The 144,179-nt window shown below is 38.5% G+C and overlaps 2 protein-coding genes, 1 long non-coding RNA gene and 1 pseudogene across 7 annotated transcripts in view; 1 reads left to right on the top strand and 3 right to left on the bottom strand.

Moving 5' to 3' along the window:
* Positions 1-8,185, bottom strand: part of LOC100052125 (MHC class II DQ-alpha chain) — an 8,272-nt gene extending 87 nt beyond the window's left edge. Inside the window, exons 1-5 of the mRNA XM_070245400.1 lie at positions 8,006-8,185; positions 4,305-4,553; positions 3,569-3,850; positions 3,145-3,319; positions 1-2,971 (exon numbers count right to left, since the gene is read on the bottom strand). The exon at positions 1-2,971 is cut by the window's left edge and continues 87 nt beyond it. Coding sequence (XP_070101501.1) covers positions 3,165-3,319; positions 3,569-3,850; positions 4,305-4,553; positions 8,006-8,087 — 768 coding nt within the window. The 5' untranslated portion in view covers positions 8,088-8,185 and the 3' untranslated portion in view covers positions 1-2,971; positions 3,145-3,164. The remainder of the gene's footprint in view (positions 2,972-3,144; positions 3,320-3,568; positions 3,851-4,304; positions 4,554-8,005) is intronic.
* Positions 8,186-67,709: 59,524 nt separating this feature from the next.
* On the bottom strand, positions 67,710-68,989 carry LOC138919699 (spindle and kinetochore-associated protein 3 pseudogene; annotated as a pseudogene).
* Positions 68,990-74,454: 5,465 nt separating this feature from the next.
* LOC138919637 (uncharacterized) lies at positions 74,455-111,005 on the bottom strand. Of its 3 annotated transcripts, none has more exons than XR_011430005.1 (3): positions 110,427-110,984; positions 91,658-91,729; positions 74,455-76,370 (listed from the first exon to the last, which is right to left on the bottom strand). It is a non-coding gene; the product is annotated as an uncharacterized lncRNA (long non-coding RNA). The 3 variants fall into 3 exon arrangements; XR_011430007.1 differs by lacking the exon at positions 74,455-76,370 and adding an exon at positions 82,047-83,467 and having other exon boundaries at positions 110,427-111,005; XR_011430006.1 differs by lacking the exon at positions 74,455-76,370 and adding an exon at positions 86,358-87,435 and having other exon boundaries at positions 110,427-110,980.
* Positions 109,445-118,987, top strand: LOC100060320 (MHC class II DQ-beta chain). Of its 3 annotated transcripts, none has more exons than XM_070245395.1 (8): positions 109,445-109,597; positions 109,858-109,932; positions 110,923-111,328; positions 112,821-113,090; positions 116,621-116,902; positions 117,380-117,490; positions 117,982-118,005; positions 118,615-118,987. In XM_070245395.1, exons 3-8 carry the CDS (start codon positions 111,220-111,222, stop codon positions 118,626-118,628), a joined length of 810 nt encoding a protein of 269 aa, XP_070101496.1. In that variant the 5' UTR covers positions 109,445-109,597; positions 109,858-109,932; positions 110,923-111,219; the 3' UTR covers positions 118,629-118,987. The 3 variants fall into 3 exon arrangements, with proteins under 3 accessions (XP_070101496.1, XP_070101497.1, XP_070101498.1); XM_070245397.1 differs by having other exon boundaries at positions 109,469-109,722; XM_070245396.1 differs by lacking the exon at positions 109,858-109,932 and having other exon boundaries at positions 109,462-109,597.
* The last annotated feature ends 25,192 nt before the right edge of the window (positions 118,988-144,179 follow it).

Genomic DNA, 144,179 nt, shown 5'->3' with positions numbered 1-144,179 from the left:
ATTTTCTTTCCTTAGTGCTTCATGGGGAAGGAGTCTGAGTAGGGCAGCACTTGTATACTTCTTCATCACTGGTCATAATGCCATTCAATATAATTCTCATAGTACAATAACGTACATGCATATACAAACACACACACATGTACAGATACACCACCTCCAAAATGCTAGGTTCTTACCCCATTAATCATTGAAATGTACATAAAACTTATTTGAAATACTATTGTTGAAAACTTTTCTCAGCACATTTGTGCATTTTCAGATGACCTACATTTTTTTTTCATAAATTTTTACTTTATACATTTGGGATCACAATAGCTGTTTTTTCGCTTTCTTTTTTTAATGCACTTTATTTAAGAACAGTTTTAGGTTCACAGCAAAATTGAGCAGAAGGTAAAAAGATTTTCCATATCCCCCTGCCCTCAGCATGCATAGCCTCCCCCGTTATCAACATTCTCCACCAGAGTGGTACATTTGTTACAATCAATGAACCTACATTGACACATCATTATCACCTAAAGCCCATAGTTAACATTAGGGTTCACTCTTGGTGCTGTGCATTCTATGGATTTGGACACACGTATAATGACATGTATCTACCATTACAGAGTTATATCATACAGAGTAGATTCACTGCCCTAAAAATCCTCTGTGTTCTGTTACCTAGATTTTAGTGGTCATCTCTGGGTCAGATTGCCTGCATTTAGTAGTTCATAATCTGCATTTTTAATTATTCTTTTACTTTTACATCATAAGTAGCTTTTTCTCCTTGAATTTTCCATACCTCCTCCCCAGAGCAGATATGCAAAAAGATCTGTTGCATATGACATAACTTGGCTGAAAATTTATGGGCCATATTGAGGGGACATATATTTTATTAGAAAATAAAAACCAAAATCATATATTACCCAACTTCTTACCCTAAGAATTCTCTTAGCAACCCCTTCATGAATGATATATCGCTGACCATTATATCTGTTTTCTCAGTTTAGCTCAATCTCTGCCTTACTCATTCTAGAGAGGAAAAAAATTCTGCAATTAACATATGAAAAGAAATTCATCCATAGCTCCTTGTTTGAATCTCCTAGATCATTAAAGGGCTCAGAAAAATAAAAGCGATTTTTTAAAATATGATTCATTCTTTTAAATAAATTAATTATGGATTTAATTAGCAATGTTTTCTTATGTATTTGTATACTATCTATAAGGCACTGCTTATATATTGAGATTATTCAGATTCTCTCAGTAAATCATTAAAGAAAGTATTATGACTCCTGTATTATGGAAGAGAAAAATATGGTTCCGAAATGTTAGATACTTTACCCAGTGTTATAAAGTTTAAAATACTAGCTATAAACTGCTGAGTCCTGGATTAGGATATAGAGCTCTTTGCATCAAATTCTCTGTAGCAATTATTCTGTTAATATTTTGTCTTTTTTCTCAATTACCTTTTAAGCTCACTGATGCAGATGGCATAGACAGGGACAGCCTTGTGCATTCCATAATGACATCCTAGATGCAATGTATAGACACAGTACTTGCAGAATGGAAAGACTGAGGCAACGTGCTTAAAACAATTTCAAAGGGCAAAATGAGTCCTACTCAAGTCACATATACTCTCAAGAGTATGTCTTGGACACAGTCAGGAGAACCAGAGAATCCCATCTGTTAATCCATTTCCTCTGCAAGAGTTTCTACTAGGAGAGAGTGAATCTAGAGGAGGATGCAGCAGCCATAGCTGCTGCTACATTATCTCAACAATGTCCCTCCTGGGATTTCTCTCTCAGAGGCTTCGGCTTTTCTTAACCAGGAGGGGTGGGGGGCAGGGGATATGGGGCATTTTTCTGTTTCCCAGTGCATACAATGCACAGGGATTCAGTGAGCCTGACTTAGGTTTATCTGCCTAGAAGCACCCTACAGCAATATTCATTCTACTGTCCTCGACATGCCATGACATGGTGGCGTAGGAAAATCTATGTGTGATTACCTAGCAGGGCTCCACCTAGGGGGTGAGGTAAACCTTTGTTCCCGGGACCCTAAATATATTCGTGGTTTTTTACCCCCATCCCTTTTCCCATTGTTACTACTAATGCTAAGTAAGGACAAAGTATTGGTCCTTCTCAGAAACCTGAATTATTTTCTTAGTCTCATGCTCTCCTAACTGACTTTCATTTCTGTTCCTGCATAGAGAATTCTTATCTCAACAGTGAGTAGAAGAGGAGAAAGCTTCTGTTATCATCATTTGTTCTTCACAAAGTTAATGTTTTGGAAACAAATTTTGACCAAAATTTTTACTTTTGGTACTTTTAAGTTTCAAAATTCCTTTCCCCTAACTTATTTCTCTGTCATAACTTTTAAAGGTTATATTAAAATGAATACAGACATTTTCTGGTTTTTGTATTTCTGTTATAACAAATATACACCAAGGGTTTAGGGTTTGATTCCGGGGTGGGGGGTGGCCATGGCCAAGGGTGGGAACACAAGGAAGAGAGAAAAATTAACCTCAGCTAAGATACCTAAATATTATCAGTTTATACTTGGTTGCTACTTTGTAACTGGTCCTGAAACATGATCTGGAAAGTAAGATTAAATGGGCCTGAAGCATAAGGGGCTATGGTTCTAGTTGACCCTGAGATGAAGGACAGGAAAGATTTTAATAAAAAATCTCATAAAGGAGAATTTATTTCTTCCATGGAGACGTTGGATCAGGGTAAGTAGGGATTAGGTAACTGGATGGCATATCCCAGGGATCTCATAGTAGATAACAATTGAGAAGGGAAAAAAAAAATCAGGCAGTCAGGGGGAGAATTCCGAAGGGTATGTGTGCTCTCAGGGGATACAGCACCTTAAGTCCCAAGGAAGAGGTGAAAGGAGGAATGTTGAAGAAAGGAAAGAATATGATGAACTGGACCAGAAAATAGTGCTAAGTCATCTAGCACATCCACTCTTCTGCTCTTGTAGATGGGCAATGTGCCTGCAATAGGACAGACATGAGGTTGATGGATCCTATAGTGCTCCTGTGCCATCATCAAGCCCTTTCCCAATTCTCCTACTTTTCAACCACATTTGTGTTCATAATCTCCTCCCACTTTCCTTCCTCCTGTATTGTGTCTCCAGCTCCCAGTTCTGACAAATATGAATCCTTACCTTCCCTTCTATGATGCAACTCACAAGCATCCTTGGCGTCTTAAGGCACCACCTGAGCGTAGGGCTCGGATGATGAGGAAGGTGCCGACCGCGATGCCCACAAGGCCTACGGCCAACCCCAGGGCACAGACCACAGTCTCTGTCAGCTCTGACATAGGAGTTGGAATTTCAGGTTCTGTGAAAGTGAAGTTATGGAAGTGAGAATACAGAGCGTTCCTGTGCGTGTACATGGGATGGAGTGGTCTGAGGTTTGGTTCTGCAAAGACTTGGAGCAATGAGTTTTGGCAGAAAAGTGAAGCCTGTAATTAGGAACCCTTGAAGTGTGGAAAACAAGCTTTAGGCATGAGACTTAGGAGCTAAAAGACAGGATGTTGTGGACTTGACAGAGAAAAGATGGTATCAAAGGAGTGGAACTCATACATACCCCAGTGTTTCAGAAGTGGCTCATCCAGGCCCCAGTGCTCCACCTTGCAGTCATAAATATCATCAGCAGAAGGGAGGAAGGTGAGGTAACTGATCTTGAAGAAGGAATAATCATTCTTGATGAGGAAACTGGTCTCATAAATACCTTCTGTGACTGAGTGCCCATTCTTCAACCATGTGACATTGATCACAGGAGGAAAGATGTTGTCCGCAAGACAGATGAGGGTGTTGGGCTGACCCAGCATCACGGGAGACTTGGAAAACACAGTGACCTCAGGAACCTCTAAGATGTGGAAATAGTGCTGGTATGAATTGAGAATAGCTTTGCCCTGAGATTCCACACTGCATCCTGGAGGAGCCCTCCCGCCAACATTTCCCCGTCTGTTAGTGGAAGAGTTCTTGTTTCCCTTCTTCTTGGAAAACAATATACACTGCCTGCGCTTTGTTCCTGTGCCCTTCTCTCTGTGGGCGTGCTTGTTAAGGTCTATGGGACCCTCTATGAAGGATTCAAGGATTGTGTTATGGGAGTAAGGATCCTTGTATTACGTGGAAATATGTGATTTTTGAGATAGGAGAGGATGAGGGTTCAGTAATTACTATAAGAAGATCTGGTGACTCCTTGGAAAGGAGAGAATTTTATAGAATGGTGCAGGGTGTCTATCCCCAGGGAAGGAGGAAGTGAAGCCTGGTATGAAGAGATAGATTCACTAAAGAGAGGCAGAATGATGGACACATACCATTGGTAGCAGGAGTAGAATTGGTGCATTTAATCATGATATCCAAGTTGTGTTTTATGGTAGCAATGCTTTCCAGTGCACCCTGTGGGTCAAAACGTGCAAACTTGCTAAACTCAGGCAGCCTCCAGATGGTCTCCTTCTTCTCCAAGTCCACGTAGAACGTCTCATCTCCATCAAATTCAAAATTGTACTGGCCAGAGGGACCAGACAACTCATAGATGGTTATGCCATAGGAGCCAATGTGGTCAGCTGATGAGTGAGGGTGAGGAGCAGGAAGGTGGAAAACAGAGGAAGAGAAAAGAACCTTATTAAGCAAAGTGACAGAAGAAACAACTTTCAAATATTGTGGGCTTTATCTTTGACTGGTCTCTAGGAAAAATTCCCAGCCCCTGCTTCCTTCCCCCTCAGTACTGGTAGTTGTTCAGTTAGAATCCAGTCTGTTTTTCCACTATAATGTATGCTTCATGAGGGCAGAATTTCACAGGCCATGTTTACTGCTACTCCCTGAATGCCTAGCTCAGTGCCTGGCACATCCTAGGTTTATGATAAAGATTGTAACAGAAAGAAAGAAGAAATGAATTTATTATTGTGCTATTGGCTTTCTGCCCCAGAGATTCAGTTTACTTCCCTCTGCTTCATAAGTTTTACTTCTCACTTAATTCTTTCATCAGTTAATAACATTCATTCTGATTCCTCTTCCCTCAGGACTGGCTCAGAGCAGAACATTTTCTACACAGAGATTACTTCCTCTTTTTCTCTTACTAAGGAAAAGCATATAGGATCTTATTATTTTAAAAGCATTTCCTCTAACTATCATAGGGTATAAGAAAGATTTTGACAATGACAGCAACAATATTACAAAATATATAAAAAATAAACTGTGCTTCTCAGTTCTCTGTTTTGTTAACAGTGGTGATCCTTAAAGGAGAGAAACTGATTCCTTCTGAAATAAAAAATGGAAGCTTTATTAGATTTTGGATTTCTGTTATTCCTCACCCTTCTTTTTCTGTTGTTGTTGAAGGAGGTTACTAAATCTCTCCTTTTTTTGACTCAACGCTTATATTCCTTAAGGACTCAAGGTAAACTATGGCCCTTTCCCTCAAATGGACAATGTGCTTCTCTGAGGGTGCCAAAGCAGAATGGCAGCTAGTACAGTATAATTTGAACCCAAATGATCCTAACTGGATAATGTTGTGAAGATATACATGAGATTTTTTATCATTTCTTGTTTCTTTCCTTCTTCATTTACTGAGCATCAATGAGTATTCAGACATTGCGAGGAGCAGGGAGTAAAACACCAACCAGGCATAGTCTCTGCCCTCGAGATGCTTATTGAATAGTGGGAGATTCAGGTGGGTAAAGGAGCCAATAGAGTATACTTTGGTGAGTCCTGTGATAGAAAAATCAACAGCCTTATATTCCAGCATCCTCTGCAACTACCACATCTGCCAATCAAACCAAATTATATATCCTTTCATGTTCCTTGGTCTTTGCAAGGGTCTCATTTCCCCCTGAAATGAAATTATCTGTTAGGATTTCCCAGACAAATCCAGTTCATTCTTGAAGTTTCTATTTAGTTACCAACTTTTTAGCTAAGTTCTCTTATTAAACATGTTTTTGATCACATTATGACTTCCAAACCTTCCATCCCAATGTCCTGCTCTCCAAGTTTGTCTATTCCTCACCCAGCTCACTCTCTTCCCTACACAGCATGACTCCCTCAGTTGATCACTTAAAAGGCCCCCCAACAAAGCCTCCTTATCCTTGCAATGAATTTTCTTGACTCCTTTTTCAAACATGAATATATGCGATCATTCTTTGTATCTTGCACTTGTCCTGGGCTGCCAACTGTTGATGAGCATCACACTGCTGGGCCAAGTGGAACCAATTCACTTTTATAGTTTTAGCTTCACTTGGGCCCACTGTCCTGCTCAGCAATGACCCTTCTGCTTTCCTGCACCATATTCTTTCCCTCACTAATCTGTGCACCCTCTAGGAGGCAGACAACATGTCTTTTCATTTTTGAATCCCCAAAACTTAGCTCACTGTGTACTCAAAAATGGGTATTGAATGTCAATTGCTATTCTTGAGGATCACAGAGATTTTGGGGAAGACTGACAGACACATGAAAGTCAGAATCAGCGGTGACCAGAGCTGCATGATGACTTGTAAGCCCTAAGTACTCTTGCTTTTGTGGGCCCCTTCTTCCATAAAAATATTAACAATCGTATTTTACGATTGTGTTGGTATAAAGACGAATATAATTCAGGCTGGATTAAAAATTAAAATATTTTCTTCTACTCTAAAAGTTTCTTTTTTCGTTTAATTTTAAAAGAAATTAAAACATGTTCATGGAGCCCTACAAGCATCACAGGCCTGTGGCATTGTGCCCCTGTTCCTAATGGATAAGTCAAGCCTGAGCAGGGCACTATGGTCTGACATTGAAGAAAGGAAATTTGGAAGTGCTCTGGAGAAACAGGTGAAACTTCCACTACCAAATAAAAGGAGAATTGGAGCAGCCATGGTTAATAAAGTTGCTGAAAATTTAAGTAACTTCCATTTCACTTCTCCTTTTAACTATTTGGCTTTTCTGCTTTGGTTTTTATAAACCCACTCTTCATGTTTATAAAACAACAGGGAAAAGAGCCAGGAATGGATCCTGAAAGGAAAAATGGATAATAGAATGTATGAAGAGAGGGTGGAAAAAGGTGGACACCAAAGGTAGAGGGGCTTAAGGGACCAAGTAATTACCCTGTGCTTGACCAGTTTTCCGCTTATAGGTCTTCATTATATGAAGTGGAAGATGGGTAATTTGAGCTGATGATTTGAGAATAATTTAATTCACCAAGTTTTCATCATAAAGTTCTCAATTTTAAAATAAAAATAAACATATTTCTTGCTGTGATAAAGAAAAAGATGAAGCTACACTTATAATAGTAATAATAAAAAATAAGAATAACCATTGACATTTATATGTCTTCATTATTTAGAAAGCACATCTACATACTTATTGTATTTGATTATGTGTGAGGTGCCACATATGAGGTAACTGAGACTAAGTGAGGACCATGTGGTAAAACAATTTGTGTAAAGGCCTTCAGCTGGTCTCTCTTACCCGCTCCCCACCTGTGCCAGTTCCCAGCATAGAAATGTATGTAAATCTGAGACAAAGAAAAGTCACCCTTCCTTATATCTATATAGAATATGTAATTCATAGAACTATTTACTCCACCATAAACTATAGGAGAATCTATAAACTATATATAAACTATAACTATATATAAACTACAACTATATATAAACTATATATAGGAGAAATATATAACAAGCTTCAAAAGCTGTTCAGAGAAATTTGGGAGCAATAGTTGAAGAAATTTTAGTAAGAAAACATACACCTGTCAAAACATCCCTAATCTTTGAGCCAGTCGTGAATGAATGCCATAGAGCCCTCCAGGCTATATTCACTGGCTCCAACAACAAGAACAGAATAATGCCTTGGTGAACTCTGCAACAGCACAGGTAGCTAGGAGAGTGGGCTGGGACTCTAGTTTCCTGAAGGAAGAACAACCGTAAGTTTTAGATCTGCTTAATGTTGAGAACGCCTTTAAAGAGTCTCTACTATTTCTGTGCCAAGCTTTTGTCTCTCTCCCAATTCCCTGTTTCCCAGATCTAGTCTCCAAATCCCTCAACTGAACACTCACCCACAATGTCTTCACCTCCACAGGCACTCATCATGGTGGTCAGGGTGAGGGCCCCCAGAATCAGAGCTCTGTTTAGGATCATCCTCTTCTCAGGGTGGTCTCAGCAGTTGCTGTTCTGAGTTGTAGAGCAATGGAGAGGACCGAGCTGAGAAGGAACTCTGAAGACACCCAAACCAAACTCTGATAGATCAGGTTCTGGCCAATCAGAAAAATCCCCTATGATGATACCTCAGTTGCTAGTTGAAGACTTTGTACTAAGAGGCCTGGAAGGGATTGGGAAATCCCCTGGTTCTGATGTAGCCTGCACTCAGAGAGGACCCGAGGGACTTTCTATGAAAGGAGAGAGAGTATTAAATCAGAATCTTCTCACATGTGTATATGTTTGCTGGCGGCAAGAGAGGTGGAAATTTCTGAGCAGTCTCATGGATAGATGAGGTCACCACAAAAATGGTGTCCTTCAGGATTTTCTGGGTCATAATCTCCAAGAATTCTCCCCTGAGATGATTCCCCTCCCGAGCCCTTCCTATACCCTCTCCTTCCCTGGCCTCCATATGTGGGTTAGCTGTCTTTTTTTTGCTTCCATAGTGCATAGGGAATTCTCTAAATTTGAGTTGACCCACTCACCAAAGAGACCTCTGCTGGCGGTAGCCAAGGAATACCTTTGCCTTTTCTATTCAGATAAATCCAGTTGAGTAAGTTCTTCTCATGTTCTCAAAAGCTCCAATATTTGCACCTGGGGCAATGAAAGGACTTATAATATCATGTAGTGTTGCCTATGGTAACTACATGATCTTTCATCTGAATTTTTTCCCTGCCTTGAGTATTCTTTATTCTCTGTGTTTTGGTGCTGCCTTGCTACATTGAAAGGAAATTAGGAGACATTAATTACATTAAAGAAAGCTCTGGCTGACTCATTCTATGATTTTGGTGTTTATTTTTTTTTGATTTAAGAATGTCAAGTCAAATGTTGAGGATGGAATCAGGGAAATTGCCGTGACTCAGAAAATTGGTTTCTTCCTTTAACCTACTGGATCTTTTATGCTCTTTCTCCTGTCACATTAAAATTCCAGATATTTTTGAAGGACTAGGGATTGACCTGAAGTTGAAGGCAGTCATTGCAGAGCGACATTATTTTCAGAAGAATACGTTTTCTGTATGTTATAGCAGCCACAAATTAATAGGGATTCCATTTAGAATCAATTACCCTGTCCCTGTTAGATGGTCCTCAGTTTCTCAGCACTCTGTCTTACCTCATGATGACAGAGACTGTAAAGGATGAGACAGAAAAAGCCCTGGCATCCAAGAGCTTGCTGCTACTATTAACTAGGCATTGGTGATGCCAGGAGCTGGCCTGGTACTCACAGCTAAGTTTTGGTGTTTTCCTGGTGGACATAAACAATTTCATAGAACAGCAGTATCAGACAGCCACATTGTGACCACAATGGATCAAGACAGAAAACAAGGCCACTCAGTAATCACGTCTGAACACAGACAAAAGTGAACATTGTCCAAACCACAAAAATGGCTGAGCACACCTCTCTCCTAGATAATATGAATGACTGCTGCTTCTTTACCATCCAAAGCTTTAGTCTCAGTATAGTCTTCCTTCCTTCTAGGTAGGCTTTACTAAGATGTTCAATTATAGAATTATCCCACGCCACCACCCAATCTCTGACAGAATCCAATTAAGGGCAAAGTGCCTCTATCTTAAATCATCCTCAAAATCACCTAACACAAGCACAAACCCTAAAATATTTAATGGTCAATTTTATGTGTTGGCTAGGCCTCAGTTATTCAATCAAACATTAATCTAGATGTAGCTCTGCAGATATTTTATAGATGTGATTCAAGTCCATAATCAGTTGACTTTAAGTGGGAGAGGTTATCCTAGATAATCTGGGTGAGCCAGATCCAATTAGCTGAAAGTTTTAAGAGCAGAGCTGAGGCTTCCTTGAGGGAGAGAAGATTTCACAGGGGCTGCAGCTTCAGCCCCTGCTGAGAGTTCCAGCCTGCCTTTCCTGACAATGGCCTGCCCTATGGATCTTGGACTTACTGAGTCCACCCTGACTATTGTGTAAACTAATTTTGCAATAATTCTCTTAATAGACATTTCCTACTGGTTTTGATTATTTGGTTCCTACCCCCTCTTCCTGAGGTGCCCCATGATTCCCCATGGTGAGTTTTCTTTCTCACTGCAATGAACAATAAAACCAACATGCGCATTAATGAGTGTGCTCCTGATGGTCTTTGGCTAGAGGCATTGCAACAACAAGTTAGGTGTTGGTGAGGAATAATGATAAACTGCAATTGGAATGAAAAATTCCTAGGTCTATTATCCAACTTTCTCCCTGTGGCAGTGCAGGCATGTAGGAGCTGGTGAGCTACAGAAGCACTCAGAAATCACTGGGAAAAAGAATTTCTTTGCAGAGTGTTGCATCAGTCCGATTTTTCTATGTAACAATCTACTCCAAAACTTAATGACTCAAACAATGATTCATTGTTTTCTGATGATTCTTTGAGACATCAAATTGTTCGAGGCCCAGTTGGTCAGTCTTTATATTCTACTCTGGGTTCAGATGTTCTCAAGTGGGCTCCCTCACATGTCTGTGGCCTCAATTGGTTCAGCTGGGACTGCTGGGCCTCTCTCTATGTGGGTTCATCATCCAGCAGGCTGACTGAAGCTTATTCACAGGTGCTGGAAGGCTCCCTAGGGCAAGAGAGAAAATGCAGGGCCTCTTGAATCTAAACATAGAACTCACAACATCACTTCCATGACATTCTATTAGTCAAAATAAGTTACAGTACCAGCTCAAATCCAGAGGTGGGTTAACAGATTATTTTTCTTGATAGGATGAATTGCGAAGAACTTGTGAGTATTTTTGCAATTTGCCACAAATATCCTCTGGCTTTTGAGGGTATGTAAATAAGTTGGGTGTGTGAGAGTTGCAGTGCCTCCATATTTAAAATGACTTCCACTCACTCACCTTCCTGTCACCATTTACTTTAACCCCATTGAAAGCACAGCACAGCTTTCTCAAGGGAGATTTGAACTGAGGTCTGTTGACTTACCATATGTACAAGGTGCTGTGATTTGTTCTCACAAAAGATCTTTCAGAGTTTTACAGATGAAAACACAGAAACTTGGAGAATTGTAAGTAACCTTCTTGTTGTCCCCAAGCACATTATTCTGATGCAAAGGCCTAGAACTGATATCCAGTCACATGTCCTCTCACAATGATAAAGCTAATGAAGCAGATGAACCTTGCAAAGACAATGATTCTGTTTTTCATTTAATATCATTGCTACTGATTCTTTGCCACCACCAACTCCTACGTTATGAACTAGTTGCTTTTAATGACTCTCTTATGTAAACATTCTCTGATAATTTTCCGCTGAAAAATAAGCAAAGTTACCTCTATGTTCAGATCTGCTTTCACCATAGCTCAAGGAAACTTTTCTGCTAAACTGAACAGGTTCTTGATGAAGACTATGTGCCGAGGTTATAATATATAATAAATACTTGTTGCGTTAAGTGAAGCTCTTAATTTATCTGAATCAGGTTACAGCCTGACTGCCTGGAGACAGATGATGTTCAGCTGCAGTGGTGATTGGTTCTCTTACCAGGAATCCTCCAGTCTTAAAGTACTTATCACAAACGTTCGTTGTACAGAAATCTTAACTTAGCGTTAGTCAGGAAAACAGATGTAAAAGAATCTTAAATAAAAAGCTTAAAAGCAATTGATTATTTTAAATTAAATATTTTTAACCAAATGTCAATGTATATATTTAAAGCATTTTACTGGGAAAATGTTAAACTGTGATTTAACCAGAACTTTGAAAATACAAATGGTAACAAACATAGAATTCTAATCTTTCAATAACTGGAATACTAGAGCAAAGCAATCCACATATATGTGAAGTTGGGAAATTTTGAAAAATACTTCAAACAAAAGAAATATCATAAAATTGTGTATAAAATAATAGAAGTTTATTATAAATCATGCTTGCTGGAGAATTTCTCCAAAACTATCCCATTACAAAAAATATTTATATATATATAACATTTTCTTTATCTATTCATCCATGGATGGACATATAGGGTGCTTCCATGTCTTGGCTATTTTAAATAATGCTGCAATGAACATGGAAGTGCATAAATCTTTTCACATTAGTGTTTGTTTTCTTTGAATAAATACTCAGGAGAGGAATTGCTGGATCCTATGGTAGTTTTATTTTTAATTTTTTGGGAAAATCTATACTATTTTCCATAGTGGCTGTACAAATTTCCATTCCCTCCAACAGTGCACTAGAGTTCCCTTTTCTCTGCATCTTTGCCAACACTTGTTATTTCTTGTCTTTTTGATGATAGCCATTCTAACAAGTGTGAGGTGATATCTCTTTGTGGTTTTGGTTTGCATTTCCTTGATGATTAGTGATGTTGAGCACCTTTTCATGTACCTATTGGCCATCTCTATGTCTTCTTTGGAAAAATGTCTATTTAGATCCTCTGCCCATTTTTTAATTGGATTGTTTGTTTTTTCACTATTGAGTTGTATAAGTTCTTTATATATTTTAGACAATAATCCCTTATCAGATATGTGATTTGAAAATATTTTTTCCCATTTATTAGGTTGCCTTTTCTTTTTGTTTATGGTTTCCTTTGTTGTACAGAAGGTTTATAGTAAGATGTAGTCCCACTTGTTTATTTTTGGTTTTGGTGTCAAATCCAAAAAATCATTACTATATTTTCTTCTAGGAGTTTTATGTTATCAGGTCTCATGTTCAAGTCTTTAATCTATTTTGAGTTAATTTTTGTGTGTAGTGTAAAATAGTGGTTCAGTTTCAGCTTTTTGCATGTGGCTGCCCAGTGTTCCCAACAACATTTATTGAAGAGACAGTCCTTTCCACATTGTATATTCTTGGATCCTTTGTCATAACTTAATTGACCATATATGCATGTGTTTATTTCTAGGCTCTCAATCCTTTCTGTTGATCAATGTGTCTGTTTTTATGCCAATACCATACTTTTTTGATTACTATAGCTTTGGAATGTATATTGAAATCAGGAAGCATGATGCCTCCAGCTTCGTTCTTATTTCACAGGATGGCTTTAGCTATTAGGGGTCTTATGTGGTTCCATACGAATTTTAGGATTGTTTGTTTCATTTCTGCAAAAAAATGCCATTGGAATTTTGATAGGGATTGCACTGAATCTGCAGATTGTTTTGGGTAGTATGGACATTTTAGCAATATTAATTCTTCCAATCCATTAACATGGAATATCTTTCCATTTATTTGTGTCTTCAGTTTCTTTCACCAGTGTCTTCTAGCTTTCATTGTACAGGTCTTTTACCTTCTTCATGAAGTGATATTCCTAGGTTTTTTATTCTTTTTGATGCAATTGAAAATGAGATTCTTTTCCTAATTTTTTTCTGATGGGTTATTATTAGTGTATAAAAACACAACAGATTTCTGTACATTGACTTTGTATCCTGCAACTTTACTGAATTCACTTATCAGTTTTAACAGCTTTCTGGTGGCATCTTTAGGGCTTTCTGCATATAATATTATGTTATCTGCAAATAGTGACAGTTTTACCTCTTCCTTTCCAGTTTGAATGCCTTTTATTTCTTTTTCTTGCCTAATTGATGTGGCTAAGACATCCAATAATATGTTGAATAAAGTGATGAGAGGGCATCCTTGTCTGGTTCCTACTCTTAGAAGAAAAGCTTTCACCTTTTCACTATTGAGTATGATGTTAGCTGTGGGATTCTCATAAATGATCTTTATTATTTTGAGGTGTGTTCCCTGTATACTCATTTTATTAAGAGTTTTTATCATAAATGGATGTTGAATTTGTCAAATGGTTTTTCTGCATCTATTGAGTTGTTTCATATGAGTTTTATCCTTCTTTTTGTTAATGTAGTCTAGCATATTATTTACTGATGTTAAATCATCCTTGCATCCCTAAAATAAATCCCAGTTGATCAAGTGTATGATCCTTCTAATGTATTGTTGAATTTGATGTGCCAGTATTTTGTTGAGGATTTTTGCATCTGTGCTTATGAGGGATATTGGCACATAATTTACTTTTCTTGAGGCATCCTTGTCTGGATTTGGTATGAGGCTAATGCGGGCTGCATCAAATGGGTTTGAAACTGTTCCTTCCTCTTCTACTTTTTGAAAGAGTTTGAGAAGGATTGGTATTACTTCTTTAAATGTTTGGTAGAATTCACTAGTGAAGCCATCTGGTCCTGGACTTTTGTTTGTTGGGAGGTTTTTTGATTCAATGTCTTTACTAGTAATCAGTCTGTTCAGATTTTCCATTTCTTTATTTTTATTTTCTATTTCTTCAGTTTTGATAAACTTTATGTTTGTAGAAATTTATCCATTTCTGCCAGGTTGTCCAATATGTTGGTGCATTATTGTTTATAGTAGTCTCTTATAACCTTCATTATTTCTGTGATGTCAGTGTAATATTTCCTCTTTCGTTTCTGATTTTATTTGAGTCCTCTCTCCTTTTTTCTTGGTGAGTCTAACTAAAGTTTGTCAATTTTGTTTATCTTTTCAAAAATCAGCTGTTAGTTTCATTGATCTTTTCTATTATCTTCTAATCTCTATTTCATTGATTTCTGCTCTGATCGTTTTTCATTTTCTACCTTCCACTAACTTTGACCTTTCTTTGTTTTACTTTTTCTAGTTCTTTGAGGCCTAATATTAGATTGTTTATACGAAACTTTTCTTGCTTCTTGAGGTAGGCATTGAGGTAGGCTAGGAACTTCCCTCTTAAACTGTTTTGGCTGCATCTCATAAATTTTGGTATGTTATATACCCATTTTAATTTTTCTCAAGATATTTTTTAAATTTCTCTTTTGATTTCTTCTTTGACCCATTGGTTGTTCAGTAGCATGTTGTTTAATCTCCACATATTTCTAGATTTTCTAGTTTTCCTTTTGGAATTGATTTCTAGTTTCATATAGTTGTGGTCAGAAAAGATGCTTTATATGATTTCAATCTTCTTAAATTTATTAAGACTTGTTTTGTGACCTAAGATATGTTCTACCCTGGAAAATCTTCCATGTCTGCATGAGAATATGTGTATTCTGTTCCTTTTTTGATGGAATGGTTGGTATATGTCTGTTAAGTCTATCTGATCTAACATGTCCTATAAGGCCTATATTTCCATATTGATTTTCTGTCTGGAAGCTCTATCTATTGATGAAAGAGGGGTATTAAATTCCCCTACTATTATGGTATTGGTCTCTATTTCTTCCTTTAAGTGTATTAATATTTGCTTTGTATATTTAGATATTCCTATTTCAGTTAAACAAATATTTACAAATGTTATATCTTCTTACTGTATTGTACTTTTTATCTTTACACAGTCATGCATGGCATAACAATGGGGATACATTCTGAGAAGTGCTCTGTTAGGTGATTTTGTCATTGTGCAAATGTCATAGAGTGCACTTACACAAACCTAGATGATATAGCCTACTACACAACTAGATTATATGGTGTAGCCTATTGCTCTTAGGCTACAAACCTATACAGCATGTAACTGTACTGAATACTGCAGGCAATTGTAACACAATGGTAAATATTTGTGTATCTAAACATAGAAAAAGTACAGTAAAAAAGATAAAAAATGTTACATCTGAATAGGGCACTTGCCATGATTGGAGCTTGTAGGACTGGAAGTTGCTCTAGATGAATCAGTGAATGAGTGTGGAGTGAATGTGAAGGCCTAGGACATTACTGTACCCTACTGTAGATTTTATAAACACTGTACACTTAGGCTACATTAAATTTATAAAAATATTTTTTCTTCTTTCTGTAATAAATTAACCTTAGCTTACTATAATTTTTATTTTATAAGCTTTTTAATTTTTGAATCTTTTGCAATAATATGTAGCTTAAAACACAAACACATTGTACAGCTATACAAAAACATTTTCTTTCTTTATATTCTGATTCCATAGCTTTTCTATATTTTTAAAATTTTTCTATTTTTCTTTTTACTCTTTAAATTTTTTGTTGAAAATTGAGACACAAATACAAACTGTAGCCTAGGCCTACACAATGTCAGGATCATCCGTATCACTGTCTTCCACCTCCACATCTTGTCCCACTGAAAGGTCTTCATGCATGGAGCTGTCATCTGCTATGATAACAATGCCTTCTTCTAGAATACTTCCTGAAGGACTTGCCTGAGGCTCTTTTTGAGGAGGTGTCACTCTTTTCAGAAATATATCCATGGTGATTTGCTTAGTTTGTTTCTTTTTATTATCATAGATTTGCTTGTAAGCAGGTAATACACTGTCAACATTCCTCTCAATTAAGAAAAACATGTATTGCAACAGCTATGATGTCACTAGACAATAGGAATTTTTTAGCTGTACTGTAATCATATGGGGCCACCATTGTATATGCAGTCCATTGTTGACCAAAACATCATTATATGGCACATGACTCTATAATGACCTTCTTTGTCTCTCATTACAGTCTTTATCTTAAAGTCTATTTTGGTTAAGTATAGCTAACCCAGCTTTCTTTTGGTTTCCATTTGCCTGGAATATATTATTCCATCTTTTCACTTAGAATGTGCGTTCTTACTTATGAAGTGAGTCTCTTGTAGGGAGCGTCTTGTTATTTTGTCCATTCAGCCACTCTGTCTTTTGATTGGAGAATTTATTCCATTTACATTTAAAGTAATTATTGATAGGCATATACTTATTGCCATTTTGTTAAATTATTTTCTGGCTATTTTGTAGTTCTTCTGTTCATTTCTTCTTCTCTTGCTCTATTCCTTTGTGAGTTCGTGATTTTCTGTAGTGGTGTGCTTAAATTCCTTTCTCTTTATCTTTTGTGTAGCTACTGTAGGTTTTTGCTTGTTGCCATGAGGCTTACTAAAACAAGTTATAATTATAATATTCTCTTTTAAGTTGATAAGTTGAGTTTTAATGCATTCTGAAGCTCTACATTTTTGCCCCCTCTGTGTTTTATGTTTTTGACGTCACAATTTACATCTTTCTATCTTATGTATCCATTAAGAAATTATTGTAGTTGTAGTTATTTTTACTACATTTTCTTTTAATGTTCATTCTAGCTTTATAAGTGGTTAACCCACTACATTTACAATTACAGTATTTGGAATTTTGCTGTATATTACCTTTACCAGTGAGATTTATACTTTCATAAAGCCCAGAGGAGCACTCTCTGGGCTTCCTGAATCTGGATATCTGTTTCCTTCCCCATGTTAGGGAAATTTTCTGCCTTTATTTCTTCAAATAATTTTTCTGCCTCTTTCTCTCTCTTTTCTCCTTCTGAGACTCCTATAATACAAATGTTGGTCTACTTGATGTTGTCCCATAATTCATTTAAACTATCTTTATTTTTTTCATTCTTTTTTCTTTTTGCTACTCCAATAGGATGAGTTCCATTGCCCTGTCTTTGAAAGTACTGATCCTTTCTTCTGCTTTGTCTACTCTGATGGCGAATTCCTCTATTGTATTTTTTAGTTCACTTATTGTATTAGCCAGTTCTGTGACTTCTATTTGGTACTTTCTTATATTTTCTGTCTTTTGGTTAAAATTCTCACTTTGCTCATCCATCCTTTTCCCAAGCTCTGTGAACATCTTTATGACCATTATTTTGAACTCCTTATCAGATAAACCACTTAACCCTATTTCATTAAGGTCTTTTACTGAAGTTTTATCTTATTCCATTGTTTGGAATATATTCCTATTTCTCTTCATTTCCCTTGACTCTCTATGTTGAATTCTTGATAAAATAGCCATCTCTCCCCATCTTGAAGGAGTGGCCTTTTGTAGGAGATGAACCTTATTGTTCAAGCCTCCCCTAGCTCTTAGTTGTTCCTCAAACTTTTGTGAATTTCCAAGTAGACCATTTTATTTTTAGTGGCTCTCAGCAGTTGAAGGTGTGCCAAGACCTGTCAGTGTCCCAAAGGGGAAGATCTCAGCAGCACCTAGATTCGGGCTGATTGGAAGACAGATCCTCAAGGAGCAGCTTTTAATGTATGCAAATATACCTCAGTGGGGGATGGGAATTGGCCACTCCAAGATATGTCTCTTTCTCATGAGGATTATTTGAAGCTGGTTACTTTTAATAAACTGCAGACAGGAAACAAACTCTGAAAAGTAGAATTTACTTACCCTTTGTTAAGAGATATTTACATCATAAAGGAAATCTCCATCTGCAAAGGTGTCTCCCTCTCTGTACAGGAAGTAGGGGGGACGACCTTATCTCTAGAAACTCTTATCAATGCAGAAGGCAAGGACTTAAATCTGCATAATAATCTTATTCCTGTTTACGGTGCTTGTCTGGTAACTTCCTGTAACTGACTCCCCCCCCACCCCCAACATCCTCCTTTGTCTTTAGCTGAAGATGATATTAAGGTGGGGGCTTCAGCCATTTTGGTGAGTTGCTCAGGTTGCCTGAGCCTCTCTCATGTATACACGTTATAAAGCTTTGTTTAATTTTCTCCTGTTATTCTGTCTCATGTGAATTTAATTCATTCTCTGGCCAGAAGAACCCACAGAGGGTAGAGGAAATGTCTTCCTCCCCTACACCTCTTTCAGGGGAAGACTGGGAAATGGGCATTTTTGTCTGTTCCCTCTGTCTTGAGCCTTGGGTAATAGCCAGTAAAGAACTGTTTTTTGTGTGCTACTGTGCAAATGCAAATGAAGCCATTTTGTGTGCTACTGTATTGAAACTGTGAATGGAAGCCCTGTTAGCCACCAGAGACAGGCTATCAAGTGATATGTCCTTTGGAAAGTAGCAAATAAAGCCGAGGTGCTGGACATGTGCACAATCTCCTTTCTCAGAGACACCAACAACCTGAGGCAGGGCAGAGGGTGAGCATGAAGGTGGCGATCACCAGCCTCCCTGGTCTCTGGAGAGGATTTTAGTCAATCCCAAATTATGTGATTAATTTGAAGTCTGCTCCTCAGGCCAAAACTATGAAGATAAGCTAATAGACCTCTTTCACATAAAGACTGGCTTGCATTTCAGTCTGCTATCTTTATTGTCTGAGGGGCTATCCAGTTAAGAGGTGTTTCTCTATTTGTTACAGTCCTATGGAATCCATGATAGTAAACTCTGCTGGCCACTAGAGCCAGGTGATCAAAGAGTGTCCCCTGGATGGTAGCCTCAAAAACTGGGCACCAGACATGTGTACAAGCTCTATTTTGGGAGATACTGGAGACTTAGAGCAAGGCAGAGGGAGAGTTAGAAGATAGCGCCTCCCCACTGAGGTCTCTGGAGAGAATTACAGTGGGCCCTTATATGTTTGTTTAATTAGAAGCCTTCCTTTCAGGCTGAAGCTATGAAGATAAGCTAATAGTCCTCTTTCACACAAATATTTGGTGCCTGAGTCTGTTGCCTCTCTGCTATCCTCTGGGAGTGGTAGCCAGTTAAGAATTCTTTATTTGTTTGTTACAATTCTGTGGGTCCTGCAAGCATGAGTCCACTAGCCACCAGAGCCAGGTGATCAACAGGTGTTCCCTGGCCAGCCAAAATTGGGGTGCCATATGAGTTCACAAAATCTTTTCTAGGAGATATCAGCAACCTGGAGTGAGGCAGAGGGAGGGCACAAAGATGCCTCCATTTTTGGAGAGTATTTTAGTAGGCTCCTAGATGTTTGTTAAATTAGATGCCTGCCCTCCCTCTGAGCTTTAAGATAAGCAAATAAGTCTCTTTCCTAGAAAGACTGGGTGCTTTTCAGTGGGCCACCTCCCTGCTGGGCCCTTGGTGGGCGAGTCCCCATGAGCTCTTTATGAACTCTTTCTCAGTTCACCATAGCATTGTGGGTCTCATGGATGCAAACCCCGTTAGCTTTCAAGGTGAGCTGTTTTGAGGGCTCACTTTTCAGGTGCAGGTCTTCTTGGGATGCCAGATGTGAGGTTCAGACTCTTCACTCCTCAGGGAGAAGCTCAGAATTGTGAGGTCTCTCCCAACCACAGGTCACCACAGCAGGGGCAAAGTTTATGGTGAGATTGTAGCTCAGCCTATCCTACTCACTTTGATGTGTTTTTTTTTCTCTTTCACTCAATGCGTAGGAGTCATTCAGCTATTTCTTGGGTTTCTTTCAGAAGAAATTGTTCCATATACAGCTGTAGATTTGGTGTGTCTGTGGCAGGAGGTCAGTTCAGTATCCTCCTATAGCATCATGTTTTACTGGGACCTGAAACTATTCTATATCATGATGTGGTAGTGGTTATATGATTGCATATGTTTGTTAAAACTCACAGAATTGTAAACTAAAAGGGTGAATTTTACTATATGTATATTATCCTTTAATTTTAACAATGGAAAAATATCAGTAATGAAGCCGTCAAAAACCATAGTATATTTTTAAATAATTGTAATGAAAAATATTGGAGATCTCTAAATCAAAATCCACAAAACACAGCTGAGAGAAATTAAATAAGATCTAAATACATTGAGATATATATCATGAAACTGAAGGCTCAATATTGTTACAATGTAAATTCTCTCAAATTGATTTGTAGATTCAATATAGTCCTAACCAATTTCCCAGCAGGGTTTTCCCTTCCCATCTTCCTCCTCCTTACCTTTGTCTTCTTCATCTTCATTTTATCATCTTCTTCTGCAGTTTCTTCCATGGAAATCTCTGAGCTATTTCTAAAATTTATATAGATCTGGACCTAGAATAGGCAAAACACTTTTCAAAAAAAGAAGAAAAAATTTGAAGGACTTGAACTATCTGACTTCAAGACTTACTATAATAGTATGGTAATCAAGAGAGTTTGGTACTGTCATCAGGATATGTTACCAAACCAAAGTGGGTTCACTTCTTGGTGAGTTGAAATTAAAGCCTTCACCTGAAGTAGCTGTGACACAAAGTAAGATTTATTTTACCAAATAATTAGACCACAGGGAATCATTTCCAAAGCTGTGGCCCCCAAGTAAGGGAAAACATTTACCTTTTATTTCAAATGGTAAATGGATATTAAAAAGGGAGATTTCATCATCACATGCAGAGGTGGGTTTTCATTCGTGCAGGTGCAGTTTGAAAACATGCTTCCACATAAAATCACATGTTATTGTAATAAGGCCTAAGCTCCTCCTGGTGTGGAACTCTTAACATTAAAATGAAGCAAAGGTTCTTTTTCCTCAGGATTGCTTTGGCTATTCAGAATCTTTTGTTGTTCTATATGAATTTTAGGATTCTTTGTTCTATTTCTGTGAAGAATGTCATTGGGAATCTGATTGGGATTGCAAAGAATGAAGCTAGAAGCATCACAGTCCCTGACTTCAAAATATACTACAAAGCTATAGTAATCAAAACAGCATGGTACTTGCCACTAAAACAGATGCACAGATCAATGGAACAGAACTGAGAGCACAGAAATAAACCCACACATACATGGAAAGCTAATCTTTGACAAAAGATCTAAGAACATACAATGGAGAAAGGAAAGTCTCTTCAATAAATGGTGTTGGAAAAACCGGACAGTCGCATGCAAAAGAATGAAAGTAGACCATTATCTTACACCGTAGACAAAAATTAACTCAGAATGGACTACAGACTTGAATGTAAGACCTGAAACCACAACTCCTAGAAGAAAATATAGGCAGTACACTCTTTGACATCAGTCTTAGGAGCACCTTTTCAAATACCATGTCTACTCAGGCAAGGGAAACAAAAGAAAAAGTTAACAGATGGGACTATACCAAACTCAAAAGCTTCTGCAAAGCAAAAGATACCATGAACAAAATGAAAAGGCGACCCACCAACTGGGAGAAAATATTTGTAAATCATTTATCCAACAAGGGGTTTATCTCTAAAATATATAAAGAACTCATACAACTCAGCAACAACAAAAAACCAAATGCCTGATCACAAAATGGGCAGAGGATATGAACAGACATTTTTCCAAAGAAGATATGCAGATGGCCAACAGACACATGAAATGATGTTCAACATCACTAATTATTAGACAAGTGAAAATCAAAGCTACAATGAGATATCACCTTAAACCAGTCAGAATGGGTATAATTCCCAAGACAAAAAAATAGCAAATGTTGGAGATGATGTGGAGAAAAGGGAACCCTCATGCACCGCTGGTGGGAATGCAAACTGGTGCAGCCATAATGGAAAACAGTATGGATATTTCTCAAAAAGTTTAAAATAGAAATACCATATGATCCAGCCATCCTACTACTGGGTATTTATCCAAAAAACTTGAAATCAATGATCCAAAGAGATTTATGCACCCCTATGTTCATTGAATCATTATTCACAATAGCCAATATGTGGAAGCAACCTAAGTGCTCTTCTACGGATGAATGGATAAAGAAGACGTGGTGTATATAAACAGTGGAATGCTACTCAGCCATAAAAAGGACAAAAATTGTCCCATTTGCAATGACATGGGTGGACCCTGAGAGTATGATGTTAAGTGAAATAAATCATATAGGGAAAGACACTGCATGATTTCACTCATATGTGGAAGATAACAAATACATGGATAAAGAGAACAGATTAGTGATTACCAGAGGGGAAGGGGGCTGGGAGTGGGCAAAAGGGGTAAAGGGGCACAGATGTATAATGACATACAAAAATTAGACTACTGTTGGTGAGAATAATGTCTGTTCAGAAATTGATAAATAATAATATACACCTGAAATTACACAATGTTAAATACTATTATGATCTCAATAAAATTACTCGGAAAAAAGTCAATAAATCAATAAAAAGAAGGAAAAAAATTTAAACACTGGGAAAAATAAATTAAGCAAAGGTGACTCCTGGGTGCTTCTAGGCCTGTCTGCACAGATGTAGCTCTTGAAGTGGGGTTTGCACCAGGTCAGGGCGGTTAGTAATTGCATCTCTTATCATAACTAAAGGAGAAACAGTTAAGTGCTTTAGAAGCCTCCTTTCAGTACTCAGGTGAGTTAGTCAGTGACAGATAGACAATTCAATTAATGAAACAAAGTAGAGATTGTAGAAATAAACTTGAAATATATTTTCACTTATGTTTCTCATCAATTTTTTAGAGTAGAATTTTGAGAAAGTTACCTTTCCCCAAGGCTCAGAAATTAGATGACTTGTTTAGTAGGTTATCGAGATGAGACTTACACCCCAACATAATAATAAATCTAGAATCTCTTTTGTTCTTTTTTTTCAGTAACATTGCATTATACATATAACTTTCAGGTGTATGTCATAATATATTTCAAATTCAGTGTAGATTACGTCATGCTCACCACCCAAAGACTGATTACAATCCATCACCATTTTATAGGTGGGACGCCTGCCACAGCATGACTTGCCAAGCGGTGTGTAGGTCTGCACCAGGGATCAGAACTGGTGAACCCTGGGCCACTGAAGCAGAATGTCCAAACTTAACCACTGTGCCACTGGGCAAGCCCCATTCAGGATCTCTTTTGAATGCTAGAACTCTATTGAACACACTGCCTTTCACAGGTAGGACTCATTCCCCATGGAGAGACTGGCCAACTTGCCTTGCATTTCTCACGCATTTTTGTCTCCGACTGCTCTTCCTTGCATTGCTGTTGGCATCAGCCATTACCCCTGCTAACAGAGTCCACGAAGCACCACAGCCTGCTAGTCTGCTCCTAGTGAGAGGTTTCTATACTGGCTGGTCTAAAGACAGACTGTGCGGGAATGAAAAGAAGCCAAGAGCAATGTGGAGCACAGCCCTGACTAAGATGGTTATTGGATCCAGCTGATGCAAAGAGCGAACAACCCACTCTGTAGATAAGTATCTCTGTCCCTAGGTCATGGAGTGACAGGCAGTTTCTTTACAAACGGATTAGGTACAAGAAGATGAAGAACAACTCCAGCATCATTTATTAGGTATTCTATGAACGCTTTTTTTTTTGCACATCCCTTGCTTCCTATATGGTTCCTTGATGGCATACTGAGTTGAGATTTATTCAAGTGTGGAGCTTCCCTTGTCCCAGGGCAGGAATATTTTGGAATTCTGACTGCATTCCCTTTAAGACATGGGAATCACTTCATCTACAATTAAAATGCACCATTCCATTGATCTGTGTGCCTGTTTTTGTACCCGCACCATGCTGTTTTGATTACTTACACCATATCCATTTTTATGGCTTAAGAGCAGTGGTTCTCAGCCCTGCCTGGGCATAAGGGTCACATGGGCAGATCTGAAATATGCTTGAGCTCTACTTGCATATATTCTCATTTAATTGGCTATGAAGAAGGGCTTGGGATCAGGTGATTTTTACAGGCGGCTCTGTTTGAGACCTCAGCCCTGGATCAGGGTTTCTAGAACTTTATTGCACATCCAAATCATCTGGGGATATTGTTAAAATGCAGATTATGATTCAGCAGATCTGGGGTGGGTCCTGAGATTTGGCATTTCTAACAAACTCCCAAAGTCTGCAGATTGCACTTGGAGTGGCAAGGCTCTAGAGCAGGGTTTCTCAACCTTGGCACTACTAACACATGGGGCAGGATAATTCTTCATTGATGGGGGGCTATCCCGTGCATTGTAGGATGTTTAGCAGCATCCCTGGCCTCTACCCACCAGGTTCCAGTGAAAACCAGAAATGCTCCAGGCATTGCCAAATGTCCTCTTGGTGGGGGCTGGAGTGAGGATTGCCCCTGATTTAGAACCACTGATCTATAACACTAGTCCCCCAAGTTAGCTACATCCTGGCATCACCTGAAGCTTTAAAGATATTGATGTTTGATTTTCTCTCCCATGGATCCTGAATTAAGGGATCTAGGGTGTATCTGGGCATCACATACTGAATCTCCTTTAGGTACTGGGAACTCCAGGGTGCTCTTATATTTCAATTTCCTTAAGAGGAGATTCATGGAGGGATATATTGGTGGCGGCTTGCAGGAGATGATAGTTCTAATTTTCATAGTGGTACTTGATATTTAAGGCACACTAGGCTTCATTTATCTAATGCTTCACTGCCTGAAATCTATGCTTTACTACTTCAAGCTCTGCCTCGTAATGAGTAATTGTAGATTCTCTAGTGTCGTTTAATGGAGGAAATAAGTATAAGATACAGTCTCTGGTCGATAATGTACACAGGTTGGGATTGCCCTAATTCGAAGCATCTGTCTCCAGTATCTAGGGGTGTGTCAGGTTGTGCTGGATTAAGATGCCTGCAATTTCCTAACACCTAGATCATGCCCAGAGTTCAGAGTTCAGATGAATTCTGTCCCTTTATCAGGAGAATGATGGTGGTGGGGTGTGAGTGAGGATGTTAGTCAAGGTAATGAAGTTCAAATTAAAATATTAGTAGCTCATGAAATTAATGTCTCTGATATTTTTGAGACATTCTCTATGAACTACAAGCACTTGCAGTATCATCCGGATACCTTAAACACAGAAGCTGTGCTTCAGGACCTGTAGATCTTATTTTTGCTAAGTGGGAAAAGTCTGGACAAGAGACATATGCAAGTCTAGAACCCACACTCAGCTAACCATATGGATCAAGTACACAGCATTCCATCCCCTACTTCTGCCCAACTTGGCCTTCTCCTTTCTGAATCTAGGAGATCATGTGATCCGCAAGTCATGAGCTTTTCGGACATGGTGGGATAGTGAACAGCCCAATTAGCAATGATCCAGTGTCCTTACTGCCTAAATCACGTTACAAAGATGAAGTTGTGACTACTAGTTCTATAATATGTAAATTTGTTTTCTCACTCTCCATCCTGTGGATTAATATAATGAATATAGTGAGCATTTGTTTTCCTTAGAGTCATCCAGAACTTTGGGGCTGAAGAGGACTCTTGGTCCTTCAAATAAGAGAATAAAAGCTGTCATAAAGCTGAAAGAGCTTAGTTCCTTAAAAAACTGGTGGTGGAGTTTGACAGACTGATGAGACAAGATTTTATAGGTGACAGCCTGAGCCTCTGATATGGAGAGAGCAGGTACATTTGTCAGGATCCCACATCCAGGATACAAATGTGCTGAGGCAATCATAGACTTTTCAAAAGGCTTTTATCCAGCCTTGTATCTCTCAAATACCTTGACATATACTATCGACATTACTGGTTGGCTGTGAGGTGTCAAGGAATTGTAAGTTTACAATCAAAACTAAGGCGAAATTCACTATTCAATTGTCCAGATCACTTCCATGATAAATGCAGACACCACGAAAGCTCCTCTGTTTTTATTGGTGGGGTGTGTAGGGCCAGAGGATTAATCTGTGCTTGCGTGCCCCTTCCAACTACTGACTTTAGGAAATGTCCCATCCCCATGAACTACAGAAATATTTGAGAAATTATTGTCTCCATAAGGAAAGGAAATGAATACTTAAAAAAGAAAACACTTCTGAAAATTAAACAGCGTGGTTGAGAAGAGTGTATTACAAACCAGGCAGTAAGTTCAGTAAAAGAGAAAAGTGTTCTTCATTAGTCTGGCAAATTCATCAATCTTACTGACTTTTAGAATCACATTGTTAATTTTAGAATTTCATGTGGCATTTGATTTTTCTCTCTTCAGTTTTTATGTTATGTTAAATTCATTAGTAAAGTTCTGTTATAGTCTTTGTTTCTTATATGTAATACTTTGTTGGTGTTGTGAAGAGAGACACTTTTTCTATACACAGTAGCTCTATTCCTGTGAGTTTTCTTGATAGGTTAGTTTTCTAGAGACAAGTGATGCTGCCCTACATCTGATCCTCATTGGCTAGAGAGAACATGTTTAATACCAAACTGCTGTTCCACTTAAATTGGAAGGCAAATGCTCTTTGCCAGTAATTCTCATTTTGCTTATTCTCTCTGTGTGGGTATGAGGTATGGGAGTTGAGCAAAGCAAGGCAGGGCTGTAAAGCCACTCTGGATATGTTTCCCCCCTCTCCTTCCCACCTCTATGTCCCAAACTTGTCTCTACGATTTAGCTCTTTACACCAAAACTATAATTATTAATGTTGTCATCAAAGATAATGGAATAAATCATCTCCATGGAAGAAGAATAAAATCATAGAAGAAAGAAACAGAACGCTTTTGAAAATCAAGCAATATAATGGAGAAGATAGCTAATTATTTAAAAATATTGCTTGATACAGTGGCAGTCTTGTATATAAGGACGCTTTGCATATTGACTTTTGGAGACACAATATCAATACTTAAAATTCCATGTAGATTTTGATTGAAGCTGCATTAAATAAATATATATTATATTCCTCTCTGGAAACATTGTATTGTGCTCTACTTTTTCGTCTTCTTTTGTGGTCTCTGAAAAGTTTTGTAATATTTTCTCTGAAGATTCTTTATATTCTTCGTTAAATGTATAACTTAGTACTTTATATTTTTTTGCTCTTGTTAATGGATACTTTTTTCTTTTCCTATAACTAAATATTTTTTCTTACAGTCTCTGATGGCTTAGTCTGCCAGAGACAAATGATGCTGCCTTCCAGATGGCTTTAATTTGCCTAAAGGGAAGAAATCCAATGTCTTATTTTGGTTTCACTTAAATCCAGCTTCCTCAAGGTTGTTTGTAACCAAAACCTGGCTAGAAAGGACTGGAGTTTCGAAGGTTGGAGTCTAGGGTGAAGAAATGGAGATAGCACTTGGTACATGAGTGTGCCTTCCAGGGTGCTCTGCTTCTCTGTCTAGAAAAATGTTCCATATGCAAAGAGAAGTGAAGGGCTCAGCAGTCAGAATAGGAACAGTTATGATCTAGGTCACAATCAATTATTACTATTATGATCTAGTTCACAATCAAGTGTTGGCTCTTGAGCCAAGGGCAGGCTCACACCTACAGGTCTGCAGGGAAGTGACTACTATAAATATCAACATCTTAAAGGGTTTCCACCTCTGGAAATTCAGAGGATACTTCATTTCTTTACGTCCACTCAGTCCCAAGTGAGTTTCAGGATGTGCCAGATTGGTCTCCTGGTTCAGGCTTTCTTTATTAAACTGCCAATAAGCCCCAAATCATCTATGAGTTTGACCTACTGGTGTGACCTGATTCTTGCAATTTCAGAGTCAATCAACAAATTCTGGGATACGTAAGTGGTAGAGAGGAAATCAGGATGGGGTGAGGGGATGGATGCAGCTGTTTCCCCAGATGTCTGTGAGCTGGTTAGTTTCCTGAAGGTAGGTAGAACAATGGCAGAACCTAAAGCACGAAATGGCTGTTCCTTTCATGTTCCTCCCCTCCTCCCCTTTCCACCGGATATAAAGAAAGCCAGGCTTCTTTTGGCTTTTGGCCTGAGACTTTCTCCCTAGATGTATTGGATCCTTATCAGCCAAGGTGGTGAGAAAATGAGGACAGATAGCCAGGTTACCCTCCATCCATCATGATAAAGATAATTAATAATAGTGATAATAATGCCTAATACTTAGTGAGTGCTTACTGTATGCCCTACACTATTCTAAGCGCTTTTGCCATGTTAACTGACGTAGTCTTTATGATACTATGAGGCAGGTCTATTACCTGTTAGGAAATTGTAGCATGGAGGAGTTGTATCCTTTTCTAAGATAATACTGTTAATAAAAGGTGGAGCCAGAATTCAAGCCCAGGCAGTTTAACCTCAGAAAGATGTGCCTGCGGGGCGACTGTGCTACACTGTGGCACAGAAGGCCATCTATGCCACACTTCCCCTTACAGACACTGGACCACTTGTTAAACCACCCACTCAATTCTTCTAAAGAAGTGAAAAGTTTTGTTTTTGCAGCTGACTAAGCTCTTCTCTGTGACTCCTTATGGGTAGAAAAGGGGCTTCCTCATCTCTTTGTTTCTCATATCTGACATAGTATTTGACTCATTCATGCAATCACAAATGAACACTCCTGGTCAGATGCAGTGTAAGTTATCTGCAGCTTATTTAAAGAGACGATACACTTTGGAGTCTTCATGATCAGCTGAAGAATCTGAAATTTTATTCAGACAGACTTACTTAGAAATCTTATAGGTTCAAACACTTTGTGGCTAAGAAAACTTCCCAGCTTTATCAAAAAACAAAAAAATGTTCTTGAGCTGAGACCATTGAAGATGGGGATGAAGAGTCAGGGTTTGCACTCAGTCCTAGAACTTCCAACACAAAGTTACTGTGCCTTAACTGCAGCCTGGACATTTCTTCTGAAAGTTTCCTTTGCAGAGAAAAGAGTGTGAACCTCAGTAGTGCTCTTCTATCCCTGGTGACTTGAGAACCACAGCGTTCATGGGTGCAGAATTTAAGCCTCATCAGATTTGGGGCATGTTCATGTCTTTTCTCTTCTCTTTAATTGTGAGGTGAAATTAGGTCATTATTTCAGTTCCAAGAGGTGAGTGTTTATAAAAGGACACTTTGGAGGGAAATAAAAAGTAGAAATGACTAAAGATATATAAAAGGATTGAAAATTGGGCTTGAGAGTTCAGCTAAGATTGGAAACTTTTTTTGTGGCCATGATCCCAAGGGGACCATGAAGGCCTGTGGGACAAGAAGAAAGGCAGAGAATAGACACAGTTGGGATGGCATGGACAGATGATTTCAGAAATTCTACACAATGCTCTATTTACAAATATTTCACATACAAATTTCATTGAACTAAGATGTTAATACAATTTCCCTCTCCCAACCTTTGCCTGCCACCACAACTTTGGGTAAGCCTTCTTGATGGTTTCATTTGCCAGAGACAAATGATGCTGCTTTCTCTCCTTTGCCTCATTAGCTGGAAAGAAAACAATTTACTGATTTATCATGGTTTCATGTACATGCCGTTTTGCAAAGATTTATGTCATTGTCCTTCCTCTTCAAACACAACCCTAGTCTAATAACCACTTCCTACGCCCAGGCAGATCCTCCCTTCCTACACTCATGGAACGTATTAGTAGTTTCTCTGAGGTTTTCAATGTAAATTTTAGATAGCAATATAGCCTTTGGTCAATCCTCCAACAATCATCACACAAGATGTGAAGAACATAAGACCAAACTATTTAGAAAGATATCACAGGAGTGTAGGTTAACACTCCCAATTGTGAAGGAAATTTTCAATAGCAGTTATATTTTACAGAACACTTTCTGGCCATATGAATACAACACATTAGTAACTACATTGTAGAAGTTTCCCAAAAAGAAAAAAGGCATTTTGGAAACCCATGGCAGTAAGAAGGATCTGAAATTGTTTGGTATGATAGTGAGGGTTGTGTCCAGCTCTGGGACAGTCAGACAGCGTTAGGCCACTGTCTGCATATCTTAATGAGACCAGTCTTGAACTGTGAGGACTGCATTAATCAGGGCATTGGGTCTGTAGAGCTCACACTTGAACAAAGAGTGGAACCGTGCTGACCACCAGCTCAGTGTCCAGGTAACAAAAGTGCCCCTACTGGAGTCCAGTCCTAGGGTCCCATGCATATGCTGGGTCATCAGTAAGGGCACAAGTATGTTTTCTGGAGCAGTGAACCTTTCAGGGCCTGGGGTAAATTAGCCAGAACCCTCCTCTCCCTTCACCCACCCAATGGCAAATCTGATAAATCAGCCCGAATTTCCTTTGTATTATAGAATTTCCTAAATGAGATGGCTGATAATTTGAGTGAAGTTGATTTATACTGCTACCAACTCAAGAGCAATGTGTAGTGGATAAGAATAGGATTTGCATTGCTATGCAAATTTACCACTGACAGATAATGTGTTTCACTACCCATGCACATACTTGTTCTTCTCTACTGCTGAATGAGGATACACACAATATTGAGGAGTTTATAAGAAGACTGGTACCATGAAATGCTCATTTTTAGTTCTCTCAGATTCTCTCTCTTATTCTTTGTTGTATTTTTCTCACTCTTGATAAGACATCATCAAGTAAGCTTATAAATTCTGTAATCTCTTTCTTCCAGTAGATTTCCTATATCTAAATATTAATTTAAGATTAGGAATCCTTTCGGACACGAACACTGAAAGGAAGCGTCTGTCTATTTTCTTCTTTCTCGCTGAACTTTCTATCAACTGGAAAGTCTACAGGTCAAAAGACCACCTGGCAATGATAAAGTTCTATGCTAGTTATCTCAGTTATTGAAAGCTCCTTAATATACAAGTCCTCACTATGTCATTTGGAGAAATGAAGGACATGACTGGCTTTGGGGGTTGATCTTGGGGAGATCAGCTGCACTGTGTCAAGGAATTCAGTGAAAGGTACTGATATCTTTCTCTACTACAACCGTTTTTATCTGAATGTCTCTTTCACATCAAGGGTCTGTGTATCCCTAGGGAACAGTGAAGAGATTCTGAGGATGCTTCTGGAAACCTTTTCCATGAGAGCATTCTGGTTACTTTATATTGCTATTTCTTCTCGATTCAGTTTTGGCTGTTTGTGTCTTTCTGGGAATTTGTCCATTTGATCTAAGGTATCTAATTTATTTGTGTACAATTGTTGATGGTATGTCTTTATAATCCTTTTTATTTCTGTGAGATTGGTATTAATTTCCCATCTTTCACTTCTGATTTTAGTCACTTTAGTTTTCTCTCTTTTTTTCTTGGTGAAACTTTTTAAAGTTGTGCCAATTTTATTGGGTTTTTGAAAGAACCAGTTTTGGTTTTATTTGTTTTCTCTAGTATTTTTCTCTTTTCTATTTCATTAATGTCCACTCTAATCTTTATTATTTCCTAGCTTCTGTATTCTTTAGATTTAGTTTGCTCTTCTTTTTCAGGATTTCTTTTAACTTTATTAAGAAAGAATTGACAAATATAATTGTATATATTTAAAATATAGATGATGATTCAATATACATATACATTATAGAATGGTTACCAAGATCAAGATAATTAACACAGCCATCACCTCATGTAGTTAACATAGTTAACTCTGTGTATGTGTATAGTAAGAATGTTTAAGATCTACTTTCAGCAACTTTCAAGTATATAATATGTTATTAACTATAGTCAACGTACTGTATATTAGTTCTTCAGAACTCACTCTTCTTACAACTGAAAATTTGTACACTTTGACTGACATCCATCTCATTTTTCCCTCTCCCCAGCCCCTGGCAACCATCATTCTCTTCTGTTTCTACGAAATCAGCTTTTTAATTTTTTTTAAGTTATCTCATATAAGTGATGCCATATAGTATTTTTCTTTCTCTCTCTAGCTTATTTCACTTAGCATTATGCCCTCTGATTCCATCCATGTTGTCACAAATGGTAGACTTTCCTTCTTTTTTATGGTTGCATAATATCTCATTGTATACATACACATGCCACATTTTCTTTATCCATTCGTCTGTTGAAGGACGGTTAGATTGCTTCCATATCTTGGCTATTGTGAATAGTGCTGCAATGAACATGAGTGCACAGATATCTCTTCGAGATATTGATTTCAATTACTTCAGTTCTATGCCCCGGCATGGGATTGCTGTATCATATGGTAGTTCAATTTTTAATTTTTTGATGAACCACCACACTGTTTTCCACAATGGCAGTATCATTTTTCATTCCCACAAACAGTATATAAGGGTTCCCTATTCTTCACATTTTCACCAACATTTCTCTCTTGTCTTTTTGATAATAGCCATCCTAATAGGTATGAAATGACATCGTGTTGTTTTGATTTGCATTTCTCAGATGATTAGTGATATTACACACCTTTTCATATACCTATTTGCCATTCATATGTCTTCTTTGGAAAAATGTCTATTCAGGTCCTTTGCCAATTTTTTTTTTTTTTTTTTTTTTTTTTTTTTTAAGATTTTATTTTTTCCTTTTCCTCCCCAACGCCCCCCGGTACATAGTTGTGTATTCTTCGTTGTGGGTCCTTCTAGTTGTGGCATGTGGGACGCTGCCTCAGCGTGGTCTGATGAGCAGTGCTGTGTCCGCGCCCAGGATTCGAACTAACGAAACACTGGGCCGCCTGCAGCGGAGCGCGCGAACTTAACCACTCGGCCACGGGGCCAGCCCCCGGTCCTTTGCCAATTTTAAAATTAGATTGTTTGCTTTTTGCTATTGAGTTGTATAAGTTCTTTATATGTTTTAGATATTAACCCCTTATCAGATATATTGTTTGTGAATATTTTCTCCCATTCTGGAGGTTGAACTTTCAATTTACTGATCGTTTCCTTTGCTGGGCACAAGCTCTTTAGCTTAATGTAGTCGCATATTCTTATTTCAGTTCTTGTTGCCAGTGCGTTTGATGTTTTCTTCAAGAAATCATTGCCAAGACCAATGTCAAGATCTTTTTCCCTAAGTTTTCTTCTAGGCAGTCTATGGTTTCAGGTCTTACATTTAAGTCTTTGCTCCATTTCAAGTTAAGTTTTGTGAGTTTTGTAAGATAGGGGACCAATTTTATTCTTTTACATGAGGTATCTAGTTTTCCCAACACCAGTTATTGAGGAGACTGTCCTTTCCCCATTGTGTGTTCTTGGAACTCTTGTCGAAAGTTAGTTGACCATATATGCGTGGGTTTATGTCTGGGTTCTCTATTCTGTTCCACTGCTGTATGTGCCTGATTTTATGCCAGTACCAAATTGTTTTCATTATGATGGCTTGGTAATATAGCTTGAGATTGGGAAATGTGATGCCTTCAGCTTTGTTTTTTCACAGCATTGCTTTAGCTTTTTAGGATCTTTTGTTGTTCCATGCAAACTTTAGGATTGCTTGTTCTATTTCTGTGGAAAATGCCATTGGAATTTTGTTTGGGATTGTACTGAATCTGTAGATTGCTTTGAGTAGTAGGGATATTTCCACAATATTAATTCTTCCAGTCCAAGAAAATGGGCTATCTTTCCATTTATTTGTGCCTTTTTAAATCTCTTTCATGAACATCTTACATTTTCTAGTGTACAGGTCTTTCAACTTCTTGGTTAGATTTATTCCTAAGTATTTTATTTTATTTTTTGATGCTGTTGTAAATAACATTGTTTTCATAATTTCTCTTTAGATGGTTCCTTGTTAGTGTATAGAAATTCAGCTGATTACTGTATGTTGATTTTGTGTTCTGCAACTTTGCTGAATTCTTTTATTAAGTCTAAGTTTTTCTGGTGGAATCTTTAGAATTTTCTATATGTAAGATCATATCGTCTGCAAATAATGACAATTTTACTTCTTTCTTTCTGTTTTGGATACATTTTATTGCTTTTTCTTGCATAATTGCTGTCACTAGGACTTTCAATACTATGTTGAATAGAAAGACTAAGAGTGGGCATTCTTCTCATGTTCCTGATCTTAGAGGAAAGGCTTTTAACTTTTCAACATTAAATGTGAAGTTAGCTGTAGACTTGTCAAATATAGCCCTTATTATGCTGAGGAACATTCCTTCTATACTCAATTTGTTGAAGGTTATTAGCATGAAAGGATGTTGAATTTTTTCAAGTGCATTTTTTTGCATTTATTGAGATGATCACATGATTTTTATCCTTCATTTTGTTAGTGTAGTGTACCACACTTATTGATTTACATATATTGAACCATCCTTGCATCCCAGGGATGAATCCCACTTGATCACGGTGTGTGATTCTTTTAATGTGTTCTTGAATTTGACTTGCTAGTATTTGTTAAGGATTTTTGCATCTCTGTTCATCAGGGATATTGGCCTGTAATCCTCTTTTCTTTTAGTGTATTTGACTGGCTTTGGTATAAGGGTTTGTAAAATGAGTTTAGAAGTGTTCCTTCCTCTTCAATTTTTTGGAAGATTTTGAGTAGGATTCATATTAATTCTTCTTTAAATGTTTGGTGGAATTCACCTGGGAAATCATCTGGCCCTGGGCTTTTCTTTGTTTGAAAATTTTTGATTACTGATTCAATCTCCCTGCTTCCTATTGGTCTGTTCAGATTTTGTATGACTTCTTGATTCAGTCTTGGTGAGTTATGTGTTTCTAGGAATTTATCCATTTATTCTAAATTATCTAATTTGTTGGCATATAATTGCTCATTGGAGTCTTATATGATCCTTTATATATCAGTTGTAATGTCTCCTCTTTCATTTGTAATTTTTTTAGAGTGATCTTTTTTCTTAGTCTAGCCAAATTCGTCAATTTTGTCTATCTTTTCGTAAAATCAACTCTTAGTTTTGTTGATCTTTTCTAGTTTCTAATTTATTTCTGCTCTAATGTTTATTACTTCATTCATTCTGCTAACTTTGGGCTTAGTTTGTTCTTCCTTTTCTAGTTCCTTGGGGTGTAAGATTGGGTTGTTTATTTGAGATCTTTATTTTTTTTAATGTAGTCATTTATTGCTATAAACTTCCATCTTAGAACTGCTTTTGCTGCATCCCATAAATTGTTATATATTGTATTTCCATTTTTGTTTGTTTCAAGGTATATTCTGACTTTGCTTTTGATTTCTTCTTTGACCCATTGTTTGTTCAGAATGTAATTTCCAAATATTTGTGGATTTTCCAGCTTTCCTCCTATTACTGATTTCTAGTTTCATACCGTTGTGTTCAGAAAAGATACTAGATACGATTTCAGTCTTCTTAAATGTATAAAGTTTTCTTTTGTGACCTAATATGATCTATCCTGGAGAATGATCCATGTGTACTTGAAAAGAATGAGTATTCTGCTGCTGTTGGATGGAATGTTCGGTATATGTCTGTTAGGTCCATTCTGTCTAAAGTGTCATTCAAGTCTATTATTTCCCATTATTTTCTGTCTGCATGATTACCTATTGTTTAAATTGGGATATCAAAGTCCCTTTCTATTATTATATTGCTGTCTATTTCTCTCTTCAGATCTGTTAATAATTGTTTAATGTATGTAGGTGCTCTAATAGTGGGTCCATATATATTTAAAATTGTTACATCCTCCTGATGAATTGATCCTTTTATCATTTTGTAATGACCTTCTTTATCTCTTGTTGTTGTTTTTGACTTAGAGTCTATTTTGTCTGATGTTGTGATAGTCATGTGTTGCTTAATGATGGGGATGTATTCTGAGAAATTTGTCATTAGGGGATTTCATCATTAAGCAAACATCATAGAATATACTTGCACAAACCTAGATGGTATTACCTACTACATACCTGGGCTATATGGTATAGCCTATTGCTCCTAGGCTACAAACATGTAAAGCATGTTACTGTACTGAATACTGTAAGCAGTTGTAACACAATGATAAATATTTGTATATCTAAACATAGATAGGTACAATAAAAATATGGTATAAAATATGAAAAATAATACACCCATATAGGGCACATACCTTGCATGGAGCTTACAGAACTGAAGTTGCTCTAGGTGAGTCAGTGAATGAGTCATGAGTGAATGTGAAGGCCTATGACATTACTGCACACTATTGTAAACTTCATAAACACTGTACATTTAGGCTACACTAAATTTATTAAAAGAAATATTTTTCTTTCTTCAATAATAAATTAACCTTAGCTTACTGTAACTTTTTTACTTTGTAAGTTTAGTTTTTAAACCTTTTGATGCTTTTATAATAACACTTGACTTAAAACAGACATATGTACATATGAGATATGTACAGCTGTACAAAAATATTTTCTTTCTTTATATCCTTATTCTATAAAATTTTTTCTATTTTTAAAATTTTTTATTTTTATTTACTTTTTAAACTTTTTTGTTAAAAACTAAGACATAAATCCACACGTTAGCCTAGGCCCACAGAGTGTCACAATCATTGATATCACTGTCTTCCACCTCCACATCTCGTAGCACTGGAAGGCCTTCAGGGGTAATGACATGCATGGAGCTGTCACCTCCTATGATAACAATATCCTCTTCTGGAATACCTCCTGAAGGACCTACCTGCGGCTTTTCTTGAGTAAGTATCACTCTTTTCAGAAATATATTCATTGTGTTTTGCTTGGTTTGTTTCCTTTTTTCATCATAGATTTGCTTGTAAGCAGAATATGCATCATGAACATCACTCTCTATTAATGAAAACCTTTTGGTGTTGGGGTCCGTGTTTTCAAAGTTTTTAAGGAGTTTGTTGAGATCTGAAAAAGTTTCTGCTAAGCCCTTTATTGTGAATTTCCTTGAGAGTTCTTCCTCTTTTTCTTCCCTTGCAGTTTCCTTTCCTCTTGCCTCTTCTCCAGCTATGCATTCCTATTCCAGGTCCAGCTCCACATCAGTCAATTCCTTACGAACTACCTCTAGCTGCTCCTCAATGTCATTCTCTTCCACACACCAGGCTGTTTGCTGTCTAAACCCACAGCATTGTCAGTGTTTGCAACCTCCTCATCCTCAGCAAGTCGTTTGAAGTCATGGACAAACCTCTTAAGTGTCTTCTTCCTGATGCCATTCATACACTCTTTAGTGACATCACTCCAAGCCAAAGAAAGGTTCTGAGTTTGGGGGGTTTTTTTTTTGTTTGTCTTTTTGCTGAGGAAGATCTGCCCTGAGCTAAAATCTGTTGCCAATCTTCCTCTACTTTGTATATGGGTCACTGCCACAGCATGGCTGATGAGTGGTGCATGTCCTTTCCCGGGATCTGAACCCACAAACCCAGGCTGCCAAAGCGGAGCATACTGAACTTTAACCACTATGCCATGGGGCTGGCCCTCCGAGAAAGGTTCTTGATGCAGTAATAAATGTTGTAATCCTTCTGGAATTGCATTTCTGTTTTCTCAGTTGTAGCAAAAGCCTGGACAAAGGTCTTCCTCAGGCAGTAGGCCTTAAAAGCTGCTATGACCCCTTGATCCATTGGTTGGATTGAAGAGCCGGTGTTTGGAGGGAGATATACTGCTTTGATATTGGGATGAAGATCACCAATAAGAGGAGCATGTCTTGGAACATTATCAACAATAAGCAAAGTCTTGAAAGGTATGTTATTCTCCAAAGAGTACTTTTCCATTTGGCTGGCATAGCAATTCAGAAGGGCATCTTTGAGGAGGAACTGGGGCATCCATGAGTTCTTATTGCTCCTGTAGGACACTGGCAGTGTGTGCTTCTTGATATGCTTGAGCACCCTGGCATTCTCACTGTGCCGGATCATAGAAGGTTTCAATCTGTAGCCTGCAATATTGCCCCAAAAAGGAGACTATTATCCTATCTTTAAAAGCCTTGAAGCCTGGCATTGAGTAGGTTTCTGGAATAGGGAGATCTTAACCATATTGAATATTTGCCCTGGCAAATAATTTTTATTTGCAGTCAGCTTGTCTAGAGTTTCAAAAACTTCTTCAGCTGCCTTCACATCAGCCCTCTCAGACTCACCACTCACTTTCACATTATGTAATGAATAACTAATCTGGTTTTTTTTGGTGAGGAAAAGCAGCCCTGAGCTAACATCCATTGCCAAATTCCTCATTTTGCTGGGGAAGATTAACCCTGAGTTAACATCTGTGACCACCTTCCTCTATTTCGCATAAAGAGTGCCACCACAGCATGGCTTGATGAGTGGTACGTAGGCCTGTGCCCAGGATCTGAACCTGCAAACCCTTGGCTGCAAAAGCAGAGCATGTGATCTTAATCCCAGCACCACGGGGCCAGCCCCAGTAATGAATTTTGAATCATTTAAACCACTCAGAGCTAGCAGTAAATTCAACATTGTGGCTGGGCCCAGCCTTTTCTTTCAACATTGCAAATTAACTTTTTGCTTTGGCCATGATTCTCATGGTGCTGAGAGGGATAAACTTCTGTGTCTGGTCTTCAATCCAGGTCATTAGAAGTTTCTCCATGTCTGATATAGGCCCTTATTAAATTTTTATTAATCTCATTTCCTTCAATGAAGCAGATCCTTCAATAGCTTCCATCATTTTTCTTGTTCTTCAAGATCATAGCTATGGTGGAATGGGACATGCCTGACTGGCAAGAAATAACCATCACTAATTTTCCACTTTTGTAGTCCTTAATCACTTTTAATTTTCTTTCCTGGTCACTCAATGTGGCCTCTTACTGGCATAATTAACAGTGGAATTTGTATGCTTGGGGGCCATGATGAAGAAATAACATGAGATTAAATCAAGAAGATGAAATGATGCAATCAAGAGATGTGTTAACATGAAATGTATTAGGCTGCTGCTGGCATAACTCGGCATACTGTTTTCCACTAAACTATAGTTTTAATAAGTAGAAAGAGTATACTCCAAAATAACAATAAAAAGTGTAGTACAGTAAATACACAAACTAGTAACATAGTTGTTTATTATCATTATCAAGTATTACATAATGTACAAAATTGTATGTGCTATACTTTTGTATGATTAGCAGTACAGTGGATTTGTTTACACCAGCATCACCACAAACGCATGAGTAATGCTTTGCTCTACAATATTATGATGACTACAACATCACTAGGCAATAGAAATTTTTCAGCTCCATGATAAACTCATGTGACGACCATCATATATATGGTTCTTTTTGACCTAAGCGTTAGGCAGCACACGACTGTATGTGCCTTCTCTCTTTTGGGTTCCATTTGCATGGAATATTTTTTCCATTCATTCTCTTTCAGCTTATGAGTGTCCTTCAAGCTTAAGTGAGTCTCTGGTAGACAGCATACAGTTTTTTTTTTTTATCCATTTAGCCATTCTGTATTTTCTAACTGGAGAATTTCAACCATTTACTGTTAGAGTAATTAGTGATAGGTAAAAATTTACTATCACCATTTTCTTAATTTCTTTTTGATTCTTTTGTAGTAACTTTGTTCTTTTCTTCCTCTCTTGCTATATTTCTTTGTGAATTCCTGATTTTTTGTAGTGATATGCTTTGATGTTTTTCTCTTAACATTTGTATGTCTATGATAGGATTTTGCTCTGTGGTTACCATGAGACTTTCATAATACATCTTATAGTTCTAACCATCTATTTTAAACTGATAACAACTTAACATCAATTGCATAACAAACTTCTACCCATTTATTTGCCCCCCATTTGCATTGCGATGCTCAGTTGACATCTGTTTATATTGTGTATCCATTAAAACATATTGTAGATACACATATTTTAACACTTTTGTCTCTTTCTTTTAAAGATTTCATTTTTTTCCTTTTTGTCCCCAAAGCCCCCAGGTACATAGTTGTATATTCTTAGTTGTGGGTCCTTCCAGTTGTGGCATGTGGGATGCTGCCTCAGCATGGCTTGATGAGCAGTGCCATGTCCATGCCCAGGATTCGAATCGATGAAACACTGGGCCGCTGCAGTGGAGTGCATGAACCCAACCACACGGCCACGGGGCCAGCCCCTTGTCTCTCAACCTATATACTAGAGTTTAAAGAGAGTTACATACTACCATTGGAGTATTAAAATATTTTGAATTTGATTATATATTTTCCTTTATCAGTGAATTTTATACTTTCATATGTTTTCATGTTACTAATTGGCATCCTTTTACTTTACCTTGAGGAATTCCCTTTAAAGTTTCTTGTAGGGTAAGTCTAGTGGTAGTAAATTCTCTCAGTTTTTATTTGTCTGGGAAAGTATCTCTCTTTGATTTCTGAAGTAAAACTGTGCTGAGTGAAGTATTCTTGGTTGACATACTTTTCTCTGAATGTTTTAAATATAGCAACCCATTCTTCCTGCCCTGCAATGTTTCTGCTGAGAATCTTTTCATAGCCTTATCGTGATTCCCTTGTGTGCGATGAGTCTTTTGTTTCTTGCTGCTTTCAAAGATTTATTTGTCTTTGATTTTTGAGAGCTTGATTATAAAGTGTCTCAGGGAAGATTTATTTGGGTTGAATCTGGGGATGTTTGAGCTTCATTTACCTCGATGGTTATATCTCTCTAGATTAGGAAAGTTTTCAGCCATTATTTTTTTAAATAGGTTTTCTCTTCCTTTGTCTCTCTCTTCTCCTTCTGGGACTCCCACAATGCAGATATTGTTTCTTTTGATGGTATCCCATAATTCATGTAAGCTTTTTTTAAAACTCTTTTTCATTACAGTTTCTTTATTCTTCTCTGACTGGACAATACCAAGAGATTTGTCTTCATGTTCACAAATGCTTTTCTCTGCCTGATTGAGCCTGAAGTTGAAGCTCTTTATCGAGCTTTTCACTTCATTCATTGTATTCTTCAGCTCTGGCATTTGTTTGATTCTTTTTTATGTTTTCTATCTCTTTGTTGAACTTTTTATTCTTTTATGTATTGTTTACCTGAGTTCATGGAATTGTCTACCTGTGTTCTCTTGAATCTCACTAAGCTTCCTTAAAATAATTATCTTGAAATCTTTTTCACTTAAAGATCTCCGTTTTGGGGGTGAAAAATACTGCAAAATTATTTTCAATTATTGGAAAATTGTGTTCCTTTGGTGGTGTGGTCTCATGTTTCCTTGTATTTTTTTTCATATTTATGACAGTTTTGCATTGATGCCTGCATATTTGAGGGCACAGTCACCTCTTCCAGAATTTTTTAACTGGCTTCAGCGGAGAAAGTCTTTCACTTGAAAGTGACTGTGATGGTGCTGGCTGAGTGGGATGTAGCATCTTGGTTCCTTGGAAAGCACAGTCACACAGTCTCTGTCCAGCTCCATCAACTGAGTTTGATGTCAGGCAAACTGTGGTGATCTTCTATGGCCATGAATACAGTGACTCTGTGGGTGCCACTGGTGGGTAGGACTAGAGAGATCCTTGGGGGTGAAGGCTACTGGAATCTTCCTGAGATTTTTTTTCCCCAAGGGTGGAAGTTCTAGCCTAGGGGATCTCTCTTGGTGCTTGCTCTGGAATGCTGCCACTCAGAGCAGTAGCTGAGCCAGAGTCCTGGGATCAGGTGCACAAATACTGCATCAGCTGGGTCCTGGTGCACAGGTGTGATTTTGAGGCAGTGGCACTGGTGTCTAAGGTGTAGGTGTGTGCAGATCTTCCATGAAACTGGGATGTGGGTCTCAGGGGCTCCCTGCAGTGACTCTGGTGGGGTTGGGAAAGTAACAGCAGCACATATCCTAGGATGATAAAGTGCAGCAGTGGCTTGGTTCCAGGGTAGCAGGGTGAAATAACAGCACAGCCTTGGGATGATGGCTCATAGTCCCAACTCAGACCCCGAGAAGGAATCACAGGACAGAAGAAGTATGTCCTTAGTGGTGCGCCATTGAATTCATGTTTTGGGACCCAGGAGTACCTGGGGCTTAGGGCAGAAGTAACGCTGCTGACAATGATGGTTCAGAGCTGTGACCTGGGATCCAGGGAATGGGGTTTAGGGCAGCTGGCAGCACTGCTGGTAATAATGGTTCAGAGTGGTGACCGAGGACAGGGAGCAGTGCTCATGGCAGTGAAGGCTGCCAAGATGATGTGATAAAGCTACAACCTGGGCCCTGGGGTGGGGTGCAGATTATGGCAACTCTGGTCCTGTATATGGTGAAATGCTGTGGCATCCCAATCACGGAGACTGGATCACAGCATCAACTGGTGCCCCTGAAGGAAGGTCTCACAGCATTGACAGCTCTAGCTGGGGGGAGTAGATGCAGGGTAGTAGGAGGAGACCTCCAGTTAGCTCCATCAGCTTGGATTAGCATTGATGAAGACTATGGGAGACTTCTACAGCAAAGGGTGCAAATGCCCCAGTGATGAGACTTGCTAGAGTTCTCCTGCTCTCCTTTCCCTGTGGAGTATAATTCCTCTGCGAGGATCCCCCTTTGGTGCCAAGCCACTCTGGCCTGGCAGATGGGGTGAAGTGGGTAAAATGCTTCCTATATTTTTCTGTGTGGTCCTTCTCAGTTTTTGAGCTTCACAGGGTTTTTGCTGCTTCTTACTTGTAGTCCAGAGCATTCGCTGAGCTATTTTGGTTGGTCTGTAGTTGTTTATTAATTGTTTTTCGGAGGCGGACAAGCATTGCAGCCTCCTAGCCCTTCATCTTGCTGATGTCACCCCTCTCTTTTTCAGGGTCTTAAGGTGCAAGTTTGAATTATTGCTTTTAAAAATCTTACTTCTTTTGTAATATAGGTAATTTAGAGCTATAAATTTCCCTCTAAGCATTGTTTTACCGGCATTTCATAAGTTTGGGTATATTGTGTCTTCATTTTCATTCATCTCAAAATGTCTTCTGATTTCCCTTTTGATTTCTTCTTTCACTCATTGGTTATTTAGGAATGTGTTTAATTTCTACATATTTGTTTCCTAAGTTTTCCTGTTTGATTTCTAATTTCATTCCATTGAAGTAAAGAACATATTTTGTAATATTTGTATCCTTTTAAATGTATTGAAGTTTGTCTTATAGTCTACCATATGGTCTATCCTGGAGAATGTTTTATGTGCACTTGAGAAGAATGTATATTTTGTTGTGGGTGGAGTGTTCTACAGATGTTGGTTAGCTCTGGTTGGCTTACAGTGTTAGCCAAGTCTTCTATTCTTTGTTGATCTTTTGTCTTGTTCCATCCATTATTAAAAGTGGGATATTGAAATTTCCAACCATTATTTTTGAATTGTCTATTTCTCCTTTCATTTCTATCAATTTTTACTTCACATATATTGGTGTTCTGTTATTAGGTGTATATATGTTTATAATTGTTATATCTTTCGGATAGAGTGATGTTTCTATCATTACAAAATGTTTCTCTTTGTCTCTAGTAAGATTTTTTTGTTGTAAAATCAATTTTGTCTATTAGTATAGCCATTCCAGCTTTTTATGGTTGCTGCTTGTGTGATATATCTTTTTTCCATCCTTTAACTTTCAATCTTTTTGTGTCTTTGGATATACAGTATGTCTCCTATAGACAACATACTCTTGGATCTTTTTTTGGTCCACCCTGATAAGGTCTGCCTTTTGATTCATTGTTTAATCTGTTCACATTTAATGTTATTTTTTATATAGTTAGAGTTACATTGGCCATTTTACTTTTTGTTTTCCAAGTCCTATATCATTTTGCTTATCTATTGCACCTTTACTACATATTTTCTAATGTAGCATTTTAATTTCATTAATTGCATATAGAATTATTTACAATTAAAATATAAAAATAATATATTATGTATATATATTAGTTGTTGATCTGAGGTTTATCGTAGTTTCAGTATTATACTAACTTAGTTTTAGTAATATGTAGAAATCTTCTTCCTATAAATCTCTCTTCCCTTTTCTTTCCCTTTGTGGTATTATCATTATAAGTATTGCATCTATTAATGTTGCAAACCCAATAAGATATTGTTATAATTACTACTTTATCATCTGTCATTTCTTTAGTCTGTTGCAGTTTTGCTCCCACCCATCTCCTTTATGCTGTTATTGGCAAATACATTACACATGCATTCCCATTCCATTATTTTATACAATTTAAAAAAATTTAACCCCGCCTATGGTTTAATCTATTTGGCTTGCCTCTGTTGCCGCAAAAAAAAAAAAAGATTAAGAGGCTGGCCCAGTGGCATAGTAGTTATGTTCACGTGCCCTGCTTTGGTGACCCAAGGTTCACAGGTTTGGATTGCAGGTGCAGCACTGCTTGTCAAGCCACATTGTGGAGGCATCCCACATAAAATAGAGGAAGATTGATAAAGATGTTAGCTCAGGGCCAATCTTCCTCACAAAAATAATACAAAAATAAAGATAAATAAAAAAGGATTAAGTCATGCCATGAAAAGAAAGAAGTTGGAAAAGACCCATTCAATTTAATCCAACAAACATTTGTTGAGTGCTTAAGTGCATGACACTCTCCCTGGGAATTCTATCCAACATTCTGGAAATGGGTAGAGTTGGACCAGAAGGCACCCTTGATATTAGGGATGGTGTTGAACTGTAGGCATTTTTTTCTTTTCTCAATGTTCTGTGGAATTTCTAAAGGAGCTCTTTACTGATAGAAGGTTTAAGAAGACCGAGCATGGAATGAGATTTATCCTTCCACTTGCAGATTTGGCTGAAATCATCAATGTCAGGACATCTTTAGGAGGCTGGGACTGGATGCCTCTAAGAAGCCTTTTCAGCAGGATTTTGATCTAGTTATTGAAGAGGTTGATTATGTTTTTGTGGTTGGTTTTACATTAAAAAAAAGTTTGAGGGAGTGAATAAATAGGATAATATCTGATGTTGAAGGTAAGGATTTTAAGATCAAATTAACCGGAAGAATTACTTAGTCAATAGTTTTTAGCTACACAAAATTTGTAGAATTAAGGTGACAGCAATTAAGTTGTGCCTTAGCCTCAATTTATTCTTGTCTTCATAAAGAATTATCTGTTTGCAGCAGGTACCTTCTCAATTATGGTTTGCTTAGCTTATTATTAAAATTAAATCTGTGTTTCTTGAACATACTAAGTTGGGAGATGTGACCCCAAAGCATGGTGAATGGATGGGCCAAGGTGTCTTGGGTGTGAAAAATGCCGCAGTTGGTGAGTGTTGACTTTCTGCGATAAGAAATGGTGCATCTTTTAATTCTTCCATGCTAATCAGTTTAATAGAGAAACCAAGATTTAGTTACACGTAGAGTTTACTATGTACAGTGGTTAAGGACAAGAGTAAACATGTTTTTGAATACTAATGTTCTGTTTCTCTGTTACCAGGGTAAGTCTTCCAGGTACCTCATGGAGGTAAAAGAGATGGAGGTGCCATGTCACAATGATGAAGTGAGAGAAATAACTGGCCTAGTGTATAAGGAGAGTTCTTTGAGAGGCCAGCACTGAACTATCTAGTAGAGTAGCCACTAACCATAGGTGGCTATGGAAACCTTGAAACACATGGCTAGTGCGACTGCACAATTGAGTTTTAAATTTGATTTGATTTTAGTTAATTTAAATTTAAAACTTGATATTCACTTCAGTTATTGGAAAATTTCGAAGTATGTTTTGAACAACTTGCAAACATGAATCTACGTTTTAACTATAAATTTTATGAAATCTGAATACATATTTCCTCTGAAAATTCAGTATCCAAATTGAGTTGAGCAGAAAGTGTAAAATACATGTCAGATTTCAAAGACGTGACATGTAAAATTGAATATAAATATTTTGTTATTAATTCTGTAATTTCATGTTAAAATGACAATATTTTCGACATACTGGGTGAAATGATATATGTTATTGTAATTAACAGACTTGTTTTCTTTTTGCTTTTTAAATGTGACTACTGAAAAATTGAAATTGCATACGTCACTTGCATTATATTTCCACTAGACAGTGCTGGTCTAGAAAAGGATTAGCCATTTTGTCCCTGTAGCACATTATTTCTGAATAGTTATTAAAATTGCCTTCTACATATATGCATACCTAGTGTAATAGCTGAAAGTGAATAATATTGGGCATGCATAGTAAATAACCCAGGTTTTTAAAACAATTGTTTTTTAAATCAGTTAAGGAAAGAACAGATTAAAAATATGCTTCTACAGTGTCATTTGCAATTGCTTAATTACCTTTAGTAGTCCTCTTTGTTTGTGTGGATTAAAATTACTGTCTCTAGTCCTTGCTTTCACCTGAGGGAATTCCTGTAGTATTTTTTGCAAAGCAGGTCTTTTAGCAACAACTTATCTCGGTTCCTGATTATCTGGGAAAGTCTTTATTTTTCCTTTATTTTTGAATGATAATTTTGCTGGATAGAGAATTCTTTGTTGACAGGATTTATTTTCTTTGAGCACTTTGAATATGTTATCTCTCTGCCTTATAGTCTTCATTGCTTCTGCTGAGAAATCAGCTGTTAATCTTGGGGCTCTCTTGTGAGCAATGAGTCATGTTTTTCTCAGTGATTTCAAGATTTTCTCCTTGTCACTGACTTTCAGCCTTTTAACTATGGTGTGTCTGTGGATTGCTTTACATTTCTTCTACTGGGAGTTTGTCAACCTTCTTGCATGTGTAGCATATTCTTTTTCAATAAATTTGGGAAGTTAAAAATTTCTCTTCTCTCTCTCTCTCTTCTCCTTCAGGTATTCCCATTACACATATGTTGGTGCATTTACTGGTGTCCCACATTTCTCTGAGGCTCTGCTCATTTTTCTGCATTCTTTTTTTCCCTCTCTTTTTGAGCTTGCATCATCTCTTGATGTCTCCTCAAGTTTTATTATTCTTTTTTTTTGGCAGTTCAAATCTACTGCTGATCTCCTCTAATGAATTTTTTTATTTCGGTTATTGTACTTTTCAACTGCAGAATTCCCATTTGGTTCTTCTTTATAATTTTAATCTCTTTATTGATATTCTCTCTTTGATGCTGCATTGTCATCACAACTTCCTTTACTTCTTTAGTCATGCCTTCCTTTAGGTCTGCAAAAGTTTTAATAATGGTTACTTTGAAATCTTTTTTCTATTAAATCCAACATCTGGTTATCTTCACAGACAGTTTTTGCTACCCTCTTGTTTTCTGGTATATTGGTCATACGTTCCTATTTCTTTGCATGTGTCAGGATTATTCCTGGAACTTGGGACATAGTAGGAAATATATTGTAACATCTCTGGGTACTACTTCCACCCTCTGGGGATTATTATTGCTTTAGTTTGTATAATGATAGGCTGGGTTGTTTCGGTGAAGTCTATTTTCCTCCCCTCATCCCACAGTATGAAACTGCTGATGTTTTTCCTCAGGAACATCCAGCTTTGGGTATACCCACAGTACCCTGGAATGACAGTGGTACTGGTAGGACTCTCTTCCACTCTTTCCTTCACCACACCCAGTTGTTCAACTCCAATAATTGCCATTGCTTTCAACGGTGCTGTGGGGCATACACTTCTTTATAATGAATCAAATACAGTTGTGACTCCTCTGTGGCATAGTTTCTGAAGTTAATGTTTGATATTTGTTCAGACCCCAGGAGGGTTTCTCTCAGCTGCCTTATTCCCTGGTTCTTACCTGAAAATTATCCAACCTACAATCTGAGCTGTATCATCATTAGATCCATGAATTCCCTCCCAACTCCTTTTCACCACAACCTCTACTATTCTTGGGAGTACCTTTAGATTTAAACTTTTCCATGTTCTGTTGCAAATGAAGTCATTTTTTTGGGTATATATTAGGAGATATCTGCTTTGTGGCTTGTTTCTCCCCACAAGCAAAATATCTGAGCAAGAGCTCTGAAGTTGGGTGTGGGGACAATGGCAAGCTTTTCTGTGAGTGACATCCTCACTCAAAGGAGGGGCTGAGTGCTTGGTGGAGGGAGTGGTCAACAGCTTGAAGTTCTCTCAGCTTGCCTCTCCTGGCATTAACCGCGGAAAGGGCTACTGGGGTTCAGTATTCTAAGCATGCCACACTCAAGGTGGATTCTTCACTCCACGAGTTGGGGTTGGGCAGAAGATGGGACCTCCACCTCTAGAGTGTACTCATTGGGAACTTAGCCTCAGCAACAGATAGCTGGAGATAGGGAGAGTAATGCTGAAGTCCTCCTTCTCCTGGGGAGAAAAAAACCCTCTGGCTTGAATCTGAGGAAGAGACAGCCCTGTGTTTTTGGCTGCTGCAGTCTGGAGTGGAGAATCTCTGCCGTGCTGAACGGGAAGTGGGGAGGGATAGAATCTTTCTCAAATACCACAGATTCTCACCTTTCTTATTAAATTTTTATAGATTTCCTTGAATAGATGTTTCATCATTTGCTGTTTGCTTGTAATCTCTGAGCCAGAGGCTTTAAGTGGTTTTCTTTATATATATATAGTTTTCGTGAGTTTCTCTGGAGGGTAGGTCAGCCGAGCTCCTCACACTGTCATGCTAGAAGTCAATGTCCTTATATAACATATTTGATATGAAAAAATCATAGAAATGAAGAACAGGTTAGTGGTTTCCAGGGGTAAAGGTAAGGTTGGGGGTGGGTGTGGGAGGTGGGAGGGAAGTAGATGTGGCTAAAACAGGGCAATATGAGGGATCTTTGTGATTATGAAAAAGTTCTTTATCTTGACTGTATCAATGTTATTATCCTAGTTGTGATATTATACTACAATTTCTTAAGTCATTACCCTCTGGGCTACCTGTGTAAAGGATACGTGGAATCTCCCTGAATTGTTTGTCACAACTTCATGTGGATCTACAATTATTCAAAATAACAAGCTTAATTAATAGAACATACTCGACACTATAGCAATAATAACGTCAGACAAAATCATGGAGTATGTTTTCATGAATAATTATTTAAACCTTAAAGTGAATATTTATAGCAGTATAATAAAGACTTAGGAAATTATTTAAAAAACAGTGTTAGCCGAACATGCAAGATAAAAAATTCTATATCATAAACTCACTTTTATAAAAATTAGAGATGTATGTTTTGTAAAAAAGACTGAAATATACATTAAAATGATTATAGTATTTATGATAGAACAGAAACAGATTAATTTGTCTCTATTAATTATATAGACTTCCAATCTCATTCATTGAACAAGTGTTATATAATAATAACATATATATAATTATATAATAAGAAAGATAGTATGTTGATTTTTAAAACAAATAAAATCCAACATACTGTACTTTTTATGGACTTGTATTTTGGAAGTCCTGAAACTCTTCTAGCATCCAGTAACCTCACTGAGAGGTGGCTAAGAATCAGCAACAGTGAGTCAGTGTTGCAGTCAAAATACTCTGTTGTACATGGTAGATCATTAACGAATGCATTGACCAGTTCCCTACGTCCTTTGCAATTATATAGAAGTTTCCTTCTGGCCAATTTTTAAGCCATAAAGTAGAACTCGATTATGACTGTTGATGTTTTCTTTCCAATGCTGAAGATGGCAGATCACTTAGTCATTTCTCTTCTTCCTTGGCAGGTATTTCTTTATTCTAGGGCTATCTACAGGAAACTTCGGTAAGTCCCACTTAAGGAGATTCCTCTCTGCATGAGGTACAATCTCCTGGTTCATATATAAAAAAGGATTTCCACTTTTTCACTTTTTCCTAGGAACTGGCAAGCCCACAATATTATTAAGTTGTCCATTTACCTTAGAAACACAAGCACCCATGCCCAGCTTTCAGAGAAGTATTTACACTGTGTCACCAAGGGGGTAAGTAATAATTCTACCTACATGGTCAGTTAATCATGGAGTGGATTGGAAAGTTCATGAATACATAATGATGAAAATTAAGCTAAAAAAATTTTTGTTTAATTCGGGAGACGTATTTTTCACCCAAAGAGTGAAGATCCCATTCCTAATTCTACATTAGGTGGCAAGGAGCACAGCAGTGTTCTGGCTAACCCCCGAATTACAATGAGCACAGTTCTCTTAAGAGCAGTTTCAATAAATAGTGTGCTTCTCTTACCTCTAAGGAAGGCTTGAAAAAGAACCCAAAAAGGGCCAATATTTTTATTAGTTAATATTGTTTGGCCATATTGAGGAATTATTTTCCTCTGGGATAATTAAAAATTTTATCCTTATTTTTTGTGGAAGTCAGGTTTCAGGCCATTCCCTTCCCCTTTCTGTAATACTTTCAGATACTGAAATGATCAATGACAGTGGGGAAAAAATTAAATATTGTTAATATTTATCATATTCCAGGAATCAGTTAGACATTCACATGGGAAATCATGTAATTCAATTCTTAACTTTAGTGATGAAGAAATAGAAACTCAAAAGAGTAAATCATTGGACCAACACACAGATTGGGTGCCAGAATTCTGATCACATGAAAATGAATACAATGCTTTTTTCCACCTACGATGTATATTAACTAACTGAGCTCCAGAGCAACTCAGATTCAGTGAGATATTGCTTTGTATTGGAGGGATATTGGAAAAGGAAATATTAAGTTGAGGTGTGAGAAATTCATGTCTATGAATTGTCTATGAGTGAAGGTTCACTCAACTTTTATCTTAGCTATTGTGATTAATTATGCAATAAACATAGGAGTGCAGATACCTCTTTGAGATACTGTTTTCATTTCTTTTGGATAAATACCCAGAAGTGGAATTACTGGATCTTGTGGTATTTCTATTTTTAATCTTTTGAGAAGCCTCCATACTGATTTCTATAGTGGCTGCACAAATTTACATTCCCACAAATGGTGCACAAGTGTTCTGTTTTCTCTATGTCCTCGCCAACATTTATCTTGCATGGTTGAAGACAGCTTTTCTAACAGGTGTGATCTGTTATCTCATTGTGGTTTTGATTCGTATTTCTCTCATTATGAGTGATGTTGAGTGAGCACTTTTCATGTACCTGCAGACCATTTGTTAATCTTTGCAAAACTCTCTAGTCAGTTCTTCAGCCTAGTTTTTAACCGGGTTGTTTGTTTTTGGCTATTGAGCTGTATAAGTTCTTCACATATATTCTTTTAAAATCAGATAGTTTGTGTTTTTGCTATTGAGGTGCATGAGTTCTTTACATATTTTGGATATTAACCCCTTATTAGATATATGATTTGCAAATCTTTTCTCCTATTTGGAGGTTGCCTTTCCATTTTTTTGATGTTTTCCTTTGCTGTGCAGAAGCTTTACAGTTTGATGTAGTTCCATTTGTTTATTTTTGCTTTCGTTGCCTTTGCTTTTATTGTCAAATCCAAAAAATCATTGCTAAGACCAATGTCAAGCTGCTTACTGCCTTTGTTTTCTTCTAGGAGTTTTCTGGTTTGAGGCCTTATGTTCAAGTGTTTAATTCATTCTGAGTTAATCTTTGTGTATGGTGTAAGATAATGGTCTACTTTCACTCTTTTGCATGTGGCTGGCTGTTTTCCCCACTATTTATTGAAGAGACTTTCCTTTTTCTATTGTATGTTCTTAGCTGCTTGGTTGAAAATTAGCTGTCCATATTTGTGTGAGCTTTTTTCTGGGTTCTCAATTTTGTTCCATTGACCTATGTGTCTGTTTTTGCACCATACAATGCTGTTTTGATTACTGTAGCTTTGTATTATACTTTGAAATCAGGGAAAATAATACATACAACCCCTGCATTCGCTTTTCAGGATCTTTGTTATTCCATGTAAATTTTAGGATTCTTTGTTCTATTTCCATGGAAAATTTCATTGGGATTTCCATAGGGATTGCAGTGAATCTGTATATTGCTTTAGGTAATACGGATATTTTAATTATGTTAATTCATCCCATCTATGAGCACAGAATATCTTTCCATTTCTTTGTGTCTTTTTCGATTTCTTTTAACTATGTTGTATAAGTTGCAGTTGTACAAGTCTTTCACCTCCTTGGTTAATTTCACTCCTAGATATTTTATTCTTTTTGTTGCAATTGTAAATGAATTGTTTTCTTGATTTTTCCTTCTGCTAGTTCACTATTAGTGTATAGAAACACAACTAATTTTTGTATCTTAATTTTGTATGTAGATTTTCTACTCTGCAACTTTGCTGTATTTTTCTATTAGTTTCAACAGTTTCTTTGGCAGAGTCTTCAGAGTTTTCCATGTATAAGTCCATGTATAAGATCATGTCATGTGCAAATAGAGACAATTTTACATCTTCCTTTCCTATTTGAGTGATTTTTATTTCTTTTTCTTGCCTAATCGCTCTAAGAATTGCAGTACAATGTTCAATAAAGTGGCAAAGGTGGGCATCATTTTCTTCTTCTTGATCTTAGAGGAAAAGCTTTCAGCTTTTTACCATTGAGTACCTTGTTAGCTGTGGGCTTGTCATACATAGCCTTTATTATCTTGAGGTATGTTCCCTCTATACTCAGTTTGATGAGAATTTTTATCATGAACAGATGTTGAATTTTGTCAGATGCTTTTTCTAAATCTATTGAGATGATTATATGAATTTTATCTTTCATTTTGTTAATGTGGTTTATCACATTGATTTGTGATGTTAAACCATCCTTGCATCCCTGGAATAAATCCCACTTGATCGTGATGTATGATCCTTTTAATGTACTGTTCAATTAGGATTGCTAATATTTTGTTATGAATATTGTATCAATGCTCATCAAGAATATGGGGCTGCAATTTTCTTTTCTTGTAATGTCCTTGTCTCTTTTTTGGTATCAAGGTAATGTTGGCTTTATAAAATGAGTTTGGAAGTCTTCCCTCCTCTTTATTTTTGGAAGAATTTAAGGATTGGTATTCATTTTTCTTTAGATGTTTTGTAGAATTTACCAGTGAAGCCATCTGGTCCTGGACTTATTGTTGTTGGGTATTTTGATTACTGATTCAATCTCTTTACTAGTAATTGGTCTGTTCATATTTTCTGTTTCTTCATGATTCAGTCTTAGTAGGTTCTTTGCTTCTGGGAATTTATCCATTTCTTCTAGGTTGTCCAATTTATTGACATATAATTGTTCCTAGTATTCTCTTATGATCCTTTGTATTTCTGTGGTATTAGTTATATGTCTCCTCTTTCATTTCCGATTTTATGTGAGCCCTCTCTCTTTTTTTCTAGGGGAGTCTACCTAAATGTTTGTCTATTTTGTTTATATTTTTCAAAACATCAGTTCTTAGTTTCATTGATCTTTTCTATTGTCGTTTTAGTCTCTCTCTGTTTCATTTATTTCTGCTCTGATTTTTGTTATTTCCTTCCTTCTACTACCTTTGAGTTTTTTTTTTCTAGTTCCTTGAGATGCAGAGGTAGGCTGTTTATTTGAGATCTTTCTTTTTTTCTTAATATAGGTGTTTATCACCAGGAACTTCCCTATTAGAACTGCTTTTGCTGCATCCCATAAGTTTTAATATGTGGTGTTTCCATTTTCCTTTATCTCAAGATGTTATTTTATTTCTCTCTTCATTTCTTCTTTGACCCATTGGTCATGGTCAAAGCACATTGTTTAAGCTTCACATATTTGTAAATTTTCCAGTTTTCTTCTGGCAACTGATTTCTACTTTCATACCCTTGTGGTTGGATAAGATACTTGATATGATTTCAATCTCCTTAAATCTATTACGATTTGTTTTGTGGCCTAACGTGTTCTATTTTGGAAAATGTTTCATGTGTACTGGAGGATAATCTGTATCCTGCTGCTGAGGGTTGAATGTTCTGTAAATGTTAAGTCCATCTAGTCTAGCATATAGTTTAAGGCCAATGTTTCTGTCTGTCTGGATGTTCTATCTATTGTTGAAAACAGGGTAATGAAGTCCCCTACTATTATTGTATTGCTGTCTATTTTTCCCTTACGGTTTGTTAATATTTGCTTTATATATTTAGGTGCTCCTTTATTGGGTGCATAAATATTTACAAACGTTATATTCTGTTGATGGATTTCCCCTTTATTATTATATAATGACCTTCTTTATCTCTTATTACAGTCTTTGCCTTAAAGTTTATTTTGTCTGATATCAGCATAGCTACCTCAGATTTCTTTTGGTTTCCATTTGCATGGAATATCTTTTTCCATCCCTTCACTTTTAGTCTGTGTGTGTCTTTACTTCTGAAGTGAGTCTCTTGCAGGCAGCATATATATGAGTCTTGTTGTTTTTTTATCCATTCAGCCACTTTATGTATTTCAACTTGAGAATTTAGACCATTTACATGTAAAGTGATTATTGACAGGTATGTAATTACTTTTATTAATTATTTTCTGGCTATTTTGTAATTTCTTTGTTACTTTCTTCTCCTCTTCTCTTTGTGATTTGATGACTTTCTCTAGTGATATGCTGAGATTTTTTCTCTTTATCTTTTGAATATCTACTATAGGTTTTTCTTTGTGGATATGATGAGGCTTACATAAAACAGCTTACATTTATAACAGTCTATTTTAAGTTGATAACAACTTAAGGTTGAATGCATTCTAAAGCTCTATATTTTATTCCCCACCCACCTTTTATGTTTTTGATGTCACAGTTTACACCTTTTTTTTATCTTCTGTATCCCATAACAAATTATTGTAGTTATAGTTCTTTTTTACTTTCATCTTTAACTTTCATTCTAGCTTTATAAGTGATTATTCCACTGTCTTTACTACATATTTACTTTTACCAGTGAGATTTATACTTTCATATGTTTTCCTGTTCCTAATTACTGCCCTTTGTTTCAGTCTAAAGATTCCCTTTAAATTTCTTACAAGGCCAGTCTAGTAGTGATGAACTCCATAAGCTTTTGCTTGCCTGGAAAACTTTCTCTCTCCATCAATTTTGAATGAAAACTTTTCTATTCAGAATATTCTTGGTTGGCAGCCAATATTTAAAACCTTTTTATTCTGAAATAATTATACATTCACAGATCTTTGCAAAGACAGTACCGAGAGAAGATGTACTCCTTCAACTGGTTTACTCAAATGTTTATATGTCAAACTATAGTACAATATCAAAACAGGAAACAGATATACATATATGCTGATACACACAGTACAATATCAAATTTTGTACATAGTACATTAGTACATAGTACATTGTACATAGTACAATATCAAAAATATATATATAGTACAATATCAAAACCAGGAGACTGATACACATATATATGTATACTGAGCACAACATGTGTGTATAGTTTTATGCCTGTTATATCACATTTGTAGATTTGTGTAAGTACCACCACAATCAAGCACAGAATCATTCCATTACTACAGAGATCTCCCTCACACTACCCTTTATATTCACAACTAGTTTCCTTCAGACACCAGCAACCTCACATCTGACAACCACTAACCTGTTCTACATATCTGTAATTTTGTCATTTCAAGAATGTTAGATAAATGGACACATACATTAAATGACTTCTTGAAGTTGGCATTTTCCACTCTGCATAACGTCCTTGAGATCCATCTGAGTTGTTGGGGTATCAGCAGTTAGTTCTTTTTCTTTATTGCTGAGTAGTATTCCATGGTATGGATGTACTACATGATGCAGGGTCGGTGAGCCGAGGAGTCAAAAGAAAGATTTCTTAGACTCTCAAGATCTGGCAGTAGTGCTCTTTTATTTAGAGAATAGTATAGAATAGCATGGGGACAGGACCCATGGGCAGTCAGAGCTTCTGTTACCGCCGCTTCTGCTGCCCCCGCTGGCATGGGGACAGAGCCCATGGGCAGGCAGAGCTGGTGTGTGGGGACAGGACCCACGGGCAGTCAGAGCTCCTGCTGCTGCCCCGAGTTGAGGGTTAGGGCTAAATTTAAGGCATGGGAATGTGAGTCATCTCTTTACAAGACAAAGGAAAAAAAGTTAAAATGGTACCAGTGCCGGTAGGGTCCGGCCATTGGGCGGTCCCCCAACTTTTAGATAAGAATCAAACCGGATTGAGTAAATGGCAGAAGTCACCGCTCAAATATTATCTTCAACTAAAGACAAAGGAGGATTTTGGGGTGGGGGGTCAGTTACATGAGGTTGCCAGACAGTAAACGACTTAAGTTCTTGCCTTCCCCACTAAGAGTTTCCAGAGATAAGGCCATCCCCCCTTCCTCCTGGCGCAGAGAGGGAGGCATGGAGATTTCCTTCACAAATGCAACTGTCTCTGATCAAAGGGCAAGCAAATTCCACTCCTCAGAGCCTGATTCTCATCTGCAGTTTTAAAATTAACCAGCCTAAAAATCCTCATCATAAACTGTTTTAAAATTAAGCAGCCTAAAAATCCTCATCATAAACTGTTTTAAAATTAAGCAGCCTAAAAATCCTCATCACTACAGTTTGTTCAACTATTCACCTCTTGAAGGGTATTTTGGTTGTTTCTAGTTTTGGACTATTACCAATAAAGATGCCATGGACATTTGTGTAAGGTTACTGTGTGAACATGAGTTTCATTTCTCTGGTAATAATGCCCAGAATTGTTATTACTGAGTCATGAGGTAAGTGTATGTTTATGTTTATACAAAACTGCCAGTTTTCCAGAGGGGCTGTACCACATCACAGTGTATGTATCCAGTTTCTCTGCATTCTCACCAGCATTTTGCAGTGTCAGTATTTGATATTTTAGCTATTTTAATAAGTATGTAGTGATATGTCATCATGTTCTCAATTAGCATTTCCTTAATGGGTAGTGTTATTGCACACCATTCAGTGTGCTTATTTGCCATCTGCATATCCTCTTTGATAAAATTCCCCTCCACATCTTCGATCATTTTGTAATTAATTTTTTTCCCTTTTTTTGGTGTGGAGTTTTAAGAATCATTTATATATTTTAGATACATGCCCTTTGTGATATTTGAGGTGTGCAAATATTTTCTCTCTGTCTGTAGCTTATCTTTTCAATTTTTTAACAGGATATTTTGCAGAAAAAAGTTTTTACTTTTGATAAAGTCCAATTTACTGATGTTTTTCTTTTATGGATTATGCTTTTGGTGTCGTGTGTAAGAACTCTTCACCAGGCCCTAGGTTTCAAAGATTTTTCACCTACATTTTCTTCTAAAAGTTTTATATTTTACCTTGAAATTTATGATCTACTTTGAGTGAATCCTTGTACAAAATATGATAATTAGTCCAGTTTCCTGTTTCTATTTTTCCTTTTCTTTATTACTTTTTCCTTTTTTGCCTATGGATATCCACTTGCTCCAGCACCATTGTTTGAAAAAAACTACCCATACTGCATTGAATTTCTTTGCACCTTTGTTAAAAGTGACTTGATGTGGATCTATTTCTAGATTGTCTATACTGTCTCATTAATCCGGGAGTCCACCCCTCCACAATACTCATCATTTTTAATTACTGTACCTATATAAAAGTCTTAAATTTGGTTACAGTAATCTCTGAATTTTATTTTTCTTTATCAAATTTGTTTTATCTATTCTAAATCTTTTGCTTGTCCACATAAATTTTAGAAAAACTTCATCCACAACTATTAAAAATTTTGCTGGAATTTGGATTGAAATTGCATTAAACCAGGAGATCAATTTAGAGGACAATTGAGATTTTTACTATCTTCAGTTTATTGGCTGATGAGTATGGTAAGTCTCTCCATTTATTTAGATCTTTGATTTCTTTCATCAGCATGTCAGGATACAAATTTCATACATGTTCTCTTAGATTTTACTTAAGTGTTTCTTTTTTTTGTGAGGAACTGTAAATGGTATTGCATTTTTAATTTTTGTTTTGTGTCTCCATTGCCGTATATAGGAATGTAAATTGATTCTTTTGGTTGATCTTGAATTCTGCAATCTTGATGAACTCCCTTATTAGTTGTAGGAGTCTTTTTCTGGGGGTGGGCATTGCTTGGGATTTTTTATGTAGACCATCATATCAACTGAGGATAGGAATAGTTTTATTTATTCCTTTCTGATCTGCAAGTGTTCTACCCACTTCCTCCACACACTGCTAATGAAAGAGGAGTCTCTTATCCTAAATAGTGTGAGATGGCTGAACACACAATACCCAAAATGGACAGATGAGAGTGACAGCAGTTTATCACATATACTCACAGTCTGAAGGAGGAGGACACTGCATTCCACGCAGGACCACGGAGGTTGCACTCAGGAAGACAGTGAACAAGCAGGGGCTGTGAGAGGCAGGTTTTGTAGTAATAAGAGTATGGGGTCCTTCTGGTTCCCAGGGGAGGATGTTATTAGTTTGTCTGAGTAGTTCCATGGGCTGGCAGGAACTGAAGCTCTTAGGTTGAGGATCAGGTGGAATGCAGCTGTTCAGGCTGATAGGAGATGTAGCCAGGTGGGCAGTCTTTCCTGATGGGTTTGGGAAACATATTTGTGAAAGCAGGAGAACCCACCATTAGGCCTTTGGGACCTTTTGAGGCTTGGAGATGTCATGGCAGCACTTGAAACTTCAGATCTCACAATATAGAATGGCATTTATTTCTTTTTCTTGTTTTACTGTGCTGGCTAGGACTTCTGTTACTAAGTTAAGTGAAAGAAGGAGAAAAGCCATATCACCAACTAGATAGAATTATGAAATATTGTTTGACAGAATTCAACACCTGTTCTTAATTGTTAAAAAAATATAATATTAAAAAAACTAACATTAAAAAGGAATTTTCTCAATCTAAGAAAGGATTGCTACTCTACTGCACACATCAGACTCAATGGTGAAATATTTAAAGTTGTCCCCCTGATTTCTGAAGTACTGGAGGTGTCAGACAATGAAAAGTGGCAAAAAAGTAAATAATAGGTACAAAGGTGGCAAAGGAGGTAAAATTGTCATTATTTGTTTTGGACATGATCATGTATATTTTATTACATGAAATATTTGAATGTTCCCCAAGTTAAAACTATTAAATAAGATATATTCAGAAACGCGCAGTTTTCAACTCTCTGTTCCCTAGTACTCATTCCCTCTCTTGCCCTAGAGGTAACTATTTTTTTAAATCCTCCCATTGTTTCTATTTACAAATGTAAGTAGAATGGCATAGAAAAGATATAGCTATATATTCCTAACTTTCTCCTCTACTTTATTAAACAAAATGTTGCATATTACACGTACTGTCCTGTACCTTGTTCCAAATATATTTTAGAAATTATTCCATTACAGGGTACAGAGAGCTTCTCATTTTTTCTTCAAGCTGCAGAGTATTTCCTTGTTTGGATGCACATCAGTGTATTTATATATTCCCCCTTTTCTCCCAGCATTATCTCTGATTTCTGCCACAGTAAGATCCATGCAGGATTCCTCTGTGACAGTTTGTCATACAATCTGAGTCTTAGAAATGCATATTTTCTACTAGAGTTGTAACTTTGTCCTGATGGCCTTCTGTGGCCACTTATGGGGAAGAGTACACCCCAAGCCAAAGAGTTAGCATGTTACAGGCTCTTAACATCAGCCCTGATATCAGTTCCCCCACATTGAACCCAGCGTATATGGGGTTAAAACTAAAACCCACCACCCTCTTTCCTGCTTCTCTAGCTCCACTCATATGTAAATACCTGTTTCTTTAAACTTTGACTCCTTGAGCTTTACAACTAAATGGGAGTTACAAATTGTTAAAAGCCCAGGAGGCCTGGAGTTGGAGGCACACTAAAGTTTAGCTAATCATGTGTCCTTGAGTTTGCCAGGAAAGCTGCTGTCTCAAGAATATCAAGGAGCGGAGGCTTCCCAGACCTCAACTCCTTGAACCCCCTTCAAACAGGAAGGCGAAGGACGCACACCTGTCATCCTCCTATCTCACCATACCCACCGCCTCGCTGCAAGCAGCCTCTCAAGGCCAAACACAGGCTGGTGGAAAAGAGCTGACCTGCACAAGCTACATGTTTCCCCTCCCCTACCCAAAACCCCAAATAAAAACCCCTACCCATTCCTCATCGGGGAGCTAGCAATTTTTGAGGCATGAGCCTTGCTTTGCTCCCTGTGCCTGGCATAGTAAAAACCTTTCCTCTTCTACTCAAGACTCTGTTCTCGTTATTTGGATTGGCATTGGGTTCAGAGACCAAAATTTTGGTTACAAGCATGCCACTGATTTTTATTCAAGACATAACCAGGGTTAGATATTTTCCTAAAAAGAACAGGGAAAAAGAGACCACAGAACATGATTATAAAAATCTTGAATGCACTGCATCCTTACAAATTACGTGCATTTCTTACACTTGTTGTCCCCTCTCTGTGTCCAATGGTGTGAAGGACCTTCTCTGTTTGTCTTTGAGAATGAAAAGATGTAGAAGACAACCATGATATGGAGTCATTAATGGCTTTGTCCTAGCTCAGGTAAATATGCCTAATTACAGAAAGCGGGAAAAGCAAGAAAAACTGGGGAAGGAAGCAAGGAAATCTTCCTGATCCACATGTGACCCAAATTCAGGAATATAAATGAAAACTATTGTTGCATTATGATGGAATCCTCCTGTTCTCTTTTTTTTCCTACCTATTCTCCTTGAAGCTGTATGAAGCAGATGATTTTTACTCCATATTTATTTGATAAAAACTTTTTATAAAACTGCAGGCAGAAGATTAGTTCAGTTGCATGAATACAAAGAGGACTGGGAAAGAATGAAGATAAGGTATCACAGCCAATGTTGGGAACTTCCAGGCCTAACTGAGGGTTTGCGGAAGCCATTGGGGGAGGGCATTTTCTGCAGGGTCACTGAACCAGGAGCAAACCAGATCCTGAGAAAGCACTCTCTTGGTGGAATAAGAGTCAAGTAGGAAACCTTCTCATGCTGTGAAGAAGCTGGGACAGAAAGTTCTCCCTTGGGAGTCACTATCTTCACTTTAGCTCAGGAGCCCTCCTGGAGACAGAGGAGAATGTTGTTTCCAGACCTAACTCTACAAGCAGCTTCTTTCCCCCTCTCTCAGGGCCTCATGATAAAGCTCTGCAGTAAGAAGGAGAAAACATTAAGTTACCCTGAGCCAATGTTACTTTAGAGAGAGGCCATTTTATTAAGTGGAGAGAAGAGGTTTTACTGCAAATTGCCTGATTGGAATTCAAAGTCTTTCCCATTATTTCTTCTCCTGCGTTGTCGTCTCTACTATCTGTTCTAGGAGAACCAAGCCTATCTCTAAAATATTGTTAAAGAGCATTACCTATTGGCTGAAGTCCAGCATGTCCTAGGAAAGAGAAGGGAAGATATATACTTAAAAGATATGTAGGCAAGTCTGTCCCCAGCCCCTGACCGCCTACCTGAGACTTCTCTAACACCATGACCCATGTCACATGACTCCAGGGCAGAGAGTAGAGCAGAAAATGAGTGCGTGTGACCCTTGAAGTTTCTGTCATGAAAATCTAGTGTAATTTCATCAGGTTTAGTGGCTCTTCTCCAATTTGCTCCAGGATCTCGACCCAAGATTTCCATGCATGTTGACCCTCTCCTACTGCTATGGGCCATAACCATTCATGTTTTAACATAGTAACCAACGGATGGTTGATTTCTGGATCTCCAGGAAATTTGAAGTTGAGTAGGTGAAGAAAGGCTTTATACAGGGCCAGTGGTATACAGAGAACTAACTTGACCAAAGACTCGTTTCTTCCTACAAAGCTCTGTAAAGAGTCTCCGCCGGGAGCTCCACCCCGCGGCTGTGAAGCGCACGTTCCCCTCCCCATCATGGAAACATCTGTCCAGGAGCCGCACCGGCTCTGTCCCATTGGAGGAATGACGCTCGAACTCAGCCTGCAGCATGAAATGTGCTGTGGGGCAGGAGCGAGCCGGTCACTGGGGAGGGCTTCTAAGACTGACGGCGATATCCACCAATACTGGTCGCCCAGGCGCAGATAGGGGCAGTAGGACACCCCTGACTGGCTCCACCTGCATCCCTGGCTACCAGCACCTCACGGGTTCAACTTCCATCCGCAGGCTGCATCGGGAGGCCTGGCCTGGCAGAGGAGAGCCCTCTGGTCCGGAGACATTCGGAGATCCCTGGGCTTCCGTGCTTGGCTAGCGACCTCCAAGCAGGAGCTGGAAACTGGAGGAGGATTTGTCCCCATCACCACCCGAAGGACACTCACCGCTCCTTCCTCTCATCCCACAGCTTTTTAACCAGTCCTCAAACACGTCCCGCTTCCTTGTTCATTCTGTAATCACTTGATTAGTAATAACCTTGTTCTCCAAGCCTGTGTTTTCTCCTGGGAATGCCAAGAAGGGAAAAACAGACATCTCCCCTCCACTCCTGGAGCTTAAATTTTAGTGAAAGCAATGGACAAAAAAAACACACAGTAATTTTTTGAGGAGTGAGAAATGTGAGAAGAAAAGTGTGGCGTTCTAGAACAGAGAATAACAGGATGATCTCGGCTTCCTCAGAGTGCCAGAGAAGTGGTCTCTGAGCGTGACATTTAAGATGTGGCATGAAAGCTTGAGTTGATGAGGAATAGAGAAGAGTGAGTGTGTGTGTATGTTTGGGGAAAAAGGGAGGCATAATTCAGGTAAAGGTAACACCATGTGGAGAAGCTTGAAAGAATTGATGAATTTCCTCAAGAAACCAGAAGAAACCAGTTAACTGAAGCACAGAAAGTGAGAGGAAGGAGGTAAAAGATTAGACTGGAGAAATCAAGTAGAGCCGGTGACTTAAAAGTTGTAGGTGACAGGATTTTGAATTTATATTAAATGTAGTGGGAAACTACTGAAGAGCTTTAAGGAGATTAAAACCATAATCCCAGTACAGGTCCAGGATCCCTTTTCTGCTTTTCTAAATCTAGATAGCTCACAAAACCAGATTTTATTTTTTAATTTGGTGTCAAAATTCATTTGGTGTGTCTGACCTGATGAGATGTGGGGTCAAATGTGTCTCTCAGCTCTTACTGGTTACATGTGCTTCTGTAGTTGTAATATGTGCAGACATGCATATATATATATATATAAATATACACATATGTATCACATAATTGTATAGATTTTTGGTGTTTTTGTCTTTACATTTAATTGAACTGTGTAATGTCAAAAAGAGTTAAAGAATAACTTTTTGGCTAAAAGCGAGATGAATAAATGGAAGCTTCTGATATCACCAATAGTATGGAATGTAGAATTACTGCAGAAATTTGAGGCACTTTACTGAAAAATATTTGTGGCAGTCAGCACTATTTATGACTTAAAAAGGCAAATTGTCAAAAGTAAATAGAAATGTAAAGGCCAAGAAATTTCAAAATTTTTAATGAAATTTTTAAAAATGTTGCACAAGGCAAAAAATAAATATGAAGATCTCAAACTTGCTTTGATTGAATGGATTCAATCAGAAAGTGGTGAATCTGTGCAACTGCATAGTTTGGTAATGAAATAATCAAAAATAAACCATAAAGAACAAAATTGGAAGGTGACTGTGTGTATAAAGTGTGAGTCTAGAAGTTTTAGAACAGGGTAAAGCAGAGTTTCCAACCTCAGTCTATAGATATTTTGGACCAGATACGTCTTTGTGCTTGGGCTATTCTGTACACTGTAAGCTGTCTACCAGCATCCTTGTCTTCTACCCACTAATTATCAGAAGAAACTCCCAGTGTGACGACCAAAAATGGCTCCAGATATGGCCAAATGTCCTGGAGGGAGAAGGAGCAGGGAGGAGGGTGGTGAGCTGTCCCTGGCTGAGAACCACTGGTGTAAACCACCTGAAAAAACTGTGATGAAGAAGCCACTGTTAATTATGGAGCAGCTGAGAATTACATTGACAAATTTACCAATATTATATGTGTTGAAAATCTTGAAATTCTCTACATGAAAGTTATGCTTTTTAGGAATCTGGTACCAATGCAGAGCTATTTTTCCAACAAAATAAATTTTTTCAGGACCAAAGTTTGCTGATTTCTTTGCTTTGTCAATCAGTCACTGTGATATTGTGATTTGTAATAGGAAATATATTTTGGGTTTCACTCCCTTTTGCGGCTCAGAGCTCCTAAATTCTGTGAATTTATAAGCGATAAAGGTGTCTTTTGTTATGTTAATGAGGAAAATTTTGGATCCCAACTTGGTATGGGGGCTGGTTTCCTGGAGAATCAGCCATGTGACTAGGGGGTTGGAACTTTCAGTCTTACCTCCTGACCTCCGGGGAGGGAAGAGGAGCTGGAGATTGAGTTCAATCAACAATGGCCACTGATTTAATCAATCATGCCTATGTAATTCAATCTCCCTAAAACTTCAAAAAGATGGAGTTCAGAGAACTTATAGGTTCATGAACATGTGCATATTTAGGGGAGAATGGTGCACTCAGAGAGGATGGAAGCTAGGCATCTTTTCCCCATACCTTGCTCTCTGTATCTCCTCCATCTGGCTGTTCTTGGGTTACATTCTTTTATAATAAACCAGTAATCTAGTAAGTAACATATTTCTCTGAGGTTTGTGAGCCACTCTATCAAATTAATCAAATCCAAAGAGGGGATTGTGGGAAGCTGCAATCTATAGCCCATTAGTCAGAAGCACTGGTGACAACCTGAACTTGCGATTGGCTTCTGAAGTGGGAGGGGGCTGTCCTGTAGGATCGAGTCCTTAACCTGAGGCATCTGATGCTATCTCCATGTAGACAGTGTCAGAATTGAGTTGAACTGTAGGACACCCAGCTGGTGTGGAGAACTGCTTGGTGGTGTGGAGAAAACTCCTACACACTGGCATTGGCACCAAAACACTTTAGTCATCAAGTCTTAATTTCTTTGCAACTGGTCCACTACTTATCTGTGGTACTAAACTACAGCCACAGCCATTTTATTCCTATTCAATGTCTCAACTAATTCATTTTCTAACTTTTGGTCTTCTACTCCCAATAATACCAGTAAACATCAAATTAGCTTTGGCCAGATGTAGAGCTCTCATTTCTGTAGTCAAAACCCTTCAGACAGGGATAAACTAAGAAAGAGCTGACACTCATATAGACAGTTTGCAAAAAATGAGTAGGTCCCTAGACTTCGAGACCTTCAAAAGCTCCTCTTGCCCCAAGAAATGATGGAAGAGAGGAGTGCACTCTGGACCAGACCAGGTCTGTCTCACTATTCAGAAATTCTCTAAGTATCTTCTTGACACATGAGAAAGTTGAAGAATAAAAATATGTGAAGTTTCTGCTCACTGTAGCTTGCATGGTTAGCATTGTTGGTTCATGTTCGTGTGCCCACCTTAAGGCTACCAGATTTAGCACAGAAAAATACAGGATTCTCAGTAAAATTGGATTATTGTTGTTTATCTGAAATTCAGATTTAACTGGGCATCCTGAATTTTATTTGGCAACCCTAGCCCAACATACTAACAAAATCTCAGAGGAAGGAGTATATTTAATATTTCTTTTGTAGTCTTCAACACATACCCATGATAGCCTGCACATGGTGTGAACCCATGTGACTTTTTTTTTTTTAAGATTTTATTTTTTTCCTTTTTCTCCCCAAAGCCCCCCGTACATAGCTGTATATTCTTCGTTGTGGGTCCTTCTAGTTGTGGCATGTGGGACGCTGCCTCAGCGTGGTCTGATGAACAGTGCCATGTCCCCGCCCAGGATTCGAACCAACGAAACACTGGGCCGCCTGCAGCGGAGCGTGCGAACCCAACCACTCGGCCACGGGGCCAGCCCCCATGTGACTTTTCAAATAATAAAGTGAAAATGAATGTAAATTTCTCCAACATATTAGAACTAGCAGGCCTTGCATCTCTCTCCTACCCTAAGACAGACACTGGTATGTATGTACATCAGAAATTTTACCAACTTTACCCAACTGAGCCACTATTCACTAATGGTGGTTAGAAGCCCAAACTCTAGAATCAGAAAGTCTGAATGTGAACGTGAACTCTTCCATTGGGTCAGTTTATAACATCCATGAGCTTTTATCTTTATCTCTAAAATGGCTTGAATAATAACATATTTCTCGCAGGATTATTATTAATTGTGAAATTAAATAGTGACTCTTTCTAACGAAGATCACATAATAAGTATTCAATAAATATATTACCATTTTAATTTTTATAGCTCCTATGAATGCAGGCTCACAAGATCTTTCTCTTCTTTAACTTACTAAGGCAAATAATATCTTCATCATGATTTGGCAATTGTCTTCTATTAACGTTATCACTAATTACCATTTTGAACACTTGAAGGGCAAAATCATTGGTTTATGTATAATAACAGAGCATACATGAATCTAGTACACGTGGAGATGCTGACATGGAAGAGAAGGACTTTGTACATACTCAGATTTAGACTATATAATCTGTGTTCTAGCACTAACTATGTGACACTGTGTTACTTAAATTCTTCGAATTTTAGATTCTATAGATTTAATGTTTTTACTTGTTACAGGTATGATAAGATAGTTATGGGAATTACATACAGAATTCCATATGCCTGGTACATAGTAACTGCAAAATGTTATGATGCTCCATGCTGATAGAGACCAGATTCGTTTTGTTCATCACTCAATCCTCATCACCTACGTTAATAATTGGTGTATTCCAAGTTAAGAATAAATTTGGATATATGAATTGATGACTTTTTGCATAACCAGTCACCTCTGCATACAAGGGCACTTAAGTTCTTCCTTGTTGATGACTGAACATCTCTGGTCTCAAGTTCTCCAAGCTTCTCTTCAGGACCTTTTATTCTTATACTTTAGGTCCAGCTGACTCCCTGATCCCAGAGCACTGTCTTTCCTTGAGGTCAGCTTCTCAGAAGAGTATCTGTAATCCATCCTTCACTTCTTCAGCTCCCATTCTTTCTTCTAATGATCCAATCCAGTGTCTATCTTGTATACTCCACTGACTGCAAATGACAAGTCCACCAGACCCAGTGCTCACTTCTCTTTCATGTTCTCACTTCACTCACCTCTTAGTGGTACTCACTGCAACTGGCCAGTCTCTCCTTCTTAAAAAGAATCTACTTCCCTTCACTTCCATGCATCACATTCTCTTGGTTTTCCTCAATATCGCTGGTACCCCCATCTCAGTCCTCTTTGCCGATTCATTGACTCGTGGCTTTCTAGGAGTGGCTATTGCCCTCTTTTCTCCTCTACACACACTCTCTCTCCCTCTGTAACCGCTTCACTTTCCTGGAATTTAACACAGGGGACATGTGTTGGTGACACTATCAGCTCTGGCTTCACCTTGAACTCCAGTCTCATATATTCAACTGACCTCTTGAGAGCTCCACATAAAAGTCAAAAATTACTTCAAACTTAACTTAATCAAAGCCTTTATTCTTAAGCACCCACTTGAAATTATTTCCTCCCACATCTTTGCTCTCTCAATAAACAGCACACCATCCACCTAGTTATTATGAAAGGCAAAATCCTTAGGGATAAGGTTGATTTTCTATCCCCCCACTCTTGCCTTTAATTCATTAACAAGTCATACAAAAATCTATTCCAAATTTATTCACTTTATCTTGACCACTGTCTGTGTCACTACCACACTAAAGGAAGCCACAAGCATGTCCTCCCTTGAGATGTCTACCCTGCTCCTAAACGGTCCTCCTGAATCTACTTGTGAATCTCTACGAGCCAATCTCCACATGGTAGTTAGAACTATGTTTTAAAAAATTAATATAGGGTGCCGGCCCTGTGGTGCAGTGGTTAAGTTTGCACGTTCTGCTTCTCGGCGGCCCAGGGTTTGCCAGTTCGGATCCCTGAAGCAGACATGGCACCGCTTGGCAAAAGCCATGCTGTGGTAGGCGTCCCACGTATAAAGTAGAGGAAGATGGCCATGGATGTTAGCTCAGGGCCAGTCTTCCTCAGCAAAAGAGGAGGATTGGCAATAGTTAGCTCAGGGCTAATCTTCCTCAAAAAACAAAAACAAAAGCAAAACAAAACAAAATTAATATAAATTGAATCTCTTTGTAACCCTTCAGTAACTTCACATGTTGTATATATATTTTTTGACATCAGTGTCCATGTTCATCTTTAATATGGGTTGGTTTTTAAAAAAGGGAGAAAGATGTAGGAATGTGAATTACAAAATAAGTCCAGCTTTGCTTTCATCTCATTCTGTTCCATTTCTATAATGGATGGATGGATCCACTAGAATTTTTTCCCCAGTTTTCTTTGTTGCCAACATCTTGGATGTTCTGTCCTTCATATTTAGTAAGAAATACTCTGCTGGGTGGCACAGCTTTAACTGCTACTGGAGTAGCTAGGTTTGAGTTGTATTTCAATAAAATCTGGAGAATATCTTCTGGAATTGTAGTTACTTCTGGAGGCGTAGGTGTTCTGAGCAGATTCTCATATGAAGAAATCGTAGGAGAAGAGGGATTTGCAAAATTCTCAAAGCACTCATCTGAATTTAAAACTAATGATGCACAGTCTTTCATTTCCAGATCATCTGTTAAACTATTTGTTTTTGATAATGGATAATCTGTGGACACCAAAGCTGTACTGTTCCCTGTAGAAGGAATTTTCAAACCAGGAGTGTAGAATGTGGGTGCCAAAGGAGAATCTGTATACTCAGCATCATTTTTTTCTACCTGCTTGATTACGAGGCCAGGAGTGGCAAAGAAATTATCATTGGTCATTGGTTCTGTTTCTATGGCCTCCTCATTGGCATGACTTTTATTCTTCTTCACATTTTTAAGTCCCATTGTGTAGTCTTCATTTAAACACATAGTATATTCAGAGATACCGAAGTGTTCTAATTTAGGAGTCACACACTCAAAATCATCCATCTTGAGTGCGCATTTTGGAGTCTTTATTACCTTAACTGGTGATTGTTTGGAAGATGGAGTTATGATCTTTGGCTCTTCCTGATGGCTGTTTACTGCCTGTGGAGGGTTTGGTAGAACTTGGGATATCATGTATCGCTCAAGTCCAAAATCTGAAAGTTGTGGACTACGTGGAGACTTCTCAGAAACAGAACCTCTTGGAACAGCAGGGTCAGACAAATCATCCTTCACATCAGGCTTTTGAAGATTTTCATGCTTAGCAGACTCTGGTTTAGACTCAATGACTTCCTGCTCATCCGCTTTAGAGTCCGGACTTCTGAATGAAGGTCATGTAAAATTCTCAGTGGATAATCTTCAAAGTCGCTTTCCTCTCCGTGCAGTGCTCGCTGCAGCCGGGCCGTCTCGCGGTCTAGGGTGATGGCCAGAGACTGCAGCTTCCCATGGAAGCTTCGGATCAGATCCATGGATGAGGACTGTTCAGCAGGACCCCGGGCGCGAGGAAACGCCGCCACTCGGATTCAGGGCCCGCCAGTCGTTTGAACTCTCGGCGCCGGAAGCCCACATGTCGTATATTTTAAAATAAAATTCAAATTCTTACACTGGCCATCAGGGCCTAATGTGATTTGGCTCCTGAATTCTTCTTCAACGTCATCTTCTACCACTTCCAAACTTGCTCGCTATGCTTCAGCCATTCTTGCCTTCTTTCTGCTCCTTAAAGACAGCAAACATCTTCCAACACTGCAGCCTTTCCCCTGTTTGTTCTCTGTGAAAATCTTGTCCCTTAGACCCTTCAGAGAGTAGCTTCTTTTCACCATTCATGTCTCAACTAAATGTCACTTTCTCAGGGAGAGCTCCCTAGACACTTGAACTGAAGTCAGGTAAATCCATTCTCTCTGTTCCATAACTCTGATGTATTTTTTTCAGAGGACTTATTGCTCTCTGAAATTTTTTCTTTGTTGAATGTTTATGGGGATATTGTCTTTCTCCCCTGTCATTAGGTAAGTTCCATAGTAGTAGGGGACTTCTCCATCTGATTCAAATAGAATTCTCTAAGCCTAGAATAGAGCCTAATACATAATAGTTGCTTGGAAAAATGTATGTGTCTAAATGAATAAACTCAGGGTTCTGGGAATTGATCATTGTGGGGATCCTGGAAATCAAGAGGGAGCTCAAGCTCCAACACTCTTTTATTCTGATGACACCTTATTTCCCTTCTGTTTTCTGTGATAAATTCAGACAAACCTCCTCTTTTTCCTCCTACTAGTTGGAAGAAACATTCACAAGTAAGCAAAAAGCAATTTTGAAAAAGAGTTGATTTTTCATTAGGTTTCAGTTCATCAGATGGGTCTGTTATAGTGCTGAGGTTCTGTGCAAGCTTTGGGGATTTTCAGTGATGGTGATGACATAGCTGGGGAAAGAATGAGGAAGAACTGGAAGCAGAGGTAACCAGACATGCCTAATTAAGAAAGACAGAGGGCATGATGAATGAACCTATAACATTTGGGGCTAAGACTCCAGGAGATCAATGAGTTCCCTCGACTTGCCTATTGACTTTCAACCCAATGGGTTGTAAACAACTTTCACACTCTCTCTGTTACCCTGTTCAGGGTGTATGCTTTCAACCATATAAAACTGCTAATATTTGACTATTTTTGGCTTATGAAAAATACAATTTCACATAATTTATTCTATACTTATTGAATCCCTTCTTTGAGCCCAGGTTGGAGAAAGGAGAGATATAGGAGAAACTGATAATGTAGAAAGGTTCAAAATAGATTCATAATGAGCACTAACCTGTGCCAAGTTTTCAGAAGATGCCTTAAGTTCTTTATGGCATTAAAGAACATCCTATAGATGCTCTAATTATAGAGTCATTCCAAGATCTAAGGATTCCTGCTTCAGCTCCAGGGTGCTTTCCATGGGAGAAATAGAGAGCACTAATCTCAACTTCTGTCAGAGACCTTCCAGAACGGGGATACAAGCCCTATAAACATTGGAGTTCAGGAAGAAAGGAAAGTAGATAATGGGGGAGGCCTCTTGATACATCCTCACACATTAGGGAGAGGCACCAACATCACAGATCCTGCTGAGGACATAACACAGGGTCTTCTAGGAGATATCTTTCTAATTCCTTTTAACTCCTTATAAAATTTTGAGGGAAACCTTCCCTTTATCTGCCATAACTCAACATAATAAAGGGAAACCTTGGATGGGAATTATTTTGAAATCGTTATTTCTAAATCTTCTCAAGATCCTGTAGGAATGGAGCACAAGGCTGGAGAGGTTTTATTGGAGGAGAGATGAGAGGAGATGGCCCTTATATTTAGAGGCTCCTTATGAGGCTCTCATAGAGAGAACAAGCAGCCAGGCTCTTTTTCTTGTGGAAAGAATTGGGGATCCATATGATAAAGATAGGTGGTAATTGAAGAAAATGTCAATTTTTTAAGGGTCACACTCTGGACACAGAGACAGAGCTACCTCCCTCTCTCCCCCCACCGCACAATAGCTCAGCACCCAAAGTGTGCACTTATGTCTGGTGTCCCTGGTCCAAGTGAGAGGAGGGCCCAGTACCATAAGTATTAGTGCCCAGGAGCCTCAAAGGACCAACAGGCATGCCCTGCTGGAGAACTGGAGATGACAGAATGAAGGAGAGTGAACAAGTCTCAGTGAGGAGCAGGACCCTTTTCCACTCACATCTCAAACACCAAATAGGGAACTCATTTCTTTGTTCCTGGAATGAGTAATCTCAGTGTTGAGAACCAATCAGCATTAGAGATGAATAACATCATCAGTTGCTGGTCAGAGATTCAGTTTGAGGGTCATTTTCTAAAACTTAGATTTCCTTCATTAGAAAGATTATTTTAATTTGGTACTTAAATGGTTTGTCCAGGTGTATCTGAAAGATTTTAATTGGGCCCCTATTGCTAACCAACTCTGAGATAGTCAGTGATGTGTACATAAGTTTGAGCCTTTTAGGAGCATTCATGTCGCTCACTTGAAGACAGAGCTGTTTTGACAAATGTATGTTTGCATGTCTTGGAGCTGAGGGGGTGATTGGAAGATGACTGCCAGACAGGAGACCTTTAATCTGCTCCTTATTGCACTATAACTTAGTCTTGTAGTTTTGGGAAAATTACTTAACCTCTCACAGTTGAAATGAAGGCACTGCAATCTTTTGGGTGTTTAAATATTGAAAAATGCTGTGGTTCTGTGGACAGCTCAGGAAGCAGCATCACCTGGTAACTGGGGTTGACTGGGATATGACAGAATTACAGCTGTTAATGGAGAGTATAATCTGTACTTCCTTACAGAGATGGATGTCTCCGATAAACTAAAGACAATTGAAAGTTAGTCAATAATTTAACCTGAGTGAAAAGATTTTTCAGGTTTGTCTCCTGATGCTGTCACTGAGTTTAGTGTCACCTCCAGAATACGCATAGAGAGATTTTTAGTTTGATGTAGTACCACTTGTTTATTTTTTCTTGTTTCCTTTGCTTTTGGTGTCTAATTCAAAAATTCATGGCAATCACTGATGTCAAGAAGCTTACACCCTGTGTTTTTGTGTGGGAATTTTATGGTTTCAGGTCTCATATTAAAGTCTTTAATCCATTTTGAGTTGATTTTTATGTATGGTATAAGATAGTGTTCCAGTTTTACTCTTTTGCCTGTGTCTGTCCAGTTTCCCCATCACCATTTTTGAAGAGACTGTCATTTCCCTATTGTCTATTCTTGGCTTCTTTGTTGTAAATTAATTGACCACATATGCTTGGATTTATTTCTGAGCTCTCTATTCTGTTCCATTGATCTAGATGTCTGTTTTTATGCCAATACTTTTGTCTCTCCATATTTGTCGATTCTGCTTCTGTGGATTTAACCATCCACATATCAAAAGTTCTACAGTGGTTGCCTCTGTACTGAATGTGTACAGTCTTTTTTTCTTGTCATTATTCCCTAAACAATACAGTATAACAACCATTCACACAGGATTTATGTTGTATTAGGTATTATAAGCAATCTAGAGAGGATTTAAAGCATACAGGAGGATGTGCATAGGTTATATGCAAACACTACACCATTTTACATAAGGGACTTGTGTATCCATGGATTTTGGGATCAGTGGGAGGGTCCTGGAACCAGTCCTCTATGGATACTGAAGGCCAGCTATACTATTTTGTAATTTTAATATTGCTTAGTTATGTGGTTTGAAATCAGAGAATGTAATGCCTCCAGCTTTGTTCTTCTTTCTCAAGATTGCTTTGGCTATTTGGGGTCTTTTGTTGTTCCATACAAGCTTTAGGATTGTTCATTCTATTTCTGCTAAAAATGTCATTGAAATTTTTATGGGAATTGCATTGAATCTGTAGATTACTTTGGATAGTATGGACATTTTGACAATATTAGTTCTTTCAATCCATGAACAGGATATATTTTTCCATTTACTTGTCTTCTTCAATTTCTTTCACTAATGTTGTATAGTTTTCCAGGTACAGGCCTTCCACTTTCTTGATTAAATTTATTCCTAAATGTTTTAACCTTTTTGATGCAGTTGTAAATGGAATTGTGTTCTTAATTTCACTTTCTTTTATTGTCTCCTTTATCATTGAAATTTCCTTTGTTCTTTCTGGCAAAACTTCTTTTCACGAAAACTATTTTGTTTGATATAAATATGACCATAATATCTTTATTGTGATTTGAGTTTTCATGTTATGCATTCTTTCTTTCAGTTATTTTTCATCCTTACTTTCTGACATCTGACATGTATCCACCATTTTGGATATATTTCTAGTTTCTATGATCATCTTACATTTTTGCTTACTCAGCTCTAGAATTAGTTGTATCTCCAGGGAGCTCTGGTTCCTTTCAGAAAGAATGGTATTTAGAGAGCAAGATCTGTGTGCTAGGTGTACTCATTGGTATTGGGATATCAAAAATCTTAGGTCCTATTTGTGGACATGCATGTAAACATAGCTACATTTACATCTACTTATATCAAAACCATGTATCTACATGTAGCCCTCCTACTTATAAAAATTATGAAGACTAACTAAACAAATGATTGAAAAACTATTTGAGAGCATTGGAGATCATTCAAAGCAGACAGAAGGAATGGGGAGACAATTACTGGGAAAAGAGACATAAATTAGGTGAGCTCAACATTTACCCAGATCTTCCCCTGAGGTTTTTCTTGGTTTGAAGTTGTAGATGGAAGAATAGAACTTAAGCAAAAATATGCAATCTAATCAGGATGAGAATACAGAGGTCAGAGTTTAGTGCTGAAAGATTTGGTTGAAAATGAGGAGAAAATCACAAAAGGAATGAAGGCTCAAAGAGGGAGCTGTAGCCTATGTTCCTTTTAAATGCAGAATTTTGGGCTTTAATTTTTGGTATTCCTCAATTCTGAGATTTTCCACTCAAGTTCCACAAACCTTAAAGGCCCGAGTTCTGACATCTCTATACTCAACTGCCATTAGAAGAGATAAAATGAATATATCAACAAAAGCAGGTAAAGATAATAAAAGAAAAAGAGTAAATGAGGCAAAAAATAAACATGCAGCTAGGTGGTAGACTTAAATCAAACCATGTCAATAATTACATTAAATTCATATCATCAAACACTCCATTTAAAAGGCATAAATTGCTAGCATGGATTAAAAAGCAAGACTTACCACAAGAAAAGCATTTTAAACATATGCTGCCCACAAGAAAAGCATTTTAGGTGTACAGCATAGGTTGAAAGTAAAAGGATAGAAAATGATACACTGTGCAACTACTAATAAGAAAGATGGAGTGACTACATTAACATCAGACAAAGTAAACATTACAAGTAAAGAATATTATGAGATATAATGGGTGACACTTCATAAAAAAAGGAGTCAATACATCAAAATGACATATAATCCTAAGCGTGTGTGTGTCAATAATTGCCATATATACTTTGCTTTCAAATTCACAAGGAAAATACACCAAAAAATGCCACCTATGTTGATAGTGAAAACATTTTAATAAATTCAGAAAGCAATGATAAAACTGAACAACATTATTAAAAACAACCATCTAAAGACTCTGGAAATTGACCAAAGGACATAAAAATTGAGAAACATTCAATTAAGGAATTCTAAACTGAATCCTAATAATACATCAGAAGTCTGTAGTATTTTAGCCCAAGGCTGGTTCTAACTGCACCGTTTCAACTCCAATTCAGGTGCAGAATTTCTACTTGGGTGGGCAATCGGGTCATGGTATACGACAGCTCCTCTGTTCTGACAGAAACGAGCATTAAAAAAAATCAATATCCTGGGGTGTTATAGAAAAAGCAGAGATCTTTGGGGGAAATAATCAGGGAAATCTAACATCTCAAGTTGCTAGAGGTCACAATACTTGTTGAGGCAAGCGACAAAATGGCAGACCAATCAGAAATTTAACAAGGGGACCCAGGGAATGAGAGGTCCAAAGAGAATCTTGCTAAAATCCCATTTATCCCTGTTTGTCTGGAAGGCTATGTGCATGAGCTGGCTACTCCTGCAAAGGAGGGATCAGGGAGGGTCTTAGGAAGTTAGTCATCCTTGGCTGAATGTGGGGCTTTGTGAAGGCAGAAAGTGAAAAACTAGGACATGTCTGTAAACTCCATGAAATTTGAAAACATTCCCCAAGTCACAGTGAGATCCAATGACAAAGCATAGAAGCCTTACTGTCTCAAGGTGTTTATGTACAACCTCTGATGATTCACTGGTGCTATTAAGTTATGGTGACCCATGGGTGACCCTAGGAAGGCAGTGTTAGCAATAAAAACAAGAGGGGCCAGCCCTGTGGTGTGGTGACTGACTTTGGCTTGCTCCATTTCAGCGACTCAGGTTCACGAGTTCAGGTCCTGGGTGTGGACCTACACCACTAATCAGCCATGCTGTGGTGGTGACCCACATGCAAAATAGAGGAAGACTGGCACAGATGTTGGCTCAGGGCGAACCTTTCTTGGGTCAAGGGAAGAAAATTGGCAACAGATGTTAGCTCAGAGTAAATCTTCCTCAACAACAACAATAAATTTAACAAAATAAAATTAAATGAAAAAAATAAATAGAAGCAAGAATTATGAAAGAAACTGAGCAGAGACCCACAGTCTATATACCATGGGGAAATAGACTCCACAAGATTAGCCCACGTAAATCACTAAAACAAGCAACAAACAAAGAGCAAGAACATTCACTCCTGGAGGGTGTGGGATCAGAATGCAGAGTTAATAGTGTACTACCTAGAATGTCAATTTTCAACAAAAAATATTTCAAGCTATAAAGAAACAGGAAAGTGTTACCCATACACAAGAAAAAAGTCAATAGAAGTTATCTTTGAGAGGGCCCAGACGTTTGCCCAGAAAAGCCTTCACAAAAGCTATTATAAAGGAATTCTTATATACTACTGGTGGAAGTGTAAATTGGTACAAACATTTTTTTAAAAATTCTCTTTGGCAGAATCTAGTAAAACTGAAGAACTAAGATCCTAAGACCTAGTGATTTCACTAGTATCCTAGTGAATCCACACAACCAAAAGAATTATGTTTACGTGCTCACCAAAAAGCATATAAAAGAATTGTTACTGAGTAATGGGCGTGCACTGCTCACTGTGATCTGAGCCAATTAACCACAGTGAGTTAGGGATCAAGAAAGGAAGCTTTAATTCTATTAGCTGGCATAATCGGAAGACAGGTGACTAATGTGTCAAAAAAGACATCTTCAAGGTGTACAGAATCTTGACGTAGTTATACAGGGAAAATGGGCAGTAAGGAGGGGGTTTACAAATGTCAGCCTTCAGGCATGATGGACTCCAGAGTCTTTCATTGTTCTTTTCTTCTGTCAGTGATGATGAATGTCTCATAGGTATGTTTCCCACCTGTGGTCAGCCTGTTCCTGAAGAGAAATTCGTAGAACAAAGTTTTAATTTATCAAGCTATAGGGGAGTGCACACATCTGAGGAGGCCATAAATCAGGAGAGCATGTGAATTATTTTAGAGTACATGCAGAGCAGCGAGTAGTCACGCAGAGGAAGGACTGGGGTCATTTAGTATAACAAGGCGGCCTCACTTATGTTCACTCACAGAATGGAACTAGTCATGGTAAATACAAACTGCAGAGTACAAAATATACATCAAGAGTAAAATATATCAATAAGTTTAGGAATATATACACAACAAGTATTAATTACAAGAATAAATGTTATGAAAATGAATGAACTATTCTTACAGCAACAACATGGATGAATCTCACAAACGTTTCTTTTTTATTTTTCTGCTGTGGAAGGTTAGCACTGAGCTAACATCTGTGCCACTCTTCCTCCTCTTTATATGTGGGTTGCCCCCACAGCATGGCTGACTAGTAGTATAGGTCCACACCCGGGATCTTAACCCATGAACCCTGGCTACTGAAGCAGAGAGTGCCAAAATTTATACCACAGGGCCAGCCCCTCACCAACATATTTCTGAGTGAAAGAAGCCAGATACAAACGACTACGTAGTGTATGACTTCATTCATATAAAGTTCAAAATAGGCAAAATTAATCCATACTGCTACAAGTCAGGATAGTGCCACCTTTGAGGAGGAAGTCACTGGAAGGCAGCATGAGGGGACCTCTGAATCTGAGGTAAATATTCCATTTCTTGGTGTGAATCTTTGTCCAATTAATGTGTTCACTTTGTTAGCAATCATCTAACTGTACTCTTATGATTTATGCTCTAAGGCAGACAAGAAAATCATGTGTAAACTCTAATTACAGTGTAACTAGAAGACAGAAAATGCTATGAACTTTGAATTAACATATAAGCAGAGAAATAAATATTCAAGTCTAGCAAAGCCAAATTTGGAGACCATGTCAGAATGACCAGAAGGACTGAAAAGAGAAAGAGTGGAGTGGGGACTAGCAGAAATGGGTGGAGAGAAAATCATTCTGTAATAACAGCATTTTGTTCTGAGTGGAGAAATTAGGGAAGTAAGTCTGGGACATAGTATACAAGTGCACTGGTTGCTGTGGAATCTGAAAAAAGGAACTTGAATGTACAGAGAATCAGAGGGATAGTCTTTGGAAGGTGTTATAGGAAGTGAGGTGGTGACTTAAATGTTGGAGGCTCCCTAAGAAGCATGGCAGCAAAGGGAAAAAGGAGGCAAGTGGAGGGAATTACATTACTTCCAGAAACAAAAGAGAACCACAAAGTCAGAAGATCTATCAACCTCTTCTCTTCCCCGAAGATTCCTGTTATTAATGGTGCTACACTTCACTGCACTAACAGTAGATTGTGATCTTGAATTAAGAACCTAGTAAGCCACATTCTTACCCTGAGTTGCATACAACCGTTTTTACTGGTCCTGGAAACAGACATTCCAGAATGAACACAAAACTGCAGATGTGATCCACTAAAGCTTCTGTCAGACAATGCATATTTTCTCCAGAACAAGAGCAAGAACAACAAGCACATCGTCCACACCAGTGAAGCAGAAGAGCTGGAACACTATGCCCCAAACTGAATCAGGCTTTCATGAATTGAAAAAAATTCGAATTAGAACCTAAAGACCCAGGAATTAAATGGAAAGAACATAGGAAGTCATGAAATGAGAGTTAATTGAACTCAGGAAGGAACATCATAACTAGAAAAAGACAAAATTGTGTTAGAAGTGAAGATGAAATTACAAATGGATAATATATTTAAATTGAAAAATAACAAGAGGCATGGAAAAATGGCATAAAAGAGTCAAAGGGGCCGGCCCAGTGGCACCGTGGTTAAGTTTGCACATTCTGCTTTGGGGCACAGGGTTCACGGGTTCAGATCCAGGGTATGGACCTATGCACTGCTTGTCAAGCCATGCTGTGGCAGGCATCCCACATATAAAGTAGTGGAAGATGGGCACGGATGTTAGCTCAGGGCCAGTCTTCCTCAGCAAAAAGAGGAGGATTGGTGGCAGATGTCAGCTCAGGGATGATCCTCCTCAAAAAAAAAAAAAAAAAAAAAAGAATGACAATGAAACAAAATACATGAACAGGTATCAGTGATTGTTTTGGTTTTCTACTGCTGCATAACAGATTCCACAAACAGCAGATTAAAATAACATGCATTTATTTTCCCATAGTTTCTGTTGGTCAGAAGTCCAGTCACAACCTAACTGGCTCCCCTGTGGGGGGTCTCACAGACTGAAATCAAGCTGTGGACAGACCGTGTTTTTAACTGGAGACTCGAGAAGGGAAGAATCCACTTCCAAGCTCACTCAGGTTGTTGGCAGAGTTCATCTACTCAAGATGACAGTGCTGCGGTCCCTGTTTGCTGCTGGCTCCTGGCCAGGTGCCACTCTCAGATCCTAGAAGTCTCCTACACTCTCTCAGGTCCTCTGATAATATGGAGCACATTTCAAAGCCTGCAAAGAAGAGTCTTTCTTCCAGCATGCTAAAATAAGTCTTACACAGCAAAACGTAAACACAAATTGACATCCCATGATCTTTGCCCTAAACATTCTAATCAACAGAATGTCATCCTATCACATTTGCCATATAACATAATCTAATCAAGATGTGACATCGCTCACTTTGCCATATTATACTGGTTAGAAGCGAGTCACAGGTCACATTAACTTTCATGAGAGGAGATTATACAAGGGCATGACTCATTGGGGATCACCTTAGAGTGTGTCCACTCTCTGGCTCTCAATGATTCATTTCCCTCCCACATGCAACATACATCCATAACCAACACATATCTTATACATAGAAATGTATAAAGACAGGACACACGTTTCTGATTTTAAGGATCAGAAGCCAAAAACAATGGGAAACCAAGGAGACTGACTTAAAGCAAGAAGATGAGTGTTTCAGGAAAGGCAGTGTAAGAGAGGAGATTTGGGGTAGGGAGATGGAGGAGAGACATGCTAGAGAGAAGAAAATCTGAGCAGAAGCCATGAGGAGTAAATATTGGGGAAAGGAGCTGCTAAGAAGCCTGTTATTTTAAAACCTACCTTGTGTAGCAAAATTCTCATTGCCACACTCTCAGAGACCTATATTACATTTAAAAATTTGGAGTTGTATTTCCTTTTTCTTTTCATGTGAAACTACTAAAGCACATTGATTCTACTGGAAGTTCATGAACTCCTCCAGTCCTAGGACATCGACAGCTGTAAGGATAGTAACCGAGTTGCATTCACCAGCAGGTGGAGATATTGCACTTTAGAAATTCAAGGCAAGCTGAGGCTTTCCCTTCTTCCTCTCTTTCACAGATCTGGACTAGGAGAGCCTGGCATTCCTTCCTAGAGGGTGGCAACCCAGCCAGCTCTTATTTTCCTAACTACTTCTTCCACACTTCCCAAATATGATGCAATCTGAGACACGATTTTGAATGTTTGAGAAGCAAAGAAGCATGAAATAGAGCAGGACTTAAAGCCTGCTTTTGCCTGAAGACCAAGGAGCTCAGTTTTTATGTTCCAACAGGTAAGAGATTGCTACTATAAAATTGCATGCTTAAAAGAAAGTCATCACTGCCATCACTCCAGTGCAAGCCACTATCCTTTTTCACACTGGGCTTTCATTATCCTGTCTTATCTAGTGCATTCTTGATGCTTCAGAAGGAGTAATATTTTGTTTTGTAATACATATCAAAAATTACTAGAAGGATACATGTATATATTTTAAGAATTAAACAATAGAGATGTATTTTAACAAAATAGGAGCCCTTCAAGCCTTCCCATTACTCCAATAGAGCATATGTACAAAGAAAGTACCCACACATTCCGATTTTATTGGGTGATTTTAATATGAATAGTTGTGGAATTAAGTCAAATGCTATTTTTAGGGGGGAGAGGAATCTAAGGATCAATGAATTTATAAGGACTAAAATCATACACAGTTTGTTCACTGATCAAAATGAAATTAGAGATCAATGTAAAAATATATTAGCAAATATCTGTAAACTAAAAAACACACTTCTTTTAAATATAACATGGTCAGAGGAGAAATCAGAAGGAGATTTAGAAAGTATTTGGAGATGAATGAAATAAAACATAATATATCACAATTTATGCAATGCATCTAAATCAGTGTTTCAATGGACAATTCTGACATTAAAAACTCATACCAGAAATGAGGAAAGATCTCAAATGAACTAGGATTCTACCTTAAGAAACTGGAAAATTGAGTAGCAATTGAAGGCCAAATGAAGCAGAAGAAAGGAAATGTTAAAGATCAGAGTGGGAATCAATGACACTGAAATCATGAAAATACTTGAGAAAATCAATGAAACAAAAATGTAACTCTTTGGGAAGTTCACTAAAAGTGATAACTTCTAGTGAGACTGATCAGGAAAGACAGAGAGAAAACACAATTTCCCAATATGAAGAATGACAGAAGGGCCTTCTTTATAGATAGTGTAGAAATTAAAATTATAATAAAAGAGTAGATGAAAAACTTTTTTATCCTTATAAATTGGGCCACTTAGATGAAATGGGAAACCTCCTTGATAAACACATATTACAAAAGGTCACTCAAGAAAATGGAATAACTTAAAACAGCCCTATAGCTAATAAAGAAATTGAATTTGTAGCTTAAAATCTTCCCACAAAGTAAATTCCAGGCCCAAGTGTTTTCACTGGCAAATTGTTCCAAGCATTTAAGAAAGACATAACATCATCACATAAATTGCATCAAATAAAAGAGGAAGAGATACATCCCAACTCATTCTGTGATACCATCATTATGCTTACATCAAAATTGAAGACATTACAAGAGGAGAAAACTACAGACCAATATACCTCATGAGCATAGATGCAAAAATTCTTAATAAAATTTTAGCAAATCACATCCAACAATATAAAAAAAGAATAAGGCAGCATGACCAAGTGGCGTGCATACAAGGAAGGCAGGATTGCGTTAGCATCCAAAAATCAATCAATATAATTCATCATGTCAGACACACACAAAAAATTATTTGCTCAATTAATGCAAAACATGTATTTGACAAAATTCAACACCTATTCATGTTAGAAATTCTCAGCAAGCTATGAATAGGAAGAAACTTTCTCAATCTGACAAAGGGCATCAAAGAAAAATCTACTGCTAACATCGAGCTTATTGGTGAAAGAATCCCTCTAAGATTGAGACCAAGGCAAAAATTTCTGCTCTCACCATTTCTAGCCAATAGAATACTGACGGTTCCATCCAGTGCAAAAAGCAAGAAAAAGAAATAAGAGACATGCCAATTGGGAAAGACAAAATAAAACTCTCTTTATCACAGATAACGTGATTGACTCAATAAAACAGGGATTGGCTAACTTTTTCTGTAAAGGATCAAATATTAAAATATTTTAGGCTCCATGGTCTGAGAAACAAAATCAAAGATATTATGTAGACACTTATGTAACCATCCAAAATGTAACCATTTAAAAATGTAAAAACCATTCTTAGCCCATAAATTGTAAAAACACAGTGGTTGGCTGGATTTGGCCCGCTGGTCATAGCTTGTCAGTCCCTATAATAGAACATTTTATGGACTCTGCAAAAAATCCAGTGTAAGGAAAAAAGTGAGTCTAGCAAGTTTGCAGGATACAAGTTCAATAAATATGATCAATCTTTTTCTATTTATTAGCAATGAACATTCAAAAATTGAAATATATAATTTTCATTTACATAACATCAAAAATATAAAACACTTTGGAATAAACTTGACAAAAGATGTGCACAAACTGTGTACTGAAAACTAGAAAACACTGCTGAGAGAAATCACAGAATACCAAAATAGACGGAGATATTTATACCGTGTTCAAAGACTAGAAGTATCAACTATTAATATATCAATTTTTCCCTAATTGATATATAGTTTTGACACAATTGCAATCCAGGCCATATAGGCTTTATTGAAGAAATTGGTAAGTTTATTCTTACATTTATATGGAAATGCAAAGGACATAAAATAGCAAAAATAATTTTGAGAAAGAAGGATAAAGTTGGAGGGTTTTACTACCTGATGTTTTCATACAGCTATATCGAGACAGTGTGGCAGTATTGTAAAGATAGCCATATAGATAAATGGAACAGAATAGAAATTCCAGAAATAGACAACTATGTATATAATCAACTTTTTACAAAGGTTCCTAGGCAATTCAATGGGGAAATGATAATCTTTTTAACAAATAATGCTGGGACGATTTGATATTTATACACAAAAAATTAAACCTAGAACCTTGTCTCACACTTAATAGATACCAGGCATGATAAGTTCTGAGAAGGCAGAGATATCCACCCAGCTTTTGCCCTTAGGAAGCTGACAGAAAAGATCTTAGTCAGCAACAATACAACTCATTACTATACAAAAATTAACTCAAAGTCGGTCATAGCCCTAAACACAACATGAAAACTATAAAAATTCAGTAAGGAAATGTAGGAGGAAATCAAGGTGCCTTGAAGTTGGGCAAAGATTTCATGAACTAACAAAAAGCATAAACTGTAAAAGAAAAAGCCAGTAAATTGGACTATATCAAAATTAAATATTTTTGTTTTCCAAAGATATTATTACAAAAATAAAATATAAGCCACAGAATGGGAAAAATGTTTACAAATATCTGACAAATACCTTTGAACTTTAATATACAAAGAACACTTACAATTCAGTACTAAGAGATAAAACAACCCCTTTAAAAATAGTCAAAAGGATTTGAACCAACAGTTCCATCAAAGAGATAAATAGATGGCAAGTAAACACATGAAAAGATGCTCAACATTTTAAGCCATTATAGAAACACAAATTAAATTCACAATGCAATGTCACTATATTCTCATTGGAATGGCTAAAATTAAAAAGACTAGGGCCATCCCGTGGCTCGGTGGTTAAGTTCGTGTGCTCCGCTTCAGAGGCTCAGGTTTTCACTGGTTCAGATCCTGGGCGTGGACATGGCACCACTCATCAGGTCATTCTGAGGCGGCGTCCCACACAGCACAACCAGAGACACTCACAACTAGAATATACAACTATGTACTAGGGGGCCTGGGGAGAAGAAGGAGGAGGAGGAGGAGGTAGAGGAGGAGAAGGAGGGAAAGGGGAAGGGGAGGAGGAAGAGAACGAGGAAGGAAAAAACGGAAGATTGGCAACAGTTAGCTCAGGTGCCAATCTTAAAAAAATAAATAAATAAAAATAAAAAGACTGACCATACTAAGTGTTGACAAGCATGTGAAACAACTAGAACTCTCTTACAGTGCTGGTGGGAGTGCCAAATGGTACCAAAATCACTTTGGAAAATAGTTTGGCAACTTTTTAAAAAAGTAAACAACACATATATTTTTAAAGGATTCCATTCCTAGGTATTTGCCCAGAAGGAAAAGAAATATATGTATATGCAAAGACTTGTACAGAATGTTCATAGAAGAGTTATTTGCAATAGTCAAAAACTGGAAACAATTCCAAGTATCCATCAACAGATGAGTGGATAAAGAAATTGTGGCATATGTATACACAATGAAATACTACTCAACAATAAAAAGGAAGAAATAAATCATTGATATATGCAACAACATGATTGAATCTCAAAAGAAATGCTGAATCAAAGAAGACAGAAATAGAGTTCTTGTATGATCCTATTTATATAAAATTATAGAAAATACAAACTAGTTTCATAAAAAATTTTAGAAAATAGTAAGTAATTGATAGAAAGTAGTTTAGTGATTGCTTGAGGATTGAGGGTAAGGATGGTTTACAAAGGGTCACAAAGAAGTTTTAGGAATGACGGCTATGTTCGCTGTCTTGACTGTGGTGATGGCTTTATGGGTGTATTCATATGTCAAATCTCATGAAATTATATACTTTAAATGTGAGCAGTTTGTATGTCAATTACATATCAATAATGCTATGTAAAAAAAGAGAAAGTGAAAGTGTATCTAGAAACCCATCTATGAACAGGGTTTATTTCTCCATTTATCTATATTTTTTTATGAACCTCTATTAGATTTCTCAATTTTTCATGATTCTACATATATATTTCATTTCATATCTTGATACTTTACTTTTTATTCCTATTATGAATATAAAATTTTCTGCAAGTACATTTTTCTTATATGCTTCTTATATGGTTTAATCTACCAGAGGCATGTGATGCTGCCTCTTGTCTGTAGAAGAGCTCTTTGTCATCAGTGTTGTAGCTGCTGAGAGTCTGTGTGTATCAAAGAGGTCAGGAATGTGGCTAGAACATTCTGTTGTACTTGGATGACCCTCTTTCCATTGTTTGCCTGATCTTGTAGCTAGAAAATAGCTGTTATATTCCCAAACAATACACTTAGAAACTTGGAAAGTAATTGTGTAATAATTGCCTCCACGTAACAAGAAAATATTCTATGATAAAAGTATAATCAGAGAAAAAATTAAAAGCAAAGCATATTAGAAAGTTAGTTATAAAATGAATAGATAAATGTAGCAACAGAAAAGCTAAGGGTTATTCTTGCCCATCTATCCTTGCTGACAGTCTTTAAATGCACATGGACAACTCTTTAAAATACAATGGATTTTGATTGTTATTTTAAATCTTAGAATATGAGACCCTCTTTCCATTAACTCTTTTACTATATGACCTCACAGATGTTTGTCATTCCTAATGATTCTACACATTTCTTGACATGTTTATTTTATGCTCTATTTTCCCCTAATTGCAGCTCCGTGCTTCTTGTTGGCCTTCACAGTGATTTAGTCTGCTAGAGACAAGTGATGTTGCCTTGATCTACTCCTCACTGACTGGAGAGGAAACCATTATATCCTTGAAAACAGCTCTGTAAAGTCTCTTTGTGGTCAATATCCTCATTTGAATGTTAGAGTTGAGTGTTAGGTTTAAATTTCAGAGTTTTGGGGAAAGGAAGAATTTATAAGAAGCCATTTCACGGCCAATCTGGTGGTATAGTGGTTAAGTTCTTATGCTCTGCTTCAATGGCCCCAGGGTTTGCTGGTTCAGATCCTGGGCACAGACCTACAGACGACTCATCAAGCCACGCTGTGGTGGCATCCCACATACAAAATAGAGGAAGATTGGCACAGATGTTAGCTCAGCAACAATCTTCCTCAAGCAAAAAGATGAAGACTCGCAGCAGATGTTAGCTCATGGCCAATCTTCTTCACACACACAGAAAAAAGAAGCCATTTCATACATGTGTTTATCATCCAGGGAGCCCTACCTTTGCCTCTACGAGATTACCCTAATCTCAAGGAGAGGTGATAGAGTCATCAGTAGGATGAGGGGACAGATACCATTTTAGATCTCCAAGTCACAATCAGGTCATGGATCTTAAACTAGGAGTGGCCCAGCACTAATGGATATTACAAGAAATAAGTGAATATAAATGTCAGCAGCTTAATGTGCTTCCTTGTTGGGAAATCCAGGAGATAGTTATCATGTGAAGGGGTCAAATGAACATCAGGCTCAAGTGAACATCATTTATAATGCAGCTGTGTGTTTGCTCCTGTCTTTAATCAACGAAAATGAATGATGACTCCTGACCCATTGGCAAGTAGCTAATTCTCACAGCTTCTGGCCAACCAAAAGATTCCATGGTGTATTAGTGGGCAAGAATGAAATAGGGCTGGGGTAGGGGAAATGTGCCCAAATGCCTCCCCAGTGTCTGGGAGCCTATGCATTTTCTAAGGAATCTAAGGGAATGGTTGAACTCTAGTACAAAATGACTGCTGGTTCAATCCCCCCTCCCTTCCTTCATTCCACCCAGTATTTAAAAAAAAAAAGTGCTTGACTTCTTTCTGTCACATGCTTTTGGAATTGGGACCCTCGTTCCAATCCATGGGTTACCTTTTCAGCCAGGCTGGTGAGGAGGTGCAGAGAGGTTATCAGGTAGCCCTCCAGCCACAATAATATAACACTATTTATTATTCTGCTTTTATTTTTGAGAATTTTACATGCCAAGCACCTTTCTATGTACTTTATGAATATTGGCTTACTGAGTTCCTACAATCCTTGGAGGAGGTATTAGGATGATCATCATTCACATTTACACGTGAGGAAACTGGTGCAGAGGAGTTAAATAGCTTGTGTGATGTTGCAACATTAGTAAATGATAAAATCACAATTCAAATACAGGCAGTGTGATTCCAGAGGGGCATGTTTAACCATTGTGCGACACTGTCTCTCATAGACACTGGGCTAGTCTTTAGGATCCTCACTTTCATTGTTCATATGAGATAACTGAATATGGGTCTGTCTAGATCTTCTTTCACTTTACCCTGTATTCAGGATCAGTCCTGTCTCAGGAAATGGAAATTTGAACCGTTGTTGCTGACTAAGCTCTTTTCTGTTAGTTCCTTAAGGGACAATGTATGGGTGGACATCTCTATGTTCTCAGTACATATTACAATGCCTTGTATCTATTAAGTAGAAGCCTAATACATGAACTTAAATACTTTATAAGTAAACATACACATATAGGCATGAATATGTGAAGGTATCCAGTACATAACCTGCATGGACTAGAAACCTGAAACTATCTTTATGTGGACATTTTATGAACTGACACCCTATCTGCCTAGTAAAGCTTGTCTTCTTACACCAAGATAATTAACTATGGTCAATTTAGGCTGAGAGAGGCAGGCTTTGTACATGCACCAGGACGTGGTGAGCACTTCTGACAACTCCCTTCCCCCACACAAGAGGGTGCCCTCTCCTAGTCAGCTTTCCTATCTCCACATCTGGATACCCCTAGTCTTAATGGGTTCAAGGTTTACATCATGTGGAAAATGTGAGAGTTTTGTCTCTTTTCTTTTCATTTTTCAGTGAAGTATGATACAAAGTCACTGTTTTAATTCTTTGAGATGAATCTTTTTCTTTTTTAAGTATTGAGTTATACATGAAGGAAATGAGAAATGTTGATGACAATGTCCATGTAAAAAGATTGAGAAGTGAGTTCAGCAGTACAAATCAGATTGATAACTGTAAATATGTTGCCTTGATGGTAGGGGGCACCACAAGCCTGGCGGAGAAAAACAAAGGGACAGAATAGTTAGAGCTGGTCTCTCAACTTTAAGGGTTCACATGCTGTTGTGACTAATAGCTTCACATCCAGATTTCATTTAACTGCTGTGTTTTTAAAGCCAATCACAATAGACCTGTCAGTCCATATTAGAAGTAGGAAGAGGAGGGCCCACGCCCAGTGGCAGAGTGGCTCCACTTCCCAGGCAGCCCAGTTTGGATCCCAGGTGCAGACCTAGCACTGATCATCAAGCCACGCTGTGGCAGCGTCCCACATACAAAACGTAGAGGAAGATTGTCACAGCTGTTAGCTCAGGGACAATGTTCCTCACCAAAAACAAACACACAAACAAACAAACAAACAAAAGAAGCAGGAAGAAGAGAAAACAAGATCACTTTTATTGTATTTCAGATCCTTGAGTGACATTTTATTCCTTCTGGCTTCAAAGATATAAGTGTAGTTAGATATAAATAGAAAAATGTTGAGAGGGTTGAGATCATAGTGAATAGGCTAATTTGTAAATATTTTGTAATTTAACATGTGGTAAATTTGTTATTAAGTGTCATTAAATGTCCTTCTAAAATATTGTTTTGATGGACTGTGTGTGTATAATTGTGCCATAATTCATTAACTTTGCCCTTTAAAATTTTGAATATTTATGGGAATTGATTGAAAGCATCTTTATTGAATGGTTGGTCCTCAATTCTGCTTCCACCCCTACTATAGAATGTGAGCATCCGTTTGTTTACCACACCCTCACTCCACCCCCAACTAAAAGTTTGCAAGTTTCTTTTTTGGATATTTGAGTTTCCTAAAGAGAGAAACTTCATATTATGATATTTCCAGTGAGTTAACCAAATAAACCCAAAGCCCATCTTTTCATAACCCCTTAGTGATACAGTCTCTTAAACTGCTCTTAAGAGTCTCCATTATAAACATGAACTAATAACCAAAGAAGAGCATATATTTTTTGGAAAAAGAATGGTGTAATAAAGAAGGACTAAATAAACAAAAAGAAAATATGACTTTGGAAGTAAGGTAGAGAACAAAAACAATTTAAACAAACAAACAAATAATTACTATTCTCGGAGATTTGAAATGCTACGAAAAAATAAACAGAACAAGAAACTTCTTTAGAAAATGTAACAGTGTAGCAAGAAGAGAGATAATTAAAATGGAACGTTGCAGTAACAGGGGGAAATGCACGTACTTGGTTAGTTTTGCCTGTTCATCGTTTTGAATGACTTTTAAAATAATTTAGTTCTGCGATTGTCCCTTTTTCATAGAATTTTGTTTTTTTATATGGAAGTAATATTTTATAGCCTTATGTGGATTTTTTCCATTTCATTTGTAAAAATGTAAAACAGAAAAGTTGCAAAAATAAGAATAGCATATACATATTATGTATATATTTTTTTTCTGAAATTGTACACATCATGGCCCTTTATCCTTAAATACTTCAGTGTGGATTTTGTAAGAAAAGGGTATTCTTTAACACAATCAGAGGATAGCTATCAATTTCATTAAATATAATAATTTTATCTAATCTATTGTTCATATTCTCATTCTCATACAGATTTTTTTTGAAAATACGTTAAGTCCAAAATTACATTCTCGTCTGTGAACATGGTATGTCTCTTCAATTATTCAAAGTTTTATGCTCTATAGTGAAATTTTGTAGTTAAATCTCTATAGTTCTTTGTGGAATTTATTCCTTGCAATTTTATGTTATTGTCCTTATTTTGAATGGAAATTTACCCGACCTCTCTCACCCCCCCTTGCTATGTATATTTTATTTGTGCTCATTAGTATCTTGAGTTGCCTGAGACAAGTGATGCTGCCTCCTCATATGCTCCTCACTGGTTGGAGAAAAATGTATTCAGTGACATTAATGGTTTCGTCTAACCAGAGCTTCTGCAAAGGTTCTTTATCATCACCCTTTCTCTTCAATCACAAATTTTGTCTAGCAACTGTTTCTAATGCCTAGACAGTTCCTTTCCTCCTGCAAGAACTGTTTGTGTAAATCTCTTCACTTGTAACCTAGTTTCTTCCTGTTTTGTTATTTTAAATCATCCCACCACCTTCTAATGGAATAAATATTACTTAATTTTTTCTATATTTTGAGTTTCTTCTTATTTTACATTTGAACTTTTAATCCATCTCAATACCATCCATGTGTGTGTTTATGTATGGGCTCTTTTTACTTTCTAGGTAATTAACCAATTAACCCAATGCCATTTTTAGTAAATTTCCTTCCTTGCACTAAATTAAAAATTCACTTTTATATCTCCTTTTGTATTCCTTTTTTTTTTTTTTGCATGGAAGAATTTGCCCTGAGCTAACATCTGCTGCCAATCTTCTTCTCCCCAAAGCCCCAGTACTTACTTGTATATCATAATGTAGGTCCTCTAGTTCTTTTTATGTGAGCTGTGGCCACGGCATAGCCACTGACAGACAGGTGGTGTGGTTCCATGACTGGGAACTAAACATGGGCCACTGTAGCAGTGAGAGCTCCAAACTTTAACCACTGAGCCATCAGGGCTGGCTCCACTGCCTTCTCAATTTATCCAACATGAAGGCAGGATAATTTGTTCTATCCTTCAAAGTACTCCCAGTCTGACATTCTTTTAAAGAAGCAAGAGTAAGCTGCCCAGTACATAATTAAAAACAGTTTGAACCTTTATTGCAGTGTCTTGAGAGATATCAAATTTGGATTATATTTCTAACACCAAGAAAAATGATTCAAAATTCTCTTAAAATACCTTCTTCCCCTAAAAATCTCACACTAGAATTTCTTCACTCACCAGTTTCCTTACCACCATACTGCTTTTCCTTCCATTTCACCTGTAGGTGCCATGATGATCAGGCGTATCTCAAAAGCCTCTCAAAAGAACTGGCTCCCAACTCCTCCTGTCCAGTTGCTTTCCACTCCCCATTAGTCACTGCCCTTCACCCCACAAACCAAGACTGACTCCAGAAGAGTGGAGTGGGCCCTTCAGTGTCATGGAGAAGTGAAGAATGTAACCTATAACACAGAAGCTTCTTAGAAATATGTGTCTGTCTGCCACCCCTAAATTTTCTCAAAGGGTTAGCAGATTCCTAGAAACATAGTAAATAAATTTCTCAACTTCCTTAATCTTAACATAAATTAGGTTCTGTTTTTGTGCCATTTTATTCCACATTTGTCTTTTTTGTAAAAGTATGAACATTTACCCTTATAAGAATTTGTAAACATTAGAGCAACTCCCCCTATTTTTCTTATTAATAACTACTTTTGTACATTTATTAGTCTTGAAAAAATTAGAAATATTTTATTAAAATGTTAAAAGTATTTTATTGATACTTAGATTAAAACATCATCAAACTTATGTATTTTGTTTGGGAAATTGACACAAGCTGTCCTGTCAAGAACATGGTATCTTTATTTGTTTATTAAACTTTTTTCTGTCCTTAAGTAAATTTCTGTTCTCTTCTGAATTGCACACATGGCTGGTAGAGTTTATTGTTTTGATATTTTGTATATTTATTGCTTTTATAAATCAATGTTTTTCTGGAACTGACTTAGTCTGCCAGAGACGAGTGACTCTGCCTCACATCTGTTCAGTGAGTGGAAAGCATTTAATGGTTTAACTTAAACACAACTTCTGTGAATCTTTTTTTTAAGCAACATTCCCTATTTGGCTACTTCCTGGACTATTACCCACTTCCTTCAGCCAAGGTAATTCCTCTCTCCTTCAAGAGCCAGGCATGTGATAAAAAATGTCTTCTGTGGTCACATAGTCATTGCTTCTCTTGTCCTGAGTGTCTAGCCTGCTGGTTTTATGAATTCACTTCCAACTGAAGTCTTTCTTCCCAACTTCTTGCAGCAAGTTTTGATTCACAAAGCATTTTAGTCTGATCTAGAATATAATGATGTTCCACAGGTGTGAAGAATATAGGTGTATATAGTTTTGAAATAATATAAGTACAAGAACATAAGACAGAGTGTTCAGATTCTAACACAACCTTCAACAAAGTAGTCTTTCTATAAGGTGTTTTAAAAATAATCAAAATTGATTTGATTGATATAGACCTATGAGACAAAATGTCAATGAAAGGCCAACTCCGTGTTCTGAATTACCACATGAGGGGAAGAGAGGCCAGTGAAAAAAGGCCCTGCTCTGAAGGGGAGGATGACCAGTGGGCAGGGAGGATTGATATGGTCTGAGTTTGAGATGCATACCCTAGCTGTTAATTTGGCATCATCTTCATCTTGAATGTTTCTGTGAGATCCTGTCTTACATCTCTGACAATCCTAAAAGAAGAAAAAGAAGATCATTTTATGTGAGTGTTGTCCATGAGAAATCATTAAAATGGTTATATTCTCATTTATTTTTCCCTCACACTTGTTTTCATCTTTTTAAATTCAATTTATTTTGAATAGTTCATACATGGTCATGACAAAAAATTAAAATGGTACAAAGGTGCATTACAGTAGAAAGCTTCTCTCTCTCCCAACCCAAATTTATGGCTATCAAGAGTGCCTTTGAGAAAGTAACTACTGTTAGTACTTTTTCGTTATCCATTCAGAAATAATCTACACATATATTATAAAAACCCATCTATCTCCATCTATCATCTGAATAGCTCTCTATTATTAACACAAATCATAGTGTGCTATACACTTTGCTTTTTCCAAATAACTGCATATCTTATAAGTGTTTTCATATCTGGACATAAATATCTGCCTCATTTTGAAAATAGCCACTTAGTAGTCTGATAGTGATAGACATTCAGGTTGTTTTCTATCTTTATTCCTATAAACAATGGTGCAATGAATAAACTTATACATACATTACTTTATACATATTCAAGATATAATCAGAATAAATTGTTAGGGGTGGATTTGTTAGGTCAATGATCGCACATTTGTAAATTTGGTTGGTAGTGCCAAATTTCTCTCCATAAAACTTTCACCAATAGCCCACTCACCATCAATATATGACAGTGTATTATCATGCTTCTTACACTCTGCCTATTTTATAGCTGAAAAATATGCGCCCACACTTTTTTATTCTTCTGATGTTAATCAAAGTAAGCCAAACTGCTGTAACAAATAGAACCAAAAGTGTGTGATGGCTCAAATACAGTAGAACCTTAAATCTCACCAATGTAACAACAGACAGGTGTGGACGATTAATGAGAGTTGCTCTTCCAGGTGGTAATTCAGCGATCTGGGCTCCCATACTTTAATACGGCATCTCCCTTTTCTTTTTATATTAAAATTAACACATTTCAATCTTTATTCAACAAGAGAGGTCAAGAATGGTGGCCAATTGTGATCTAGAAGGCTAAGGAGAAGGGGTTAGTGAAATTTGTTAGTGTCCACTACTATAGTTAGCCTTGTGACTGTAAGTAATATTCATCATGTCTATCCCTCATAAGCCTTTCTTGATTCATCTCACCCTTTGAATTTAGTCTAGATTGTTTTTCTGGATTGGTTAGAGTCTACCATCCCAGAAGCCTCTGTGCTCTTATTTACCCTTCCTTTGTTGAATTATGATTGTTTTGGTGTCCACTGACAACCATTATCACACATAAAAGTACTAAAAGACTGTCCAGTAAATTCCATGGGTTCCAAACATATTCTTCCCTGCCCTTACTGTGTATGTGCAACCCTAGTTTCCCATGGTAATTAAGATCAGTTCCTGCATTCAGTACATAACTTCCCTGGCACATTGGCTTGAGATGGCTGTCACAGTCAAATTTCACCAAAATCTTTCTGTGTCATTTTGAAGAAGCATTTCTCTTCCAGGAACCAGAATATCTAAATTGGGAGAGCCCAAGGTTATAGAGACAGTTAGCATAAATTCCACAAATAGGTTTAGTAGTGAGAGGAGCCACTCCATCTTGGTTTATATGATTGGTTCCAGGCTTATGCCGCATCTTAGAGGGGAGAATCCTCTAGCCAACACCATTCAATCATTCTATTAGACTGGATACATCTTAGTAACAGAGTATATATGATGAGCTGTTGGCACATCTTCTTTGTTATTAAGTGGGTTCTGCACTCTGAGGAAATCTTGTGCAGGGTAGTATGCCAATGGATATGGCATTCCATGAGTCCTTGGATGGTGATGGTTCTGGAGGCACTGTAGGCAAAAATGGCAAACCCATATCCAAAATACATATATACAAATTCCAGGAAGGATAAAGCACTTCCTCTCCAAGTTGAAAGCTTTTGATATAGTCAACCTACTACCAATTGGCTTGGATGGTCTCCCCAAGGAATGGTATCATATTTAGAGCTCAGTGTCATTCTCTACTATTGGTATGTTGGGACTCAGCTATGCATTAACTAGATCACCTATGTTACGTGCAAGTCCCTGTTGTTGATCCCATGTATATCTCTCTTTCCTACGATAATGGCCATGCTGTTCATGGGCTCATTGCACACTGACTGCAGTGGCCGAGAAGAGAAGCAGGAGGATATCCATAGGATGAGTTGTATTTGTAACTTTTGAGAGCCACCTCTGATGTGGATCCTTTCTGATGACGATTAATGTGAAATCTAAAGATCTACACACTTTGAGTCCATTCCTGGAGGTCCACCTATATACGTCTTTCTCATGCTTCCTTTTCCAGATCTACTAGCTTGTTCTTTTCAGGAGCTTGGTGACTCAGATGAACTATTCACCACTGTCCAAGAGTAAATATCTATACCTCAGTCTACCTCATTCTACATTCAAAGGGGGTAATCAGGTCATTGAGAGCCATCACCAAGTAATGCTGTAATATAGCAGCAGTCCACTTTCAAATAATGTCACCATGTAATCCAACCCTTTTGGGAACTGATCCAGAATTCTCTCTTCCTTTGTTAGTTATTTAAACAAAATTCTCATAATGATATCGATGTAGGTTTGAGAAAAGGTGATGGTGCAGTAGAAGTCAGTAAGACATGGAAATTTAAACTTACCATTAAATTACTTTATAATTTACTAATGCACTTTTGATTTGTTCAAGTCTGGTTCCAAATATACCACTCTAATTGCACAATGGATTGGGCTTGTGCATGCCCAAACCATGACTCTATAAATCTTATAACATCCAGTAACAAATCACATAGTCACTTTAGTGTGCTAAGTGCCTATCAGGAAGAAAATGCACACTTGGTCTTATCTTTAGAATATATGAGTTCATGCAAAGTTGCTGTTAGAGAAGTTTTCCTCTGGCCATATTTTGGAACATGTGGTGTGATAGAAATGCTCAAAAGAGTTTAAGCTGTGACTTCCACTTTAGGCCATGATAGAATATTTGGTAACAGACACAGCCTCCTAAAGGAAACAACTAGAAAACAGGAAAAAATATATAGGGTGAATGTTTCCAGATATTGGACAACAGGCCCTAAAGGACTGTGATTCTTGAGACGAGGACATAAGCAAGAGGAAATCTATGACAGGTTTGAATGTCTGCCTGAAGAACATCTTCAGAATGTGGTGGACAGGAGGATGTCACAAGCAGAGCAAGGTGAACTTGCTGAGTTGAAGGGAAAGTGATGAGAGTTTGGGAAGGCTAAGGAGGATGGAATCTGAGGGGCAGTGTTTCAGAGAAGAAGGAAATCTGAAGAAAGAGCTCCAGAAATCTACACGGTCCTTTTGAGTCTATTGCTTAATATGAAGCTGAAATGCATAAAGTGAAACTACAAGTCCTAGAAAAGAGTGATCCAGTAGCTGGAATCTGATGTGTTCCCAGAAGATACACAGCAGAGGAATTCAGGTTTTAATCAGCCAGAAGGTAGAGATCCTTTGAATATCAGGCATTCAGTGGCCACTAGGAAGATCATGCCTTAATAGTGGAGCAAAAACACTCCTAGATTGGTACCACTCTAACCCATAATAAAGCTTAAAAAGAAACCTCAAAAGGATTAAGCTGCTCTTCAAGTAAAATAACTGCCTGTTATAATAAATAACAAAATTCTTTAAAGAAATCCAAGTCTGTAACAAAATAAAATCCAGAATGTCCAGCGTCTCATGAAAATTACCAGATATGCCAAGAAAGAGAACAATGATGAACAATAATGAAGAGAGAAAGAAGTCAATGGGAAAATAAGCTGAAATGAGGAAGAAGATGGAATGAACAGACAAGGATGTTAAAACACCTGTGATAAATATTCTCAAGGATTTATAGTAAAAAAACAAGATGAATAGAGAAAAGGAAGATATAAAACAACAAAAGATTTGGGGCCAACCTGGTGGTAGAGTGGTTAAGTTTGCGGGCTCTGTGTTGGCAGCTAGGGGTTTGCAGGTTCTGATCCCTCGTGTGGACATACACACTGCTTACTAAGCCATGCTGCAGCCAACATATAAAATAGAGGAAGATTGTCATGGATGTGTCTGCCTTAAGCAAAAGGAGGAAGATTGGCAACAGATGTTATCTCAGAGCCAATCTTCCTCACCAGATAATAAATAAATAAATAATCAAATAAGTAAATAAAAATAATAATAAAAGACACAACTAGAAATAAATACACAATACCTGAAATAAAAATTCTCTGTATGGGAGTGACGTCAGCAACATGGCAGAGTGAGCTCACCCAGAACTCTCTCCCATACAAATTACAACCAAAAAGAGCACCTGCTTTCCAACCAAAAAAAAGTCCTAAAACAGAAATCGTTAGAGACCCACAGCAGCCAAAGGACAGAGGGCATAGAGGCTGGAGCCGCCCTCAGAGGAGCTGGAACCGGGTAAGAGAGTTCTTCGCTCCCTCCCCTAGAGACTGAGATTGCTGCTGCGGGTGAGGGAAGGAGTGGGGGAGGGGCTGTGCATCCGGGGATCATCCAGGAATCCCACCGCGGGTGCAGCGGAAACCCTCTAACGGGATAAAGGTTTCACCAGGGGGCACCTCATCAAGCCAGGGCCCCAGGAAACCAGAGAGTGAGAGTTGATCAGAATCCAGGTCTGCGCGTGAAAGAAAGTGCCCCTCCTACCCCATCCCACGCTGCACGCTGCCATGGCAGCTGAAGGCTGAGGGTTCAGAATGCATGGCTCTTGGCCCCCATCTAGTGGCGACAGTCTATAACTGCAACTGAATAATAGCATCATGCACAAAAACTGCTCCTCCACCATCCAGCAATTTACAAAAGCTCCAGACCAAAAGGAAAACAATAAAAACACAGAATTATGTCCTGAGGACTTGGAAATAGGTAAACTAAGTGAAAATGAGTTCAGAATAGCAATCATCAAAAAACTCAATGAGGTAAAGGGAAATATTGAGAAATAAGTCAACAAGTTCTGGAGTTACTTCACAAAAGAGATTGAAACTATAAAGAAGAAAGAATCAGAAATACTAGAGATGAAAAATACAATAGATCAGATAAAACAAAATACGGAATCCCTGAATGCATGTGTAGACACCATAGAGGAGCAAATTAGTGTAATCGAAGATAGACAAGCTGAATGGCTCCAGATAGAGGAAGAAAGAGAACTAAGAATTTAAAAAACTGAAGAAAATCTCCAAGAAATAGCTGATTCAATGAGAAAATGCAACCTAAGAATAATCGGAATTCCTGAGGGCATGGAAAAGGAAAATGGAGCAGAAAGTGTGCACAACAAAATAATAGAAGAGAACTTCCTAAATCTAGAGATTGAGAGAGAAATGTGTGTGGAGGAAGGTTTCAGACCTCCTAGATTTGTCAATGTAAAAAGACCTACTGCAAGGCATATAGTAGTAAAAATGGCAAAAATGAGTGACAAAGAAATAATATTCAGGGCAGCAAGACAGAAGAAAATAACCTACAAAGGAACCCCTATCAGACTTTCAGTGGATTTCTCTAGAGAAACCTTACAAGCTAGGAGAGAATGGAATGACATATTCAAAACTTTAAAGGATAAAAATCTTCAGCCAAGAATATTCTATCCCGCAAAAATATCCTTCAGATATGAGGGAGAAATTAAATCTTTTCCAGACAAACAAAAGCCAAGGGACTTCATAGCCACAAGACCTCCACTACAGGAAATCCTCAAGAAGGCTCTCATATCTGAAAAAAGAAAAAAAAGGGAGAAAGGGGTCACAAAACACAGAGTAGGGAGACAAATAGATAAAATCAGAATAGGATAGCAAATAGTCAACTATAGCATTAGGATAAAGGGAAGGAAGTCACCAAAGCAAATACAATCTTATCACTCTAACCAGAAACTCACAACACAAGTTGGAATAAGAGATGAAAATAATAATTTAGGAGGGGAGGAGGAAAGGGACTGAATCAGTCTAGGCTAAGAGAGTAAAAGGGTGCCAGAAAATGGACTATGTTATACACGAGATTCTGAATACAAACTTCAGGAAAGCCACTGAACTAAAAAATAGAACAGAGACACAAAACATAAATAAGGAAAAATCTAAGAAACCCAGCATAAGAAATTGCACAAGTCAAGGGGTAGGCTAAAACACACAGGATGAGAAACAAAGGAAACACAGGAAAAACGGAAAATGAGTAACAGAATGACAGCATTAAGCTTCATGCATCAATACTCACCCTCAATGTAAACGCATTAAACTCTCTAATAAAAAGACACAGAGTGGCAAAATGGATTAAAGAACAAGATCCAACAATATGTTGACCCCAGGAAACACACCTCAGCTCTAAGGACAAACACAGGCTCAGAGTGAAGGGGTGGAAGACAATACTCCAACCTAATAGCAAACAAAAGAAAGCAGGTATCACAATACTTATATCAGACAAAACAGACTTCAAGATAAGGCAGGTAAAGAGAGACATAGAGGGGCAATATATAATGATCAAAGGGACACTTCATCAGGAAGAAATAACGCTTATAAATATCTATGCGCCCAACACAGGAGCACCAAATTTCATAAAGCAACTATTAACAATTGTAAAAGAAGATATCAAAAATAACACAATAATAGTCGGGGACCTCAACACCCCACTCACATCAATAGACAGATCATCCAGACAGAAAATCAACCAAGAAACATTGGAGCTAAACCAAAAGCTAAAACATTTGGACTTAATAGACATATATAGAACGCTGCATCTAAAAACAGCAAAATACACATTCTCAACCATGCATGGAACATTCTCAAGGATAGACCATATGTTGGGAAACAAGGCAAGCCTCTACAACTTCAAAAAAATTGAAATAATACCAAGCATCTTCTCCAATTATAATGTTATAAAGCTAGAAATTAATTACAAGAAAAAAACTGAGAAAGGCACAAGGATGTGGAGACTAAACAAGATGCTATTGAAAAGCAATGGATCATTGAAGAAATTAAAGGAAACATCAAGAAATACCTGGAGACAAATGAAAATGATAACATGCCATACCAACTCATATGGGATACAGCAAAAGCTGTATTAAGAAGAAAATTCATCGCAATAGAGACACATGTTAACAAACAAGAAAAATCCGAAATAAGCAATCTTAAACTACACCTAACTCAATCAGAGAAAGAAGAACAAACAAAGCCCAAAGTCAGCAGAAGGAGAGAAATAATAAAAATCAGAGCATAAATAAATGCTATTGAAACAAAAAAGGCAGTAGAAAGGATCAATGAAACAAAGAGCTGGCTCTTTGAGAAGATAAATAAAATTGACAAACCCCTAGCCAGATGTACAAAGAAGAAAAGAGAGAAAGCTCAAATAAACAAAATCAGAAATGAAAGAAGAGAAATAACAACAGACTCTGCAGAAATAGAACAGACTATAAGAGAATACTACTAAAAACTATTTGCCAATAAAATGGATAACCTAGAGAAATGGATAAATTCCTGGACTCCTACAATCTCCCAAAGCTTAGTAAAGAAGAAGCAAGCAGACAATTTGAACAGACCAATAACAAGGAAAGAGATTGAAACAGCAATCAAAAGCATCCCAAAGAATAAAACCCCAGGACCAGATGGCTTTCCTGGGGAATTCTACCAAACTTTCAGAGAGGATTTAATAGCTATCCTTTTCAAGCTATTCCAAAAAATTAGGGAGGATGGAACACTTCCCAACACATTCTACGAGGCCCACATCATGCTGATACCAAAGCCTGACAAGGACAGCACGAAAAAGGAGAACTACAGGCCAATATCACTGATGAACATAGATGCAAAAATTCTCAACAAAATTTTGGCAACCCAAATTCAGCAATACATCAAAAGGGTCATACATCATGATCAAGTGGGATTCATACCAGGGACACAGGGATGGTTCAAAATCCACAAATCAATCAACGTGATACACCACATCAACAAACTGAGGAATAAAAACCACATGATCATCTCAATAGATGCAGAGAAAGCATTTGACAAGATCCAACAGCCATTTATGATAAAAACGCTGAACAAAATGGGGATAGAAGGGAACTACCTCAACATAATAAAGGCCATATATGACAAACCCACAGCCAACATCATACTCAATGGGCAAAAACTGAGCGTCATCACCCTGAAAACAGGAACAAGACAAGGATGACCTGTCTTATTCAACATAGTACTGGAGGTTTTGGCCAGAGCAATCACGCAAGAAAAAGGAATAAAAGGAATCCAAACAGGGAGGGAAGAAGTGAAACTCTCGCTGTTTGCAGATGACATGATCTTATATATAGAAAACCCCAAAGAATCCATTGGAAAACTTTCAGAAGTAATCAACAACTACACCAAAGTTGCAGGGTATAAAATCAATTTACATAAATCAGTAGCATTTCTATACTCTAATAATAAAATAACAGAAAAAGAACTCAAGAACACAGTACAATTCACAATCGCTACAAAAAGAACAAAGTACCTCAGGGTGAATTTAACCAAGGAAGTGAAAGACCTATACAACGAAAATTGCAAGGCTTTCCTGAAAGAAACGGATGACAACATAAAGACATTTCATGTACATGGATTGGAAGAATAAATATAGTTAAAATGTTCATTATACCTAAAGCAATCTACAGATTCAACGCCATCCCAATCAGAATCCCAATGACATTCTTTACAGAAATAGAACAAAGAATCCTAAAATTCATATTGGGCTACAAAAGACCCCGAATTGCTAAAGCAATCATGAGAAAAGAGAACAAAGCTGGATGCATCACAACCCCTGACTTCAAAACATACTACAAAGCTACAGTAATCAAAACAGCATGGTACTGGTACAAAAACAGGTGCACACATCAATGGGACAGAATTGAAAGCCCAGAAATAAAACCACACATCTATGGACAGCTAATCTTCGACAAAGGAGCTGAGGGCATACAATGGAGAAAAGAAAGTCTTTTCAACAAATGGTGCTGGGAAAACTGGAAAGCTACACGTAAAAGAATGAAAATTGACCATTCTTTCTCACCATTCCCCAAAATAAACTCAAAATGGATCAAAGACCTAAAGCTGAGACCTGAAACCATAAGGCTTCTAGAAGAAAATGTAGGCAGTGCACTCTTTGACATCAGTATTAAAAGGATCTTTTTGGACACCATGTCTCCTCAGACAAGGAACACAATAGAAAGAATCAAGAAATGGGACTTCATTAGTCTAGAGAGCTTCTTCATGGCAAAGGAAAACAGGATTGAAACAAAAGAACAACCCACTAACTGGGAGAAAATATTTGCAAGTCATACATCCAACAAAGGCTTAATAGCCATAATATATAAAGAACTCACACAACTCAACAACAAAAAATCAAACAACCCAATCAAAAAATCGGCAGGAGACATGAACAGACATTTCTCCAAAGAAGAAACACGGATGGCCTATAGGCATCTGAAAAGATGTTCATCATCGCTGATCATCAGGGAAATGCAAATCAAAACTATAGTAAGATATCACCTTACACCCATTAGAATGACAAAAATAACTAAAACGAACAGTAACAAATGTTGGAGAGGTTGTGGAGAAAAAGGAACTCCACAGGTGGTGGGAATGCAAACTGGTGCAGCCACTATGGAAAACACTATGGAGATTCCTCAAAAAATTACAAATAGAACTACCATACGATCCAGCTATCCCACTACTGGGTATCTACCCAAAGAGCTTGAAGTCAGCAATTCCAAAAGTCCCATGCACCCCAATGTTTATTGCAGCATTATTTGCAATAGCCAAGACGTGGAAGCAACCTAAGTGCCCATCAACAGATGATTAGATAAAGAAGATGTGGTATATATATACAATGGAATACTACTCAGCCATAAAAAAGAACAAAATCGTCCCATTTACAACAACATGGATGGACCTTGAGGGAGTTATGTTAAGTGAAATAAGCCAGATACAGAAGGACAATCTCTGTATGACTTCACTCATATGAGGAATTTAAAAATGTAGACAAAGAGAAGAGGTTAGTGGCTACCAAGGGAAAGGTGTGATGGGGGTTGGGCACAAAGGTTGAAGGGGTGCACCTGCAACACAACTGACAGACAATAATGTACAACTGAAATTTCACAAGATTGTAACCTATCATTAACTCAATAAAAAATTTAAAAAAAAATTCTCTGGATGGATCCGTCTGCTATCTCCCCTAAGTAACGAAAAAGACTCTTAATCTGCAAGGGTAAGGGAATAAAAATCACAGCTTGAAGATACTGGTGGAAACAAACTACATCTGAGGAGAGGAGCAAGGCAAGAAATTCTGGGAGAGGCAAAACACTGCACACTTGTGAAGGCTACCATGATGAAACCCAAGTCCATGGTGCCTGCCTTAGACTGAAGCATAACCATGACATCAGAGAATGACCCAAACCACATCCCACCACCATACTAACAGCTGCTGAGTAAAATAGTGACTAAAAGTGGGACATAGCTGGGAAAGCTTCAAGAAACAGACTCTCTCTGGGAAGTGGCACAAAGGCAAGACTCAAAGCCAGGTGGAGAGACAAACACAAGGTATCACAGAGGAATTTGAAGCCACTAATGCACTGAGGGTGACCATAGTAACAACAAACTTCAAACTCAGTTCAATTAATGACTAGATTAATGAAAATCTCCACAATAAAGGCCTAGCAGAAGGAAAGTTGTGCTCATCTCCCAGCATGAAAAATTACCCCAGTACCTTTTGTCTTATACAACATGTCTGACTTTTCAACAAAAAATTACGAGGCATACCAAAAGTCAAGAAATAAAATACAAGAGAACAAGCTCTCCTTGGAGCTTTTAAAATCTGCACCCATTGGCATTTCTTGTTTGCTAGCCTTTCCAGCACCCAATCTGGGATATATAAGGCAAAAATAGGGGGCTGGCTCCATGGCCGAGTGGTTAAGTTTGCGCACTCTGCTTCAGTGGCCCAGCGTTTTGCCAGTTCAGATCCCAGGCACTGCTCATTAGGCCATGCTGAGGTAGCGTCCCACATAGCACAACCAGAGGCACTCACAACTAGAATATACGACTATGTACTGGGGGGCTTCGTGGAGAAGAAGAAAAAAAAAAAGATTGGCAACAGATGTTAGCTCAGGTGCCAATCTTAAAAAAATAAAACCTATAAAATTCAACATTGTTTCTTTCTTGTTTTCTGAGGTCCCTAGTTAGTCTGCCTTATTTTCTTCACCATTCAGAATCTTATGTGTGAGATATATACTTAAATATGTATAAACTTTCTCTGTATATCAAATATATTCTATATTAAATATATTATTAGATATATATGTATGAAATATATCATTAGATACATATATATTAAAAACTCTAGGAGATATATATATACACACACTTAGTGGGAGAAATAGAACTGGAATTCTAACTTGGAATCAGAACTCTCATCACCATCATTTTTAAAAGATATTTTTGCTGAATATAGAATTCTAAGTTTGTAGTTTTTATATTCAATACATAAAGATATTGCTCCATTGTCTTTTGGCTTACATAGATTCTGATTTCTGAAGTCATTTTTGCTTAATTCCTCTGGTAAAATGTGATACATACATTTTTTACTATGGCTGCTTTTAATGTTTTCTCTTTATCACTTTTTTCCCCCCACCAATTTGCTTATGATGTGTTTTAGTTTTCTTTCTTTTTTTTTTTTGGAGGAAGATTAGCCCTGAGCTAACATCCATGCCCATCTTCCTCCACTTTATATGTAGGACACATACCACTTCATGGCTTCCCAAGTGGTGCCATGTCTGCACCAGTGAACCCTGGACTGCAAAAGCGGAACGTGTGCACCTAACCGCTGCACCACCGGGCTGGCCCCTGTTTTAGTTTTCTTTATGTTTGGTTTTCTTTATGTTTCTTATGCTTAATGTTCATTGAACTTCTTTCTCTCTCCACTGTATTATAAGCTATATGGAGACAATGACTGGGAGTATGATGTCAAAAGTATTAATTGCAAAAAGTAGTCGAGTAAGTCTCAAAATATGTGCAAACCTGTCCATAAATAGACACAAATACATCTATACATCTGGTGTTTAGCAACATTCTTCTTACTATCTACCTATAAATCTTACCTGGATATCATCTGGAGACTCAAACCTCTCAAGCTCTAAAAAAGATTATTTACACACCATTACATACCCTATGGAAGTTCACAACTCTTAAGAATATTCTACAAACCAAGATATATCTACTTTCATAGCCAACTAGGGACCCAAATTTTTAATTTCAACAAATTCATGTTCTGTGTCCTGTGTCTTGATAATTATAGAGGAAAATGCTGTAAAATCTCTAATATCCTTTCCATGTCCTGTGGTTAGTCAAAGTTAATCATGGTGATCTCATCTGTGTCACGGGCCGGTTCAGAGTTGGACAAGCCTTAAACAGTTCTGGCCAATGATATGTGCTGAGGGTCTTCCTCAAGACTTCTCAGAAAGTAAAACCAGTCTCTCTACTTAGTTATACAAATAAGGGAGTATGTTACCACAGGTACTGATGGAAGCCTGCTTATGCAAATCTGGATCACAGTAGGAAACAGATTTTCACTTGGATAATTTACAATAAAGATACTAATTATACGACCATTTATAGAAGTATAAACTGTGTTAAGCCATGAGCAGCTTAAGGGATTTTGAGGTTCCTGGAGACTAGAAAGAGTGGGAAGCCTTGAAGAGGCAAAGGGACTTGGCAGAATCTATAGTTGTGGTGGGACCAGCCATGGCCAGGACACGTACCAAAGCAAGGAAGGAATGGAGAAGGAACACCAGAATCTTGTTCTCTTCCAATCTTCCAATCTCCTAATGATAACACCCCCTGACTGAACCCAACTAGAAACCAGCTGGAAAGTTTGACGTAGTGGTGCAATCCCTAGCTCAGCCTTTGGGGCACAGAGCAGGGCCAATAAGGACAAAGAATGGACCTGGTCAGGCAACTAAAAATAACCCATATACTTTTATGGCCACCTGGGGAACCAACTATAGGATGAAGCCAGTTCTGCAGATAGAAGAACTGAGAGTTAGAGATAATTGGATCTGTGTTGCCATAGATAAAGACTAAATCAATTGACCCTATAGACTGCCCTATTGATGTTGAACCTGAAGTGAGTTCACTCACCCGTTGCACAGCAAGCCAATCTCTGACATGGGGGGTAGTGGAAGAAAGTAGGAACTTTATTATTGCACAGTGCTGAGCAAGGAGAAAGGGCAGATAATGCTGAAATCCCAAACTCCCCAAAAAGCTAAAATGAAGGGGTTTTATTTGGGGTTTTAGGTAGGGGAGGAGGAGCATATGGCCTTGCTGGTCGGAGCTTTCCCACCAGCCTGTCTTTGGCCTTGAGACTACTTGCAGAGAGGAGGGAGCCCGTGACCTTGCTGGTCATCAGCCTGTATCTCTTTGTGGGGAGGAGATAATGAATCCAGGTGCTTGTCCTTGGCAGTGTCTGTCTCCATGGAGGATAGTGGATTTGGGAGCCAGGAAGATGTGGAGTAAGCTGGGAATAAGTGTTTTGGTTTTAACCCCATATATGTTGGGTTTAATGTAGGGAAACTGATATCAGGGTCGGTATCACTATTTCTGCACTTGCTATTATGAAATGCAATACATGTCCTTACTGTATGAGCCCGTCTCAGTGTTTTTATTACGTGAAGGAAAAAGTACGCTATCCATATTTAGAATAATTTATCTATTGCTTTGTGTACAAGATTATGGAACGTTTTCCCTTCATCTTGAATTTCCTTCCTCCTCTACCCTGATCAACCCCAAGGGCGCACTATCTGATCACAACTCCTGGCTGATGAGGAAGGAGTCCTCCACAATGCTCACATCAACTTCCAGGGGCCAGAGTCACTCTCTTTTCTCTGAAAATGGGTTGGCAGCAGGGATTCTTGGAAAAGAGAAGATGTTGGGATCAGAAAGGCAAAGGATCTAGTTGGGAGTTGTAATTCAGAAAAGGTCCATTGATTAGAGGGGCAGGGCTATGGGTGTGGGCAGTGTTGGAACATGCAGTCATAATGTCCAAACTGGTCTTTGAGTGAGCAGTGTTCCTCAGCACTCCAAAGAGGTGGAATTCTAAAAACCTGTCAATCTCAGGTTGCTCCTACCTGGTCTTCTTTCCCAGGTTCCATATAGAATTGCTCACCTAAATCAAAATTGTATGGCAACTGGCATAAAGAGTGTGTCATAGTGCCTATCTGGTTAGTTACTGATCAAAGATGGCAGAGCATGCAAAGAGGAGAGGATGGGCAGGAATAAAGGAGGGCGGATCTGACAATGTGCGTGCACGCTAATCAGAATGGAACCCATGCTCGAAAGAGCCTGCATACAAAATCCCAATTTGCTTTCTCTTTCTCTCGGATTTCCCAGGTGCCTGGAGTTTTCTTTGGAGGATCTTATATTTGAGAAGTCTGGTCCAGAAACAAGAACTGGATAAAAACAACTTGTGGGTGGAGATTCCTGCTCACTCTCAAGGATGTATCTTATGGATCAGTCAGCTAATTTGGGTCAATCAGCAATTCATGAGTGAATGGCCAATTCACAGCAAACCCATGCATCAGTTTGCTAAATGATATAGTGACCAGATTTAGTAATTTACCAAAACTTTGCTTGAGGAATAGTTTTATTGAATTTGTTCATTACCTGTCTAGTGAACATTAAACAAATGTCAGCATTTCAGATAAAAAATTTTCAGTTTATATTTATATTGGTATCAAATCCTTTTAAAAGTTATGTTTTATTTTATAAATTTTAGCATTTTAAAGCCTCTTTTGCTAATTTCTCTGAAAGATCAATTTGTAAAATTTAACAAATCAACCAAAATATTTTAACTATTTAAAATGTTTGTTCCAATTTATATTAAAAAGCATTTTAAACAACTTCTGAAATTGTCTGTGAAGTTTAATTGACTAGTTTCCATTTTGTCTTTATAAATGCATTCATTATAAAGCTTCATGGAAACTGGGAGCTGTTTTTTGGCAGAGAGATGGAGTGGAGTCCCCGAGAGCAAGAGAATGGGGGCCAGGGAGGGCAAGGGGGCCTCTAATATACTTCGAAACCATCAAATACGAATTGATACAAACTTTAGAAATAGAAAAAAAGAAATGAGTTTGAGGTACACTAATAATTTTGGCAAATTGGTTCCTCAGTAAACTGGCTTTTGGTGGATTGGGTTCATCAAACTAACCTGAATTCTTTTGGGTTACATAAAGTAATCTGCAGACCCTCTGAAAAGTCCCCTCCACACTGCTTCCAAGGTGGCTTTATGAAGGAAAACGCATGTGATGGCACTCCTCTGCTTAAATGCCCTCTATTTTTTTTTTTTTTTGGTCATACTGTGAAGAAAATCAAGGCAACTTTTAATGATGCTGTCATTAAACCTCACAAAGACTGGGACACCTAAATCACACCCACTAATCACACCAAACCACACACTTTGAGTGACACCCCACTCCTGCCCCAGTCCTGCTAATCCTCCCTGTCTGTACTCAGGTAAGCAATTTTGCCTGGAATGAACATAGCCTTTCCTGTGCTGAGCCCTCACCTCCTCCGAGACGTGCACCTGGAGGGCTTGTTTTTCAACTCTGTCATGACCTCTACACCGTCAACTCCCCATCCTCCTCATCCTGAAAAATTATTATTCATGAGTTAATACACAAATAATAATCATCTTCCAATCCTATGCTGCCAACCCATTCCAGGGGAAAAGAAAATAACTGAACCAATGGGCACCACTATGAATTTATAGTCTTAGGAGTCCCCTGAACCTTCAACACTGTTCAGTCTCGTCTTTGGGCAGCAGTGTTTGACACGCCCTGTAGTGGCTGTTGCAAACTTTTGTTTTTTGTTTTTTCCCCATATATGTCTCTCCTCCAATGTGTGAACTCCTGAAAGGCAGGATCCGTGTATTTTCATCTTTGAAAACCAGACCTTACCTCTGCAGGTGTGTAAAAAATACTGTTAAGTGGCAGTATCCACTGCCTGAGATCTGTTGAATTTGGCGGAAGAGAGACCAAACTACAGTAAACAAAACCACATTAGTGTGTCAGAGCTCAGACATAGGGAGACCCCTGATCATGAGGGCAAGAAATGCAGGGCACTCAGCCTGTGGCACTTTTAGACATTTAAGCTACAATGAGGAGTGGCCAGTCCATCTTCCTCTGAATCTGGTCAAGATGGGTGAAATATGATCCTAGACTCTGTGCCATAAAAGTCCACGTAGCTCACAAAGCTACACTCACTCTCTTCTTTCATCAGTTTCTATTAAGACTCCGTGTTTTGCACTCAAGTTTCCATATTTGTGAGCCCACTGAGAGGAGGATCAGGTTCTGAGATCTGAAATTATGGTTAAAATGGCAGCTCTGTGCAGGGGTAGCCATGGCACTTCAGAGGGGGAAAATCCAGTGGATCCATGATCAAATATAACTAATGTGCTCTCCCCACTCTTTCTCTCCATAATGATAAGGTAAGAGGTAGTGTTTTGAAACCATAGTGATTCCATCATCTGAACAGAGATCAAAAGTAACAAGAAGACTTTTCTGTCTTTGTTAATGACATTAAACAAACGAACTCACTACTTTTATATTAAAAACTAATGCATAGGTAGCTCCCCACAGATCACAGAGGACTTTTACAAATTATATCTGCCTTCATGACAGTGGTCCTGCGAAGTGTGTATTCTTTCTACAGATGAGGCAAAACTAAGTCTTTCAGAGCTGAAATGGCTTATCTATGTTCACTGTTATTAATTAGACTCTTTCTTCAGATTCTCTAAAATGTGATTTTTAAAGTAAGATAATTTTGTGCAAAGAGAAAGGACCTACTTTATATGTGTCATGGAAAATTCATATAACTGGTTACCTAAGGATTGATATAGGGGACATATGTAAGTAGCTCACAAAGATTTAGAAAAATTTAGGAATAATTGCTTGATAAATTTTTGTTAAAGGGAAATAATATTCTGGCAGCAGCATTTCTAATTATATTACTACTGGCATTAAGGAGGCCACAGAACCCCTCAGAATATAGAATGTTGCTTGATTCCTGAACTGAATGCCTAATAGTGTCCTGGATGACCCTTCTGGTAACAAGATGATTACTATGTTCACAGTTGACCCCACTGACCAAGCACAGATCTTAAAGCATGCTGACCAGGGAAGATGATTTCTCCCTGACTTTCCACAAGGACGAAGTGCACAACTTTTATCCTCCACCCTGAGGGAACAGAGGATGTCCCCTGGGGAGAGTCTCCCTTCTGTAACCCTGACTCATATCAATGACTGCTTTTATTATCCTATTGTCTACCCACATGGGCACACTGCCTTCATCCTAAGTCCCCTAAGTACCCCGCCTCCACAGAGGCCAGGCAGAGTGATTCAGGTGAAGTGCCTGGAATCAGGATGTTTGTCCCGGTTGCCTTCCTCTCAGGTCAGAACAGTAGTGTCTGCCCTGAGTAATGCAGCTGGGATACAGGCAGTGCAGAGAGCTCTGCAAAATGTAGAGAAGGCTGAATGGGTTGGGGCAAGCAGCTGGCAAAAGTCCAAGCCAGAGCCTTTCAGATGAGGTTTTAGCCAATCAGAAAAAAGATTCTAAGGTGACACTTTTGTTGCTAGTTGAAAAGTCTGTGTGAAGAGGCCTTTGAGGCTGGGAAATCCCCAGGTCTGACGCAGCCTCCAGTGCACAGCCCCGAACAGAACTGAGGGAAGTTTCCCCCTTAGGACAGGAGGGAGGGCATGGGCCACAGGCCTCTGTTATTCTGAGGGACCCTGAGGTGGAGCAGAGGGAACTGAGGCACCTTCAAGGTCCCTCTGTGATCATTCTTCCTGGACCCCAACCCTATTCCAGGTCTGAGTTTGATGTTCCTCCTTTATGCTTCCACCCCACGGTGGAAACTCTCTTTATCCTGGAGTTATCCTGATCCTGATGCACCACCGCTGGTGGAAGCCCAGTGGCAAATATCCCAGTCTCAGGTGCTGTGGAACTAGGCACCTCATACAGAATATTGGAGAAACTCACTGTCTCCATGTGCCACTAATGGAAACTTGTTTTTGTTGCTTCTTCCGTATTTCTTTTTACCTTGCAAACTCCTTATATTCTGCTTTTAGATCCTGTCCTCTATTTTAAAAGGAGAACATAAAACGCAGGGAAGAGAGAGAGGGATGGAGAGAAGAGAGAAGGAGGTACTTATTGTCTTCTTTATCAATGTTTGCCAGGCACTGTTCTAATTGCTCCATAACCATTTAGTACTGCCCCTAGTCATGGGCAAGAGGAGCCTGGTAAACATATTTATTTATTAAATTTATTAATTTAATATAAATTTATTAACACTTTTATTTAAAAGAACACATTGATACTTCTGCTACTCAAGATTTAATGCTGAGGACTGGCACATACATCTGTTCAACATCCGCTCCCGCGATAACACTGCTCAAGCCCCAGGAGATGCTTCTCCACATCTTTTGCTCTCTGCCCTCAAAACTAAAGGCAACTGTGTCCAAACACTGTGCTTGTTTGTGGATTGTGGCTTTGCTGACATCAGGTGAGCCTGTTTCATGGCTCAGGGAGGATTTAAGCAGCTGAAGAGCTTATAAGAGAAAAGTCAACTTAACTTTCCAAATACTTCCATCAAACAGCAGGAATGCAATAGATTCTCGCATAATGAAAAATCACTTACCTGCAGGGCTGGGTGTAGATGTCTTTTGCTTGTTTTCTTGCTCCACATATTAACCTGATACTCCCAACAGTTACACATGGCCACTGAGGAATATCTTGCAACATTAAACAAGTCATGTTACACTTATGTTTGTACATGTGAAGAGGTAGGTATAAAATGCATGAAGCATGATCCACATTTTACAAAGAGAAGGCAGAGGCAAAAAGAGGTTCAGTAATTTGTTGACTCTCATAAAGCACATTCGTGGTAGAACTGCAGCTCCAAACCATTTCCTTCTAACTCTGCTCCTCCCACCACAACTTAAGGCTGCTCAGAGTGTCCAAGATAATAGGAGTGAACATCTCTGGGACAATAATATTCTCTCCTCTGAAATTTGATCCCCATTTATTTCCCCCTACAAAAAAAAAAAATCCCAAGTACAATAGGTTTTAAATAAATATCACAAAGATGTCTACTCTTGAATCATTTTTTTTTTCTCGTTCTTTAAACCCCTAAGGCATTCAATCTTCAGATCTTCTACAACTGAGAGATAATCTTCACCTCAAATGTTCATCCAGTGCAGTTTGATGGAGAAACTGTGACAGACAGTGGATTGAGAACCTTCATAAAAACTGTCTGCCCAGAGACAGATGAGGTCCTGCAGCTCCTGTGCTCATTGGTTCCTTTCCTAGGGACTCTCCAATCATATTGTGCATGGAAGCTCTCACAGGTCTTTATTCTCTGAAGCAGATACCTCAGATCCACCAGGTGCAAGCTGTGTTGACTACCATTACTTCTTCCTCCGTTCTCAATTATGTCTGGGAAGATGGCTCCCCAGATGCCCAGAGGCCTTTGGACATCAGCTGTGATGGTGATGCTGGTGGTGCTGAGCACCCCAATCGCTGAGAGCAGAGACTCTCCACGTAAGTGCAGGGCAGCTGCTCCCCAGATCCACCACCCTGGGGAGCAGGCTCTGAATGACCCTTGGGCTGGGGTGTGGGGGTTATTATGATCTCAGAATACAGTATTTAATCACCCTTTCCCTCTCTTTGGGAAAGAGAGCTATGTTACATTCTCATTTCCACCTTCTAATGATGAGCTGAGGACCATCCCCATCCCACAAGCTGAAGCCTGGGGATGTTATAATGGGGAGGAGCTAACAAAGTGAGCATCTACCACCAGTGCCAGGACCAAGTGAGCATGGGGTTATTCTTGAAGGTATGAATTTCTCCAAAGAAGATGCAGCAAGATTTGCCATTTCAGGGTCTTGACTAAATGCTATGTGATTCTGGATTGGGGAAATGTAGGGCTGCAGTGGTCTCTGTGGTCTTTTATTTGAGGAAAAGGACTCTACACTCCTGACTGAGTGGAGGGCTGGTAGAGGCAAATTCTTGGTATTTGAGTGAAGCTGACAAGGTGACCACAGACAGGGAGCCTTAACTTCAAGTTTCACTGATTTATGGTCAAATAGCAACTTGAATGAGATTTATGGCTTGAGCTAATGGTGTACTAGATTTAGGAGAAAGGAGAATGTGAAGAAGGAAAAAAATACAGATTGAGAAACCATTCACTTCAGACACAGATTAGTATCTTTATATAAATTCTCTCTGAATCTTCCTAACTCCCCCCCACCCCTGCCCCATGTGTAGGTATTATGACTTCCTTTTATACAATTATACTTAGGATATAGATAGTCTGTCAAGTAATCTGGCCAAGCTGGTAATTGGCATAGTTTAATTGGAATCCAATTTATCGAATTTGAACATCCGTGCTCTTTCTATGAGTAAAATGTTCTTTTCTAGGACGAGGGAGGTGTCCTCTCTTCTAACCCCACAGGAATGACGAACCTCACACTGGTGGGGTGGGGTAGGGTGGCAGAAACTCAGTGTAAACCCAGGCTTGAGAAGGGAGGCACTTTGCCCAGGGACCAAAAGAACATGCTTGTCAGGACGAGGACAAGCTTAATTCTAGACCGTTCTTGTCATTCTCTTGAACTCTTGTGCTTATGTGGATACTTGTTTGTCTCTGAGGAATTCTATGGAAAGTGGGATTTCATGTGAGAACGTCCTGATTCCTCCAAGTACAGGGATTGATGTAAAATAAACCCGACTGCCCTCTTCACTCACTTCTCAGGTCTCAGGGCTTGCCCTTAGCAACAGGGCTTTCCTTTCCTCATAGGAAGACAATTCTGGAAGCCCGTAGCCAGGGGTGGAGGGTCCGGAGGGAGAGCAGGAGGAGCAGGGCCGGGTTCAAATCAGGAGGCGCAGGGCCGGGTTGGGCTGGAACCAGAGGTCTCGGCCTTGCTTTAGGTTTATGCGACCCAACCGGCCGCGACCCAGAACGCCGGCCGGCACAGCGGCTGCTGCGTTGGGCTGCGGGGCTGCGGCCGGACTGACGGGCGGTGATCCCCCGCAGAGGATTTCGTGTACCAGCTTAAGGGCCTGTGCTACTTCACCAACGGGACGGAGCGGGTCCGGCTCGTGGCCAGATGGCTCTACAACCGGGAGGAGTTCGTGCGCTTTGACAGCGACGTGGGGGAGTTCCGGGCGCTGACCGAGCTGGGGCGGCCGGGAGCCGAGGCCTGGAACCAACAGCAGGACTTCCTGGAGCAGTACCGGGCCTACGTGGACACGTTGTGCAGACACAACTACCAGCTGGAGGCCCTCACAAGCTTGCAGCGCCGAGGTGAGCGCCGGCCAGCCGCCCTCCGCGGGGCCCACCTTGGGCTCGGCCAACTCTGCGCGGGGAGGGCGGGGCGGCCTCTGGGTTCGGAGCTTCTGACCCACGGAGGGGACAGGGAGGCGGGCGCGTCCCGCGGCGGAGGGGCGGGGCTGAGGGCAGAACGGGGACCGAGGGCAGCTGCGCTGAAATGTTCCCCCCAGAGGCAGGCCAGGCCTCCCAGGGCGGCCTCACTCAGTCTGCTCTTGTTTCCGCTAATTCTGCGCATCCCCGCCTCCTGCCCGCGGTGTGCGCTTCCTGGTTCCTCACGTTCGCCTGAGCAGCGCCCTGTGCAGAGCGCCCTCCCTCCTCCTTGCCCGCTGCCCTGCTGTGGGGTCTCCCTGGTTGGCCCTAGTGCAGAGCTCCTGGGGCTGGGAAGCTTGAGGGTCTAGGCCTGGTGGCGATGGGGCTTCTCTGCAGCTGGGCCAGGGCACCTTGCACTCGTGGTTGTATGGTCGTGACATATTATATTTTGACTTTTTGCTTTCAAATTATTATTCATCTTAATTTTTTCCTTAAATGGCTATCACTAGTCCTGGACTCTTTGAGGTAGGGGACTATCTTAATTATCCCTGTATATTTAGTACCCGACACGTTGAGTGACACAGTGTGAGCTCAATAAACTTTTGAGAAATTAATGAATAAATGTACTCAGCTGTCCCTCCACTTAGCCTCAAAAGAAAACAGGTTAGTAGAGCCTTAAAAACTGACTTTGTTGATTATTCTTTACTATTTTGCTTAATGCTTTAAAATAAACTTTTATTAACTTTGATCTAATAATTTAGAATTTGTAAATGCAAAGTCTGAGGAAAAAATATTTGCTAAAAATAGAAACAACACTTGAATGATGTTGTAAGGCAGAATTTTAATTTCTTAGAAAAGCTCAACGAATAGCACAATAGAAAGAGCTGAAGTTTTGGAATAAATAAATTTATACTATTACATTATTGAATAAAAATTGTTTCAGGTTTCTTTTGGCCTGGACCCTGCCTATCCTCCCCCCTCTGACCCCCTCCCTCAACGTCACCATCCACTTCAGGGGAAGACGTTTTGAAAGTTAATCACACCCACTTAATGAGCACTTATTTCTAGACAATTACCTTAGGAAACACTGTCTATATTTCACCATTTAATTTCACAACTACCTTATGTGTTAGGGATTAGCATCACCACTTTAATGTGCTAATATTGGTACATAATAAACACTTAAAGTGATCAGTCCACAGTTATTCACCAGGTCCTGAAACCTCCCCAAATACACAGCAGTCATTATGTTCTCTACTACCATATATAGAGTCTAATGGAAGCAAAGCCTCATTAAAGCCTGTTAAGACCAGAAGCAGCAATAGGAGTCTGTTCTTGCCTATTTTCAACGTTGGTGTGACAAAAATGATACTTACAGGGGATTGAGAATTCACTGATTAATCCTAGTCTGACCACAGTGTTACCTATGCACGTTCACATCACTTTTAGTTGACTTTACACTCTCTTGCCTTCTGACTCATGTCGTAATGCCGCCAAGTACTTATATTTTTGCTGTTTCAGTTCTTTTTTCATAAAAACATTTCTCACATTTTTCCCTTTAATTTGCGCCCTCTATTTTTACTCCCAATCTGTTTAAGATTATCAAATTTTATAAATGCGTGTGGTCATATAGCTGACCATGATTTCAGTCAGATTCCAGGAAGGTGAACCTGAACAACACTTAAAGTCCACACTGAAAGCATGATTCCTTCCAGATGATGGCTCCTGGGTGCCCTTTAATCAGGGTGCAGAGTCTGCCCGCTGACCTCAGCAAGTCCCAGTTACACTTTCATGTTTACATTACATCCTCAGTAACCCAGGCCAACCTCTGCAATAATCTCAGAATATTTTCTATAGAGAACATTCATGATAATAATGTCTGATTTCAGAACAAGGAAGTAATTCTTAACAGCAAGGGGATGGAGTAGAGTAGGCAGCTAGTACTTAAACTTGAATGTTAAAAGAAAATTAGGAAAAAAATGAAATTGAGAGGACATAATATACTAGCAAATAAATAAAACATAAAATATTTATTCTAGTTTCTCACTAAGGGAATAAGGGAGATGCACTGAAATGGCTGGAGAGGTAAAGGAGAAGATGTGTAAAATAGGTAGAGAAAGATGTGTTGTATTTGACCTTGAGTAGCAATCTGAGACAATAAAGGAATCAAGGCATGGGCAAATGTGGTGTTTATCAGTGCTGTTTGTTTTCAAGATTGCCTTTCTTTCTTTCTTTCCTTTCTTTTTTTGTGAGGAGGATTAGCCCTGAGCTAACTTCTGCCAATCCTCCTCTTTAGCTGAGGAAGACTGGCCCTGAGCTAACATCCATGCCCAACTTCCTCTACTTTATATGTGGGATGCCTACCACAGCATGTCTTGCCAGGCGGTGCCATGTCCTTACCTGGGATCTGAACCAGTGAACCCCGGGCCACCGAAGCAGTGCTTGCGCACTTAACTGCTGCACCACCGGGCTGGCCCCAAGATTCCCTTTCTTTCCCTTCCAAAATCATGCACTTTTGAAATAAGGTTCATTTTTTTAACCTCTGTTACTACATTTCAAGTTCTGTAAGGCTGGGGACCATGATCTGTTGTTTACCTTTGGAGTCCCAGTGCTTATCAGATTTGTGTTTGTTCAATGAGTCAATAAATGAATCAACGAATGAATAAAATATAGGTGGCATATATGATGTGGAGATGGAAGTTCATGTATGTATGAATACACATGTTTGTGGAGAGTTCTCCATAGAATGGCATCTGAACGAAGGTCAGGTTAAAAGCTGAGAGATGCTTTTTTGATCAGCAGCTTGTAAGAAGTGCTCTTGCTCTCAAATTTTTTAGTATTACAGGCTGAGAATTATGGAATGTACCCTGTTTGAGAAGCACTGCTTTATAGGAAGGATGTCATAGTCACTGTGTTCTGACTTTTTTGGACATAGAAATGTCTATAAATTCTTAATTCTCAGCCCATGTTACTATTCTTGGGGCCATGACTTGTGCTGATGGTGTCCTGGCCAGCAGGAGAGAGTCAAAGCTGCTGTATTTTTCTCTACTATGAGGAGCACTGGGACTAATAGAAAACAGTGTCACTGTCCTAGAGTGAGTCAGTGGAGCTAATCCTGATGCTAACCTTCAACAGGTGTGGGGGAAAGAGGTCCAGGTTTATTAATTTCATTTTTTAAAAATTCTGTGAATAGTGGCCTGGTATAGAATTGCAATTTATCACTTTAAAGTGGTTCATTTTTATCAATTGGTAAACAGAATAACTCCCATGGGATGAATACTATTATTTGTTGAGACTCTGAAAACTAAACGACTAATGTGTTTATTCAGCTAGTAAAGTGGCCACGCTCAGATCCTAATCCAAGACTTGGAGTCTAGGGATCTTTCCACTCTGGTGCCAAGGACTCTCCCCATGGGAAGACTTGCGTGGTCTCACATCTGACTATGTCTTTGTCTGTCTGTTATTTCCCTCAGTGGAACCTACAGTGACCATCTCCCCATCCAGGACAGAGTCTCTAAACCACCACAACCTGCTGGTCTGCTCCGTGACAGATTTCTATCCAAGCCAGATCAAAGTTCGGTGGTTCCGGAATGGCCAGGAGGAGACAGCTGGCGTTGTGTCCACCCCCCTTATTAGGAACGGGGACTGGACCTTCCAGATCCTCGTGATGCTGGAAATGACTCCCCAGCGTGGAGATGTCTACACCTGCCACGTGGAGCACCCCAGCCTCCAGAGCCCCATCACAGTGGAGTGGCGTGAGGGGCAGTTTGTTTCCTTTCACTGTGGGCCCCACAAGACAGAGGGCAGAGCTTCCTCTGGCCCATCCCAGTCCCTTATCCATGGTGTCATTACTGAGCTAGAAGTTGCAGGAGACTAGAGTACCTCTAGCTTCATTGTCTTTCTAGATAATAGAGAGATCACCCTACACACCGTGTCCCTAGAACTCAGTCCTAATAGCTCTGAAGGATTGAATATTGTGGCTGGTGACTGGGATCCTGGGGTCTAAGATTATAGATGTGTTTCTGAGGAGCAGGGATCTGCTTCCCTCTCTCACCTTGGACCCACTGTGTCCAAGGATTGGTGGGTCCTTTCCTCTCCTAGGGGTGGTCATAATGGAGAGCTAGGTTCCCCTGGTGCCTCCTCCTCCTGTCCCTCAGACTGGACTTCAGGCTGCCCAAAGAGATACTGTGGGATGGGGGAAGAAATACTGACACTCAGGCTCTCCTCCCCAGAGGCGCAGTCTGAATCTGCCCAGAGCAAGATGCTGAGTGGCGTCGGGGGCTTTGTGCTGGGGCTGATCTTCCTTGGTCTGGGCCTTATCATCCATCACAGGAGCAAGAAGGGTAAGGCGCTGTGGGGAAACGGGGAAGATGAGCTGTGACTGAGACCCTCTCTTCAGGGGTCCTCTGCCTCTAGATATTCAGGGAGGCCTCTTCCTCCTGACCCTGAAAGAAGGAGGCTGGGCTGGTGGTGGGAGGAGATGGAACAACCTCGCCGGGAGACATTGGAACCTGATTTTACTAGTTGAAAGGTTGCCCTACCACAGAGGTGACTGGCGGAGTGTGTTCTAGGACTTCCTTCCAGTTCATCTTGTCTAACTGGCTGTTTTCTGAAAGCTTCCTCCTTTAAGAGTCAGAGCATGGGCTTACCTTCCTTCTAGGGACAGTTTCATTCATTTTGGGGGATTTTAGCTTAGGGCAGTTAAGACCTTATGGTCGATGGGTAGGGAGGAAATGAATTTCCAGTGAAGTTGCATATCTCATTTCCCTGTGGAGGGAGTGAGAGACAGGCTGTTGGTGTAATGAGACCTTTCTCTGTATCACTTTCTTTGTAGGACCTCGTGGGCCTTCGCCAGCAGGTACTATTTCTGCTCGGATTCAGTGGGGGGGTGTGGGGTCAGGTAAAAGAGGGACTGGCTTGAGGTGAGTGTATCTGGGCAAAATGGTCTTAATTCATAGCCTGTCCTCAGCTACTGGGATCAAGCTTAGAGGAGAATTTTACCCAGTTTCTGTAGGAATCTCCAGAGGTTATTTCCCAGAACCAGGCCATAGCTTTGGTGGCATCTTTCTGTGAAACTTGGAGTCAGAGCCATGTCTTGGTTGTTAGACACCAGGATGATGCCCAGTTTGTGCCACTTATTGGTGGGTGGTGATTGTGTGCATTTATAAGTGCCTGAAAGAAGCTACTAGTGGTGGAATGAAAGTGAATTATCATCTAATTTGCTAAAAAGAGTGAAGTCTTTATATTCCCCTAAAGGATAACAGCTGCTCCCCCGCCTCCCACAAATCTCTGTGGAGCTGAAGTAGCATGTCCTCTTTAGCTGATTTCACTTTTACACAGATACTGTGGGACAATATGTCTTGGACCTCAGCTTTCTCTGTCTGATGCTGCAGGGCCCCAAGAGGAGGGGAGAGGGAATGTCCTGCAGGATGCCATGTGCTGATCATACTCTCTCTCTCTTTTACAGGGCTCCTGGACTGACACCTGAGGTTACTTTGACAGGGATTGGTTTTTGCTCTTCTGTAATGCCTGCCTGTCCTTGCTCAGAATTCCCAGCTGCCTGTGTCAGCCTGTCCCCCTCTGAGATCAGAGTCCTACAGTGACTCTGATGCATTCTTCAGGTCACCTCCTGTGACCTCTGCCCTGAGGATCTGACTGCAACACTACTTCCTGCAGTGAGCCCAGAGCTCTGCCTGTGCAGTTGCTTCCAGCAGCGTCTACTTGGTTCCCAAGGGTTTCTTCTGATCCATTCTTCTCTCACAGAATGTTCAAGAGAAGCACATTGAAGCCATTTACCTGACTATAGAGCTTTTATCATAATTAAACATGATTATGAGTTATCTGTACTCTGAGCTTTCTTAACTGAGTGGAGGCAGTAAACCACTACAGAATCAAAGGAACATATTTTGTTCCTTGAAGAGAAACTAGAGGGATCTTCGGGTGCCGCGTAAGTGTGAGCAGAGGAGATGGAAAATCAATTCGGTATCACATCCTTCATGGCTCTTTAGTATTAACGTTCAGTGCAATGGCCTTACAATTGATACTAAGCAACGGGCTCACTCTGCTTGCCGCAGTCTGAACCAATTAATCACAATGAGTTAGAGATCGACAAAGGGAGTTTAATTAGATTAGCCAGCTAATCGGAAGATGGGTCACTAACGTCTCAAAAACCCATCTTCAAGGATTACAGAATCTTGAGGCAGTTATATAGGGAAAATGGGCAGTAAGGAGGGGGTGTAGAAATGTACATGATGGACTCCAGGATCTCTTATTGTTCTTTTCTCCTGTCAATGATGAAGAATATTCTACAGGTGTTCTTTCTTTCTGGCGGCCTTCTTATTCACTGGGAAAATTAATTAAAATCGTTAAGAACAAAGCTGTCAGAGCACCTCAACAGGGGTATGTGCACAGGATGGGGGACAGAAAATTGTGTAGCAATTTATAATGATCGCATGCTAGAAAGATTTCAACTAAGAAAGCATTATTTAGTGTAATAAGATGGCCTCACTTATGTTCACTTACAAGATGGCCTTACTTTTGTTCACTGATAGATTGTGCCGGCCTTTCTTCCAGTTTGGTGAGTACTGTGTGTGTAAGCATGGTGGAACTACCTGGGTGCAGAAATAGTGGCCCCTGGTGTTGCAGAGAACCAAACTGATGTTTCAAATGTATCTTGGCAAGTAACATTCATTGAGGTCAATTTTTTGTTTTTGAAAAAGTATAACCAGCAATAAAAGTACTATTTTTGGTTCCAAATGATAGAAACCCAACTCAAGTTTACTTTGCTCATATTCCAAGAAGGGCTGGGGTCAAGTACATTTCAGAAGTGATTAGATCCAGATATTCAATGAGGTCTTTTGTCTCTCTTCTCTTTCTGTTATATCTCTATCTGTACACCTTTCCCTCTTTCCCTGTGTCTCTCTTTGTCCTTGTATATTTCTCTTATGTGTGTCTCTCTGTTTTTGTGTCTGTATCTGCATCTCTGTCTCTGTCTTCCTTGTGTCCTTATTGGTCTTTCATTGCATCTCTGCCTCTGTCTCTCATTTTTCTCTATCTGCACACTTGTTACTATTTGTCTGCATCTCTTTATGTCTCTGTGTTTCTTTTCGCATCTGTCTCTATTTTTGCATCTCTTTTTTTCATCACCTCACATCTTATCTTATCTTTGTTTCTGTATATGCATTTGTGTCTGTCTCTGTTGTGTGTTTCTAGAGTGTCTACCAACGTTTGAATAATCTTAGGAAAGATTCTGATTGACCATGCACATCTCTCATAAACATCATGTACATGAGATTCAAATAGTCAGCCTTTGTCCTCCTTCCTTATTGGGAACAGTCTTTCCGGATCTTGATGATGCTGTAAATGACTCCCCAGTGTGAAGATGTCTACACCTGCCATGTAGAAGACCGTAGCTTCCAGAACCCCATCACAGTGGAGTGGCATAAAGGGCAGTTTGTTTCTTCATATCATAGACTCCAGGAGATGGAGGTCTCCCAAGTGGCAGAGCTCCGTCTTTTTCTAGAGTGTCTTGTTAGGGGTGCCGACTCACATCCATCCTCCTTGTGTCCTTCACAGTCACCTAATGGCACAGCTGCGCAACATTATCAGAGGCTAGAGCTCCCCTTGCCTGTGGATATAGTGACCTGTTGATTCCTGATGACATTCTTTTCCCAGTTATTAGGGAGGCTACTGCATACTGTAGCTCCTTTGACAGGTGCCGAACACTGAGAGTTGGTCTCCATCACAGTCTCTGGGTTTTGTCGTTAAGACAAATAAGCTGGGAGCTTGTCTCTCAGTTTATGGAAGCCCATGCCACTGAGGAGCAGGCATCCTCTCATCCCTCTCTCTTACCCACGCATTGAGCCTGAAGAGCCATTGGTAGGTCCTTCCCTCTCCTTAATGAGATCAGAATAAGAACTAGACTTGCTTGGGGTCTTCCTCTCTCATAGGCTGCAATACAGGTCTTCAGACATGGGCACTTATGAATGTGTGGACAAATACTGACACTCAGAATTCTGCTTTCCAAGATCGTAGTCTGAATCTGCCCAGAACAAGATGCTGAGTGGTCAGAGGTTTTGTGGAGATTTTGTCATCTTCCTTGAAGTGGGCATTGTCAGTCACCATAGGAGTCAAGAGGGAGTGACACTCTTGGGAAAGTGAGAAGGACTTGTGCTGAATATCCAGGGAGCCCTTGGTGTCTATATGTAGCTGTTTGCTGTTGACCCTGCTAAGACTAGAGGTAGGGCTAGAGATGGAACCAGACTCAGAGTTTAGGGAGACATTGAGATCTGATTTTTCTAGTTGAAACTTAAGCCCTTTTATAATGATGAGTGGTAGAGTATATTCCAGGACATCCATATAGTTCAATATTGTCACACTGGCCCCATGCTAGAAGATTCCTTTTTAATGAGAGGGCCAGAGTCTTCTTCCCTTCCTTCCAGGGACAGTTTCATAGAAACAACTATTTTTTAATAGCCAGATTTCATTTGGTAATTTTTAATTGGTAAGTTAATCAAAATAACAGGTACACCCTTTAAAGATTTTTTATTTTTCCTTTTTCTCCCCAACGCCCCCCGGTACATAGTTGTGTATTCTTCGTTGTGGGTTCTTCTAGTTGTGGCATGTGGGACGCTGCCTCAGCGTGGTCTGATGAGCAGTGCCATGTCTGCGCCCAGGATTCGAACCAACGAAACACTGGGCTGCCTGCAGCGGAACGCGCAAACTTAACCACTCGGCCACGGGGCCAGCCCCCAGGTACACCCTTTATAGACAAGTTTGCTAACAAAAGAAGCAGTGTCTTAGTAGGTATATACCTTGGAGAAAAGTGTATGAGGGTACCAGAGAACAGCCTACTAGTTGTGAGTATTTAGTCTTACCTTCAGTCAAATGGTAGGATTTCCTCCTTACTCATGGCTGAATAATATTCCATTGTATATATACCACATATTCTTTGTCTATTCATCCACTGACAGAAACAGATTATTTCCATATCTTAGCTATAGTGAATAATGCTGCAATAAACATGTGAGTTCAGATGTCTCTTCAATTTCCTGTTTTGATTTCCTTTGGATATATATCCAGAAGTGGGATTGCCGGATCATATGGTAGTTTCATTTTTAATCTTTTGGGGAACCTCTGTTCTGTTTTCCATAGTGGCTGTACCAATTTATATTCCTGCTGACAGTCGCAAGGGTTCCCTTTTCTCTACATCCTCACCAGCACTTGCTGTCTCTTGTCTTTTTGATAACAATCATTCTAACAGGTATGAGGTGATGTCTCATGTTTTTTTATTTGCATTCCCCTGATGATTAGCCATGTTGTGCATGTTTTCATGTACTTGCTGGCCATTAGTATGTATTCTTTGGCCATTTGTATATATTCAGTTCCTCTGCCCATTTTTTAATTTTATAATTTGTTGTTTTGTTCTTGAGTTTTAAGAGTTCCTTACATATTTTAGATGTAAACTTTTTGTCAGACAGATGGTTTGTCAATATTTTCTCCCATTTCGTAGGTTGCCTTTTCATTTTGTTGATTATTTCTTTTGCTGTGAGGAAGCTTTTTAGTTTGGTATGATCCCACTTGTTTATTTTTGCTTTTGTTGCTTCTGCTTTTGTTGTCATTTCCAAAAAGTCATTGCCAAGACCAACATCAAGGAGTTTTTTCTAAAAGTTTTATGGTTTCAGGCAGTACATGTAAGTTTTCAAACCAGTTAATTTTTTATTGAGGTTATGATAGTTTACAACATTGTGAAATTTCAGTTGTACATTATTATTTGTCAGTCATATTACAGGTGCACCACTTTACCCTTTGTGCCCACCCCCACCTCCCTTCCCCCTGTAACCACTAATCTGTTCTCTTTGTCCATGTGTCAAACCAGTTAATTTTTGTGAGTGGTGTAAGATAGGAGTCGAATTTTTTTTAATTTTATTTTTTTCTAGTTTTATTGAGAGATAATTGACGTATAACATTGTCTGACTATAAAGTGTATGGCATAAGATTTGATATATGTATATATTATAAAATGATTACCACAATAAGTTTAGTCAACATCCATAACTTCATATAGTCACAAAAAAATTTTTTTTCCTTGTGATGAGAAATTTTAAGATCTTCTATCTTAGCAACTTTCAAATATACATTACAGAATTGTTTACTGTAGTCATCATGTTGTACATATTACATCCTCAATACTTTTTATCTTATAAGGGGAAGTTTGTACCTTTTGGCCATCTTCACCTAATTCCCCCACCCTCCTCTCCCTGCCTCTGGCAACCACAAACCTGATCTCTTTTTTTATAAGTTTGTTTTGTTTAGATCCTACATATATGCGAGATCATACAGTGTTTGTCTTTCTCTGTCTGACTTATTTCACTTAGCATAATTCCCTAAAGGTCCATCCATGTTTTCACAAATGGTAAGATTTCCTTCTTTTTATGGCTGAATAGTATTCCATTGTGTATGTACACGTATACACACACACACACACACACACACACACACACACACTACATTTTCTTTCTCCATTCATCCGTTGATGGACATTCAGGCTGTTTCCATGCCTTGGCTATTGTAAATAATGCAGCAATGGACATGGAGGTGCAGCTATGTCTTCTACAGAGTGTTTTTGTTTCTTCCATATATATACTCAGAAGAGGAATTGCTGGGTCCTATGGTAGTTCTATTTTTAATTTTATGAGTAACTTCCATACTGTTTTCCATAGTGGCTGCACCAATGTATATTTGTACCAAGAGTGCACAAGGGTTCTCTTTTCTCCACATCCTTGCCAGCATTTGTCTCTTCTCTTTTTGATGATAACCATTCTGACAGGTGTGAGACGATATCTCATTGTGGTTTTGATTTTCATTTCCCTGATGATTAATAATGTTGAGTATCTTTTCATGTACCTGTTGGCCATTTGAATACCTCCTCTGGAAAAATGTCTATTCAGGTCTTTCTCTATTTTTGATTAGATTATTTGCCCTTTTGCTATTAAATTGTATGAGTTCCTTATGTATTTAGGATATAACCCTTTGTCATATGTGTGATTCATAAATATTTTCTCCCATTCTGTAGGTTGCATTTTCATTTTGTTGATTACTTCTTTTGTTGTGCAGAAATGTTTTAGTTTGATATAGTCCCATTTCTTTATTTTTTATTTTGTTGCTTGTGCCCTATGTGTCATATCCAAAAAATCATTGCCAGGACCCATGTGAGTAAGCTTTTTCCCTATGTTTTCTTCTAGAAGTTATGATTTCAGGTCTTACACTTAAGTCTTTAATCTATTTCAAGTTAATTTTTGCATGTGGGCTAAGACAAGGGTCTAGTTTCATTCTTTTACATGTGAGTATCCAGTTTTCCCAGCGCCATTTATTGAAGACACTGTTTTCTCCACTGATTATGCTTGGCTTCCTTCTCAAATATTAGTTAACCGTATAATAATGGGTTTATTTCTGGGCTCTCAGCTGTGTTCCATTGGGCTATGTGTCTGTTTTTATGTGAGTACCATACTGCTTTGATTACTACGGATTTTTTCCCCCTGATTTATAGAAATCGGTAAATATGATGCTTCTAGCTTTGTTCTCCTCTCCCAGGATTGCTTTGGAGTTTTTGGAGTCTTCTGTGCTTCCATACAAATTTTAGGATTGTTTATTCTATTTCTGTGAAAATGGCCATTAGAATTTGGTAAGATTACATTGAATGTATAGACGGCTTTGCTTAGTATGGACATTTTTTTCTGAACCATGGACATATTAATTTTTCTGAACTGTGAACATAGGATATCTTTCCATTTAATTGTGTCTTCAATTTCTTTCATCACTGTCTTTTAATTTTCAGTGTGCAGACCTTTTACCACCTTGGCTAAATTTATTCCTAAGTATTTTTTTGTTTTTCATAGTATTGTGAATGGGATTATTTCCTTTATTTCTTTTTCAGATAATTTGCTTAATGTTAATGTATATAAATGCAACTGATCTGTGTGATGATTTTGTATCCTCCAACTTTCCTGAATTTATTGATTAGTTCCAACAGTTTTATGCTGGAGTCTTTAGGATTTTCTATGAGTAAGATCACATAAGCTGCAAACAGAGACATTTGGATGCCTTTTATTTTTCTTCTTGCCTGATTGCTCTGGATAGGACTTCCAGTGCTATGTTGAATAGGAGTGTTGAGAGCAAGCACCCTTGTCTTGTTCCTTGTCTTAGAGGAAAAGCTTTCAACCTTTAGTTATTGAGTATGATGTCAGCTGTGGGCTTGTCACAAAGGGCCTTTATTATGTTGAGGTACATTCCTTCTACCTGATTTGTTGAGAGTTTTCATCATGACAGGACGTGTTTTTTACAAATGCTTTTTCTGAATCTATTGAGATGATCATATGATTTTATCCTTTAATTTATTTTGTAGGATATCACATTTATTGAGTTTCATGTGTTGAAATATGTTTACATCCCAGAGGCCCTGTTGATCATAGAGCATGATTCTTTTACTGTGCTGTTGACTTCAGTTTGCTAATATTCTTTTGAGAATTCTTGCATCTATTTTGATCAGGGACCTTGGTCTGTAGTTTTCCTTTCTTGTAGTGTCCTTATCTGACTTTTGGTAATGGAGGTCTTATAAAATGAAGTTGGGAGTATTCTCTCCTCTTTAATTTTTTGGAATAATTTGAGAAAGATTGGCATTAATTATTCTTTAAATGTTTCATAGAATTCACCGGTGAAACCATCTGGGTTTTACTTTGTTAGAAGGTTTTTGGTTACTGATTCAGTCTCCTTACTTGTTATTGATCTGTGCAGATTTCAGCTTTCTACACTACTCACTAGAAGTTTGCCAAAGCTCACTCTTGCTGCCATCAGCAGTGTGCACAGGGAGCTAGCCACAGTTTGAGGGTTGTGTGGGTAAGATTCATGGAGTGTTGGGGATGCCTGTGGTTCATTTGGGGGTATATGCTGGTGAGGCATCGCCAGTGTCTCATGGGTGGGCTTCTTGATGGAGTCTGCAACACGGTTAATAGGATCTGTGCCCCTTTAATGTCCTCCAGGAGTCCTATCTGCCACTCTCCCAGCCTTTCCCCACCCCCAGTTATGCAACTCATGACTGAGTACTCTGGATGGAGTGAGAGAGAAATGGGTCTCTTTGGCAACATCCCACACTGCTGGGGAGGCTACACGCTCACTCACACTCTCTTACGTTCCCCATGGGAGAGATCACAGGTTGAGAAAGTCTCTCTTGGCACTGAGCTGTGCCACATTGGGGGAGGGATGATGCAGGTAAAGTCAGACTGTTCCTCTTCCCCTCTCCTGTGCATCCAACCTTGTCTTTCTTTGCTTCAGTAGTATGCTGGAACTTCTCTGCTGGAAACCTGGACTTCCACAAAGGCTCTCTTGTCTGTGGGTGATTGTTAAGACAGTGTTTTCCAGGGGCTCCAGGATCAGGCTCAGAGGGGCTAGAGTCAGTTCACGGGCCATTAGAGGGTCCCTAGCTGGAACTGAGGTCTGTCAGCTTGTTATCGGATGCACATCTTGGTGAGATTCCTCCCAGGTCCCTTAGTGTATGGTACTGGGTCTTATAACTTCCACAAAGGCACTTTTGCCCATGGATAAATGCCAGTTGTTAAGAGGGGGATATGAAGGAGAGATGGTCTTATTTGGTCATGTTGCTAATGTCATTCCCCAAGTACGTTTCTATTTCTTCATTTACAACCTCACTTTACTAAGTCATATCCTTAACCAACTTCCAATAAAACTGTGTGTGGTAGGTAAATTTTATATCTTTTCATGTCAAGCAGTATTTTTATTCATTCTTCATGACTGATTGTAATTTTGAGAACGTATACATTTATTAATAGAAAATAATTTTCCTTTAGAACTTCAGGGCTTTCCTTATTATCCTAATGATAGAAGTATATGGCAGTCTGACTTTTAGTCTGTTGTCAGGTTGTTTTGTTTTGTTTTCTCCCACTGGGATAATTTATGATTTTCCTTTAACCTTTGAGGTTCTGAATTTTTTTTTTTATTAAGATTATGATAGATTACAACCTTGTGAGATTTCAGTTATACATTATTGTTAGTAATGTTGTGGGCACACCATTTCACCCTTTGTGCCCTCCCCCCAACCCCCCTTTTCCCTGGTAACCACCGATCTGTTCTCCATGTCTATATGTTAACTTCCACCTATAAGTGGGGTCATATAGAGTTCGTCTTTCTCTGTCTGGCTTATTTCGCTTAATGATGTATTTAGCGATGAGTCTTTTTTCATTGATTTTGCTAAATATCTGAAAGCCCCATTCTATGTAAAGAATTAGGTCTATTATATGTGGGAAATTTTCCCTTATTATTTGTTTTGATAACTTCTCACCCTCATTTTCTCTGTTTCTCTCTCTAGCTCTGTTAGTTGAAGTTGAACTTCCTGGGTCTATTCTCTGTGTCTTTTCTTTTCTACCATATATTATATTGCTTTGTCTTCTTTTTCATTTCACAGAGATTTTCTTAATTTAATTTTCCAAACTTTCTGTTAAATTTTTCACTTTTTAGGCCCCTATTATTACTTTTTTAGAAGTAATATCTTTTCACTTAAGATTCTAAATAGAAAACTTTTTTCATTTTTTAAAAAGAAATGATTGCTCTTATTGTTTTGAATTAATTTTTATTCTGCTTCTTAAAATTATACTAACACTTTATGAATGAATCCCTTAATAAAATGCAACAATTATTAAATTTGCTTTTCTCAGTACTTTATGGAGATAGAGCCTGAATAGGGCAGCTTTTGTATATTTCTGGGACACTGATCATAGTGCCATTCAATGTAACCCTTAGATGACAATAACATACATACATGCACACACACACAAACTCCTCACACACACACACCTCCTTCAAAATGCTGGATTCTCACCCCATGAATCATTGACATTTACCTAAGATCTATTTGAAATACTATTGTTGAAAACACTTCTCAGGAAATTTGTGCATGTTCAGGTGACCGACATTTTTTTTACACTAAAATTTTTATTTTATACATTTGGGATCATAATAACTGATCTTTTGCTTTATTTTTTTAATACACTTTATTTAAGAACAGTTTTAGGTTCACAGTAAAATTGAGCAGAAGGTAAAAAAGGTTTTCCGTATCTCCCCTGCCCTCATCCTACATAGCCTCCCGCACCGTCAACATTCCCCACCAGAGTGGTGGTGCATTGGTTACAACTGATGAACCTACATTGACACATCATTATAACCCAGACTCTACAGCTAACAGTAGAGTTCACTCTTGGTGTTGCGCTTCTTATGGGTTTGGACAAATGTATAGTGACGTGTATCCACCATTATAGTATCAATGCAGAGTAGTTTCACTGCCTGGAAAATCCTCTGTGCTCTCTTACCTGCATTATAACGATCATCTCTGGTTAACATTCCCTGCATTTGCTAATTCTTAGTCTGCATTTTTAATTATTCTCTTACTTTTACATCATAGCTTTTTCTCCTTGAATCTTCCCCGTCTTTTCCCCAGACTAGATATGCATAAAGATCTGTTGCATATAACATAACTTGACTAAAAATTTATGGGCCATGTGGAGGGGACATATATTTTATTAGACAGTAAAAACCCAGTCATATATTATAACTTCTCGCCCTAAGAGTTCTCTTAGCAACCCCTTCACCAATCATCTGGCACTGACCACTATTCTCCATTTTCTTAGCCTAACTCAATACCAGCCTCTCTCATTCTAGAAAGGAGAAACTTCTCCATTTAACATATGAAAAGAAATTCATCTATTGCTCCTTGTTTGAATCTCCTAAGTCATTAAGGGCTCAGAAAAGCACAAGTGATTTTTTTTAATAGTATGATTCAATCTTTTAAGTAAATTAATTATGAATATAACCAGCAATGCTTCTTTAGGTATTTGTATACTATAAAACACTGCCTATATATGGAGATTATTCAAATTCTGTCAATAGATTTTCAAGGAAAGTATTATCACTCCCACAATATGGATGAGAAAAATATAGCTTGTAAATGTTAGACACTTTAGCTAGTGTTATAAAGTTTAAAATACTAGCCATAAACTACTGAGTCCTGGATTTGGATATAGAGTTCTTTGCATCAAATTATCTGTACCAGTTATGTGTTAATATTTTGTCTTTTGTCCCTAATTATATTTTTAGCTCACTGATGGTGATGGCATGGACAGGATTAGCTTCATACATTAAATAATACCATCCTAGATGCAGTATGGACACAGTATTTGCAGAGCGGAAAGAATGAAGCAAAGTGCCTAAAACGACTTCAAAGGGCAAAATGACTCCGAGTCAAGTCACACATAGACTCAAGAGTGTGGTCTTGGACATACTGAGGGGAACCAGAGAATGTCATCTCATGATCCTTTCCCTTTATAGAAGTTTCCAGCAGGAGACAGTGAATATAGAGGAGGATGCAGCACCATAGCTGCTGCTACATTGTCTCAACAATGTTGTCCCTTGGGGGATTTATCTCTCATGGGCTCCTTCCTTCCTTAGCCAGGAGGGGTGAGGAGCAGGGGGCTGGGGAGATGGGTGTTTGGCTGTTTCCCAGGGCACACAGGGATGCACAGGGATTCTGTGAGATTGACTTAGGTTTATCATCCTAGAAACATCCTGCAACCACATTCATTCTACTGTCCTTGATACGCCATGGTGGCACAGGAAAATCTGTGGTTATCTAGCAGGACTTCTTCTAAGAGGTGATGTAAACCCTTGTTCTAGGGATCCTAAATATGTCTGTGGCTTTTACCCCCATTCCTTTTCCTGTTGTTACTAACCCTCAGTAAGGACAAGGTATTTAATGGTCCTTCTCAGATACCTGCATTGTTGTCTTATCCTAAAGCTTTTCTAAAGGACATTTCTTTTCCTGCCTAGAGAATTCTTATCTCCTCAAGAGTGAGGAGGGGAGAAGAAAGCTTCTACTATTATCATTCATTCTTCATAAATTTAAAGTTTGGGGAAAAAATTTTGACTTTAGTACCCAAATTTTGACTTTTGGTACTTCTGAGGTTCAAAATTCCTTTCCCCTAACTTGTCTGTCATAACTTTTAAAAGCTATATTAAAATGAATACAGACTTATTTCAACATAGTTAGAGTGTCCATTCTACCTAAAGCAATCTACAGATTCAACGCCATCCCAATCAGAATCCCAATGACATTCTTTACAGAATTAGAACAAAGAATCCTAAAATTCATATGGGGCAACAAAAGACCCCGAATTACTAAAGCAATCCTGAGAAAAAAGAACAAAGCTGGAGGCATCACAATCCCTGACTTCAAAACATAATACAAAGCTACAGTAATCAAAACAGCATGGTACTGGTACAAAAACAGGTGCACAGATCAATGGAACAGAATTGAAAGCTCAGAAATAAAACCACACATCTATGGACAGCTAATCTTTGACAAAGGAGCTGAGGGCATACAATGGGGAAAAGAATGTCTTTTCAACAAATGGTGCTGGGAAAACTGGAAAGCCACATGTACAAGAATGAAAATTGACCATTCTTTTTCACCATTCACCAAAATAAACTCAAAACGGATCAAAGACCTAAAGGTGAGACCTGAAACCATAAGGCTTCTAGAAGAAAATGTAGGCGGTACTCTCTTTGACATCAGTATTAAAAGGATCTTTTTGGACAGACAAGGGAAACAATAGAAAGAATAAGCAAATGGGACTTCATCAGACTAAAGAGCTTCTTCAAGGAAAAGGAAAACAGGATTGAAACAAAAACAGCCCACTAACTGGGAAAAAATATTTGCAAGTCATCCATCCAACGAAGGCTTAATATCCATAATATATAAAGAACTCACACAACTCAACAACAAAAAATCAAACAACCCGATCAAAAAATGGGCAGGAGATATGAACAGACATTTCTCCAAAGAAGATATACAGATGGCCAATAGGCACATGAAAAGATGTTCATCATCACTGATCATCAGGGAAATGCAAATCAAAACTACACTAAGATATTACCTTACACCCATTAGAATGACAAAAATAACCAAAACTAAGAATAACAAATGTTGGAGAGGTTGTGGAGAAAAAGGAACCCTCATACACTGCTGGTGGGAATGCAAACTGGTGCAGCCACTATGGAAAACACTATGGAGATTCCTCGAAAAATTACAAATACAACTACCATACGATCCAGCTATCCCACTACTTGGTATCTATCCAAAGAGCTTGAAGTCAGCAATTCCAAAAGTCCCATGCACCCCAATGTTCATTGCAGCATTATTTACAATAGCCAAGATGTGGAAGCAATCTAAGTGCCCATCAACAGATGATTGGATAAAGAAGATGTGGTATATATACAATGGAATACTACTCAGCCATAAAAAAGAACAAAATCATCCCATTTGCAACAACATGGATGGACCTTGAGGGAATTATGTTAAGTGAAATTAGCCAGATAGAGAAGGACAATCTCTGTATGATTCCACTCATATGAAGAATTTAAAAATGTAGACAAAGAGAAGAGATTTGTGGCTACCAGGGGAAAGGTGGGGTGGGGGGTCAGCACAAAGGGTGAAGATGTGTACCTACAACACGACTGACAGACAATAATGTACAACTGAAATTTCACAAGATTGTAACCTATCATTAACTCAATAAAAAAAATTTAAAAATTAAATAAATAAATAAATACAGAGTTATTTCTTGGTTTCTGTATTTCTGTTACAACAAACTACACCAAGGGCTTATGGTGTATGTTACCTTCATTGATGTCTGAATTGGAGGGCAGGGCGTGGCAGTGGCCAAGTGTAGGAAGACAAGGAAGAGAGAAATATTAACCTTAATTAAGATGTCAAAATATTATCAGTTTATACCTGGTTATTCCTCTGTTACTATGTGTGAAAGATGATTTGGAAGATGAGATTAAATCAGCCTAAAGCATAAGGGACCATGGTTCTAGTCAGCCCTGAGATGGAAGACAGGAAAAATTTTAATAAAAGATCTCATAAAGAGGAATTTATTGCTCCCATGGAGACATTGGATTAGAGTTACTAGGGCTTAGGTAACCGGGTGGAATATCCCAAGGATCCCATAGTAGGTAACAAGTGGGAAGGAAAAAATAATCAGGCAGTCGGGAGAATTCCGAAGAGTACAGCACATTGAGTCCCAGGGAAGAGATTAGAGGAAAAACATTGAAGAAGAGAAGGAATATGATGAAATGGGCCAGAAAATAGTGCTTAGTCATCTAGCACATCCACTCTTCTGCTCTTGAAGATGGGAACTATAACTGCAACAGGACAGACATGAGGTTGATGTGTCCTATGGTGCTCCTGTGCCATCATCATGCCCTTTTCCAATTCTCTTACTTTTCAAGCACATTCATGTTCACAAATTCCTCTCACTGTCCATCCTTTTTTATTGTGTCTCCAGCTCCCAGTTCTGACAAATCTGAATCCTTCCCTTCCCTTTTAGGGTGAGACTCACAAGGGCCCTTGATATCTGGAGGCACCAGCTAGCTAAGCGTAGGGCTCGGATGATGAGCATGATGCCCACCACGATGCCCACAAGGCCGACAGCCAACCCCAGGGCACACACCACAGTCTCTGTCAGCTCTGACATAGGAGTTGGAATCTCAGGTTCTGTGAAAGTGAAGTTGTGGAGATCAAAATACAGAGTACTCCTGTGCGGGTACATGGGATGGAGTGGGCTGGGGTTTGGTTCTGCAAAGACTTAGGGCAATGGGTTTAGCCAGGAGAGTGATGTCTATAATTAGGAATCCTTGAAGCATGGAAAACAAGCTTTGGGCCATGATATTTAGAAGCTAAAAGACAGGATGTTGTGGACTTGACATAGAAAAGAAGGCTCCAAAAGGAGTGGAACTCATACATACCCCAGTGTTTCAGAAGTGGCTCATCCAGGCCCCAGTGCTCCACCCTGCAATCATAAATATCGTCAGCAGAAGGGAGGAAGGTGAGGTAACTGATCTTCAGGAAGGAATGATCACTCTTGAGGAGGAAACTGGTCTCAGAAACACATTCTGTTACTGAGTGCCCATTCCTCAACCATGTGACATTGATCACAGGAGGGAAGACATTATCCACAAGACAGATGAGGGCGTTGGACTGACCCAGCACCACAGGAGACTTGGGAAACACAGTCACCTCAGGAACCTCTATGGTGAGGAGTAAGCCCTACTATGAATTGGAATAGCTTTGCCCTGAGATTCCACACTGCATCCTGGAGGAGACCTCCTGCCAACATTTCCCCATTTGATACTGGAAGAGTTCTTGTTTCCCTTCTGCTTGGGAAACAATATATACTGCCTACACTTTATCCCTGTGCCCTTCTCTCTGTGGGTGCACTTGTTAAGGTAGGAGGTCTATGGGACACCTCTTTGAAGGACTCAAGGATTGTGTTAGGGAGTAAGGATCCTAGTATTACATGGAAATAGTGATTTTGGGGATGGGAGAGGATGAGGGTACAGTAATTGCTACGAGAAGATCTGAGGGCTCCTTGGAAAGGAGATAATTTTATAGAATATTGAAGGATATGTATCTATCCCTAGGGAAGAAGGGAGTGAGGCCTGGTATGAAGGGATAGATTCAATAAAGGGAAGTAGAATGATTTATATACACTATTAGTAACAGTGGTAGAGTTGTAACATTTTATCAAGATGTCCAAGTCGTGTTTTGCCATAGCCACTCATCTCAGTGCACCCTGTGGGTCAAAACCTGCAAACTCGCTAAACACAGGCAGCCACCACAGTCTCCTTCTTCTCCAGGTCCACATGGAACATCTCATCTCCATCAAATTCCTACGTGTACTGGCCAGAGGGACCATAAGACTGGTAGATGTTAGTGCCATAGGAGCCAAAGTGGTCAGCTGATGAATGAAAGTGAAGAGCAGGAAGGTGGAAAACAGAGGGAGAGAAAAGAACCTTATTAAACAAAGTGATAGAAGAAATTGACTTTCAAATATTGTAGGCTTCATCTTTGGCTGTCTCTAGGCAAAATTCCCAGCACCTGATTCCTTCCCCCTCAGTGTTGGTAGCTGTCCAGTTAGAATCCAGTCTGTCTTTCCACATAATGTACGCTCTAGGAGGGTGGAATTTCACAGGTCGTGCTTATTGCTATTCCCTGTGTGCCTAGCTCAGTACCTGGCACGCTCTCGGCTTATGATACAGCTTGTAATGGGATGAAAGAAGAAGTGAATTAACTATCATGGTGTTAGCTTTCTTCCACAGAGATTCAGTTTACTTCCTTCTACTTCATAACTTTTATCTCTCACTTAATCCTTTCATCAGTTAATAACACGCTCATTATGGTTCCTCTCCCCTCAGGACTGGCTCAGAGCAGAACATTTTCTACACAGGGATTTCTTCCTCATTTTTTTTTCCTTTTTACCAAGGAAAAGCACACAGGATCTTACTATTTTAAGAGTTTGCTCTAACTATTGTAGGGTATGAGAAAAATTATGACAAGGATAGCAACAATGTTACAAAATATATAAAAAAAGAAACCATGCTTCTAAGGTCTCTGTTTTGTTAACAGTAGTGATCGTTAAAGGAGAGCAACTGATTCCTTCTGAAAGAAAAAATAGAACTTTTATTAGATTTTCGATTTCTGTTATTTCTCACTCTTCTTTTTTTTTTCTTGGAGGTCGTTACTAAATCTCTCCTTTTTCTGACTCAACACTTATATTCATGGTGGACTCAAGGTACACTATGCCCTTTCTCTCAAAGGGACAATGAACTTATCAGAAGGTGCCAAAGCAGAATGGCAGCCAGCACAGTATGACTCCACCCAAATGATCCTAACTGGATAGTTTTGTTAAGATATGTATGAGACTTTTGCCATTACCTCTTTCTTTCCTTCCTCGTTTACTGAGCATCAACAAGGGATTCAGACATCGTGAGGAGCAGGGAGTCAAACATGAATCAGGCATGGTCTCTGCCCTCGAGGAGCTTATTGAATAGTTGGAGAGTCACGTGAATAAAGGACTACATAGTGTATACTGTGGTGAGCTCTGTGATGGGAAAATCGACAGCCTTATAATTCAACATCTTCTGCAACTACCTCATCTGCCAACCAAACAAAATTATACTGTCCTTTCATGTTCCTTGTTCTTTGCAGGGGTCTGTTCTTCTCCCTGAAATGAAATGATCTTTTAGGATGTCTCAGAAAAATCTAGTTCATTCTTGAAGTTCCTACTCAATTACTAACATTTTAGCTAAGTTCTCTCATTAAGCATGTTTTTAACTACATTAAGACCTCCAACCCCTGCATCCCAATGTCCTCCTCTCCAAGTTGGTCTATTCCTGAGCCAGTTTACTATCCTCCCTACCCAGCTTGACTGCCTCAGTTGATCACTTAAAAGGCTCTCCAACAAAGCCTCCTTATCCTTGAAATGAATCTTCTCATCTCCTTTTTCAGACATGAATATATGTGATTATTCTTTTCATCTGGTACTTGTCCTGGGCTCCTGACTGTTGATGAAGAACATCACACTGCTGATGGCCAATGGGACCCAATTCACTTTTATAATTTCAGCCTCACTGGGTCCACTGTCCTGCTCAGCAATGGTCCTCCTGCTTTCCTGTATCATATCTTTTACATCATTAATCTGTGCACCTTCTAGGGGCAGACAGCATCTTTGAATCCTCAAAACTTAGCTCACTGTGTGCTCAAAAATGAGTATTGAATGTCAATTGCTATTCTTGAGAATCACAGAGATTGTGGAGAAGATTGACAGACACAGAGGTAGCAGAATATGTGACAGTCAGAATCAGCAGTGACCAGAGCTGCATGATGACTTGTGAGCCCTGAGTGCTGTTGCTTTTGTGGATCCCTTCTTCCAGGAAAATATTAAAAATTGTGTTGTTTTAAGACAAATGTTATTCAGGCTGGATTAAAAAATATTTTTTTACCTAAAGAAAAGTTCATTTTTTCTTTTAATTTTAAAATAAATTAAAACATGTTCATGAAGCCCTACAAGTATCACAGACTCTCAGCACTGTGCCCACTGTTCCTCATGGATAAGTCGACCCTGAGCAGGGCGCTCTGGTGTAACGTTGAAGAAAGGAAATTTGGAAGTGCTCTGGAGAAGAAAGTGGAACTTCCACTACCAAACACAATTATATGGGAGCTGTCACGGTTAATAAAGTTGCTGAAAATTAAAGTAACTTTCATTTCACTTCCCCTTTTAACTATTTGGCTTTTCTACTTTGGTTTTTACAAATTCACTCTTCATGTGAATAAATCAATAAGGAAAAGAGCCAGGGATGGATTCTGGAAGGAAAGGAGGATAAAGGAACATGTGAAGAGAGGGGAGAAAGAGGTGGACAGCACAGGTCAAGGGCCTAAGGGACCAAATAATTGCTCTGTGCTGGCTCAGTTTTCCTCTTATAGGCCTCCCTTAGATGAAGCGGAAGTTAGGTAATTTGGGCTGACGATTTGAGAATAACATAATTCACCAAGTTTTTCGTCAAAAATTATCAATTTTAAAATAATAATAAAGATATTTCTTACTTTACTAAAGAAGAACATGAAACTACACTTATAATAGTAATAATAAAAAATAGGAATAATCGTTGACGTTTATATGTCTTTATTACTTAGAAAGCATATCTATATACCTATTATATTTGATTATGTGTGAGGTGACACATATGAGGTAACTGAGATTAAGTGAGGACGGTGTGGTAAAATGATTTGTCTAAAGACATTCAGCTGAGCTCTCTTGCCCACTCCCCACCTGTGCCAATTCCCAGCATGGAAATGTATGTAAATCTGAGACAAAGGAAAGGTCATTCTTCTTTATATCTATGTAGTATATGTAATTCATGGAACCATTTATCCTAAGATAAACTATAGGGGAATTATATAAAAAGCTTCAAAAGTAGTTCAGAGAAATTTGGGAGCAATAGTTCCTGAAATTTTAGTAAAAGCACGTCCACTTGTGAAAACATCCTTAATCTTGGAGGCAATCAGGAATGAATGCCATAGAGCCCCCCAGCCTATATTCACTGGGCGCAATAACAGAAACAGAATAAGTCCTTGGTGAACTCTGCAACAACACAGGCAGCAGAGAGAGTGGGTTGGGACTCTAATTTCCTAAAGTAAGAAAGACCATAATTTTTAGATCTGCTTAATATTTAGAATGCCTTTGAAAAGTCTCCACTATTTCTGTGCCGATCTCTATCTTTTTTCCCTTCCAATTTCCTATTTCCAAAGTCTAGTCTCCACATCCCTCAACTGTGCACTCACCCGCAATGTCTTCACCTCCATAGGCGCTCACCATGGTGGTCAGGGTGAGAGCCCCCAGAACCAGAGCTCTGTTTAGGATCATTATCTTCTCAAGGTGGGCTCAGCAGTTGCTGTTCTGAGTTGTAGAGCAGTGGTGAGGACTAAACTGAGAAGGAAATGTAAAGACACCCAAACCAAACCCTGCCAGATCAGCTTCTGGCCAATCAGAAAAACCCTGTACATTGAAAGGAAATTTGGGGACATTGATTACATTAAAGAAATTTCTGGATGGCTCAGTCTATGATTTTTATTTTTTATTTTTTAATTTAAGAATGTCAACCCAAATGTTGAGGTTGGAATGAAGGGAATTTCTGTTACTTAGAAAATTGGTTTTCTTCCTTTAACCTACTGGATCTTTTCATATTCTTTATCGTGCCACATTAGAATTCCAGATATTTGTGAGGGACTACGGATTGAGCTATAGCTAAATTAGAGGAACACTTATTTTTTTCAGAAGAATTAATTTTCTGTATGTTATGGAAGCCACAAATTAATGGGATGTCCATTTAGAATCAATCACCCTGTCCCTCTTAGCTACACTTCAGTTTCTCAGCACTTACCTTATGGTGACAGAGACTGTAAAGACAGGTGAGAAAACCCTGTAGCATCTGAGAGCTTCCTGGTACTATTAACTAGGCCTTGGTGGTACCAGGAGCTGGCCTGGTATGCACAGGTCAGTTTTGGTGTTTTCCTGCTGGAGATAAACAATTTCATAGAACAGCAGCATCAGACAGCCACATTGTGACCATGATGGATCAAGACAGAAAACAAGGCCACTCAGTAATCACATCTGAACACACACAAAAGTTGAACATTGTCCAAACCACAAAAATGGCTGAGCATACCTCTTTAGTAGATAAAATGAATAACTGCTCCTTCTTTACTATTTATAGTTTAGCCTCAGTATAATCTTTGTTCTTCTAGGTAAGATTTATTATGATGCCCAATTATAGAATCATCCTACCCCACTACCCACTTCCTCATAGAATCCAATGAAAGGCAAAGTCCCTCTTTCTTAAAGCCTTCTCAAAATGACCTAACACAAGCCTAAACCCTGCAATATTTGTGGTTTTCTGTATTGATTAGGCTATAGTCCTCAGTTATTCAATCAAACATTAACCTAGGTTTACTCTGAAGGTATTATGTAGATGTGATTGAAGTCCCTAATCAGTTGACTTTAAGTAAGAGAGATTATCCTAGGTGAGCCAGATCCAATGAGTTGAAGTCTCAAGAGCAGAGCTGAGGCTTCTGAGGGAGAAGAGATTCTGCTGCAGACTGCAGCTTCAGCCTGTGCTGAGAGCTCCAGACTGCACTCCTTGACAGTGGCCTGCCCTATGGATCTTGGACTCGCCTAGTCCACTCCCAAAATTGTGTAAACTAATTCCATGTGATAACTCTCTTAATAGACACCTACTACTAGTTATGCTTCTTTGGTTCCAAGTCTCTCTTACTGAGATGTCCCATGATTCCCCACAGTGAGTTTTCTCCCTCACTGCAATGAATAATAAAACTAACTTGTTTAGCCATGGGTGTGTTCCTGGTGATCTTTGGCTAGAGGCATTAACAGCACCTCTTTAGGCTGTTGTGAGGAATATCTATATACTGTACTGGGAATGAAAAATTCCTAAGAGTCTTTAAATATGCTTGTCATACTTTAATATCATCTCCATTTTATAAGGAGGACATTTAAGCTTAGAGAGGTGAAGGAATTTGCCCAGGGTCGCATAGCTGTTAAGTGGTAGAGCAGAAATGTGACAAGGGCAAGCCACAGAGTGGGGAGGGAATCTCCTCTTGTGGATTCAGAATCCAGCGCCCTAACATAAGTAGGATAGATATTTGGCCCTATAGGTGGCCTTATCATTCTTTCTAGCCTCTGCCATTGTGAACCAAGAGGGTTTTTAAGGGTCCACTTGAGATGTGCTCCCTTTAACTATACTTTTTGTGCATTAAATAACACGTTTTTGTACTTTTCCTGGATCTAGACTTACCTGCCTTGTATCTTGCAGATGTTACTCAAGATTTTGGCAAATGAACAAAACCTTTCTTGATGGTGCTCTAGAATTTTACATATTTATGTAACAGTTAAAAAAAATTCAACTCAAATTAGGAAGTTAGGATGTTAAACATGCAGGATCAGAATTGTACCTTGAATGGGTAATTAAAGGTCCAGTCTCAGATCTCACATCCTGTGAGTTGAAGGGAAAACCCAAGCAAGGCACTGTCACTAATTAAGAGATGGTAGATGAGCTCTCTGTCTTTAACGTGACAGGAGACTCTTCCTGTTTCATCCAGCAATCACACAATGAGCCTTGTTCTTGTTGCTTCTGTCTTCAGGTCATAATTTTAATATAAAGTAAAATTATTAGTGAATTAGATTCAGATAGAGGAATAGAGTACCATTTTGACAAAACTAATTTGTAACCTTCCTCTAAAAAGAAAATGAAAGACCCTTTTATAAATTAATGGTGGAAATGAAATTTGGAGTTTAAATATAACTTGGTCCAACAATTTTCTTGAAAAGTACTGATTTACCTATCATTATAATTACATATAATTAAAATTGTCATTATAAATGGGATGTGTCATTATATGTTACATCATTGAGAGCCCCCTAAGAATTATTTAGACAGAAGTCATTTTAGTTCTAATTAATGTCTGTAATAGTCTTTTATAACCTGCGTATTTTCAAATTCTTTAGTTCTGACTTTCAACTACTTTGCCCTGATACTATCCTAGTTATTACGCATTGGTGAGGTTTGACTACAAAGGCCAAGTCCTCCACCATCTTGCAGTAGTTAAAGGTGCTTCACAGTAATAACAGAGTTCAGAGTGGCAAAGCAAAAAAAAAAAAAAAAAGGGGGGGGTGCTTTGTAACCAAATAAATAAGAATTCAATACTGCTTTTGATTTTATCAGCTGCATCACCTTAGGCAAGTCAGTCAAAATATGTGAGTCTCAGAGTTCTTTTCTATAAAAAGGGATGAAGACTACTACATGATATTTAATATGATGACATGAAATTATAAATAAGTACAAATTATAAGGTTTAAATACAGTGCCTGACACATAGCAAGTATTCCCAAATGATTATTATGTATGACAAATATTAATAATGATAATTGTTGTGATAGCGTATAACTTTTCCCTCATTTATCTAACCTTCTTTCTGTGGCAGTATAGATATGTGGGAGCCTGTGAACCACAAAGGCACTAAGAAATCACTGGGAAATAGAATTTCTTTGAAGAGTGTTGCATCAGTCAGATTTTTGTATCTAACAATAGACTCCAAAATTTAATGACCCAAACAATGATTCATTATTTTCTCAAGAATCTGTAAAACATCAAATTGTTCTAGGCCCACATGGGAATTCTTTATGGTTTAGGCTGGACTCACATGTCTGTGGCCTCAATTGGTTCAGCTGGGACTGCTGGGCCTCCTTCCGTGTAGGATCATCATCCAGCAGGCTGACTGGAGCTTATTCACAGCTGCTGGAAGGCTCCCCAGTGCAAGAGAGAAACTACAGGGCCTTTTGAGTCTAAACTTGGACTCACAACGTCACTTCCACTACATTCTGTTAGTTAAAGCAAGTCACAGTAGCAGCTCAAATCAAGAGGTGGGTTAAAGACTACATTTCTTGATAGAATGAGCTGCAAAGAACTTGTGACTATTTTTGAAATTTACCACAAGTATCCTCTGGCTTTTGAGTATATATAAGTGAGTTTGGTGTGTGAGAGCTGGAGTGCCTCCATATTTGAAATTAATTCCACTTACTCACCTCCATGTCACCATTTTACTTTTTCCCCATTGAAAGCACAGCATAGCTTTCTTGAGGGAGATTTGAACTAAGGTCTGTTGAATTGCAAATGCCCAAGGTACTATGATTTGTTCTCACAAAAAATGTTTCAGAATTTTACAGATGAAAGACATAAACTTGGAGAATTTAAGTAATCTTTTTATAATCACCGAGCATGTTATTCTGATGCAAAGACCTGTGTGGTGATAGCTAGTCATATGTTGTCTCACAATGATAAAGTTAATGAAGCAGATGGACCTTGCAAAGACATTGATCCTGTTTTTCACTAAATATCATTCCTACCAATTCTTGACACCAACTACTCCTATGTCATGAACTAGTTGCTTAAAATGAATGTTTTACATAAACTGTTCCCTGATAATTTTCCACGGAAAAATATGCAAAGTTCCCTCTGTGTGCCCAGATCTGCTCTCACCATAGCTCAAGGGAACGCTTCAGCTTCCTTTGAATAGGTTATTTGATGAGGACTTTGTGCTGAGGTTGAAGTGTGTAATAAACAAAAGCTTGTTGCGTGGAACTGAAGCTCTTAATTCATCTGAATCAGGTTACAGAGCTGACTTCTTGGAGACAGATGATGTTCTTCAGCTCCAGTGCTGACTGGTTCTCTTCCCAGGAACTCTCCAGTCCTAATGTACTTATCAGGAACATTCTTTATACAGAAATCTTAACTTAGCATTAATCAAGAAAAAAAAGAATCTTAAATAAAAGCCTTAAAAGCAATTTTTTATTTTATTTTGTTTTTATTTATTTATTTATTTTGCTTGGAAAGATTTGCCCTGAGCTAACATCTGTTGCCGATCTTCCTCTTTCATTTTTTTTTTATCTCCTCAAAGCCCCAGTGCATAGTTGTATATTCTAGCTGTGGATCATTCTAGTTCTTCTGTGTGAGTTGCTGCCAGAGCATGGCTACTGACAGATAGGTAGAGAGAGTAGTTCCACACCAGGGAACCAAATCCTGGCTGCTGAAGCCGAGTGTGCCAAACTTTAACCACTAGGCCATCGGGGCTAGGTCAGCAATTGTTGTTTTTTAATTCCATATTTTTAAACAAAAGTCAACATATGTATTTAAAGTATTTTACCTAGAAAATTTAAATTGTGATTTAACCAGAACTTTAAAAATACAAACGGTAACACGAGTAGAATTCTGATGTTTCAAAACTGACAATACTAGAGAAAAGTAATCCACAAATATGTGAAGTTGGGAAATTTTGAAAAATATTTCAAACAGAGAAATATCATAAAATTGTGTTTAGAAATGATAAAAGTTTATTCTAAATTATGCTTGCTGGGGAATTTCTCTAAAACTATCCCATTACCAAAAAAAAATCCATGGCTGTATCTGGACAGAGACGGTCTTGCACCTGAGATATGGCGGAGCTTGAGAAGGTTGAGTGCACACTGAACAGAGAGGCTGAGGAGGCAGGGAATGCACCCACGGCCTATTTGGTCTCTTCCTCTGCCTGCGCACTTGAGAAAGTCATTCATTAATTCTCACCTTCGAGATGTGGGAATATTGGTTGTTCTGTTGGCGCTGTCTAGGCTGCTAGTTCTCTTTCTCACCTGTTCTCTTCATCTTTGGAAAGATATTTTTGCAGATGCCTAAGGACCCTCTTCAATGCAAAGCAGATTGAGTTGAATGCACTCACAGTGCAGGAAAAACAATTTTCTACAAAGTGGAGGGCAGCTTCTTCTCTGGAATTCCACTTTTGCGAAATTCTTCCTGGGGGCTGTGAGATTGGATATAAGAAGAGTAATTTTCTACCAATCCAGAATCAAGATAAGATTTAAAGGAGCTCAAAATAACACTAGAGCCCCTCAGCAGAAAGGACAGTCACATCCAGTGTCTGCTGTGAAGGGAGAGGTTTGTGATCTGACACAGAGAGCAGACTCAGGAAATTTGGGCAGAGGAGGATGACACAGCCAGCTGCTTCAGGCTAATTTCTTATTCTCTGTCTTTCAGTTTACCGTCTCATTAATTTTGTAGCTTTTGAGTTGGAAATTTGATTATTGATGTACATATGTAAGGCTGTCATTAATTTTATACTAAACACTGCTTTAGTTAAATACCACAGTGTACATCTCATTTTCATTTCATTTTCTGCAGAAACCAATAATTTTTATTTTCTGTTTTGCCTTTGAAATAGGATTACTTTTCAGAAGCTTTTAAATTTCTAAGCCAAAGGGCATTTAGAGCTTTTTGTTTGTTTGTTTTATTATTTTTCATTTCTACTGTATACGAGACAATATTGTTTGTATTCTTTCTACTTTACAGAATTTATAATGGTTTTCTTTGTGACCTAATATATGGTTAATGTTCATAAATATCTCATGAGCACATGGAAACAAAATGTTTTCTCTATAACAGGTGTACCAAGTTGAAAATATACGTATAAACTCTACATTATTGGTTATGTTCTTTCACGTTTCTAGGTCCTTACCGTCGTTTCTACTTTATTGTCTTTGACTGACTGAGGTGTCTAACAATCTTCTCTTGTTGAAATTAAATGTTTTACTTAAGTGTCTGTTATCCTATTTGATGCATAGATGTTAATAAATGTTATGCGTTCTTTGTGAGTTGTGGCCTTTAAGCATCACAAAATGTCCATCTTAATCTTACTTAATATGTTCCGTTCTGAATGCTAACTGTGATCATAACTCCTAATTTCCTTTTATTTGTCTGATATATTATCGTAGATTATGTTATTTTTACAAATCAACTTTATTGAGATATAAGTTACATACAATAGCTTTTACTGTATTTTAAGTCTACCATTCAATAATATTTGACAAATATAGACACCCATGTAAACAACTTCCTGATCAAGAGATAGAATATTTCTATCACCCTGGAAGTTACCTCTGCCCCTTTGTGCTCAATCTCTCCCCACCCGCATTGCAAATAACCTATGAACTGATTTATATCACTAAAGATTAG

The sequence above is a fragment of the Equus caballus genome, chromosome 20 (assembly GCF_041296265.1).
Source record: "Equus caballus isolate H_3958 breed thoroughbred chromosome 20, TB-T2T, whole genome shotgun sequence".
Classification (NCBI taxonomy): Eukaryota; Metazoa; Chordata; class Mammalia; order Perissodactyla; family Equidae; genus Equus; species Equus caballus.
This window is presented reverse-complemented; position numbering and strand designations above follow the sequence as displayed.

Excerpts from the sequence above, each read along its gene's own strand:
- LOC100060320 (XM_070245395.1), top strand. The coding sequence starts at position 111,220 with ATGTCTGGGAAGATGGCTCCCCAGATGCCCAGAGGCCTTTGGACATCA. Across the intron at positions 113,091-116,620 it reads CACAAGCTTGCAGCGCCGAG|TGGAACCTACAGTGACCATC; the intron begins GTGAGCGCCGGC and ends TATTTCCCTCAG. Across the intron at positions 117,491-117,981 it reads CCATCACAGGAGCAAGAAGG|GACCTCGTGGGCCTTCGCCA; the intron begins GTAAGGCGCTGT and ends CTTTCTTTGTAG.